Genomic DNA, 144,179 nt, shown 5'->3' on the forward strand with positions numbered 1-144,179 from the left:
GTAACTAGGGTATCTTACCACAGTTCCAACTTGTCCCAGGGAGTCTAAAGTCCACTTCACCGAGGGGCTCATGAGTATCCTGGGATGCTGAAAGTGAGGCTGCCCTAAGGGGTTATTTAGATTTGAACTAAGCAAAGTCTCAGGGCACCTTATGACAGTCTTGCCAGAAGTCAGTGGGTAGGCTATTTTATAGGTCAACTGAGAAAGGAACCAGCAGGACCACAGCTCTCACTGGTGAGACTTAGAAAGAGACTTTGAATTAGAAGATGGATGCTCATTTATCTACAAGTCTGAAACTCTCCTCTTCTAAGATCTTGGGAGGTGAGATGCATAATCTTGGGAGGTGTGATGCATAACCATCTCCTAGGTAGAAGATACTCAAGACTATGAAGCCCTGACTTGGGACATTGTAAGGGGATACAGAAGAAGAACTAGGAGATGAGAATTCTTCCAGTGGGAAGGAAGATTTTTGGAATGAAGAGGCTTGAGGAAACATCGACACCAGCTGGATGGTAATCTCTCTCCTCCCAAGAAGTGATCCCTTTCTGAAAAGTGTCTGAACGTGCCTGCACTGCCTGGTGAGCTAGTCCTGGGTCACTTAATAGTGGTAAAGGAGAAGGGAAGCCTGTTCTTCCAACTCCTCCCAGTCTCCAGGGGAGAGAGGGCTGCACCCTTTCAAGGGGATTGTGTCAGGGTTTTGTTGGGGTGGTGGTGGTGGTGGTGGGAATTACAAGAGCCAGGGAGATCCCACCCCAAAGCCACAGCAGGCAGTGGCAGACCCTCCCATGATGCTGGAGGAGCAGTCTGGAGAGGATGACGAGAGATGTCATTAACAAGGAAATTTTTGGTAACCCTGGTGACATCTAGAGGGGGCAAAGGGGCAGTGCAAACTCCTGTATGGCTTTAGTAAGGGAAGAAGAGGGTGAGGCAATACAAAAGAGACTAGGAGTATGTACAACCATAGTCTTCCCAAAATCTTTAGAAAGTTCAGAATTTCGTCTGCTACTGATGATCAAGGTCTGTTAGTATTTTATAAGTGGAAACAAAGGATTCTTAAAGGAAATGGTGATAAGTGTTTTTCAATTTAGATTTTACAGTCTTCTTTTCATAGGCTGCAGTCACATAGGCCTTTTGTCAGTTCCTACAACTTTCCTGACTGAAGATCTTTGCTTAGGCTGTATGCTCTGCTAGGAACACTCTTCCTCTGGCTTTTTGTGGAACTGGCTCTTTTTCACACATTATGATCATTTTTAAAAATTGAGGTATAGTTGATTTACAAAATTATGTTAGTTTCAGGTATATAACATAGTGATTCAAAATTTTTATATAATTATACTGCCTTTATAGTTATTATAAAGTATTTGTTATATTCCCTGTGCTGTACGATATATCCTTGTAGTTTATTTATTTTATACATAGTAGTTTTTACCTCTTAATTACCTACCTTTATCTTGCCCCTCTCTCCTTCCTTCTCCCCACTGGTAATTACTAGTTTGTTCTCCATAACTGTGAGTCTGTTTCTTTTTTGTTAACTGGTTTGTTTTATTTTTTAGATTCCACATGTAAGTGATAAACACACAGTATTTGTCTTTCTCTGTCTTACTTCACTAAGCATAATGCCCTCCATGTCCATTCATATTGTTGCATAATCTCATATTTTTTTATGGCTGAGTAGTATTCCATTGTGTGTGTGTATGTGTATACACACCACATCTTCTTTATCCATTCACCTACTAATGGATACTTAGGTTTCTTCCATATCTTGGCAGTTGTAAATAATGTTGCTATGAACATTGGGGTGCATGTATCTTTTTGAATTAGTGTTTTTGTTTTCTTTGAATATATACCAAGGAGTGGAATTGCTGGGTCATATGGTACTTCTATTTTTAGTTTTTTGAGGCACCTCTATACTATTTTCCACAGTGAATGCACCCATTTTTCTCACCAACAGTATACAAGGTTTCCCTTTTTTCCACATCCTTGTCAACATAGGTCTTTTTGATAATAGCCATTCTGATAAGTGTGAGGTGATATCTTGTTGTTTTGATTTGTATTTCTCTGATGATTAGTGATGCTGAAAATCTTTTCATGTGCCTGTTGGCCATCTATATATCTCCTTTGGAAAAATTTCTATTCAGGTCTCCTGCCCATTTTTTAATGGGGTTTTTAATTTTTTTCATATTAAATTGTATGTACTGTTTATATATTTGGATATTAACTCCTCGTCGGTCTATAATTTGCAAATATTTTCTCCCATTCAGTAGGTTGTCTTTTTGTTTTGTCAATGGTTTCCTTTGCTGTGCAAAAGTTTTTCAGTTTCATTGGGTCCCATTTGTTTATTTTTGCTTTTGTTTCCTTTGCCTTAGGAGACAGATCCAAAAAGTATTGCTACAGTTTATTGCCTATGTTTTCTTCTAGGAGTTTTATGGTTTCCAGTCTTAAATTTAGGTTTTTAATCCATTTTGAGTTTATTTTTGTATGTGATGTGAGAAAATATTCTAATTTCATTTTTTACGTGTAGTTGTCCAGTTTTCCCAGCACCATTTTTTTAAGAGACCATCTTTTCTCCACTGTATACTTTTGTCTCTTTTGTTGTAGACTAATTGACAATAAGCACATGGGTTTATTTCTGGGCTGTCTATTCTGTTCCATTGGTCTATGTGTAAGTTTTTATACCAGTACAATGCTGTTTTGATTACTGTAGCTTTGCAGTATAGTCTGAAGTCAGGGAGTGTGATACCTCCAACACTGTTCTTCTTTCTCAAGGTTGTTTTGGCTATTAGGGGTCTTTTGTGCTTCTATACACTTTTAAAAATTATTTGTTCTAAATAGTTCTGTTAAAAATGCCATTGATATTTTGATAGGAATTGCATCAAATCTGTAGATTGCCTTGGGTAATTTGGTCATTTTAACATTATTAATTTTTCCAATCAATGAACATGGACTGGATTGCATCTGTTTGAGTCATCTTCCATTTCTTTCATCAGTGTCTTACAGTTTTCTGAGTACAGGTCTTTTACCTCCTAGGTATTTTATTTTTTTTGATGCAGTGGTGAATGGGATTATTTCCTTAATTTCTCTTTCTGATGGTTCATTGTTAGTGTATAGAAATGCAACAGATTTCTCATATTAATTTTATATCCTGAATCTTTACTGAATTCATTGATGAGCTCTAGTAGCTTTTGGTGGCATCTTTAGGATTTTCTGTGTATAGTGTCATGCAATCTGCCAACAGTGACAATTTTACTTCTTCCTTTTCAATTTGGATTCTTTTTATTTCTTGTCTGATTGCTGTGGCTAGGGGTTTCAAAACTGTGTTGAATAGAAGTGGCAAGAGTGGGCAGCCTTGTCTTGTTCCTGATCTTAGAAGAAGTTCTTTCAGTTTTTCACCTTTGAGTATGATGTTAGCTGTGGGACTGTCATATATGGCTTTTATTACATTGAGGTATGTTCTCTCTAATGCACTTTCTACAGAGTTTTTATCATAAATGGATGTTGAATTTTGTCAAATGTTTTTCTGCCTATATTGAGGGGATCGTATGGTTTTTACTCTTCAGTGTGTTAATGTGGTGTATCACATTGATCAATTTGTGGATATTGAATCATTCTTTCATCCCTGGGATAAATCCAACTTGATTGTGGTGTATGGTCTTTTAAATATATTGTTGAATTTGGTTTGCTAATATTTTATTGAGGATTTTTGCATCTATGTTTATCAGTGATATTGGCCTGTAAGTTTCTTTTTCTGTGATATCTTTGTCTGTTTTTGGTATCAAGGTGATGTTGTCCTCTTAGAACAAGTTCAGAAACATTCCTTCCTCAGCAAGTTTTTGGAATAATTTGAAAAGGATAGGTGTTAACTTTTTTCTAAATGTTTGGTAGAATTCATCTCTGAAGCCATCTTGTCCTGGCTTTTTGTTTGTTGTTGTTGTGTTTGTTGTTTTTTAATTACTGATTCAACTTCAGTACTTATAATTGGTCTGTTCATATTTTCTGTTTCTTCCTGGTTCAGTCTTGGGAGATTGTACATTTCTAGGAATTCGTCCATTTCTTCTAAGTTGTCTACTTTATTGGCATATAGTTGTTCATAGTTATCTCTTATGATCCTTTGTATATCTGTGTTGACAGTTGTAACCTCTCCTTTTTCTTTTCTGATTTGAGCCTCCTCTCTTTTCTTCTTAGTAAGTCTGGCTAAAGTTTTATCAGTTTTATTTTATCTTTTCAAAGAATCAGCTCTTAGTTTCACTGATCTTTTCTTTTGTTTTTTAGTTTCTATTTCATTTTTTTCTTCTCTGATCTTTATGATCTCTTTCCTTCTACCAATTTTGGGTTTTGTTTGTTCTTCTTCCTCTAGTTCCTTTACGTGTAAGGTTAAGTTGTTTATTTGAGATTTTTCTTGTTTCCTCAGGTAAGCTTGTATTGCTATAAACTTCCCTCTTAGAACTCCTTTTGCTGTGTCTCATAGATTTTGGGTTGTTGTGTTTTCATTTTCATTTGTCTCCAGGTATTTATTGATTTCTTCTTTGATTTTTTTAGTGATCCATTTGTTAATATCATATTGTTTAGCCTCCACATGTTTGAGTTCTTTGCAATTTTTTTTCTTGTAGTTGATTTCTAGTCTCATGGCATTGTGTCTGCAGAAGATGCTTGATATGATTTCAATTTTCTTAAATTTACCAAGACTTGTTTTGTAGCCTAGCATGTGACCTATCCTAGAGAATGTTCTATGTCCACTTGAAAAGAATGTGTATTCTGCTGCTTTTGGATGGAATGTTCTCTATATGTCTATGAAGTACATGTGGCCATTGAAGGCCAGTGTTTTGTTATTAATTTTTCTGTCAGAATGACCTGTCCGTTGGTGTCAGTGGGGTGTTAAAGTCCCCTATTACTATTGTGTTACTGTCAATTTCTCCCTTTAGGTCTGTTAATTTGCTTTATGTATTTAGGTGATCCTATGCTGGGTACATATATATTTACAATTGTTTATCTTCTTCTTGGATTGATCCCTTGATCATTATGTAGTGTCCTTCTTTGTCTCTTGGAACAGTCTTTGTTTTAAAATATATTTTGTCTGGTATAAGCATCGCTACCCCAGCTTTCTTTGGATTTCCATTTGCATTAAATACTTTTTTCCATCTTCTCATTTTCAGTTTGTATATGTCTTTAGATCTGAAATGAGTCTCTTGTAGGAAGCATATACACAGGTCTTATATTTGTTTCCATTCAGCCCCTCTGTCTTTTTATTTTTTTTTTTGCAGTACGTGGGCCTCTCACTGTTGTGGCCTCTCCTGTTGCAGAGCACAGGCTCTGGATGTGCAGGCTCAGTGGCCATGGCTCACGGGCCTAGCCACTCCACGGCATGTGGGATCTTCCCGGACCAGGGCACGAACCCATGTCCCCTGCATCGGCAGGTGGACTTGCAACCACTGCGCCACCAGGGAAGCCCCCTCTATGTCTTTTGATTGAAGCATTTAGTCTATTTACATTTAAAGTAATTATTTATGGGTATTACTTATTGCCATTTTGTTACTTGTTTTGTAGTTCTTTTTTGTTCTCTTCTCTTCTGATTTGATGACTCTCTTTAGTGTTATGTTTGGATTCCTTTCTCTTTTTTTGTGTGTGTATCTATTATAGATTTTTGGTTTGTGGTTACCATGAAGTTTATATATAGCAATCTATCTGTCTATCTATCTACACATGATTATTTTAAGTGGCTGGTCACTTAAATTCAAATGCATTTTCAAAACCCTGCAATTTTACTGTCCTCCCCTCACAATTACTGTTTTTGACATCATATTTTACATCTATTTGTTTTGTGTATCCCTTAACTGCTTATTGTGGATATAGATAATTTTGCTACTTTTGTCTTTTAACCTTCCTACCAGCTTAGTAATTGGTTGATTAACTACATTTACTGTATATTTGCCTTTACCGATGAGCTTTTTCCTTTCATAATTTTCATGTTTTAGTTGTGGCCTCTTCTTTTTCTATTAGGGAAGTCCCTTTGACACTTCTTGTAAAGTTGGTTTGGTGGTGCTGAACTCTTTTAGCTTTTGCTTGTCTGTAAAACTTTTAATCTCTCCGTCAAATCTGAATGAGACTCTTGCTAGGTAGAATATTCTTTGTTGTAAGTTTTTCCCTTTCATCATTTGAAATATATTGTGCCACTCCCTTCTGGCCTACAGCATTTCTGCTGAAAATTCAGCTGATAGCATTTGGGAGTTCCCTGTATGTAATTTGCTGTTTTTCCCTTGCTGGCTTCAGTATTCTCTCTTTATTTTTAATTTTTACCATTTAAACTACAGTGTGTCTTGGTGTGGTCCTCTTTGAGTTGATCCTGTTGAGGACTCTCTGTGCTTCCTGGACTTGGATATCTGTTTTCTTTACCAGAGAAGTTAGGGAAGTTTTCACCTATCATATTTTCAAATATCTTCTCTGCTCCTTTCTCTCTCTTCTCCTTCTGGGACCCCTATAATGTGAATGTTAGTATGCTTGATGTTGTCCCAGAGGTCTCTTAAACTGTCCTCATTTCTTTTGATTCTTCTTTCTGTTCATCTTCAGTAATTTCCATTACTCTGTCTTCCAGCTTATTGATCCATTCCTCTGTATCATTCAGTCTACTGTTGATTCCTTCTAGTGTATTTTTCATTCAGTTATTGTATTCTTCATCTCTGTTTGTTTTTTTTAATATTTTTTAACTCTTTGTTAAAAACTTCTAACTCCTTACTCTGTTCATCCATTCTTCTGTCTTCTAAATTCTTTGATCATCTTTATGATTATTACCTTGAACTCTTCCTCAGGTAGATTGCCTATCTCCACTTCACTTAGTTCTTTATCTTGCTCCTTCGTTTGGAATGTATTCCTCTATCACCTCATTTTGCCTAACTTGGTGTTTTTATTTTTATGTATCTGGTAGGTTGGTTACATTTCTCGACCTTGGAGAAGTAGCCTTTTGTAGAAGACATCCTGTGCATCCCAGCAATGCTCTCCCCTCTGGTCACCAGAGTTATATGCTCTAGGGGTGTCCAATATGTGGGCTGCATGGGTCCTTCTGTTTTGGTCAGCTGACTATTGTGGGCAGTCTGGTAGGCATGGCTGGCTCTGGTCTGGTTGGTTGCCAGGCCTGGCCTTGTGTGGAGGTTGAAAGCCTCTGGTTGGTGGGGCTGGGTCATGGGGCAGCTGGCTGCAGAACCCCGGAGGGTTCTGGGGCTAGTACTGGCTCACTGTGGACAGAGTGGGGTCCAGGAGATCCTGGGGCTGGTGCCTGTCCCCTGATGGGTGAGGCTAGGACCTAGGGCTAGTGCTGGCCTACTGGTGGGCAGAGCCATGTTCTGGGATCTGGCTCTATGGTCCAGGGGTCCCAGAGCTGGTGTCAGACTGCTGGCAGGTTGGGCCAGTTTCTGACACAGGACTGTGGGGTTTGGGTTGTCCTGAAGCTTATATTGGCCTGCTGGTAGACAGGGCTGTGGCCCAGCCAGTCCCCAAACTGCTGCTAGCCATGGCAGGCTGTGGGGCTACATTTGTCCTGGGCTTGGTGTCTGCCTGCTGGTGGGTCAGACTGGTCCTGAGGCTACAGCAGGCTCACTGGTGGGTAAGGTCTGGGTCCAGGGGATTCTGGGGCTGGTGCTTGCTCACTGGTAGATGAAGCTCGGCCCTGGGATCTGTGGCTGCAGGTCTCTGCTGGGGGTTTTGGGTCTAGTGCCTGTGCACAGGTGTGTGGGGCTGGGTGCTGGGCCCTCTGGTGGGCATGGCTGTGTCCAGGGGCAGCTGTGGGCTCAGGGGTTCTTAATGCAGCCTGTCTGCTTGTGGATGGGGCTGTGTCACTGCCCCATTAGTTGCTTGGCCAGAGGCATCCCAGTACTAGTGCCTGCAGGCTGGTGGGTAGGGGCAGGGCTGGGTCCTGAGGCTAATAAGCTAGAGGGAGAATTCCAAAATAGTGACTGCCAGCACCAGTGTCCATGTGGTAGAATGAGCTCCCCAAAATGCTTGCCACCACTGTCTGTGTCCCCAGGGTAAGCTCCCATTGTCTCCTGTCTCTCTGGAAGTCCCTCCAAGATCAGCAGGTGGGTCTGACCCAGGATCCTTTCAAGTTACTGCTTCTGCCTTGGGTTCTGGAGCATGTGAGATTTTGTGTGTACCCTTTAAGAATAGAGGCTCTATTTTCTTCAGGCCTCTGGGACTCCTGAAAGCCCCACTGGCCTTCAAAGCCAAACGTTCCTAGCACAAGACTGGGTTGGGGAGCCCCACGTGGGGTTCAGATCCTTTGCTCCTCGGGGAGAACTTCTGCAATTGTAATTATCTCCCGTTTGTGGGCTGCCTACCCAAAAGTGTAGGCTTGACTCTACTATGACTCTGTCCCTCTTACTCATCTCTTTGTTGTTCCATCTTTATATTTTTAGTTGAAGAAGATCTTTTCTGATAGGTTCTGATCTTTTTCATTGATGGCTGTTCTGTAAATTGTTGTGATTTTGGTGTGCCTGTGAGAGGAGGTGAGCTCAGGGTCTTTCTACTCCACCGTCTTCCCATTGTCCTGAATTTAAATGGTGTATCTTCACCTTATCTGATTAAACCTTTGCCTCTCTTGTAGTTCCCTGTTTATCTCCTTTCCAGCATCTCTCAAAACCTGTAACTTTTGTATTTTTACATTTCTTTTCTTGCTTCCTATCTTTCTATCTCATTGGAATATAACCCTTATGAGTGCAGGGATCTTGTCTGTCTTGTTCAACTTTGTTTTTGGTACTTAGCACAGTGTTTGGTACTTGGAATTTATGAAAAGAAAAAGTTGTCAGTTGGTGAGCAAATGTAAATCTGGTATGTTTATACATTTAGTTGTGTTGTAAATGTTGGCAAGAAATTCTTGAAAAGTTATCATTGCCTCAGTCATTTCAAGAAACACACCTCTTAATACAAAATTGTTAGAGAGCTTCTCAAGTCATTCTTCTGGTGTACTTCCTTTCCAAATGAATTGATCAACAGAAGAAACCTCATTTATGTCCAGACATTTTTTTTTTTTTTTTTTTTTGGCTGTGTTGGGTCTTCGCCATTGCATGCGGGCTCTCTCTAGCTGCGGTGAGTGGTGACCACTTTTTGTTGTGGTGCATGGACCTCTTAAAGTGGTGACCCCTCCCATTGTGGAGCACAGGCTCTAGGTGCACGGGCTTCAGTAGCTGTGGCATGTGGGCTTCAGTAGCTGTGGCACGCAGGCTTCAGTAGTTGTGGCTCGCGGGCTCCAGAGCACAGGCTCAGTAGTTGTGGTGCATAGGCTTATTTGCTCCGCGGCATGTGGGATCCCCTGGACCAGGGCTCAAACCCCTGTCCCCTGCATTGGCAGGAGGACTCTTAACCACTGCACCACCAGGGAAGCCTTGTCCAGACATTTTTTCATTGTCCTTCCTCCTTGACTACTTGCTAATGACTTAAAAAAGACGGTAGTCTGTTTTAACATCTCTCACCCCAGTGATTATTCATGTTGAGCTCTTGATTTGACTAGATGGAGGGTAGATGCTCACTTAGTAAGGGAGGAACTTTCACAGGTGAAGGGAATCCTTTCTTTGGTTACAGGTAGAGGTTTTCTAATACTTTCCCTAGTGTTGCTTCAAAAATCTATTGGCTACCTTTGTGGGAGATAATTCTTCATGGGTTTCTTGTATTCCTGCACGATTTGTATCAGAATTCGTTCTCAACTATCTTTGGGAGGATGTTTGTATGGCAAATAGTCTTGGAGGATAGCAATAGTGTTTATTTATAGGGTAGAGGGCAGATTTGTTTGCTTTTCAGGATAATAAAGATAATCTCTCCCTCTGGAGCAATGGTTGTGCAGGTTTGCTAGCAGTCCCCTTTAAAAGTCCCCTTAGGGATTTCCTAAGCTTGGGGCTCCTAAACTGGGATACAAACCTATTGTGTGTGTGATACTCAATGTTGGCCACTGGGCCTTGCCCTGCAGAACTTGAGCTGGGCGGTAAGGAGAACAGATGTGAACATGAACTTCACGCTGCCTGCTGTGCTCTGAGTAATAAAGTCCTTTATCTTTGATCCACAAGACTAATCACATCTTATTATCTGGGTGTACTCAGCCCCATACTTGTCTCGTCCCATTGAGGAGAAAGCCTGGGAGCTACATCTCCCAGCTTGACGGCTGGTTTCGTTAGGTTCTTCCATGGAAGGGACTCCCATGTGATATGAAGACGGAAATAAGCAGAAGCCCTTTGACTTCTGGCTCCAGCAGCTGTGGTGACTTGCAGCTGTGAGTGCCTGCAGGGCGTCAGTGGCGGCAGCCACAGAGAATGTGGTCCCACTGCGTGAGGAAGACCAGCATGGCTTCTTGTAGGTCCTGATCTCTGGACACCTCCTTCCCCTCTGGTCTCCTCTAGGCTCTCCAGCGATGTTGTAGCCTAACCCCCAGCATTCATTTCTCTTCTGTTTTAAATGACAGCGTGCTTCCTGTTTTTCTGACTGAACCCTTGTCTGATCTCCCCCCCTCCCCCGCCCATTTAAGGCTCTTTGGCAAAGTTAGTTGGAGGACAGCGTCCCTATCAAGGCCAGAAGTCTTCAATAAGCTTTTTTAGAAATTAAGATGAGTGGCTCCGTGGAGAAGATTTTGACCAGACTTATCTTCCCAGCCTCAAGAGGAGCTGCTAGAACACAAAGAATGTTGTGAACTTGCTCCAAAAAACCAGGACCACATAAATGTACTAATTAGATTAAAGAAACAAAATGGAAGAGAAGCAACTGGAACATGGCTGCAAGGCTTAAAGAAAAAGCTGCTTCATCTGCTGATAAAATGTGGGCTAATGACCAATCCTTAATTCTCTTCCCTTCCTTATGGGAGGAAGGAGTGAGGGGAGTAGTTGAAGCACCCAAAGTGCATGGGGAGCTGGACATGTCTGCTGCTCTAGCAGCTGTGGTGGAAACCTGCTCCATGACAGAAAATTCAACTCACTCTGTCAGCCAAGCAGGAATGAGAAGGACAGGCCTGTAACTGAGATACTCACCTGGGTAAAATGATGAGATGTCTATTTCACTTGCTTCCCTTTTTATCTCCAACACAAAAGCTGGTGTGCTTCTTAGTGTGGCTGAGTTCTTGCCAATGAGATTCTAAATCCAGCAAAACCAGTGGACACTTTGTGTCTGTTCATTCTGAAGCTCATTGGAACATCTCTGGGAAAAGCCTTGATTTGAAAAGGTTAGGATTTTATGAACACTTGGATTTGACCTCAAACAAAAACCTTGAATCCTACTAGAATTCTAGTTTCACCAAAAAGGAAAGAAGCTACATACATCCAGAGAGGACTTGAAACTGTGTGCCCTGAGAATGGTTAAATTGGGAGGAGGTTGGAGCAGGGGAGGGTAATTGAAGTAGCATATGTCCTAAATTATGTGACTCACTATGTAACTGTTGACATTTCTCCTGATATTTCACAGCTGATCATGGAGCTTCCACCACTAGTTTCTTCAACAAAATGAATGACGTTTTTCAGCGCAGGCAGCTCCTCTTTTCCGTCTGTTACGTGCATGCTGATGCCATCAGAGAAAAAGTCCAACTTCTCTTCTGGAAACTGGAAGGGTTGTCAACAGTTTCAAAATGGTGCAGTGTATCTTAGCCAAGCAAAACTTTGTCTGAAAGAAAAATCGTGATACCCTGTGTACAGATGGGGTCCCTGGATGCTTGGTGCTGCACTAGGCTTTCCTGCCTTGTGACATGTTGCAGTGATTCACTGTCTTTGACACAGGCATGTGTTGGCATCAAAACCCTGTCAAAAGTCCTGAAAGAAGCCATGCTTACTGCTAGGAGAAGCATTAAATTCACAACTAGCATCTTTCAAGAGGTTTTGTCAAGAAATGGGAGCCAGATACAAAGTTCTTCTGTATTATACAATTTATGGTTTCCCAAGATCAAACCTTGAAACTAGTGGTTGGATATCAGATGGTAATTTCTTTTTTTTTTGAGAGAAAAAGAAAGTAAATTTACTCTCAGTTTTGGCATGGGAGCAGCTCATTCATGGCCTGACTTTCCTGGCAAATAGTTTTGGTCACACACTTGAGTAAATCTTTTGATTCAAGTTTCTGCAGTGATAATTGTGGGTGCCACTGAAAAATGACAAGCTCTTTGACCAAGCTGCTACTGGAGGTGGCCAAATGTGTGAATTTTCTGGTGCTGGAAGAAGTACTTTTGTAGTCTGGAAATGGGGATAATGAGAAGATAGCATTGTATGTAGACTCCTGGCAATATGGTAGAGTTTGTTTAGAAGTTATTTTGCTGACATAACCTTAAAATAGGAGTTTGGATTTGAAATTCCTTCCTTGCTGACAAAGACAGCACCAAAGATTCAGACTTTGCTAAAGATACTGTGATGGTTAATTTTACGTGTCCACTTGATTAGACCATGGTGTGCCCAGATATTTGGTTAAATATTCTGGGTGTTTCTGTGTTTTTGGATGAGCTTCACATTTAAATTGATAGGTTGAGTAAAGGAGGTTGTCTTCCCTAATGTGGGTAAGCCTCATCTAATCAGTTGAAAGTCTGAATAGAACAAAAAGTCTGACCCTCTTCTGAGTAAGACAGAATTCTTCCTGCCTAACTGCCTTTGAACTGGGATATTGATTTTTTTCCCTGCCTTTGAACTCAAATTGAAACATTGCTGCTTCCTAAGTCTCCAACCTGCCAGCCTTTGGACTGAAACTGTGCTGTTGGACCTCCTGGCACTTGCTGGCCTCCATAATCATGTGAGCCAATTTCTTATTATCTCTATATCATCTATATCTATATATCTATATCTATATCTTTATCTATATCCTCTTGGTACAATTCTCTGGAGAACCCTGACAATTACAGATACCACCACTGATGTGAAGCCAAAAGAGATAACATGACTTGTGGTCAGTTCAGAGACCTGGAGAATCCTAGTTCCTTGACACAAGATTATTTTAATTTTGCAAATCAAGTGGTGGTATTTTTTTTTTTTTTTTGCAGTACATGGGCCTCTCACAGTTGTGGCCTCTCCCATTGCGGAGCACAGGCTCTGGAAGCGCAGGGTCATCGGCCATGGCTCATGGGCCCAGCCGCTCCGTGGCACGTGGGATCTTCCCGGACCGGGGCACGAACCCTTGTCCCCCGCATCGGCAGGCGGACTCCCAACCACCGCGCCACCAGGGAAGCCCGATGGTAGTTTTTTATTTCATTTACTGCAGAGAAATTGTTGTAACATTTAAGGGCTGACCCCCAAATTCCTCTTTGAGAGAACTGTCTGTTGGAAATCATTTGTTGATAAATGTGTAACTAGGATAGATTTTGTCACTGCTCAGTTGTGCCCATTGCTGGAACTGGTGACTTGCCCCTCTGTCTTCCAACTCCCTCTCTGGGGGACTTTTGCAAATCCTGGGCTTTTGAAAAATGAAGTGTCTATAGGACACATTTTGGATGTGGTAGAGTCCAGATAAATGTCCTTCTGGTGGATGACCCATGGGTGAAAAGCCCTCCCCCATCAGCAATGAAAAGAAAGTCTCCATAGCCCCTCAGTGTATCAGTAGTAACTGAGCTGTCTGACTCTCACTGCAATGGCCACGGGTGGTGACTGGGCATTGGCTCAGCTTCCATCAGCCTCCTTGCAGAAGATGCTTTAGGAATCTGGCTGCCCTTGATGATGACTCTGCTCATTCACTTGCCATCCCTCCCCCACCCCATCTTTGTGATTCAGCTCTTCCTCCTACTTCTCTCATGTGCTCTAGTACATGCTCTTTTCCCTATCACCTCCTTACCCAGTAATCCTCATTTAGTTCCTTTGAGGGACCTGTCTGCCTCTCCTTCAACTTTCTTTCTAATAAAGTATTCTGATTAAATTCCCTCAGGACTTTCCTGTTTTCCACGTAACAGCCCGTTGTAGATGTAAAACAGAAATCAAAAGTTGAACAAAATCCAGAGATCCAACAAAACCCCCAAAACTCTACACTGTGTGTTTTGCTTTTTGTATGCCTGCTTTTATAATTTGAATCCTTTTCAAGGCATCGTGGCTGCCTCTTGCAGATTGGGGAGGGTCAGTACAAAGAAGTGGTACAGAAACAACAAAGACAAGGTACAAGATTATCACTGGGTAAAGGGGAGCCCTCTTGCTGTCTGGATATTGATGAGTCCCAAAGCTTCAAAGAATGACCACCACTGCTTTGTCTAATAGAAAGAAAAATTTAGAGTCAGTAAAATGGTACAACATTACTTGATGTGACCTTTCTGTGCTATCCCCCAACCAAAAGAAAGGTTCGGTCAAATCTATAAATAACACAAAAGCTTGTGTGTGAAAAGGGGGCCGAGATGGAGTTATTGTTGGATGGATAAGGTAGGATGTAAGGACATCAGAGCTTAGAGGTGAGGCCAGGCAAATGCCAGTTGGTGCAGAACTAGTAGAAACCTTGAGATTGAGCTTTGGATTTCATGAGCCATGAAATTATTGAGTACAAGAAAATTTTACCTAAAGATCATGGGGGCAGCGAGGCCTCCAGCTGTCTTGAAGGTTACAATAATTCACATCTTTGTGATTAAGCACTTATTAGAAACCAGAAGTGGAAATAAGTTGGATATTAAAGCTGACAAGTGTGTAATGTCAAAGATCGCTGTAATTTAACTTCTTATTCTTGCAAAATAACTTCAGGATTCTCATTTCTGAGCAGTCATCAAGCTAATTTTCATTTCACTGGAACGACTTGATTTGTTTCACATTTTCAGGAAGTTGCCACTAATTTCTGCAAGAAAAAAAAAAAAAGAAGAAATATACCAGTCGGGGTTGATAAAGCAGAAAAGGGTTTTACTGAAAGAATATGGGGCTGCTCCCAGAGTTTCTGGGAGGGCTGGCAGATGAAGGGCTGGCCTTGTGAAGCCAACAGGAACAGTGGCAGACTAACTAGGCAGCCACAGCCACGGCCAAGATTGCACAACAGAATCAAGGTCAGGGAAGCACGTTGCTGCCTCTAGAGGGCTCTGGATGCCTCAGTTTTCACCACTGTTGCTAACGGTGCTGAATATCACACCCAGCAGCTGCTGGCCCAGCCACCATAATGGACTTTGTGCTGTTCCTGCTTCTTTGTCCAAATTGAGAATGCCAGGCTGCTGCATTTAACTGGCCAAATCTGTGCCAGTAGTCCATGCCCTAAATGTCAGGGGTGCTGGGGAATAAGCATCTGTGTTTTGTGGCTCCCATGGTGGGAAGTAAGCTTGAGCAGTGAATGAGGTTAATATGGGTGTAATGTGTGAGGAAATCAAAAGAAAGATAGAAATTACAATCATATACAATATGGAGAAAATTTTTTTAATAAAGTGTTGTTTTTCTATGTTGCCTATGTGAAAGCAAGAAGCATTCAAGGCAATAATATAAATTGTGTATAAAGATGCCCATGGGTATTTTTAGATAAAATTATTTTGGGGAGTAGATGCATAGGTTTCATGAACTTTTCAAAAAGTCATTGTCTTTTTATACTTTCCCCAATGCCAGATTTTCTTTCCCATCTCCATCACCTAGAGAGTTTGAACACATTACACTCAAAGCTCAGAATGTCTCTTAAACATATGAAAAAAAATGCTTAAATCCTCTCATAATAAGAAAAATACAAATTTAAATTACAGTGATACCATTTATTATCAATTATATTGGAAAAACCAAAAAGTCTGACATCATATTCTGTTAGTGAAGCTGTTGGGAAACTGACTCTTTCTTACATTGCTGATGGAAATGTAAAATTGTCTGACCTCTCTGGAGGAAACTTTGGCAATATAGAGCAACTACATAGGCATAATCTTTTTTTTAGGAATCCATCTCAAAGATACACTGGCAAAAAATACAAAATAACAAACGCACAGAGCTTTTCATTGAGGCATTGTTTGTAATTCTAAATGTAGTAGGCAGAATACTAAGATAGACCCACCCATTCTCTCCCCCCAACATATGTCTTGCATAGCTCCCTCCTCTTCAGGGCAAGCAGAATCTGTGAATATCATAGGATATCCCTCTCAGGATTAGGCTATATTATATGGCAAATGTAAAGGAATCTTTCAGATGTAGTTAAGGTCCCTAAACTGTTGACTTTGAGTTAAACAAAAGGAGGATTATACTGAGTGGACCTGACCTAATCAGGTGGGTCCTTGAAACAGATTCTCTCTCTCTTTTTTTTTCTCAACATTTCCTTGTACGCTTTTTTTTTTAACTTTTTATTTTATATTGAAGTATAGCCGATTAACAATGTTGTGATAGTTTCAGGTGCATAGCAAAGCGACTCAGCTGTACGTATACATGTATCCATTCTCCCCCAGATTCCCCTCCCATCCAGGCTGCACATGACATTGAGCAGAGTTCTCTGTGCTATACAGTAGGTCTTTGTTGGTTATCCTTTTTAAATATAGCAGTGTGTACATGTCAATCTCAAATTCCCTAATTATCCCTTCCCTCCACCTTTCCCCCACGGTAACCATAAGATCATTCTTTAAGTCTCTGAGTCCATTTCTGTTTTGTAAATACGTTCATTTGTATCATTTCTTTTTAGATTCTGCATATAAGTGATATCATACGATATTTCTTTCTCGAAGCAGAGATTCTCTTGATGGCTTTGGAGAAGTAAGCTCCACATGTGAGAGGACCTCTGGAGGGGGTTCTGTGGTTAGGACCTGAGAGAGGCTTCTAGTTTCTGAAAGTCATCCCAGATGACAGCTAGTGAAGAAAAAATAGGGATTTCACTTTACAACCATAAGGAACTGAATTCTGCAAATACTAGTGAAGGAGGAAGAGAACTGCAAACTTCACATGAGATCACAGCCTTGGCCAACATTTTGATTTCAGCCTGGTGGGATGCTAAGCAGAGGACCCAGACAACCTGTGTGTAGACTTCTGACCCAGAGAACTGTGAGGTAATAAATTTGTGTTGTTTTAAGTTACTAAATTTGTGGTAATTTGTTATGCAACAGTAGAAAATGAATACACTGACAAACAAAATACTACCAAATGTCCATCAATAGGGGACAGATTGAATAGACTATGGTATATCCACACAACTGAGTACTTTGTAGTTGTAGAAAGGATAAAAAGATCTAGGTGGGGAATGGTGTTTTTACATGCAATCTTTTGTATACAAAAGGGGGATAAGAGTACATACACACCAATGCTTACATTTTCAAAAAGAAACAGTGGAATGATTAACCAAAATAAACAAATACGGTTACTTAGAGGGGCAGTCAGGGACCAAGGAGGAGATGGGACTCATGTGAGACTTTTGTGATACACCTTATTGTCTTTTGACTTTGGTACTTTGGCTTACATAATTAAAAACAAAATTAAAGAATAAAAAGGAACTATTAAATATTAAAAACTAATGGAAATAAAACAAATCTAGCTGTATATCAATTTGATAGCATTAATCACACACATAAATGAATTATTTAAAGTAACTCTAAAGCACAGTGTTTTGACTGTTGCTTCCTGGTGGAGTGTATATATATATAAGGAATGTAAGCATAGATTTATATATGTGCCCTGGGAAACTACTCACCTAGTCCAAGCAGGGTAAATGCAAGGGGTCCATACCCAGACATGTTGTAGTGAAAAGAGTAAAAGCCAACGACAAAAAGGAAATCTCAAAAGGAGTGGGGGGAAAATGGACTCTTTACATACAAGGGAACTTCCATAAGATTAACAGATGACTTCTTCTCAGAAACAATGAAGGACAGAAGGTAGTGTGATGACATTTTCAAAGAACTGAAAGAAAAAAATTGTCAACTAAGAATCTTAGATTCTGCAAAAAAGGTGAAATAAAGACATTCCCAGATAAACAAAAGTGGAGACAATTAGTTGCTAGGAGATCACTTTATCTGAAATACTAAAGACTTCTTCAGGCTAAAAGCAAGTGACACCTGGACTGTAATTCAACTGCACACCAAAACCCAAAAAGTAATGGTAAAGGTAATTATATAATCATAAAAGATGCTTATTTCTTTGAACTACAATTTAAAAGCAATTCTGTGAAATTACATATATAAATGAATTATTGGTCCTATAACACATAGGAATGCAACATATTTGAACAGCACAAAGGAAGTGGATGGGAGCAAGGCTATGTTGGAGTAAGGAAACGATGCCAGATGGCGACGTGAATGTATGGCGACAAAGGAAGAGAACCAAAAATAGTAAGTAAGGAGATTAATTTAACCAACTCTAGTTTATATACTTCCTCTCCTTTATTCTCTCAACTTCTTTAAAATAAAAAAATATATAAGATAATAAGTAGAATAACCTATTGTTGGGTTTGTAACATATATACATGTACAATGCATAACAATTACAGCTCAAAAAGGAGAAAAAGGGAATAGAGATATACCCAAGAAAATTGAAAACATATGTCCACACAAAGACTTGTACACAAATGTTCATAGCAGCATTATATCATAATATCCAAAACTTGGAATCAACTCAAATGTCCATCAGCTAGTGAATGGACAAACAAAATGTGCTATATCTGTACAATGGAATATTATCCAGCCATTAAAAGGAATAAAGTACTGATAAATGCTACAATAGGGGTGAATCTTGAAAACATGCTAAGCGAAAGAAGGTAGACAGAAAAGACTTCATACTGTATGATTCCATTTATATGAAATGTCCTTTATAGGCAAATCTATAGATTCAGAAAGTAGATTAGTAGTTGCCTAGGGCAGGGGATAGATTGGGGGTAGGAGAAATGAGGAGTTACTACTGATGGACATGGGGTTTCTTTGTAGGGGAATGAAATGTTCTAAAAATCCATTATGGTGATAATTGTGCAATTCTGTGAACAAACTAAAAACAAGTGAATTGTATACCTTAAGTGGGTGAATAGTATGTGAATTATATCTTAATAATGCTGTTAAAAAAAAGTCTAATGAAATCATGCCAACAGTGCATAGCAGCCAACTGGAAAGGAGCTCCCAGTGCACAGGGCAATTTGAGCATCAAAAAGACTGACTGCATTGAATTGAAACACAGTATATATATATATATATATATATATATATATATATATATATATATATATATATATAGTGAGTTTTAGTTTGTAAAGACAACAAAACAAATATCTCACCATTCACCACTGGAGGTTGCCAGACCACCAATCATTTCTGTGAAAAACTGAAAGAGGAAAAGAACCAAGCTTATCCTGCCTTACCTGTATGAATTGTATATTTATATAACTGAAGAGCTGATGAAAGAAAATTCTTTATAGAAGAAGTTCAGCCTAAAGGTACAGAGAGAATTGTAGAATAAGAAAATCACTGTTTTGCAACTTCTAAGGAAATAATGCTTCTGGGCAACAATCATGTATAAATAATAAAAGTATGAGGTAAAATTTGATGGGAAAATCTTATAATGGAGGGATCAGGGTCATATAATTTGAACCCTCTGATTTCATCCTTTTAAAAAATAACAGCTTTATCGAGAAATAATCCACATACAATAAAAATTCACCCTTTAAAGTACACAATTCAGTGGTTTTGAGTATAATCACAGAGTGGTGCAACCATCACCACTATCTAATTCCAGAACATTTTGTTAACACTTCAAAAAGAAACTTGATCCCTATTAGCAGTAAGTCTCCATTCCTCCTTCCCACCAGTTTTTGGCAACAATTAATCTATCTCCTCTCTCTGTGGATTTGCTTATTCTGGACATTTCATTTAAACAGAATCAAATGATATGGCTTCTTTCACTTACCATAATGTTTTTATGGTCATCTGTGTAGTAGCATGTATCAGTATTTTGTTCCTTTTAATGGTTGAATAATATTCCATTGTATGGATATACCACATTTTGTTTATCCATTCATTAGTTGATGGAAATTAGGTTCTTTCTATTTTTGGCTATTGTAACACTGCTAAGAGCATCTGTGTACAAGTCTTTGTGTGGACATATGTTTTTAGTTTCTTTTGTTATATACCTAGAATTGAAATTGGTGGGTCATATGGTCACTTATGTTTAACTTTTTGAGGTGATTCCATCTTATCACTAAAAGTAGGATGGTAAAGTATTATGCGCTTCATAATATGATGTAAAAAAATATACAGCATACATACAAAGTATTCTGATCTAAGCAACTGAATCTGAATATAATCAAGCATGTAGATCAGGAATATGTAAACTTTTCTGTAAAGGGCAAGACAGTAAATATTTTAGGCTTTGTGGACCATACAGTCTCTGTCACAACTTCTAAACTCTACTGAGAAGCATGAAAGGAGGTACAGACAATGTGTAAATAGAAGACATTGCTTTGCCCCAATAAAACTTTATTTCAGAGCAGGCAGCAGGTCACATTTGGCCCACAAGTCATAATCCTTGTTTGAGATTTTATAGAAAACCTGGCGGAGACAGAAACACATTAAATCAGCCAAACTTGGAAAGTGAGACAAGTGACATGGTTTTTTCAAAAAAACATTACTGGCATGAAAATGACTTACATTCTGTTTTTTCCATAAATGCTCTCTCTTTTTTTTAATCTCATGCTGTGTGTTTCTTGAGTGAGTAATAAAAAGAAGCTTGGGTGTATCTGAAGGAACATAGTGGCTTACGACGTATCTTTCAGTGACCTTATTGTGCTGCTACTTCTCCTAATGGTAAAAGACCCCTCTGTTTGGACCAATTATAATTCTTCATCCCTATGGTGACAATAATCTCACCAAGATGTGAACATTTATCTAAGGCAGACCAATCAGAATTTTCCCTTCAACCTTTATTTTTTCAAGGTGAAGCTGGGATAGAAAAGCTATATTTTCTCTCTGGTTGTGAGAATATAAGAATGCAAGCCCCAAGACAGCTCTAGTCAGTTTCAGGTTCCGGTAGCCTTTGATCTTTAGAATGAAACCAATCTGAAAGGAGAAGGAAAAGTGTATATGTTTGTGTGTGTGTGTGTGTGTGTGTGTGTGTGTGTGAGAGAGAGAGACAGAGAGACAGAGAGACAGAGAGACAGAGAGACAGGGAGAGAGAGACAGAGAGGGAGAGAGAGAATGGAGGGGATTGGAGAGATTTATTTGCAACCAAAGAATTCCATTTAATATGGTCATCTTAAAAGATTTTTGAAAGGATTAGACATAATACTGCTGACATAGCAGACTTTCAACAAATGTTGTTTTTTAAAACTAAATCACAAATTGCTTATGTTTTATACATTATTATTTTATTTCCTATGTTTATATGCCCTGTCTTACAAACACATTGTCAGTTCCATGAGGGCAGGAAACATGCATATTATACTTCCTTGCTTTCCAGAGGGTCTAGCATGATCTTAGTTAATTTCTGTAAAAAAGATATTCTTCATTGATAAATAAGAACATGAAAATGTATTATTTGATTATAGAACTAGAATGACCTTAATATCTTCCAGTGAAGGTAGACTTGTTTTCTGTGAATTTATCTCAAGTTAGAAGTAGCATTTATTTTTATTTTTTTTATTTATTTTTTTAAAAAAATAACTATTTATTTATTTATTTTTAACTTTGGCTGCGTTGGGTCTTCGTTGCTACGCGCAGGCTTTCTCTAGTTGCAGAGAGTGGGGGCCCCTCTTGTTGCGGAGCACAGGCCCCAGGCGCGCGCGGGCTTTAGTTGTGGCATGTGGGCTCAGTAGCTGTGAGCTCGTGGGCTGCAGAGTGCAGGCTCCATAGCTGTGGCGCCTGGGCTTAGCTGCTCCGCAGCATGTGGGATCCTCCCGGACCAGGGCTTGAACCCGTGTCCCCCGCACTGGCAGGCAGACTCCCAACCACTGTGCCACCAGGGAAGTCCCTATTTTTATTTTTTAATTTTTTTAAATGGAAGTCTCTTCTCAGGTGTATTATTGTTTTTTTCAGTTAGTGGAAGAAGCATGAGTTAAATTATAAAATTTTTTTTCTTGGAAATTCATGGATGAGATGTTATTGCTCATGTAATTTAGGTTCTAATGTTGAATATTTAAGGCACATTTTTAGCTTAATTGCTGGAAAGCAATACCACCACAAGTTAAATAGTTTAAAAATAGAAAAAGATATAAAATTATAGTGAACATGTCATTTGAAGTAATTTGCATTCTAAACAAAGTCTGAAAGAAGTCATTAGAGTTATTCAGAGCAATTAGTTGATGGTTTTTAAAGGACCCATGTAATTTGAATTTGTTTACTTTATACATTTAAAGGCTTTACATATATAATACCAAAATTGCTGTCCTAGTTTTTAAATAAGTGAAACTCTTTTGTTTTTTCTAAAAACCAAATTGTTAGAACCCTAAAAATATCTATTGCTGTTCTGAATATAAAGCTTACTTACTAACCAAGTATGATGTCAGTCCCACATTTCAAAAATTTTAAACAAATATGAATATGTCCTAGTTGTAATATCTAGGTGAGGCATGTCCTATAGCTTCCTCTCTTTAGCTAATGATAATTTTTAACAACTTTCTCATTCTTAGGAAATATTAGAATTAAATGAAAATTTGTCATTTCAATAATAATAGACATTTTCTTATTTATACTTACATATGAAATTTCTTTTCCAAAAAAGTTGTCCTAAGAAAATGTTTTCTTCCTGTGGTTCATGTAATATAGGAACATAATTTGATTTACGTAAGTTATAGGAAAAAAATAAACTGAGATACTTTCACTTGAGCTTGAATCAATATTTAATTTTAAGTAAACAAATACTTAAAAATTGTAATCTTGGGAATTCCCTGGCAGTCCAGCGGTTAGGAGTCCGCAGTTCCACTGCTGAGGGCTGGGGTTCAATCCCTGGTTGGGGAACTTAGATCCTGTAAAATGCGCCGCATGGTCAGAAAAAAAAAATTGTATTCTTTACTGCCATTTCTGTCCAGGATGGATTAGCAAGCACAGGATTTATCTTAAACAACTAAATAAGCAGACAAAATATATGAAACAATGGCTTTCAGATATTGGACAACAGGCAGTACATGAGAGCAATCTCTGAGAGAAGGGAACAAACAAGGTGAGCCCTATGATTGCTCAAGCTACAGGTTTCTGAGTTTCTGGGCTTCACTGCAGGGTGCGGGAGTCCATACAGAACCTGGCAGACTCCCTTAGTTGAGGAGACAGAGTGCAGAGTTCATGGTGGCCAAGCCACTTATAATGGAAAGAGCAGAGTACTCGAGAGGAAAGAGCTGCACAGCTAGAGAGTTCTAGAGACCTGGCTTTCAAATGTTTATACAGAAAGGTTCAGACTAGTCAGAATAGTCCATGGAGCTCACACAGTTCCAGGAATAGTTTGTGTTTGTACCAGCCAGAGTGAAAAGCTTCTTTATTCCCAGGGATTGATAAGAGAGTCAAATAACCCTGGATGAGGGGTAGACACCTATGACATGTGGGTCAAATCTGGCCTTTTATGTACAGTTCACAAGCTAGGAATGGTTTTTACATTTTTAAAGGGTTATTGAAAGCAAATGAAGAGTATGCCACAGATTATATGTGGCCCATAAAACCTAACTAGTAACCATGTGGTCCTTTACAAAAAGTTTGCTGAACCCTATCCTAGACTAAAGGCTGTTCTAAACCTGCCTAATAAGGGTTAAAAGCAAATCTCAAAAGTATCCATTTCCAAGTAAATTAACCACATCCTAAAACATAACCTAAAAATACTTAAAGGGAAAAAACTAGTATCCATTTCCAAGAAAATTTCTGCATCCCTGAACAATGTCCATAAATATTTAAAGGAATACAAAGCATCTAGTATCTGACAATGTAAAAATCACAATGTCTGGCATCTAATAAAAAATAACCACGTATTCAAAGGGGCAGTAAAAGATGACCCATAATGAAGACAGATGTCAATTAATAGAAACAAAAATGGCATTGATAATAGAATTTTTAGGAAAGGACAATAAATCAGCTATTATAAATACACAGTGTAAATTGAAAAAGGTGGAGAAAAACATGAGCATGATGAAGAGAGAAATGGAAAGTATAAATAACACCTAAACTAAATTTGTAGAGATGAAATATATGATGTTTTAGATAAAAATATACTGAATGAAATTAATAGGTTATTAGACACGATTAGGAGGAAAGATTAGTGAACTTGAAGACATAGTAATGGAGACTATCTTAAATGAAACAGAGAAAAGAAGATGGAAAAGTGAATGGAGCATCAGTGCACTGTGGGAAACCTTCATGTATCCTCATATATATGCCATAGGAGTCTCAGAAGGGGTGGAGAGAGAAGGAAGGAGGGTAGAAAAAATGTCTGGAGAAATAATGACAGAATATTACCAAATCCCATAGACAGCAAAAGCTCAGCAAACCTCAATCAGAAGACACATGAAGAAAGCAACACGAGGCAGATAATCAAATTGCTTAAAAGCAGGAATAAAGAAAAAATAATTAAATTAGTCAAAGGAAAATAACGTATTCCATACAGAGGCACAAAGATAAGCATGACAAATAAAGAATGCGAACTAGAAGATGGTAGAGCAACACATTTTAAGTACCAGAAGACATAATACCCCATCATTCTAGAAATCTTTACCCAACTAGAATATATTCATAAAATGAAGGTAAAATAAAGATTTTTTAAAAGACATACAAAAGCTGATAGAATTTATTACCAGCAGAGTAGTACAACAAGAAATGCCATAGAAAGTCCTTCAAGGAAAAGGATGTCAGATAGAAATTTATACCTACTTAAAGAAATGAAGAGAATCAGAAGTAAAAACTATTTATGTAAATATAAAAGTTTTTTCCTTATTTAAAAAATTCATTAAAAGATAATTGACTCTTTAAAGCAAACATAGTAACAATGTATTGTACAGTTTATAACATAATTGTATGACAGTATGGGTAAACTGTATGACAGTAGTGGCACAAGGTCCAGGATGGGGGAAATGTAAGTAGATAGGGGTCTACTGCTGTCTGTAAAGTGGTGTAATATTAGTTGAACATAGACTGTAATAACTTAAATATGTATACTGTAATCCTAGAGCAAATCCTACATATATTAAAAAGATGTTTATTATGAATGTATTATGAACAACTTTATGCTAATTAATTCAATAACTTTGATAAACAAAAATTTCTTGAAAAGATACAAACTGCTGAAGCTCAAATAAAAAGAAATAGATGGACTGAGTAGCCCTATATCTATTAAATAAATTGAATTTGTAGTTAAAAAATCTTCTCACAAAGAAAACCCTAGGCCCAGAAGATTTCATGGTGAATTCTACCACATATTTGTGGAAGAAATACCAATTTTACACATTTTTTCCCCAAAAAACAGAATAGGATAGGGAAATTTCCAACTCATTTATGACTACAGAATAATCCTGATACCAAAATTAGACAAAGACATGGCAAGAAACTAGAGACCAATATCTCTCACAAACATGAATGCAAAAAATCATTTGAGAATTAACAAATTGAATCTAGTAATATGGTAAAAGAATAATATATCACAACCAAATGGTGTTTATCCCAGAAATGCAAAGCTGGTTTAACATTGAAAAAAGTAATCATGTAATTTTAATATTAACAGAATGAAAAAAGAAAAACATATGATTTTCTTTTAAGATACCGACAAAGCATTTGAAAAAATTCAACACTGCTTCCTGATAAAAGTAGAAATACAAGGGAATTTCCCCAACCTGATAAAGAGCATCTATGAAAAACTTACAACCAGCACTATATTGGGCTGGCCAAAAGTTTCGTTTGGTTTTTTCTGTAAGATGGCTCTAGTAGCACTGAGTTGTCATTAACTTCATTCAAAACAATTTTGTTAGATTGTATGTGACAGCTGTCATATCAGCATGCATTAAAAAAAGACTTATCTGGGGCTTCCTTGGTGGCACAGTGGTTAAGAATCCTCCTGCCAGTGCAGGGGACACGGGTTCGAGCCCTGGCCCGGGAATATCCCACATGCCGTGGAGCAACTAAGCCCGTGCACCACAACTACTGAGCCTGCGCTCTAGAGCCCGCGCGCCTAGATCCCGTGCTCCGCAACAACAGAAGCCACCGCAATGAGAAGCCAGCGCACCGCAACAAGAGTAGCCCCCACTCGCCGCAACTAGAGAAAGCCCGCACGCAGTAACGAAGACCCAACGCAGCCAATAAATAAACAAATAAATAAATAAATTCTTTAGAAAATAAAAAAAAGATATCAAAATTGGTGAATTTTTGTGTAGCTGTTTTAATATGGAAGATGGAAGGAAAAAAGCAACATTTTCAGCATATTATGCTTTATTATTTCAAGAAAGGTAAGAAAGCAACTGAAACGCAAGAAAAGATTTGTGCAGTGTATGGAGAAGGTGCTGTGACTGATTGAACATGCCAAAAGTGGTTTGCGAAGTTTCATGCTGGAGGTTTCTCGCTGGATGACGCTCCATGGTCAGGTAGACCAGTTGAAGTTGATAGTGATCAAATTGAGACATTAAACGTTATACCATGTGGGAGAGAGCTGACACACTCAAAATATCCAAATCAAGTGTTGAAAATCATTAGTACCAGCTTGGTTATGTTCATCGCTTTGATGATTTGGTTCCAGTTAAGTGAAAAAAACACCTTCTTGACAGTATTTCTGCCTGAAATTCTCTACTTAAACTTAATGAAAACGTTCCATTTTTAAAACAAATTGTGATGGGTGATGAAAAGTGGATACTATACAATAATGTGGAACAGAAGAGATCGTGGGGCAAGAGAAATAAACAACCACCAAGCACACCAAAGGCTGGTCTTCATCCAAAGAAGGTGATGTTGTGTATGTGGTAGGATTGGAAGGGAGTCCTCTATTATGAGCTCCTTCTGGAAAATGAAACAATTAATTCCAACAAGTCCTGGTCCCAGTTAGACCAACCAAAAGCAACACTCGATGAAAAGCGTCTGGAATTAGTCAGTAGAAAATGCATAATATTCTATCAGGATAATGCAAGAACGCATGTTTCTTTGACGACTAAGCAAAAACTGTTACAGCTTGGCTGGGAAGTTCTGATTCATCCACCATATTCACCAGACATTGCACCTTCGGATTTCCATTTATTTCGGTCTTTACAAAATTCTCTTAATGGAAAAAATTTCAATTCCCTGGAAGACTGTAAAAGGCACCTGGAACGGTTCTTTGCTCAAAAAAATAAAAAGTTTTGGGAAGATGGAATTATGAAGTTGCCTGAAAAATGGCAGAAGGTAGTGGAACAAAACGGTGAATACATTGTTTAATAAAGTTCTTGCTGAAAATGAAAAATGTATCTTTTGTTTTACTTAAAAACCGAAGGCACTTTTTGGCCAATCCAATATTTAGTGATGAAAGACTGAATGATTTCCCTTTAACACTGGCAACAAGGCAAGAGTGTTTACTCTCCCTAATTCCATTTGGCAGTATAATAAATGTCCTAGCCAGCACAAAAAGGCAAGTAAAATAAATAAAAGTCATACAGACTGGAAAGAAAAGGTAAAACTGTATTCACAGAAAACATGACATTTTATGTAGAAAATCCCAAGGAATCTATAAAAAGCAGAAGTAATAAGTAATAATTAGTAATAATAAGTAATAAGTAATAATAAGTAATAATACTTATAATAAGTAATAATAATAATAAGTAATAATAAGTAATAATAAGTAATAAGTAATAAGTATTATTAAGTAATAATAATAATAAGTAAAATAAGTAATAATAAGTAATAAATAATATACTAATAATAATAATAATATTATTATATTAATATTAATTAATTAATATTAATTAATTAATTAATAATAATATAATAATAATAATAATAAGTAAAATAAGTAATAATAAGTAATAAATAATAAGTAATAAGTATTAGAAGTAATAAGTGAGTTTAGCAAGGTTGCAGGATACTAAGTCAATATACAAAATACAAAATTAAATAAACAGTATCTTTACATTAGCATCAGTATATGAGATATTTAGGAATATATTTGACAAAAGATGTTTAAAAACTGTATACTAAATACTAGGAAACATTGTTAAGAAAATTTAAAGGAGACATGAATAAATGGAGGGATATACCAGGCTCATGTATGGGAAGAGTCAATATTATTAAGATGTCAATTCTACCCAAATTCATATATATATACATATAGTTTTTGCACTGCCACGAGGCATGTAAAATATTAATTGCCTGACCAGGCATCGAACTCACGCCCCCTACATTGGAAGTGTGGAGTCTTAACCATTGCCCCACCAGGGAAGTCCCCAAATTGATTTATTTTTAACTCAGTCCCAATCAAAATCCCTGAAGAAATTTTTAGTAGAAATTGATAGGCTGATTCTAAAATTTATGTGGAAATGCAATGGACCTAGATATCCAAAACAATTCTGAATGAAGCTTTTTTACACTACTGGATTTCAAGAGTTTTTATATGGCTACAATAATCAGATAGTGTCCAATACTGCCTTGCTAACTATAGCCACTATATTGTACAGAAGATCTCAAGGATTTATTCAGCTTGCATAACGGAAACTGTGTTTTTTCACAAATACCTCTTGTTTTCCCCTCCTTCCAGGCCCTGGCAACCACCAATCTATGCTCTACTTCTATGAGTTTGACTATTTCATATTCTTCATAGTAAACAGCACATTTTTATATACTTAAAAATGTGCTGAGAGAATAGATCTTATATTAAGAGTTCTTATTACACACACACAAAATAAATAAAGAGTGTGGGAGGAAACTTTTATAGGTGATGAATATGTTTTTAAAAATTATATATGGACAGATATGTTTATTGCACAGATTGTGGTGACGGTTTTATGGATGAATACTTCTCTCTAAATTCATCAAGCTGTATACATTAAATATGTACAGATTTTTTCCTTTTTTATTTTTCACTGTCTCCAATTACTGATTTTTTCCCCCAACTTCACTGAGGTAAAATTGATAAATAAAATTGTTAAGATATTTAAAGTGAAATATGTATAGATTTTTTTATGTCAATCATACCTCAATAAAATGGCTAAAAAATTGTCATAATTGGCATAATAATAGTTACCCAGATCAATGGAACAAAATGGAGAGTCCAGAAATAAATCCACCCATACATGTATTGATACAATTGGATTTTTTTCTTTATCCTTTTACCCCACTTTTTATTCTTCTTCATAGCATTCATCCTTGCCTGACAATTCAGTTGTTTATTTGATAATTATCTGTCTCTCTCAACTGGATTTATTTTTATTGTGGTAAAAATCATACAACATGAAATCTCTCTTCTTCACAAAATTTTAAGTGTACAGCACAGTATTGTTAACTCTAAGCACAATGTTGTATAGTAGATCTCTAGAACTTTTCCATCTTGCATGACCTGCACTCTATACCCATTGAACAGCAATTCCCCATTTCCCCTGCCCCCCAGCCTCTGGCAACCATCATTCTACTTTCTGTTCTGTGAGTTCGACTACTTTAGATACCTCCTATAAGTGGAATCATACAGCATTTGTCCTTTTGTGACTGGCTTGTTTCATTTAGTGTGAGGCCCTCAAGGTTCGTCATAGTAGCATATGACAGGATTTCTTCCTTTTTTATGGTTGAACAATATTCCACTGGAAGCATGTACCACATTTACTTTATTAATTCATTGATGCATACATAGGTTGCTTCTACCTCTTGGCTATTGTGAATAATGCTGTGATGAACATAGGTGTGCAAATATCTCTTCAAGATCCTGATTTCAATTCTTTTAAATAAATACTCAAAAGAGAAATTGCTGGATCATATGGCAATTCTATTTTTTAATTTTCTTTTTGGAATCTGCATACTGTTTTCCATAGCGGTTGCTCCATTTTACATTCCCACCAACAGTGCACAATGGTTCCAGTTTCTCCACATCCTCTGCATCACTTGCTATTTTCTGATTTTATTTTATTTTTTGATAATGGCCATCCTAACAGACATGAGGTGATATCCCATTGTGGTTTTGATTTGCATTTCCCTGATGAGTAGTGAAGTTGAGCATCTTAATATATTTGTTGACCATTTGTATGTCTTCTTTGGAGAAATGTCTATTCAAGTCCTTTGCCCATTTCTTAATTGGGCTATTTATTTAGTTTTACTACTGAGTTTTAGGACTTATATATTTTAGATTTTAACTCATTATCAGATATATAGTTTGCAAATATCTTCTCCCATTCCGTAAGTTGCCTTTTTACCCTGTTGGAGGGAGGAATTACAAAGGGGCACAAGGAAACTTTTTGGAGTGAACGTTTATTATCTTGAGTGTTGTGATGATTTCACGGGTATATCCATATGTTAAAACTCCTCAAATTATGTACTTTAAATTTGTGCAGTCTGCTGCATGTTAATTATATTTCAATGAGTTGTTTAAAAAAAAGAAAATAGTAAACAAAAGTAAGAGAACTTCATCAACCCCAGAAATTTACATTCACTTACCTAAAGTTTTTTTTTGTTTGTAATTACATAAACAATTTATATATTATGTATAAATTTATAGAACAGTTGATTTCTTCATCTTGAAATTTTTTTTACATGAATATGTATTAAAAATATTCAGAGTTACCAGTACTTTCTTATTCATTATATAACACACCATAATTAAATATATACCATGCCAAATTCTGGGTAAGTAAAATGGATTAACTCAAATTAGAAATTAATCCAATGGAACAATCTTTGGCTTAACATTTTTAAATGTGCTTAATATTGTCTGATTTCACAACTGAGAATTTTTACATTTTTGAGTTTCAGCCTAATCAGTTTCTCCCTTCATCCCTTTATGAAAGGAGGAAATTGAAAGCCCCAGGAAAGCTGGCTATGAGCAGAGAGAAGCCAGTCTGTTTTGTGCAGAGGAAAACAGGCTCTGGGACTTTAGTACTCTGACTCTTCCCCTAAATCCCAGTTGTGGAAGTAAAATACCAATACAGGCATTGGAAGATAACCAGCAACAGCAATGGACAAAATACCTACTATTGGCAAATACTAAAAAGATAAATCAACTAAGGTAGTAGGAAAAATAGGTAATGCTTGTCTCACTACAGTTTAAAAAATTCCTTTACATGCATTATTTCCTTTAATGGACACTAGTCGTGGTCCCTGGAACAAAGCAAGTGATCAATAAAAGCTTGACAAATGAATAGATTGAAATTCCTAGCAGTGTCTAGCAGATTGTAGGTGCTGTATATTTGGAGATAATTCTGCATAACCTCTCACATCTGTACATCTTGTGGGCAGAGGAACTGACTACCTTTGTTATGAACTATCTTTTTGAGGATATTTATGTAGTAATCAGCCTTGGAAGATAGAGATAGTATCTCCCTCCAGAGCAATGGGCAGGTTTGCTTACTGTTCAGTATAATAAAGATGTCCCTTTTTGGAGCAAAAGTCACACAAGTTTACTTCCCATTATAAAAGATTTGGGATCCTTATGCGGAGGGTTCCTCTCCTGTAATGCACTGTATTTCACATGTAGGTATCATTTCATCTTCTGGATGTCACGTTGTGGGAATTGAGGCTTGGGAACTGGCACAAATGATGGTACTCAGGTTGTTGCTATCGCTCTGAACAATAAACTGCCCTTTGTCTTTGGCCCAGAAGTCTCACATCTTCTACCAACATCCATCAGACTGTGGGAGGCTAAGCTTTAGTTTGCAAGTAGGTTAAAATCTCAGGCCCTTCACAGTTCTTGACGCTATACATGCTTTTTGCACTAAAGTGCATAATCTCAGGAAAGCTTAAAAAAAAAACAGGATAAGTAGCCTTATATTGGATAAGGAAAACAAAGAAGTAAGTAAAATCTAACCAAAAATACAACTTCCCCACTTCGCAGAACAGAGCTACTATTAAGAGGCAAAATAGCCATCATCTTGCATTGGGGAAGAATAAGTGGAAGAGCTAATTGATGGTAATGTCAAAACAATTATAGGGACCAGAAGAAAATACAGAAATTGGAAAACAATAGAATCGTAACACATGGAAAGTTGAAAATTAAGGAGAAGTTGATTCAGGAAGCTCCCGAAGAAATGTTATGTCATTATGCAGGCATCAATTCTTCTGCAATCTCTGGAAAGAAAAAAAATATCACTGAGTGGTTGTTTCTGAAAGGGTGAATATGGTGGGAGAGAGATCTACTTTGTATATTTTGAATTTTGTACCATCTTCAGGTAGTACTTATTCAAAAAATACATGTATAAAATTTAATTTGAAAAGCTTTTAAATGATTTTTTAGGTAAGAAGGCACAAATTGTTTTGAGACTAAAAAACCAAAAAACACAGCAGGTACTTTATCCTTTAAAAGATTTACTGAGGAAACAGTTTTTTTGGTTTCATGGAGATAAAAAAAGTCTTTACCTTTGGAACACTACTTTTGTTAAGGAAATTCTTCAGAATAGGCTCTTTCATTCCAGGTTTGTAAGAAAAAAAATAGCCACCTATTGCTATCGAGTAGAGATATGAGGTTACCTTGAATCTGAGAATACGTGCATTGTGTTCTATTTGGTAATGTCAATTAGATGTACATATTTTACTTCTAAAAGAGGGAACAGAAGTAGTTTTCCTAAAAGATATTCAATCAGGACTATTAGTGACCTCTATTTCGGTTTATTAAGGATTGAATAACTATGAATTCGAGACGGTCTCTTCAGGAGCATAGAGCTTGCTTTTTAGTTGTGCTTCTGGGAAGTCAAGAGGGTGTATTCCAGCCAAGCTTGCAGCAATTGTGAGAGAGGCTGTTGTTGACCACAAAGTGTGGCTCGTGCTTGAACTTCTCTGGCCCAGTACCAGCAGGAGAACTGTAATAGGAACAGCAAATGGGGCATTTGTCTGGGTGGCTCCACTGCCATTAGTATTAACTGCAGGGGCTGCTGGGATGTTTGAGGAGGCTCAGATAGTTATAACTGAGAATGAACTCTTTAGATTAAGTAAATAATGCTGAGGTCCTTAGATATATCTCAGGAACAGACCCCTGGGGTAAAGATGGGGCCTCCTGCAATTGTAGAATAGCACTTGGAATTATACTAGTAGTGAAAAGACCTTCTTTGTTACTCCGAAATGTTGAAATGGAGTTTTTTGATTTGATTACTGACTTAAACATGTTTAAATTTGTTTAAATATGCTCAATATTTTTTTTAAATTTTTTTTCAGACAAAATAGACTATTTTTTTAACTTTATATTGGATTATAGTTGATTTACAATGTTGTGTTAACTTCAGGTATACAGCAAGGTGATTCAGTTATACATATATATATATATATATATATATATATATATACTCTTTTTCAAATTCTTTTCCCATTTATGTTATTAGAGAATATTGATCAGAGTTCCCTGTGCTATACAGTAGGTGCTTGTTGGCTATCTGCTCAATCTTTAGTAATTTAATCATTGGCGATATTGATACAGTAGGAACTCCAGCTTGGGTCTAAGTGGGATTTACCTAGAGTGAAATTGAGGGTTGGGCCTGCCAGATACTTGTTTGCAGGAGGCTTGAGGAATCTTATTTGGGGAAGAATGAGTCAGTTTTGCTGAAAACACTCAGTGAACCAAACTTAGGAGGACATACTCTGCATTGTATGTAGTTGCCATTGGATTCATGTTTGAGTCCCGTGTAATTCAGAAAGGCTGTGAGAAACCTAGGAAGAGCGGTTTCAGTGAAAGTTTCATAAAATATTGAGGCCAATCCCAGGAGTGATTTGGAATGCTGCTAACAAAGGCAAAGAGCAAGGAGAGACTGTTTCTGTCCTACTTTGCCTTAGAGCATGAAGTCTCTGAGGAAGCCGGGCAGCTCTGCTGTAAGCCTCACCAATATGTTGGATTGTGTGCAGAGCCTCCTTCCTCAAGTTGCTTACTTCCAAACTGAAGCCTCATTGAGTACTTATTGGTAGAGACTAGGTCATGTGAGTGAGTGTTTTGGGTTCCACCTTGAAGATGCAGGACTCTTACGCTTAAAAATATTTTTTAAAAAAATTATTAAAGGGCTTCCCTGGTGGTGCAGTGGTTGAGAGTCCGCCTGCCAATGCAGGGGACATGGGTTCGTGCCCCGGTGCGGGAAGATCCCACATGCCGCGGAGCGGCTGGGCCCGTGAGCCATGGCCGCTGAGCCTGCGCGTCCGGAGCCTGTGCTCCGCAACGGGAGAGGCCACAACAGTGAGAGAGGCCCGCGTACCACCAAAAAAAAAAAAAAAAAAAATTATTAGAAAACAAAGAGATGCCTGTCAGAAAACTTACAAGTGTCCACTACAGCATGTACCTCCACAGTTTTTATGAGAATTAGATATTCTTATTTTAATATGCAAATAGAAATAGTTTTGAAAATGTTTTTGTGATATCTACACATTGCTTTAGATGTGGATAATCACCTGGACCAGAGGTGGTAAATTTAAAGTGGGATCCAGATACTTCTGGGGTTGTATGGAAAATATTGAGTTAGCGTTAAGGAATGAAAAGCTGGTAAGCATAAGGACTAAGAACTCTCCTGGGGGAGGAATTCATTTTTGAGATAAAAGTTGCCACTGACCATATATCCAGGGAAAACTAATTCAAAAAGATACATGCACCCCAATGTTCACAGCAGCACTGTTACAGTAGCCAAGACATGGAAACAATCTAAGCGTCCATCAATAGATGAATGGATAAAGAAGATACGGTATATATATATGCAATGGAATATTACTCAGAGCATGTCTGATATTGAATTTAAAATGATTGTTCTGGAAAACAGTATGGAACTTCCTTTAAAAACTAAAAATAGGGCTACCATATGATCCAGCAATCCCACCGCTAGGCATATATCCAGAAAAGACAAAAACTCTAATTTGAAAAGAGACATTTCTCCAAAGAAGACATACAGATGGCCAATAGGCACATGAAAAGATGCTCAACATCGCTAATTATCATATAAAAGTAAATCAAAACTACAGTGAGGTATCACCTCACACTGGTCAGAATGGCCAGCATCAAAAAGTCTACAAATAATAAATGCAGGAGAGAGTATGGAGAAAAGGGAACCCCCCTGCACTTTTGGTGAGAGGTAAATTGGTGCAACCACTATAGAGAACAGTATGGAAGTTCCTTAAGAAACTAAAAATAGAGCTACCATATGATCCAGCAATCCCACTCCTGGGCATATATCTGGAGAAAAACATGGTTCGAAAGGATACATGCACCCCAATGTTCATTGCAGTGCTGTTTACAATAGCCAAGACATGGAAGCAACCTCAATGTCCACTGACAGATGAATGGATAAAGAAGATGTGGTACATATATACAATGGAATACTACTCAGCCATAAAAAAGAATGAAATAATGCCATTTGCAGCAACATGGACAGATCTGGAGATTATCATACTAAGTGAAGTAAGTCAGACAGAGAAAGACAAATATCATATGTCACTTATATATACAATCTAACAAAATGATACAAATGAACTCATTTACAAAACAGAAATAGACTCACAGACAGAAAACAAACTTATGGTTACCAAAGGAGATAGTGGGGTGGGGAGAAGAGTAAATTAGGATTTGGGGATTAACATATATACACTACTATATATAAAATAGGTAAACAGCAAGGACCTACTACATAGCACAGGGAACTATATTCAATATCTTGTACTAACCCATAATGGAAAAAATCTGAAAAACAATGTGTGTGTGTGTGTGTGTGTGTGTGTGTGTGTGTGTGTGTGTGTGTATAGCCGAGTCACTTTGCTATATACACTTGAAACTAACACAACATTGTAAATTAACTAGATATCAATTAAAGAAAAGTTGCCACTGAGGAAGGAGAATTCTAATGCAACCTGTCTATGTATTAGATTTATCTCCCAGGCTAGCCCTCTTTCGTCTCATGTTTGAGTTCTATGTGGAGCGGGAGAGAGAAACAGAAAATATTTTACACTTAAATCTCTTTAAGGCATCCAGAGAATAAACAGACATCCAAGTGGCTGTACACAGCGGGGAGTGGTATTTCCCCGGATTCACAGTGCACCGTCACCTCCACTGTTGGAGGGGGAGCAGAGGGGCGGGTCCAGTAGAGACTTGGGGAAGGTGGGGCACAGTGGACCATGCGGGGCCTGTGGTGCCACCTGGCAAGACACCCATGAGATGTCTTAGAGATACTTGGGGGTGGGGTCTTAGGACATAGATATGAAAGTAAGTAAAATATGAGTAATTACTTTTTAGGCAACCTGGAAGCTGGAGAAAAATCAGGTTATACACATATTTCATTTTTGATCCATCAATATATTGTTGGGGTTGTTTTGTGGGCAACTGGGATTGTTTCCATATGCACAGACTAACTGCTCTGATGGAATTCAAATAACTGAAGAAGGTTTTCATTTTAATTGGCACCTTACCATGTATTTAAAACAAACACTTAGACATTAATGTATATTAGTGAGGGATGCAGATTAGCAAAAATTAATTGATTTTATGGAGGGAAACTATAAATCTGTCAGACCTTAAGAAAATATATGATATAAAAGAAAATATTTTTAGTGTTTAAATTGAATTGCTGGTATATTGCAATATTTCAAAGGTCCCTGGTGAGAAATTTGCCTATATTCTTGAACTCTACTTTATTGAAAAAAATCCCAATGTTATAAAACTTGAATATTTTCAGGAAGCAAAAAGCATTTTCAAATATAAGTTGTTCAAGGAACATTAGGTCTCTTATTGCTTGAATTAATGAGAAAGAAGCTAAATGGTTTTAGAAAAAGGTTTGAAGCAACCAAAGAGATAACCTTTCTTTTTTTCTGGTAGTCAGTCTGAATGATTAACAAGTATAGTGAAATGTCTAGCTGTTGAAAATTTGACTTTATTTACACATTAAATTACAAAATAGAAGGAAGCTGTCTGCTATTTAAATTTTCCACTATAAGGTTTATAATTTTACCAGAGTTGAAAACAAATGAGTATTTTTGCAATGAGATTTTCAATTAGAGAGAGGATGAAACAAAACTTCATACAATTAAAATCTTATAAAGTATAAAATTAATTTCAAACTGTTTGGGACTTTCCAAGTTCCATGGTACTAATGAAACTTTAATTTTTAAATAGGTACATTTAAGGGAAAATTATATTATTAAAATCAAAATGCTCTGATATATGAAGACTTTCTGCAGTCCTCTTACTCAGGGAAGCTTTCTCCTTGAACTCCTTCTTCTTTCATGTTTGCTCAAAGGAGTCAGGGTCAAGTGTACAGACCTGTTACATGAGATACACATCTGAAAAGTAAAGGTCAGAGGGAGATGCAGTGAGCTAAAGCAGAGAGGTTTTCTGGACTGAAGCCCAACAGGGAAGATTTACTTGGAAAGAAAGAAAGCTGACAAGCTCCTTCAGCTCAGGGTCAGGAATATAATCTGCTTGGTGATGTAGCTGTTTTATAAAAAGAGCTTTATTCTGGGCCTTCATTGTTTTCCTCCTAATAAATTAGTTTGAGTACAAATGTACCCTGAAGAGGAACATAAAACATTTTATGAAGTCATTTGGTTTTATTTATAACTATATATAATGCATATATTATAAAATACACGTTATAAATATATATTATGATATATATCATATATGTATGTATTATAATACACAAATATATTTATGTATTTGTTTTTCTGCTGCTCATAATTTAAATTTCACCCTAACACATTTTCTGTTTCAAAATTTAATACACGGAAAGACTCCTTTAAGTGATTGTGATGGCCGTTAAAGAAAAGTTAATATTTAGGGACTGTATGAGTTAAAAATGCTAATTCTATGCCAGAGTATGGCAGGGTTCTGGTGAGAGCGCTTTTCTGGTTTGCAGACAGCTGCTCTCTTGCTGTGTCTTCACGTGGCAGAGAGAGAGTAAGCTCTCTGGTATCTCTTCTTACATGAGCACTAGTCCCATCACGAGGGCCCCACCCTCACGATCTCATTTAAACCTAATTATTTCCTAAAGGTCCCATCTCCAAATATCATCACATTGAGGGGTAGGGCTTCAATATATGAATTTTGGGGGGAGGGGCATAATTCAGTTCATAGTAACTACATAAGAGGTGATAAGAGTATAAAGATATGGTGCATAAAAAGCAATCACAGCCAGTCCACAGTGAGTTGAAACTGTCCAACAACTTCTTGGAGAAGATTATTTTCAATTTTTTAAGTGTAAGTAAATGTAATGATTTATAAATGCAGCTACATGTATTTTATCAGCACTACTGAGGGCTTAGGCAATGAGGTGTTTTAAGCTATCTAAGTTTAGTGGTACATAAATCCATCCAGTGCCAGCACATCAGAGAGGGTGAAGAATTACAGGCTGGCATGGATTCCTAATGTGACTCAGCCTAGTGTGTGATGCCTGTTGAACACTCTCAGATGAATTGATGCAGATTTCTGTGGTCCACGCTCCTTTAAACTTCATGCTCAAGGTTGTTTCTTGTACTTCAATGATAAAGTCCTACACAAATGCCCAGAAAAGAGGAAGGATAAAATTCACAGGTACGGGCTTCCCTGGTGGCGCAGTGGTTGAGAGTCCGCCTGCCGATGCAGGGGACACGGGTTCGTGCCCCGGTCCGGGAAGATCCCACATGCCGCGGAGCGGCTGGGCCCGTGAGCCATGGCCGCTGAGCCTGCGCGTCTGGAGCCTGTGCTCTGCAATGGGAGAGGCCACAAAAGTGGCCCACGTACCGCAAAAAAAAAAAAAAAAAATTCACAGGTACATGTGGACTAGAAATGGTACAAAACAGGCTTATGCGCTGGGCTTTGACACCAGACAGAGCTGGGTTTGAATGCTGGATCTACCTCTCCCTGGCTGGTTCTCTTGAGCAAATTTCTTAACTTCTCTGTGTTCAGTTTTCTCATCTATAAAATGGGGATAACAGTACTTCCTGCACACGGTTTCATTTACTAGTAAATTAATAATTAAATACAATTATTAATGTTAATATTTACAGCTTTCTCTGTAACCTTCTAACCACAGTGAAGATGGGTGGGTCTTTGCTCATTTAGCGTCTCTTCTCCTGCTGTCTAAGGAGAAAGGCTATCCAGGCAGATTTGGTAATAACAGAGGGAAAATGATAGAAAACCAGACAGTCAGAGCAGCAGGCCAATCACACTCTGACAGGGACAGCACGCATCAGGGACTCAGGCTCATCAGAGCACACTCTGGGAAACAGCAGTGTTGAGGCAGAGGTGGATGAGGACAGTCACAGTGGTGGGATGTGGGAGCGAAGGGTGCACTGGGAGGGAAACACTGTGTCCATGGGCCCACATATATTTTAGTAGACAAAGTCTGGATTGGAATCCAGATTTAACTGCAACCCAGCTCTGGACTACGGGAGTTATGATTCAACAGGAAGCGTTTGCAAAACTCCTAATGCAGAGCCTTGCACATACAAGTGTTTGCTAGCTGGACATTTTAGTACATTTTTAGAGACAGACAGCACCTGAGAGCCACCTACTCTAATAGTTCTCTAACTTCACTGTGAAAGTGTTTGTATAAAACGTAGGTCCTGGCCCCCATACCTATGGATTCTGGCACAGAAGGTGTGAGATGGGACCAAGAAAGCTCCCTTTTTATCTCGTATTATACATTTCTTTATCTTTAGTAAACACTTCTATGATCCAGGTGGTCTACAGACTATAGCTTGAGCCTAGACTCAGATGCTGTCATTTGGTAGTTCCTGGAGCTATTCTAGAGAAACTCTCTTTTATGTGCACAGTAAAGAATGTACAAGGATATTTATTGTGACATTTGGTAGAGGTTAAACGTTGAAATAAGCCTAATAGCTTCCAATTGATAAATAGTACACAAAAGTGTAGGGTATTCATATGATGGAATGTTAGGCAACAATTAAAGAGACTAGGGGAGAGCTGTGTTCTGATGTGGAAAGATCTACATTTACTTTCATATACTTTGTGAGGAAAATATCTACTTCTACTGCTATACAGGAGATCTGAACAAAGCTATTACAATTTTGTTAGGTAAAGATGTTTTTAACTCCAAGCAGTATAATGGTTTTAGGTATGTACAGAGAAAAAGAAATGTAAGTAACCTGAGAAACGAACTTTGTGCAGGTCATGGGGCCACTACTTCAACTTTAAACCATCTTCCACTGTTATTCACTGCCTATGAAGATGAGTCCAATTCTAAGATATATTGCTTAGTGAAAGCAAGTTACAGAGCAAGATGTACCATGTGGAACTATTTATTAAACATAAAGCAAACAATACTATTTTTTCATGAGTAAATATATGTATGTAGACATAGGATGTAAATGCTTAAAAAGGTTTGGAAGGATTCAGATGTGATAACAGTGCTCCTCTTTGGACAGTGGGAATAGCAGATAGCAATTGGGGTGTTGTTGCTTGTAATGTTTTATGCATTTACAGGACAAATGTATTGATATATTACTTGTGTAATTAAAAATCTATGAAAAAAGACCTGGAGGAGACCAACGCTTCCATTTTATAGAGGAAACAGATATTTGCTTGCCAGGGCTCTCAGAGAGCATGGTAAACCCAAAGGGAGAATTCAGTGTGCTTGATTGTTTATTTCAGGGCAGTAACTTCCTTCATCATTCCCAGTTGAACTCATCAGGCATTTTATTTTTTATTTTATTTTATGTTTTTCTGACAGTACGCGGGCCTCTCACTGTTGTGGCCTCTCCCGTTGCAGAACACAGGCTCTGGACGCGCAGGCCCAGCGGCCATGGCCCACGGGCCCAGCCGCTCTGCGGCACGCGGGATCCTCCCGGACCGGGGCACGAACCCGCACCCCCCCGCATCGGCAGGCGGACCCTCAACCACTGCGCCACCAGGGAAGCCCACATCAGGCATTTTAGATGAAGATGTGGTAGACATAGACATATATATCCTCATCATCAGGAGTCAGTGGTTATGAAGGAAAGGCCAGCCGGGACTGGGCTGGGATTCTCTAGGTAGTGGCTTGATTAAACTTGCATTTGTCAATGTCCAGCAGTGATCAAGACCCCAGAAACACTAAAATGAGGAGGAGACAGATAGCTTTCAGAATGCCTATTAATTTATAGTGAGAAATATAACCATATGGACTGCTGTGTTTGTATTAGCCTGACCACAGCATACTCTCCAAGCCAGCAAGCTACAGCGGAAGCCAAATGATAATTAGAAACCCACTTTGTAACTTACCATGAGTAATCACTATGTCAAATTATTTTAAGCATTATGATCAACACATTCTCTCTGAGGGCAGAATGAGGAAGGACTTGGTGAGTGTGGAATCAAAACGAGAGGCTTTACATGAATCAAATATTTCATGGCTTCTGGTTAAGCTAACCAGCTGCATCCAGCTCATAATGGGGATCAGGTTACCAATGGGACCAGAATATTGAAGTCCCATTGCCTTAGGTTCCTTGGGCCTGTCTGGATGGGTTCCAATCCTGTTTGTGCCTCACAAATTCCTTTTTCTATGTTCTGATGGTTGATTAGTCCCTTCTATAGCACCAGTCCTAGGTATGTTAATATATTTAATCATATCACCATTTTGCTGATCTGGGATTTAATTTGGTTTTCTTTGTATCTCTCCTCTGATCTATTCTGTGTTGCTTTCACAGTCTAATGCTTGTTGCCATCTCAGAGTCTCTGCACTTGGGATGCTCTTGCATTATCCTATGATTTCTCCTTCTCCACATTCAAATTGAAGCAGCTTAAAGTCAGTTTGTTAGAAAGACCTTCCCTGAGCAGTCAGTCTAAAGAAGCCACTCGTTCTCTGTCACTTCACTTTATTTTAGTTTGTGTGTAATGCTCATTGGCTTATTAGTAAATGATATTTACTATTTACATCTTTGTGTTTTAATTTTTGGTTGTCTCTCCCATTAGGATATAAGATCCATGAAGGTAAGAACCTTGTCAGCCTTTCTTCTTCTCTATTCCCAGCACCTAGAACAGAGTCTGGCACTTGATAGGTTCTCATGAATGCTTGCTTACTTGTTTGCTGAATGAATGATCTTTCAAGAGACCAATGGTGCTTTTGTAATGTATAAGTTCTTGGGAACATCTTATTGTAATCCCAAACAATATGACAAAGTTATCTTCTTAGAAATGAACCTGGCCAAGAATCTACAAGTCTTGGTCAATCCTCAATGGGTGTCAGGCTTATGAAGTAAAGGGGAAGGTTGGGGGGAATGTGTTTGTTCAGAAATGTCACCCAAGTGATTGTTCTTCTGCAGTGAGGGCTCACTCAGTAGCGGAAGCAGATGACTTTAAATACCCAAATGCTGCCTGAATAATAGATTCCAGTGGAGATTCTCCAGAAAACTGTGGCATTTACTAAACAGGAGAATTGTTTGACACATTGGTGCCATGGTCTTAAAGTATTAGGATGAAAGATAATCCTGTAAACCAAGAGGAATGGCAGAGAAGTTCAGGCCAGTGAAGAGCTAAGGCTTTAATATTCCCAAGATATTTGCATTTCATCAGATTTCAGAGCCTTTCTTCAGAGTCAAAAAAAGTCACCCCTCCCCTCATCATAGGGTACTCATCTCTCATTGGGTAGGGGCAAATCTTGAAAGGAGTAAAACAGACCCCTGTCTGATGGTGAATGAGGTTGAATTTTCCAATGTGCTGTCCAGGAGAGGGATTACTGATAGAAACATCCATAAGGTAGGTGATGATTACAAACGTGGATTTATTTTATCTTCTATCAGGTCTTTTGCAATAAGATCCCAGGCTTAAAAAAGTTGTGTTGATGTAATTTACCTCAAGGAAGTAAGAATATGAATAGACATGATAAAAGCATGCAATTGGTAGAAGGCAGTCTTTCCTCTGTTGTATTAAATCTATTTTTTGTATTGATTTTTGAAATGTGGAAGGTTGTGGTATGGAGTATAAAATCATTCTTAATTTTAAAGTCACTAAGTTTGTGAATATCCATGAGACATGTAGAATAAATAAATTCTAAAGGGAGATTATAATATATTGATATTACTGAGGTCAAGCTACATATTTTTGGTTCCATGCAATATTTAACTCCCTTTCAGAGATGAAGATATTAAAAATCAGGTTTTGTTTAGATTACAATACTGTGGTATATCTTCAGTTAAGATGATGTAAGTAGTTGTATCAGAAATGTGGTTTCTATCATAATAATTATCTGGTGAGGAGAAAAGATAGTTTGCTTTCAAAAATATGTTATGCCTGTGGTATTTTAGGGAACAATTATGAACAATAATAAAAATTTAATATGCATTTAGCTTCTTATGATAGAATTAGTGGAGCATTACATTTCTAGATCTAATGGTCATTTTATTTTCACCCCCTCTGTAAAGGATTTACAATTCATGAATAAAAATTAACTGCTGGATATGGGGATATATGTATAGCTGATTCACTTTGTTATAAAGCAGAAGCTACCACACCATTGTAAAGCAATTATACTCCAATAAAAGTGATAAAAAAAAGTTAACTGCTGACTTAAACTTGACTTGAGGGTTTTCAGGACAGAAACTAATTTTTATGTATTATGTTCTTTCTACCAGTGTTTAAGGCAAATCATTGTGGCCATCTCTTTTTGATCCTAAATGCTATTTGCATTTTTGAAATTTCATAAAGAACTCTGTCATTTACTTTTCTATTTTTAAGAAGCCAATTTTTCTAATAACATATCTGTACTAAAAAAAAAAAGGAAATGCTATGCTTCTGTGAGAATGAAGTCAGGCAGATCATTAAACAGAAGAAATCTTATCTAAAGATCTTTCTAAGAAATAATTTTCCTTCTGAAATTCGCATTTTATTCCTTCCTCTTCCTTTCTTCCTCCTTAAGTTCTTTGGCAGAAACCTAAAATGAAACTAATTGCTTTGCTTTTTAATCTTTAAAAAACAATTAACTAGAGATATACAAAATACTGCTTAATAAGGCCAAAGGTAGGAAAGAAGATATTCAATTGAAACATCACATCCTTTATCCCTTATCTTTTATTGTTGAATGAAAACTAGACACTTGGCTGCTTTTTTCAGTTTCTGGAATTGATAAGATATTAAGCAAGAGTCCATACTAGAAAAGAAACTTAATTTCATTTATGTGATACCTACTGCAGTGATATGACATCTACTATAATTTAGTCTTACTGCGTAGCTTATGAGATTTGAAATCTAAGGGCTTTGTATAATCTCCTTCCAAGTGTTTTAATTGACATTCTGCTATAATGAACCCCATAGACCATTACCTGGCTAATTGCTTGAGTTACAGTGCTTATTCTTTGTCCTTGATCTTTTGGGGTATTAAATAGCGTGGCTGTTCTGGAAGAGGAAATGGACTGCTGGTTTGCATGTGAAGCATTAACCTCTTGGTAGCTTTTTCAGGGACAGACTCCCTTCTGTTCTTCTCTGGGCTGATACCAAACCTGATGCTCATCAGAGATCCCTGTTATTCTGGGATTCTCAGCTTTCTCCAGGAGAGCCCTTGACCTCTTTCTCCAGGAGAGCCTTGACCTCTAAAGAGCCCTTGACCTCTTCCAGAGCCACTGCCACAGGCAGAGCTTTCCATGACATGCCTCTCAAGTCCTGGAATAATAGGCCCTGGACCAGGTGACAAAATGAGGATGTAACAATATTTAATTCTCGAGCGATATGATTAGCCAGGGTTTGTTGGGAAAAGAGTCTTAATACTTTAGAATTAGAAAAGGGTTTATCACTCTGGCTCATCTAGTCCAAACTCATTGTTTTTAATGGTAAACTGACTTGCCCCAGGCCTCTCACAGCTGTTAGTGACCCAGGTTCTTGGCTTCATTTTATGGAGTTAACAGAATCCATATCCATGATGAAGTCTTGGAAATTAATGCCAAATTATGGAGTTAGAGCAAAGCAGGAACGTGCTAGAATCAGCATGTCAGTACGACCCAGAAAAATGCAGTGTGGCCAATATCCTTGTTTCCTGCCTTTTTTTGGTCAGTGGTATGGGTCAGTGACAATGACCTTATGAGTGGTGGGAAGTAATTAATGGTTTTTCAAAAACTTTTGGAAATGTTTTAGAGACAGGGTAAAGACCAACTCCATTACCTATAGGCCTAGATTGATTTCTCTTAGTAACTTATGATTAAAATGTTTCTATGGGGCCTGCTCTTGCCTTGATCTAAGATGCTAAACAGCTGTTACTAGTTCGGATTCCAGTGGGCAGGATAGGAACTGATATCTTTTGGGATATATGTAATGTCTGTTGGCATCCTCAAACGTTTTACTTTCCTAATGTTTGTTTATAAGACATTCAGAGCACTGGAATAAGTTTGGAACACTGGATTTTAGAAAAAGGGAGATCTTAAACACTGCAGAAATGGAAGAAAAATAGAAGTTTGGTAATTGGAAATATCTTTGTATATTTTACTTCATGCCATATCTTTAGTAGATTTACTTCATATTTGAGTTCCCTACATATGAGCATGTGAGTAAGCTGATAAAAGGATCAACACTAATCTTTCAACACTGAGAAGCAAGGCTACCAGCAGAAGGTAAGCTACTAGTGATGAAAATTTTCATCCATCATGTTATCTGAAGAATACCTTTTGCTTCAAAGACAAACTCCTTGTCCTTGCTTTTTTATTTTTATTTTTTAATTGAAGTATAGTTGATTTACGATGTTTCAGGTATACAGCAAAGTGATTTAGTTACATATACATATATACATCTATATACTTTTTAGATCCTTTTCCAGTACAGGTTATTACAAACTTCTTTTCTTTAAACCCTCCAATCTGCTAGATTCTGTATCCTCAAGGTTGTCCAGAACCTCCCCATCAGGGTACCTCTGGCTAATTTTCGGGTGGACCTGATGGAGCACGAGTGAGCTGGCTTCCACTCCTTTCCATAATAATTCCCTACTGAGGAACACCCACGACGGACCTTCTGCTTGGTCGACAGAAACGTGAAGTGGTTTGCTTAGGTTTGGTTATACTTATTTAAATGGCTGTCTAAATAATTTATGTCAAGGAAGTTGAAAAATTTCAGTGAAATCTCTGCTTTGTGGAGAAAGTTTCTAACATGGAAGCCAGTTTGGCTCCACCATAGATTTTTGTTAACATGCCAAAACTTAACAAAAATATATCATGGGAAAAAAAAATATATCATGGGCATAGGTAAATTTTAAATTCAGTTTTTTAGCAGCAACTTCGATAGATTATTAACTGCCACCAGGACCAACTAATAAACAAGTAAGGGAACAAATCAATCATGTTTGGGCCCCATTGCTTTTTTCTTTTTATTAATCAGTGGACTTTATCTTTTAGAGCAGTTTCAAGTTTACAGAAAATTGAGCAGAAAGTACAGAGTCCCATGTGCCCATCCCCCCACCCCTCACACGCAGTTATCCACTGCCTTTTACAATCAGTGGCTCACTGTCTACCCACCCAGTCACACTATCCCTTTTCTCACCTCCTCTCTCTCTCTCCATAAAATAGGAAAACCACTACAGCAGACACACTCAGAATCCCTGTGAGGGAAATAAACAAAGATGAACCAGAGTAGTAAGAATTTCATTCTTGCCTTTGCCTAATTCCATTCTTAAAGGTTTCTTTTGGTTTTTGGAGATCTGGGGCCAGGGCTTATTTTCATGCCTAAATTAAAGTACATTTATAACCTGTCTGCTCATCCGTGTGGGTCGAGTTGGCTTTTCTACCAGCCAGTCACCTGAATGATTATTTCCTCCTGCCTTAGCTTGACTGCTCCCAGCTCTCCTGAATGTGATTCCTTCTCTGCACCCAATTCTGTGCCATGGGCCTCGCCTGCCACTTAGAACATTTTGCTTCCTGTCATACTACCTGGATTTAACACAAAGTGGGCGGAGAAGAGGTGTAACTGAAAAAGTGGTGGCATGCATAGAAGGAAAAAAGCATCCACATTTGCTGCCGGACTTTTTTTTTTTTTTTTTTAAATGGTGTTAGACTCTGAACCAAAGCTAATCCCTTTTATCTAACTGAAAAATGATGAGAATATGTTTTTATTTTACTGCATACTTGTTAAATATAAGAAGCATTTAACTGGGTAGGATATATATATTCTATATATATATGTATATATATACATATATATATAGAATATATATATATATAATGTTATATTCAATGTACTTAATAAAATTGTAATGGATTCACTTATTTTGACACCCTGGGAGAAATAGTCTCCCACTGGATAACGGAAATTATGATGCTTTTGCTGCATCTCTTGACACAAAGGGATGAGCAAGCCTTATTAGAGCTGATCACAGTCACTCTGGAGCTGCCCTTAAAAAATAAAGTGCGAAATAGGAATCTCTAGTTGCAAAGTTTCTCTTCCTTCCTTTTGATGGTGTTTTATTTGTGAACTCAGACTCTGAGCTCAAGGAGGCCTGCCTGAGTTTGCTGGAAGCATTCAGGCAAGAGAAAACAGCTTCTCAGAAATTCTCCCTAATTCATCCTTATGGCTGCATAGCATTGAGAGCTCAACAGCAGGCACCTTAAAAAGGAAAAGAGGAGATTATTCGATGGATGTGGCTCTCAGGGAAGGAGAAGGAAGTAGTGGCAGCAACTGGCCCTCCCTGTTTTCCTCTTCCTGACATCCTTATATAATATGCTCTGTTGTGGGACATTCTTCCTTGGGGTAAACATGCCTGAAATGAGTGTGATGTTAATGATCTCACTTGTCTGCAGCTCTTGACTCTCAACACCACTTTTGGTTACTTGTTTAGGCGGAAAGTTCACAGGGGGCTGCCGACATCCTAAGAAAAAGCCCTGAAGTCATCCCATTTCTTGACTGGGGCTCAGCACTCTAATAAAACTTCCTCTTTTCCTCATAACCTTCTTTTCCCATATAGGTTGTTACAGAGTATTGAGTATAGTTCCTTGTGCTATGGTAGGTTCTTGTTGATTACCTTTTTTATATATAGTAGTGTGTATACCTTAATCCCAACCTCTTAAGTTATCCCTTTCTCCCACATTTCCCCTTTGGTAACCATAAATTTGTTTTCTATGTCTGTGAGTCTGTTTCTGTTTTGTAAATAAGTTCATTTGTATCATTTTTGGGGATTCTACATATAACTGATGTCATATGATATTTGTTTTTCTCTATCTGACTTACTTCACTTAGTATGATCATCTCTAGGTCCATCCATGTTGCTGCAAATGGCATTATTTCATTCTTTATTATGGCTGAGTAATATTCCACTGTATATATGTACCACATCTTCTTTATCCATTCATCTGTTGATGGACATTTAGGTTGCTTCCATGTCTTGGCTATTGTAAACAGCACTGTGATGAACATTGGGGAAAGAGGCACTTTTCAGATAAAAATTAAAGTAACACTTGTTTTCCAGAATGGGTTGACCTATTAGTTGTGAATTAACATCAACAAACTGTTGTAAGCCACCCTCATCTCCTATTGCCTGGACTGCAGCAGCTCCCATGTGCTTTTACTGCTTGTTGTTTTGATCCACCTGCAACCATCCTCTACACAGAAGCCAGGGTCTCGCTCATGCTTTAATTTTCAGTGACTTCTTAGAGCTTGTAGAAGAAACTCCAAATCCTAATGATGGTCTACAGCACCCTACAAAGTGCATCCCGGGTGACCATGACAGTAATCTCTCTTCCTCACTCCATATGGTCCGGCCTCCAGTACCAAGGGCACACCTGGTTCCTGCTGCTTGGAAAGTTCTTCTTGCTCTTCCTGAGACTGGCTGCTCTGATTCATCAATGCTCCTTCCTCAGGCCTTCCTAACTTAAGTATCACTTCCTTAGATACGCTTTCTCTAGTCACTTGTCTGAAACGATCTTTCCTTGTCACTCTTTATCAAATACCCCTATTTATTTCTTCCATAGCACTATTACAGTCTGAAATATTGGATTTTTTTTACCATCAGATATTTATTACTTTCATTGGAATGTAAGTTCTATGAGAGCAGATATTTTGTTCTATGACTCCTGCATATAATGTATCTACACAAAATAGGTGTTTAATAAACATTTGTTGACTGAAAGAATGAATGAATGTGAAACATGGGTATGAGAAGGAACACAGCATGGAATATTATTCATAATGAAGTGTTGTGAGAAATTAAAAGTAACTGTTCACATAGGAAAGGAATGCTATATACATAAAAGTCCATCTTATAATCTTATATAATGATACAAGTGTCAGAAGGGAAGAATTCTCTACAAAAGGTCGAAAAAGGCCATCACTGTTACAGCCCAACAACATATCCATACCTATCTGTGTGCCTAAAATTATTTCAAAAGTCTTTATAATTATACTGGAGTCAGCATTCAAGAATGCAACTGGGATGCATCACTGGTGTGGATGATGTATTTGCAGGCTCAGAACATTGTGGGAGGACCTTTTGACAAAATTTTTTGGGATATAATTGGATCCAGCTAATTTCTAAGAGATTAAGATGTTGTGGATGGATGAGGAGTGACTGGGTTAAGAAAAAAGAGAATGTAGGATTGGATATAAGACAGGCTAAGGCAGGCAGGCTGGGAGTTTATAATAAGAGAAGTGGAAGTAAAAGTAAAGGGAGAAGAAGAAGACTGTAGTAGGATTAGTCTGGGACCCCTGTAGCTGTGTAAGGCAGAAAGGGATTTGATACAGGTAATTAGGTGTTCATGCAGTCATTGAAGGGGAAGGAGCACAGGGCAGGAAGGGCTGCCACTAGCTGTCAGGTTTGTCACCCGCCTTCAGAGAATTAAGACTTTGCTAGTGATGATCACAGCCAGCTACACAACCAGGGCAAGAAATCATGTTGTTGTACCAGAGAACACTGCAAAACTTCGATTCTGCCAAAGTCCATACGGTCACTAGCTGCTGCCGGCAGAAGTATAATGGCTTCTGCTTCCTTTCTGTCTTCCACATCCCATGCAACTGTTTCTCACTGGCAGAAACTAAACTGGAGCCCTGATGGCAAGAGATTCTGGGACAAGTAGTTCTCAGGCTTTGAGTTCCTGAGATAAAGGAGAGAGCATATAAAGGGATGGAAATGGGGCCAAATGCCAATCTGGTACAATATGAGAATAGGAAATACTTGTCACTGCTTTAAAATACTATTTCTGGCTAATTTCATTAGCTCTAATCCTCACTAAAAATAATAGCCAACAGTAACAACCAGGTGCACTGTGTTCAGAGCTTTACATGCATTACATCATTAAGTTTCACAACCGTAAAATATGTCTCTACTATTATTATCTCTATTAAAAAAATAAGGAACTAGGGCTTCCCTGGTGGCGCAGTGGTTGAGAGTCCACCTGCCGATGCAGGGGACACGGGTTCGTGCCCCGGTCCGGGAAGATCCCACATGCCACGGAGCAGCTGGGCCCGTGAGCCACGGCCGCTGAGCCTGCGCATCCGGAGCCTGTGCTCCGCAACGGGAGAGGCCACAACGGTGAGAGGCCCGCGTACCGCAAAAAAAAAAAAAAAAAAAAAAAAAAGAGCTAAGACTTTGAGAGGTACAATATCTTGCTCCCAGTCAAACAACTCGTAAATAGAAGATCTGAATCTTGTACTCAGGACTCAAACTTGTCTACAAAGCCAATGGCTTTTAGTCCTTTTACTATATTACTTGCTAGTCAGTTATTAAATTTATTTATAATACATGGCCTTAGCCTCAACATAAAATTTTCCAGTCATCTTACAAATATACATTATTAAGTTGGTGTAAATACCTCACTTATTCTGGGGAAAAAAACTAATGAATCTTTAAAGAACATCCTCCCAAGCATGGGCACTAACTTAATGAGAGAGAAGAAAGAGTACACCATTAGAAGGAATGTAATGTCTCCTGTATTTAGAATGCAATTTTATGGTATGAACTCATTTTCATATATTGATAACATGTCTACTGTTATAAAACCACATCATAGAATTTAAGGTTAGATAGGGCATTCAAGGTTGAAGAGTCTTCAAGATTCTTTATAGTAGCATCTCAACAAAACATGGCCCAGCTTCTGCTTAAGAACTTTCAATGGGGGCAATGTTCAAGACTATGGGGGCTGATTGACAAGGGGGAGGAGTACATAGGATACCTGCTTCTGGGAAAGGGAAAGATGGTGCTGCCTGGAGGCTGCTTAGTCATTTTTGTCTCAATGGTAGCAAATATAGTGTTAGGCTAGAGGCTGGAACTATTGGTAATATCTTTTGCTGCCTAAACTTTCCCAAACTCCCTCCATGGCTTACAAATTATAGTTTGAGTGTCGGCGGTGGATTCAAGATGGCCAAAGATTACTTGTCTCTTCTTCCATTAAGAGATGGGGTCTATGGCCCTTCCCTTAGAGTCTGGCTGGCTTCTGTGACTTCTGTAACTAATAGAATTCAATAAAAGTGTTGCTGTGCCACTTCTCAGGTACAGCCTAAGTAGACTGGTAGCTTCCATGTTCTTAGAACACTCTCTTTGGGAACTCTGAGGTCTGATTGAAGAAATTTGACAGTCCTGAGACTAACGTGCTAGGGAGATGATTGTGATTGACGAGCTCAGCTTTTTTTCCCCCATTTTTATCAAGGCATTGGATTTGTACTGCAGTCTCTCCAGACTAGCCCATGCACCAGCTGAATACTGCTGAGTGACCTTAGTTGATGCCTCCTGGAACAGAAGAATCAACCTGAATCATCTAGACCCAAATTCCTGACCCATGACATTGTGAGCTATGGTAAAATGGTTATTTTAAGTCAGTGAGTTTGAGGTACTTTGTTACACAGCAATGGATGACTGGAACATGTCTGTGGGATCAGTGAGGGTCATCTGATCTAGATTGGCCTCAACTGGTCTCACCTGGGCTCACTCACATCTGTGGATCAGTTGTGGACTTTCATCTAGATTGAGTTGGGCTGGGGCAGCTTACCTGGGGAAGCTCTGCTCCATGTGTCTCTCATCCTCCTTCTGTGACATGCAAGGTTGGCCATGCATATCCATCTCATGGCAGTGGCCAAAGTGCAAGAGCAAGTGGAAGCACATAAGGCCTCTTGAGACTCAGGCTTGGAAGTGGTATCCTGTCACTTCCACCTCATTCTACTGGCCAAAGTCACATGGCTGAACTCAAAGTCAAGGGGCTGGAGTATAGACATCATTTCTTTTGTGGGAGACAGTGCAAAACTCACACATCAAAGAGTGTGAGTACAGGGAAGGGTGGAAAATTGGAGACAATAATGCAATCTACTACATTTACTTCATTTCATTTTAGCAAACATTTATGAGATACATATTATGCTAGACACTGGGAACACAGAAACAAAAGAGACCTAACTTTCTGCTCTTGAAATGCCTACAGTCCAGGCGAACTTCAGGAGGAGTAAAAGGGCTTTTACCATATTTAGGTTTATTGGGGACCTCAATCACCTTTTAGATCTTTACTTCTAACCCCTCTGTTAAGATTTATACCTGTGTTAAACTTTAGAGTTAGCATTTGAGTCATGTCTTATTGTTTTAGTGACTTAAAATTTGGTCAAAAGCCCTTACTTGCTTGACTCATTGTGGAGGTTTTGTTTGGCCAAGTTTTTGTGTTTTTACACAAACATGAAAAAATCCAAATGAAAAGAAATAATATATATGCACCATCAATCAGGTTGCTATCAACTCTTGCTCTACTGTTTTAAAAAGGGCTTCATCTCCAAGTTCTTGGGGAGCTTCATCATAGTCTTAAGGTACTGACTACATTATCCTTTAATATCTGTATTTAAATTGGGAAGCAGGAAGCTACAATGCAAGGAAGACATTTATGAGGACAAGTCACACCCTCCAATAGGGACACTGAGCACCTTCATAATATTGGTTGGTTCTGCTCATTCCTTTCTGTGGTCCTTTAGCCTCTTGTCAGATGGGCTGTGTTCCCCTCTGTAACTTTGCCCCACACTAATATGTTCCACGGTCAGAGCCAGACTTCTTGTCTTTCCTCTTCCTCATGTCTCCCATTAGGTTCCTGTTTCTTGTCCCACTTTCTTCCACTGAAGGGCCTCAGGCTGAGCTCCTTGAAGGGCCTAACTCAGTTTGTTCTGCAGCATCTCTGATCACTCATTAATCCCCAGGCAGCACAGCACAGTGGGGAGCACGTGGGCTGACTTTGGAGTCAAATGGATTTAGGTTTTAATTCCAGCTCCACTGCTTACTAATACTGTGATCTGGGGCAGGCTACTTAACCTTTCCGTGCCTCAGTTTTATAATCCATTATGTGGGCATAGTAAATCTTACCTTGCATGGTTCATGTGTGAGGTAATTGTAATAATAATTACAAAGTGCTTAGAAAATGTCTGTCATGATCTCAGTGTTAGTTCCTTTCCCTTCCCCATCCCAATAGCTATCTCTTATTTGCCACCTCATGACTGGTTTACCAAGGGGCTATCACACCATGTTTTCGGGATCAAAAATACTTTGTGTGCCTAAAAGAATAATACAGATATGTTTTAGTAAGGAATAAAAACCCTGTTTTTTCCCCATATAACCTCATTTTGTTTAAGAGAACATAAACAATGCCTTAGAGCATTAACACTCAGCATTTTGTAAGCTCAAATTATTTTTATAGCAAAGTGGTAAGAAAATTAAAAGTTACCAATATTTCACTTTGCATATTTTGCACTTTGGATATTTGCCATATTTGAATGTTTACTGCAGACAAGATCCTTAGGGATGGGGCTCGATTTATTTGTCTTTATATTGTATGACGCAGCACAGGACCTGACACTTCTTTGATGCTTAAGTAAATGTTTGTTGAACAAATGAATGTTTCATTGAATACAATTGTATGAACTAATGAAAGTTGAATTATTTTATATCTAAACTGAATATTTGTGTTGTCTGGTTTGGGCTGGGGCTGGATTTAGCTTACCGATGCACAGTAACCTTGTTTATGTGCTCAGTGTTGCAGACCTGGGAGGAGTGGGGCTGTGGGATCTGTATTTGGAGAGATGCATTATTATCATCTGCCCTTCACACTTTCCTCTTTGCTTTTGTTGTTTCTCATCTTTCCTACTAGATTGTCAACTCCCAGAGGGCACAGGCCATGGCTTATTCTGTATTACTGTATGTTACCACATATAATTACTCAGTGCTTGTAATACTGTCAGTACTCAGTTAATATTGGTTGAATGGATGAATATGGTAGCAAAGACAGCTTGAAGGAAGATTAGCACTTTTGGATCTTTATAGTGTTTTGGAAATGCAGCATCCTTTGTCCCTTCTCATCTGCTTTGATTTATATCTGTCTCCTCCATAGCTGTTTCATTGATCCTACACTTGGATTTATTATTCTTTAATCTCACCCTTATAAATGTCACATGATTTGTGGGAAAGGGTTGAGGCTGTTTATTTTATAATTTTTTCCTTCTTAATTATTTATTTTTTGACATCTTTATTGGAGTATAATTGCTTTACATTGTTGTGTTAGTTGCTGCTGTGTAAGAAAATGAATCAGCTATACATATACATATACATATATCCCCATATCCCCCCCACTTCTTGCGTCTCCCTCCCACCCTCCCTATCCCACCCCTCTAGGTGGTCACAAAACACTGAGCTGATCTCCCTGTGCTATGCAGCAGCTTTCCACTAGCTAGCTATTTTACATTTGGTAGTGTATATATGTACATGCCACTCTCTCACTTCGTCCCAGCTTACCCTTCCCCTTTCCCTGGTCCTCAAGTTCATTCTCTACATCTGTGTCTTTATTCCTGTCCTGCCCCTAGGTTCTTCAGAACCACTTTTTTTTTAGATTCCATATATATGTGTTATCATACAGTATTTGTTTTTCTCTTTCTCACTTACTTCACTCTGTATGACAGACTCTAGGTCCATCCACCTCACTACAAATTGCTCAATTTCATTTCTTTTTATGACTGAGTAATATTCCATTGTATATATGTGCCACATCTTCTTTATCCATTCTTCTGTCGATGGACACTCAGGTTGCTTCCATGCCGTGGCTATTTTAAATAGAGCTACAATGAACATTGTGGTACATGACTCTTTTTGAATTATGATTTTCTCAGGGTATATGCCCAATAGTGGGATTGCTGGGTCATATGGTAGTTCTATTTTTGGTTTTTTAAGGAACCTCCATACTGTTCTCCATAGTGGCTGTATCAATTTACATTCCCACCAACAGTGCAAAGGGATTCCCTTTTCTCTGCACCCTCTACAGCATTTATTGCTTATAGATTTTTTGATGATGACTATTCTGACTGGTGTGAGGTGATATCTCATTGTAGTTTTGATCTACATTTCTCTAATGATTAATGATGTTGAGCATCCTCTCATGTGTTTGTTGGCATTCTGTATATCTTCTTTGGAGAAATGTCTATTTAGGTCTTCTGCCCATTTTTGGATTGGGTTGTTTGTTCTTTTGATATTGAGCTGCATGAGCTGCTTGTATATTTTGGAGATTAATCCTTTGTCAGTTGCTTTGTTTGCGCATATTTTCTCCCATTTTGAGGGTTGTTTTTTTGTCTTGTTTATGGCTTCCTTTGCTGTATAAAAGCTTTTAAGTTTCATTAGGTCCCATTTGTTTATTTTTGCTTTTATTTCCGTTTATCTAGGAGGTGGGTCAGAAAGGATCTTACTGTGATATATGTCATAGAGTGTTCTGCCTATGTTTTCCTCTAAGAGTTTTATAGTGTCTGGCCTTACATTTAGGTCTTTAATCCGTTTTGAGTTTATTTTTGTGTATGGTGTTAGGGAGTGTTTTTATTTCATTCTTTTACATGTAGCTATCCAGTTTTCCCAACACCACTTATTGAAGAGGCTGTCTTTTCTCCATCGTATACTCTAGCCTCCTTTATCAAAGATAAGGTGACCATATGAGCATGGGTTTATCTCTGGGCTTTCTATCCTGTTCCATTGATCTATATTTCCATTTTTGTGCCAATACCATACTGTCTTGATTGCTGTAGCTTTGTAGTATAGTCTGAAGTCAGGGAGCCTGATTCCTCCAGCTCCGTTTTTCTTTCTCAAGATTGCTTTGGCTATTTGGAGTCTTTTGTGTTTCCATACAAATTGTGAAATTTTTTGTTCCTGTTCTGTGAAAAATGCCATAGGTTGTTTGATAGGGATTGCATTGAATCTGTAGATTGCTTTGGGTAGAATAGCCATTTTCACAATGTTGATCCTTCCAATCCAAGAACATGGTATGTCTCTCCATCTGTTTGTATCATCTTTAATTTCTTTCAGCAGTGTCTTATAATTTTCTGCATACAGGTCTTTTGTCTCCTTAGGTAGGTTTATTCCTAGATATTTTATTCTTCTTGTTGCAATGGTAAATGGGAGTGTTTTCTTGATTTCACTTTCAGTTTTTTCATCATTAGTGTATAGGAATGCGAGAGATTTCTGTGCATTAATGTTGTATCCTGCTACTTTACCAAATTCATTGATTAGCTCTAGTAGTTTTCTGGTAGCATCTTTAGGATTCTCTATGTATAGTATCATGTCATCTGCAAACAGTGACAGCTTTACTTCTTCTTTTCCGATTTGGATTCCTTTTATTTCTTTCTCTTCCTTGATTTCTGTGGCTAAAACTTCCAAAACTAAGTTGAATAATAGTGGTGAGAGTGGGTAACCTTGTCTAGTTCCTGACCTTAGTGGAAATGGTTTCAGTTTTTCACCATTGAGAATGATGTTGACTTTGGGTTTGTCATATATGGCCTTTATTATGTTGAAGCAAGTTCCATCTATGCCTACATTCAGGAGAGTTTTTATCATAAATGGGTGTTGAATTTTGTCAAAAGCTTTCTCTGCATCTATTGAGATGATCATATGGTTTTTCTCCTTCAATTTGTTAATATGGTTTATCACATTGATTGATTTGCGTATGTTGAAGAATCCTTGCATTCCTGGAATAAACCACACTTGATCATGCTGTATGATCCTTTTAATGTGCTGTTGGATTCTGTTTGCTAGTATTTTGTTGAGGATTTTTGCATCTATGTTTGGCCTGTAGTTTTCTTTCCTTGTGACATCCTTGTCTGGTTTTGGTATCAAGGTGATGGTGGCCTCGTAGAAGGAATTTGGGAGTGTTCCTCCCTCTGCTATATTTTGGAAGAGTTTGAGAAGGATAGGTTTTATCTCTTGTCTAAATGTTTGCCAGAATTCATCTGTGAAGCCATGTGGTCCTGGGCTTTTGTCTGTTCGAAGATTTTTAATAACATTTGAAATTTTAGTGCTTGTTATTAGTCTGTTTATATTTTCTATTTCTTACTGGTTCAGTCTCGGAAGGTTGTGTTTTTTAAGAATTTGTCCATTTCTTCCAGGTTGTCCATTTTATTGGCATATAGTTGCTTGTAGTAATCTCTCATGATCCTTTGTATTTCTTCAGTGTCAGTTGTTACTTCTCCTTTTTCATTTCTAATCCTGTTGATATGAGTCTTCTCCCTGTTTTTCTTGATGAGTCTGGCTAATGGTTTATCAAATTTGTTTATCTTCTCAAAGAACCAGATTTTAGTTTTATTGATCTTGGCTATCATTTCCTTCATTTCTTTTTCATTTATTTCTGATCTGTTCTTCATGATTTCTTTCCTTCTGCTAACTTTGGGGTTTTTTTGTTCTTTCTGTAATTGTTAGGTGTAAGGTTAGGTTGTTTATTTGAGATGTTTCTTGTTTCTTGAGGTAGGATTGTATTGCTGTAAACTTCCCTCTTAGAACTGCTTTTGCTGCATCGCATAGGTTTTGGGTCATTGTGTTTTCACTGTCATTTGTTTCTTGGTATTTTTTGATTTCCTCTTTGATTTCTTCAGTGATCTCTTGGTTTTTTAGTAGTGTATTTTTTAGCCTCCATGTGTTTGTATGTTTTATAGGTTTTTTCCTGTAATTGATAACTAGTCTCATAGCGTTGTGGTCAGAAAAGATACTTGATATGATTTCAACTTTCTTAAATTTACCAAGGCTTGATTTGTGACCCAAGATGTGGTCTATCCTGGAGAATGTTCCATGAACACTTGAGAAGAAAGTGTATTCTGTTGTTTTTGGATGGAATGTCTTATAAATATCAATTAAGTCCATCTTGTTTAATGTATCATTTAAAGCTTTTGTTTCCTTATTTATTTGCATTTTGGCTTTTCTGTCCATTGGTGTATGTGAGGTGTTAAAGTCCCCTACTATTATTGTGTTACTGTCGATTTCCCCTTTTATGGCTGTTAGCATTTGCCTTATGTATTGAGGTGCTCCTATGTTGGGTGCGTAAATATTTACAATTTTTTATCTTCTTGGATTGATCCCTTGATCACTGTGTAGTGTCCTTCTTTGTCTCTTCTAATAGTCTTTATTTTAAAGTCTATTTTGTCTGGTATGAGTATTGCTACTCCAGCTTTCTTTTGATTTCCATTTTCATGGAATATCTTTTTCCATCCCCTCACTTTCAGTCTGTATGTGTCTGAAGTGGGTCTGAAATGGGTCTCTTGTAGACACCATTTATATGGATGTTGTTTTTGTATCCATTCAGCCAGTCTCTGTTTTTTGGTTGGAGCATTTAGTCCTTTTACATTTAAGGTAATTATCGGTATGTATATTCCTATTACCATTTTCTTAATTTTTTTGTGTTTGTTATTGTAGGTCTTTTCCTTCTCTTGTGTTTCCTGCCTACAGAAGTTCCTTTAGCATTTGTTGTAAAGCTGGTTTTGTGGTGATGAATTTTCTTAACTTTTGCTTGTTTGTAAAGGTTTTAATTTCTCTGTCGAATCAGAATGAGATCCTTGTTGTGTAGCGTAATCTTTGTTGTAGGTTTTCCCTTTCATCACTGTAAGTATATCCTGCCACTCACTTCTGGCTTACAGAGTTTCTGCTGAAAGATCAGCTGTTAACTTTTTGGGGATTCCTTTGTATGTTATTTGTTGCTTTTCCCTTGCTGCTTTTAATAGTTTTTATTTGTATTTAATTTTTGATAGTTTGATTACTATGTGCCTTGGTGTGTTTCTCCTTGGATTTATCCTGTATGGGACTCTCTGCACTTCCTGGACTTGACTTACTATTTCCTTTCCCATATTAGGGAAGTTTTCAACTATAATTTCTTCAAATATTTTCTCAGTCCTTTTCTTTTCCTTTTCTTCCTCTGGGACCCCTATAATTCGAATGTTGGTGAGTTTAATGTTGCCCCAGAGGTCTCTGAGACTGTCCTCAATTCTTTTTTCTGCTCTGTGGTAGTTATTTCCACTATGTTATTTTCCAGGTCACTTATCTGTTCTTCTGCCTCAGTTATTCTGCTATTGATTTCTTCTGGAGAATTTTTAATTTCATTTATTTTGTTGCTCATAATTGTTTGTTTGCTCTTTAGTTCTTCTAGGTCCTTGTTAAACATTTCCTGTATTCTCTCCATTCTATTTCTAAGATTTTGGATCATCTTTACTATCATTACTCTGAATTCTTTTTCAGGTAGACTGCATATTTCCTCATCATTTTTTTTGGTCTAGTGGGTTTTTACCTTGCTCCTTTATCTGTTGTGTATTTCTCTGTCTTCTCATTTTGCTTAAGTTACTGCATTTGGGGCCTCATTTTCGTAGGCTGCAGGTTCATAGTTCCCATTGTTTTTCGTGTCTGCCCCAGTGGGTAAGGTTGGTTCAGTGATTTGTGTAGGCTTCCTGGTGGAGGGGACTAATGCCTGTGTTCTTGTGGATGAGGCTGGAATTTTCTGGTGGACAGGACTGCATCCAGTTGTGTGTTTTGGGCTGTCTGTGAGCTTATTATGATTTTAGGCAGCCTCTGTGCTAATGGGTGGGGTTGTGTTCCTGTGTTGCTAGTTGTTTGGTGTGGGGTTTCCAGCACTTGAGCTTGCTGATCGTTGAGTGGAACTGGGTGTTAGTGTTGAGATGGAGGTCTGGGAGAGCTCTTACCAATTGATATTACGTGGGGCCAGGAGGTCTCTGGTGGAAAAGTGTCCTCAACTTGGCTCTCCCACCTCAGAGGCACAGGCTTGGCACCTGGCCAGAGCACCAAGACCCTGTCAGCCCCACGGCCAGATACGTGGGGATTTTCTTGCCTTTTGGGAAGTCTGAGGGCTTCTGCCAGCATTCAGTAGGTGTTCTGTAGGAGTTGTTCCACATGTAGATGTATTTTTGATGTATTTGTGGGGAGGAAGTTGATCTCCACATCTTACTTCCCTTCCATCTTGAAGGTCCTATGGTTGAGGCTTTGATATTATTCAGACGTGGATTTATGTTCTGACTTAATAACTTGTGGGTTGTGTGATCTTGAACAAGGTATGTAACCACCTGGTGTCTCTTTCCTCATTTGTGAAGGTGAGTGAGAGTGTTGTCTACTTGGCAGAGCTGTTTTGAGAACAGATTGGATTGATGAATATAAGGCACCTCCTCTTTGTAGGGATTCTATAAATAGTAGGTGTTGTTACTATCCTTATTTCCATTCTCTTTTCTCTCTTACTGTTTATCTTAAACACTCCTTCCTTTTCCAATCAGAAATCATGCATTTCTAACCCTGGCTATCTGTTAGCAGCCACTGGACTACTGGGAGTTTCTGGGGAATGGAATATTATGAACTCTCAAAATTTCATTTCATCAGGAACCTTATATCCCTTTGAAGCCTTAATAAGAATAACCACTATTTGGCCCATTAAAATAATACAAAGATAAATGTGAGTTTGCAGAAAAACCCTTAAATTATAAAGCAAAGAATTGGAGAGTTAAATGGCATGTGAAGAATCTGAAGACATAACACATATTTAAATTTATGATTTTTTATTCTCTCTATTTATTATAACAGATTCTAAAAGATTGTTCTCATAACAAGACCATTATCCTGAGTAGATTTAAGGACTCTTTCACCAGTATTTTTTCTTGAAATAATTGAGTTTGCTGAAATAAACAATTCAGCTCAATATTTTTCATCTCCTTCTAATACAGATGTATTTGATTCCTATAAATCTGGGTCAAGTCAGTCATGATTTTATTCATATTTGTTTTCCACAGGGTATATGAGCTATTAAGTCATGTTGTATTTATTATAGATCATGTTTGCTTTTTGGCAAGATAATTTTAACGATTGAGAACAATATTTTAGTACATGTAACACTGGGAAAACAACCAGAAAGGAGAATTGAAGCAAAATGTTCCTTACAATAAATACTTTAAGTAAATAAAATATTCCGTTGTGAATCAAGCATACATTTACATATGAAATGTGTAAAAATCATTTAGTATTATGCATACTGTTCATTCTTATGGTTCATATATGTATATATATTCCTCTCATATAAGAATATATCTATATCACTTTGTCTTTTTGTTTGTAATATATGTATATATTCCCATTATATCTTTCTTCCAGCCTCAAATATGTGGATATTTTCTTGGTTTTGTGCCATTTTAATTACCTTGGCTGTTGCTGGTGTGGACACAATAGTAAAGACCACACCATATACCAAATTCACGAAGAAGTCTGAGGGAAAAGAGATGCCAAAGGGTCCAAAGCCATCCAGTGGCCAACCTCCAGAAGAAGAAGAAACTCCCTTCACAGAAGCAGCTGAAATGGCAGAACCAACCCCTGACCCCTCAGCTTTCAATTCTGTCTTTGGTGCTGCCACCCTCTTCCCCTCTGAAAACCTCACTCTTGACACGGCTGATTTCTTCTTGAATTGCTGTGATTGTTGTTCATCTGGACCAGGGCAAAAAGGAGAACCTGGAGAGACTGGAAAACCAGGTATTTGAAAATATACGAGGCCCTATATTTCTCACTTGTACATCCTTAGAGTTGAGAGGTGGTGGTTTGGTGGTGGAATTGCCCCAAGGGTTTCTACATTGTCATGCGAATGGGACAAGCCTAGGTGTAACACTGTGACAAATGCAATGGGTTCTGTTGCCCAGTGGGGTAGCCAGAGTCCCATGTATGGCTATTAATATTAAAATTAAATGAGATTAAAAATTCAATTCCTCAGTCACACGGGTCCCATTTGAAGTGCTTAGTAGCCACGTGTGGCCAGTGGGCAGCACAGATATAGAGCATTTCCATAATTGCAGAAAGTTCTACTGGATGGTGCTGGTTAGAGCAGAGACTGGCCTACCAACCCTAGCACTGGTGTGTAGTCCTTCCAGTTACACAATCTTTTCATTAATGGCTGATGTAAATAGGGTAAGTGAAAATTCTGTGGTCTGGTAAGAATGTATACTGACTGATGGGGTTTTGGAGTTCTACTTGTAGTTAGGATTAGAAATGGAATGCCTGTGAGGTGGAGAATAAAGGCAGGATTCAGTTCACTTCTCATTGAAATTCTGAGGCAACACAGTCTCCTTGCCCAGCAGTTTTCTCCATTGAACGTCATGGTTAAATATTTCAAAATTTCAGATGTCTTTCATGTATACAGTATGAATATACTCTCACTTTTATTGTAATACAGTTCAGCTTTCACATGTCCTACAGCAGAGAATTCAAGGAAAAAGTGAGATCAGAATGTCAATTTCAAATCCACTCTTCCCTGAATTACATGTAAATATTTGTTGTGTCTTGCCTGAAGAATTTAAAGTTATAAAATCAGGAATTCTGCATCCTCATTAAGCTTTTCATTTATTTCATCCCATTTCAGGAAGCTTTTGGGAAATGTGATCAGTGTTTATGTGGAGGTGGTATTGAATGGGAAAGAAGCTGGGCAGGGGTCTGGGGAACCAAGATTTCAGGCTTGCCAAAACATTACTGGAGATCTAATTAGACTGAGAAAATTATATTTACCAGGATTTCTCTTAGTATCATGTCTGGCAAGCTGCTAGCGGGGAGCGGGAGGGGGTCATATAAACACAGCTGGTTGCTAAACTGTCTTATAAGTCATAGCATCAGGGCTTTTGTCTTACCCAGTGGTGGATTTAGCTGCACTGTTCTTAGAGCTCAGCTTATTACATACATTAATTAACACACATAGTACATACATCACATTTGTGTTATCTACTGTAATGTGAATAATAAATGTAGACTTTAAAAGTTATGAGCCTAATTTTACAGAGTTTCTGAATGAAAGTGTTTTGAAGTATACAGCTCAGCTCTATCTAATAGCTCGTAAAGGTAAAATTCCATTTGAAATTTTATCTCCAGCTTCTCTCATTAATTCAGTTATATAATAGCTACCTACTATGTGCCAATAACTGTTAAGCACTTGTTGTTTCTCATCTTTGTAGAAAATGATTAAAATATTATTACATTTCAGTGCATAATTTAATTGCGTTTCAGAGAGTTTCAGGTAATTCTAGAGGTTATAGCACCTGTGAGTATAGAACCTGGTGTCAAACTCGGTTTGTGCACCCTCCAGCCCCAGCTCTTCCATTAGGTCCAGCCTTCCGATATTTACACTAAACTAACCAAGATGTACACCCTGCCTAGATGGAAGGGGCAGCCTGCCTGCCCCTTGTGCCCTTGCAGGCAGTTGCTGCGTGCTCCCTGGGCATTTCCCTCATAACCACATTGGGCATTTGGGGGTCGTGAGGAAGGGGGGTCACTGCACAGTGAACTGTAATTGATCATTTTGCTTGCTTCTGCCTCCCCTGCTCTTTGTTCTCCATTCCTTTCCTCTCTGCTCTTCCTTCTTTTTTAGACAGAAGAGCTTAACCACCACTTTGGCTTCTTAAGCTTGCCTTCAGCCTTAACCTCCATTGCATGCAATTTATTAAAGCTTTTCATCTAAACAAATACAGCGTTCTTTCAAAGAGGAAATTCAACAGATTGAAAATAATTTTCTCCATCCCATCAACTTAATTATAATAATTAAGATGAAAGATTACAATTTAATTGAGTGTACTTATTTATATGGTTAACTTTCAAAGAACCTGGCCATAAATTATTCCAATCAAGCTTGAACAGGGCTGGGGTTGCAGGAACGATAACTGTCCTAGGCTTGGGTGTCTGTGTGGCCCAGGTAAGTGGAAGGGACCTGGGCTGCTGGGATGAGTGAGGACACCAGTGAGGTCTGAGTCCTGCACCATCTGCCCCTCCCCTGCCCCTCAGCCTCTTTTACCCTGATCGCTAGCTCCGCCCATGGTGCTCTTCTTTCAGTTTCTTAAAAACACCATGGTCTTTTCTACTCTTGTTTTTCCTGAAATACTCATCCATGTTTTTTTTTTTTTCTTTGTCTCAGAAATTTCTAATTTGTTCATTGGGTCTTAGCTTAATGACATTTTTTTCCAGGAGGTATCCTCTGATCCCATAAATGAGTTTTTTTTTTAAACCACCATCTACAATAGGAACTTTCTCTTTTCTTTACATAACTAACAACAGTGTGGCCATTTCTATTTATTTGTGTGGTTATTTGTTCATGTTTATCTTTCATGGACTCTCAGCTCCATGAGGGAAGGGACTGCTGGAATGTTGATGGCTGATTCCTGACACCTATCAGGATGCTTGGTGTGTAGGGGGGCTCAGCAATTTTTCCTGAATGAGTATATAAGTGAAGGAATGGGAAAACCAAAAGTGCTAGGTATTGTGGTTTTACTTCCAATTTGAAAGTGTGGTCCACATGAGGTTAAGAGTCAGATAATCATCTTTTCTTGTTGTTTGATATAGTACTGCTTCTCTGAATCATTTGATCACTGCCATGAATTCAGTGACAAGTACTAATGGGCTCAATTTATCTATTCAGGTAGTGCAAAATTGCAAATCAGACAAAAATATTGTCCTTAGAACTCTGTAATAGTTTATTCTCACCCAGATTTTATCATTAGGATACTGACAGTCATTGGCCTCAATAAAATGACTGATTTTTTTGGAAATAATGAATTTCAAAAGAGAATTTTTCTACCCTGATGGTTTTTAAATCTCATTTCCAGGTTTTAAGGGAGAAGCTGGTGGTATGGGGATCCTAGGTCCACCAGGAGTCACTGGACCCCAAGGTCCAAAAGGCCAGAAAGGAGAGAAGGGTAGGTAATTATATCCATTTCATGTCAGAACTCAAGAGATGTTCTGCATCATTTTTAAGAAGAGCAGCTTGTTAAGTAAATACCAGATTCTTGCAGGTGGATCTATTTTTTAAAATGTAAAAACTTGGTAAAGCATATTGTGAGTTATATTTGATATAAAAATATGAACTTTATAAATAGCCAATTGAGAAATTTTAAACTTGCCTGGTAATATACTCCCCCGCACACACATACCTTTTCTGTTCCTTGTAGTCCACCTGGCTGACTCAGTGACTGGGAGCCACAGGGCGTAGACTCTGGGGAAGGGTCCTTTCCTATATACTCCTGTTTGAGTTCTTCTTTATGATGCAAATTAATTTCATACTACATAAAACTAATCAGAGCAGGCAATCCTCTAGAATATTCCATATAGATGGATAGCCTACCTACTAAGGAGAGTATGACATATCCTTTGGCTTACTCTCAAATCAGGGGCAGTGTCAACGGTGGGAAGAGAACTGAATTAAAATGGAAGAAGTCAAGCTATTTGCAGTGACCTTGGACCTGTCACTTTACCTCATCTGGAAATTGAGAGGACTAGACTAGATATTTATTTGTACCCTGTTTAAAGAAGATTTGTCATTATGGGGGCTTTCCTAGATCTTTTCCAGCTCAGAAATTCTGTAATTCCATAGATGTATCAGCAAAGAGGCTGCTCTGCTCTGGGAAATCCCTGGTTCTATAAGTGCTTCAAGGTATTGAGGGAAGGTTATAGATTCACTGGGACATTTAGAAATTCCTCAGGGAATACCACCAGCCTGTAGAAATACTATATATCCATCAAGTTAAATGTTTTAGCCTTAGTGTCACGTGTCAAAAGACATAATATCATCTATACATCACCCTCTGCTTGGCTCAGGAACCGCCTAACTCATTTCTGGTAGAACATTCAGTGAAGTAATTACTCAAAAAAGATGCTAAGGTAAGAGAGAGCCACTTTGCACTTGTCAGTTATGCGATTTTCATTCTTGGAAGCATTTAATCCTTTTGTGGCTGAATTATGTTAGCAGAAAGCCCTGTGAAATAAAGATGAGTGATGAACCTCCTCAGTGATTCATACATTTTGAAAGTTAGACTTCTGGAAGTAGAAGAAAAGAACAGGGAAGTATTATAAAATGAGGTTCTTAAGAATATGCTTTGATGAAGGATCAAAAGTATAAAATCATTTAGCCAGTCTCTATAAAGTGACAACTGTATTTTCTTTTTACTTCCACTTAACTTGGACTCTTAGTTAAGACTTAAAGTTAAAAAAATAAATGAGTAGAATGACTGTATTTTTTACTCAATCATTATCTGATTTAGTAAATTCATTATAAGCAGTTAAACTCTTTAAATGAACTCGAGAACCAGAATAACTGCAGTGAAGGTCAGGATATGAATATTGACAAGGACTGGGAATAGAATTATTCCTTCACTTCCATTCATAGTTATGTTCTTTCTCTTCAAAGGTATACAGATGTTCTCCTGATGGCCTATGGGTAAATTTCCAATTTTTTTTTTTTTTTTTCGGTACACGGGCCTCTAACTGTTGTGGCCTCTCCCGTTGCGGAGCACAGGCTCCGGACGAGCAGGCCCAGCGGCCATGGCTCACGGGCCTAGCCACTCCGCGGCATGTGGGATCTTCCCGGACCTGGGCACGAACCCGTGTCTCCTGCATCAGCAGGTGGACTCTTAACCACTGCGCCACCAGGGAAGCCCTAATTTCCAAATTTTAAATGGAATGATAAAGAGGAGCAAGCTACTTAGAAAACTCTGTTGAGCAGCTTATGGTGGGATTTATCTAGCTAGTCATGAAATTTGGCTGAATTGCCTTTCATGACTTTTATTTATGTATTATTTATTTATTTACAGCCATTGTGCTTTTATTGTAAAATTAATAAATTCTTTATAGTAGATTATTAAATATTGGCATATTTATACAATGGTAATGAGAACCAACAAACAACTATATGCAACAGTATAAATCAATTTTACAAATATAATGTTGAGCAAAAGAATTCAGACACAAAAGATTACATAGTATTCAATTTCAATTATATAGTGGTTAGTACAAACCCCCCAAAGTCTATGATGCTAAAAGTCAACTGTAGTTACTCTCAAAGGTTAGGCTGTGACAAAAAGGGGACACAATAGAGTCTTCTGGGACACTGATAATATTCTGGTTTCTTACACAACATTGTAAATCAACTATACTTCAATTAAAAATAAAATAAAAGAGACTAAGAAACTAAAAAAAATTATTTTGGTTTCTTCTTTGAAAAATTTTTATTGGGGTATAGTTGCTATAAAGTGAATCAGCTATACATATACATATATGCCCTCATTTTTGGATTTCCTTCCCATTTAGGTCACCGCAGAGCATTGAGTAGAGTTCCCTGTGCTTTACAGTACGTTCTCATTAGTTATCTATTTTATATATAGTATCAATAGTGTATATATGTCAATCCCTATCTCACAATTCATCCTACCCACACCCTTTTCCCCTTTGGTATCCATACGTTTGTTCTCTACGTCTGTGTCTCTATTTCTGCTTCGCAAATAAGATAATCTATACCATTTTTTAAGAATCCACATATATAGGATAATATATGATATCTGTTTTTCTCTTTCTGCCTTACTTCACTCTGTATGACAGTCTCTAGGTCCATCCACGTCTCTACAAATGACCCAGTTTCATTCCTTTTTATGGCTGAGTAATATTCCATTATATATATGTACCACATCTTCTTTATCCATTCCTCTGTTGATGGACATTTAGGTTGCTTCTATGTCCTGCCTATTGTAAATAGTGCTGCAATGAACATTGGGGTGCATGTCATGTGTCTTTTTGCATTATGGTTTCTCTCAGTATATGCCCAGTAGTGGGATTGCTGGGTCATATGGCAGTTCTATTTTTAGTTTTTTAAGGAACCTCCATACTGTTCTCCATAGTGGTTTTATCAATTTACATTCCCATCAACAGTGCAAGAGGGTTCCCTTTTCTCCACATCCTCTCCAGCATTTATTATTTGTAGATTTTTTGATGATGGCCATTCTGACTGGTGTGAGGTGATACCTTATTGTAGTTTTGATTTGCATTTCTCTAATAATTACTGATGTTGAGCATCCTTTCATATGTTTGTTGGCAATCTGTATGTCTTCTTTGGAGAAATGTCTGTTTAGGTCTTCTGCCCATTTTTGGATCGGGTTGTTTGTTTTTTTCATATTGAGCTGCATGGGTTGCTTGTATATTTTGGAGGTTAATCCTTTGTCAGTTGCTTCATTTGCAAATATTTTCTCCCATTCTGAGGGTTGTCTTTTGGTCTTGTTAATGGTTTCCTTTGCTGTGCAAAAGCTTTGAAGTTTCATTAGGTCCTTCCCATTTGTTTATTTTTGTTTTTATCTCCATTTCTCTAAGAGGTGGGTCAAAAAGGATCTTTCTGTGATTTATGTCATTGAATGTTTTGCCTATGTTTTCATCTAAGAGTTTTATAGTGTCTGGCCTTACATTTAGGTATTTGATCCATTTTGAGTTTATTTTTGTGTATGGTGTTAGGGAGTGTTCTAATTTCATTCTTTTACATGTAGTTGTCCAGTTTTCCCAGCACCACTTATTGAACAGACTGTCTTTTCTCCACTGTATATTCTTGCCTCCTTTATCAAAAATAAGGTGACTGTAGGTGCATGGGTTTATCTTTGGGCTTTCTATCCTGTTCCATTGATCTATATTTCTGTTTTTGTGCCAGTACCATACTGTCTTGATTACTGTAGCTTTGTAGTATAGTCTGAAGACAGGGAGCCTGATTCCTCCAGCCCCGTTTTTCTTTCTCAAGATTGCTTTGGCTTTGGGGTCTTTTGTGTTTCCATACAAATTGTAAAAAATTTTTGTTCTAGTTCTGTGAAAAATGCCATTGGTAATTTGATAGGGATTGCATTGAATCTGTAGATTGCTTTGGGTATTATAGTCATTTTCACAATACTGATTCTTCCAATTCAAGAACATGGTATATCTCTCCATCTGTTTGTGTCTTTTTTTATTTCTTTCATCAGTATCTTATAGTTTTCTGAGTACAGGTCTTTTGCCTCCTTAGGTAGGTTTATTCCTAGATATTTTATTCTTTTTGTTGCAATGGTAAATGGGAGTGTTTTCTTGATTTCACTTTCAGTTTTTTCATCATTAGTGTATAGGAATGCCAGAGATTTCTGTGCATTAATTTTGTATCCTGCTACTTTACCAGATTCATTGATTAGCTCTAGTAGTTTTCTGGTAACATCTTTAGGATTCTCTATGGATAGTATCATGTCATCTGCAAACAGTGACAGCTTTACTTCTTCTTTTCCGATTTGGATTCCTTTTATTTATTTTCCTTCTCTGATTGCTGTGGCTAGGACTTCCAAAACTATGTTGTCTAATAGTGACGAGAGTGGGCACCCTTGTCTTGTTCCTGATCTTAGAGGAAATGCTTTCAGTTTTTCACCATTGAGAATAATGCTTGATGTGGGTTTTTCATATATGGCCTTTATTGTGTTGAGGTAAGTTCCCTCTATGCCCACATTCTGGAGAGTTTTTTTTATCTTAAATGGGTGTTGAATTTTGTCAAAAGCTCTTTCTACATCTCTTGAGATGATCATATGGTTTTTGTCCTTCAATTTGTTAATATGGTGTATCACATTGATTGATTTGCATGTATTTAAGAGTCCTTGCATCCCTGGGGTAAATCCTACTTGATCATGGCATGTGGTCCTTTTAATGTGTTGTTGGATTCGGTTTGCTAGTATTTTGTTGAGGATTTTTGCGTTTATGTTCATCAGTGATATTGGCCTGTAATTTTCTTTTTTTGTGTGATATCTTTGTCTAGTTTTGATATCATGGTGGTGGTGGCCTCATAGAATGAGTTTGGAGTGTTCCTCCCTCTGCAATTTTTGGGAAGAGTTTGAGAAGGATAGGTGTTAGCTCTTCTCTAAAATTTGATAGAATTCGCCTGTGAAGTCATCTGGTCTTGGACTTTTGTTTGTTGGAAGATTTTTAATCACAGTTTCAATTTCATTACTTGTGATTGGTCTGTTTATATTTTCTGTTTCTTCCTGGTTCAGTCTTGGAAGGTTATGCCTTTCTAAGAATTTGTCCGTTTCTTCCAAGTTGTCCATTTTATTGGCATAGAGTTGCTTACAAAGGATCTCTTATGATCCTTTGTATTTCTGCAATGTCAGTTGTAACTCGTCCTTTTCAATTTCTAATTTTATTGATTTGAGTCCTCTCCCTTTTTTTCTTGATGAGTCTGCCTAAAGTTTTATCAATTTGGTTTATCTTCTCAAAGAACCATCTTTTAGTTTCATTGATCTTTGCTGTTGTTTTCTTTGTTTCTATTTCATTTATTTCTTTCTACTAACTTTTTTTTTTTGGTTCTTCTTTCTCTAGTTGCTTTAAGTGTAAGGTTAGGTTGTTTATTTGAGATTTTTCTTGTTTCTTGAGGTAGGATTGAATTACTTTAAACTTCCCTCTTAGAACTGCTTTTGCTGCCTCTCATAGGTTTTGGTTCATCGTGTTTTTATTGTCATTTGTTTCTAGGTATTTTAAATTTTTATTTATTTATTTTTGGCTGTGTTGGGTCTTCACTGCTGCATGCAGGCTTTCTCTAGTTGTGGCAAGCAGGGGCTACTCTTCATTGCAGTGCACTGGCTTCTCATTGTGGTGGCTCCTCTTGTTGTGGCTCTAGGTGCATGGGCTTCAGTTGTTGTGGCACGCAGGCTCAGTAGTTGTGGCTCGTGGGCTGTAGCGTGCAGGCTCAGTAATTGTGGTGCACGGGCTTAGTTGCTCTGTGGCATGTGAGATCTTCCCAGACCAGGGCTTGAACCTGTGTCCCCTACATTGGCAGGTGGATACTTAACCACTGTGCCACCAGGAGCCCCCTCTTGGTGTTTTTTGATTTCCTCTTTGATTTCTTCGGTGATCTCTTGGTTGTTTAGTAGCATATTGTTTTCCCCCCAAGTGTTTGTGTGTTTTTTTACTGTTTTTTTCCCTGTAATTGATTTCTAATCTCATAGCCTTGTGGTCAGAAAAGATGCTTAATATGATTTCAATTTTCTTAAATTTACTGAGGCTTGATTTGTGATCCAAGATGTGATCTATCCTGGAGAATGTTCCACGTACACTTGAGAATAAAGTGTATTCTGCTGCTTTTGGATGGAATATCCTATAAATATCAACTAAGTCTACCTGGTCTAATGTGTCATTTAAAGCTTTTGTTACCTTATTAATTTTCTGTCTGGATATCTATCCATTGATATAAGTGGAGTGTTAAAGTCCCCACTATTATTGTGTTACTGTCAATTTCCTCTTTTATGGCTGTTAGCATTTGCCTTATGTATAGAGGTGCTCCTATGTTGGGTGCATAAATATTTACTCTTGTTATATCTTCTTCTTGGATTGACCCCTTGATCATTATGTAGTGTCCTTCTTTGTCTCTTTTAATAGTCTTTATTTTAAAGTCTATTTTTTCTGATATGAATATTTCTACTGCAGCTTTCTTTTGATTTCCATTTGCATGGAATATCTTTCTCCATCCTCTCACTTTCAATCTGTATGTGTCCCTAGGTCTGAAGTTGGTCTCTTGTAGACAGCATACACATGGGTCTTATTTTTGTATGCATTCAGCCAATCTGTGTCTTTTGGTTGGAGCATTTAATCCATTTACATTTAAGGTAATTATCAGTATGTATGTTCCTATTACCATTTTCTTAATTTTGGGGGGTTTGTTTTTGTAGGTCTTTTTCTTCTCTTGTGCTTCCTGCCTAGAAAAGTTCATTTAGCATTTGTTGTAAAGCTGGTTTTGTGGTGCTGAATTCTCTTAGCTTTGCTTTTCTGTAGAGCTTTTGATTTCTCCATCAAATCTGAATGAGATCCTTGCCAGGTAGAGTAATCTTGGTTGTAGATTTTACCCTTTTATCACTTTAAATATATCCTGTCACTCCCTTCTGGCCTGCAGAGTTTCTGCTGAAAAATCAGCTGATAACCTTATGGGAATTCCCTTGTATGTTATTTGTTGCTTTTCCCTTGCTGCTTTTAGTATTTTTTCTTTGTGTTTAATTTTTGTTAGCTTGATTGATATGTGTCTCAGACTGTTTCTCCTTGGATTTATCCTGTATGGGACTGTCTGTGCTTCCTGGACTTGATTGACTATTTCCTTTCCCATGTTAGAGAAGTTTTTTACTATAATCTCTTCAAATATTTTCTCAGACACTTTCTCTACTTCTTCTGGGATCCCTATAATTTGAACATTGGTGCCTTTAATGTTGTCCCAGAGGTCTCTGAGACTGTCCTCATTTCTTTTCATTCTTTTTTCTTTATTTTGCTCCATGGCAGTTATTTCCACCATCGTATCTTCCAGGTCACTTATCTGTTCTTCTTCCTCAGTAATTCTGCTATTAATTCCTTCGAGTTTATTTTTAATTTCAGTTATTGTGTTGTTCATCACAGTTTGTTTGTTCTTTAGTTCTTCTAGGTCCTTGTTAAACATTTCTGTTTAACAGAATTGGATCATCTTTACTGTTATTACTCTGAATTCTTTTCCAGGTAGACTGCCTATTTCCTCTTCATTTATTTGGTCTTGTGGGTTTTTACCTTGCTCCTTCTTCTGCCACATATTTCTCAGTCTTCTCATTTTGTCTAACTTACTGTGTTTGAGGTCTTCTTTCCACAGGCTGAAGTGTCATAGTTCCTCTTGCTTCTTGTGTCTGCCCTTGGTGGGTGAGGTTGGTCCAGTGGCTTGTGTAGGCTTCCTGGTGGGAGGGACTGGTGCCTGTGTTCTCGTGGGTGGAGCTGGATCTTGTCCCTCTGATGAGCAGGGCCATGTCAGGTGGTGTGTTTTGGGGTGTCTGTGAGCTTAGCACAACTTTAGGCAGCCTGTCTGCTGATAGGTGGTTTTGTGTTCCTGTCTTGCTTGTTGTTTGCTGTGAGGCATCCAGCACTAGAGCCTGCAGCCAGTTGGGTAGAGCCATGTCTTGTATTCAAGATGCAGACCTCTGGGAGAGGTCTCATTAATTAACATTCCTTGGGGTCAGGAATTCTCTGGCAGTCCAGCATCCTGGACTCAGTGCTCCCTTCCCCGAGGCTCCAGCCTGACCCCCGGCTGGGGAACAAAGACCCCACAAGCCACACATCACAGCAATAAAGGGAAAAAAAGGGGTGGGGGGAGAAAACAAAGGAAAACAAAAAGAGAAACAAAACCCAAGAGAAATAGCAAATACAGAAACAAATAGCAACAACAGCAATAAAACCAAAAACAAACAAAACTCCAAATGGTAAAAGCAAAACCAACCAAACAAAAATGAAAACAAACTCATGCACACACAAAAAGAAACAAAAACAAAACCAAAGAAAACAAAACCCAAGAGAACAACCAGACAAACAGAACCCCAAAATGAAATCAAACAATTAAAAACAAAACTAACACAAACAGAAAACAAAAAACAAAACTAAAACAGAATGCAAACTGAAGAATAAAGCAAACAAAAACAGACACACAAAAACAATTTAAAAAAGGATTAAAAGAAAAAACAGAAAGAGGGAAAAAAAGATAAAAACAAAATAGAACAAAGAAAAGGAAAAAACAGAACAATTAAAAATAAAAACAAAAAAATTAACAAAATTATAAAAAGGAAGAAAAAAAAACAGAGAAAAACCAAACAAACCTAAAACCCCCCAAAATACTAAATAAAAATAATTACAAAAAACAAAGCCAGCAACAGAACAAATCAAAACATAATAATAATAATATTTTCCTGGGGTCTCAGCTGTCATTGTGCTAGCCCCTGCTCTGAGCCATAGCCCACCTCCACCTCCCCAGTAGGCCCTCCAGTGCCTCTAGGTTGGTCTCTCGACCTGCTGTGGGCACTGTGAGGACAGGTCAGACTCTGATCTGGCCCAGCTCATGCATGTGCTTGCCCCCAAAGTCCACAGCTACCAGAGCTAGACCAGTTTCATTTGTGGGAACACTCATTGTCCATTCAGATCCATAGATGCAGGGTCTACGAAGCTGATCACAGGGCCTTAATATGTAGCTTGTGCAACTGATGGAAAGATTTTTGTTCCTCTTCCTTAGTCACCCTGCCCCTGGGGCTCAGCTGTGATTTTAGCCCCACTTCTGCATATGGGCCACCCACAGGATTCTGCTCCCTAGGTTGCCCTGGAGCACTTGGGCCTGCGCCAGTGAGGACAGGGAGTGGAGATGGCATGGCTGCCTGGGTCGCAGGAGCTCCAGTGGCGACAGATGTGCAGGGAAGTGGTAGCCACAGGCACAAGAGATCTGGCCTAGTGTGAGCATTTTCTAGTGCCCAGTGGCAGGTGTGCGAGGGCCAGCCCTGTCAGGGCCCTCTCCTAGCACCTGCAGGGATGGGCAGGGGCTGGTGCGTGGGGAGAGAGGCTGCAGCGGTGGCTGCATCCCCTGCATGTCACTCAACAGTGGTGCCTTGCTTCCATGGCAGTCCATGTTTCCTCTACAGGCATTCCCAGTTGCATATTTCCTCCCTCCCATCCCCATCGGCTCTCTCCTTGCAGCCAACAATAGTACTCCTCCTGGGTTTGTACTCCAATCCCCATGCTCCAGCTCCCACCGCCGTGCGCACCAGTGGACACACGTCCCAGTGTGGGGCATGCAGTGCTGTTGCATGGACTGTCTGTGTAGGTCTCACTCTGTGCTCTCTGCCACAGACTGGCTGTTCCACCCTCCTCTGACAGCTTCAGGTGCTTCCCTTCTGTCCCAACCAATTTCTCTGTCGGTGAGGGGGCTTCCCCAGATGTGGGAACCTCTCTTCTGCTTCAGCTCCCCAACTGGGGAGCAGGTTCCATCCCATTTCCTCTCCTCTTCTTTCTCCCTTTCTTTCATCCTGCCTGGTTATGCAGGCATCTTTATTGTCCTTTCTGGTGTCCAAGGTCTTCTACTAGTGTTCAGCCGTGTTCTGTGAGAATTGTTGCATCTGTAGATGTATTTTTTTTTTTTCACGGTACGCAGGCCTCTCACTGTTGTGGCCTCTCCCGCTGTGGAGCACAGGCTCCGGATGCACAGGCTCAGCGGCCATGGCTCATGGGCCCAGCCACTCCGCGGCATGTGGGATCTTCCCTGACCGGGGCACGAACCCTCATCCCCTGCATCGGCAGGCGGACTCTCAACCACTGCGCCACCAGGGAAGCCCTGTAGATGTATTCTTGATGCATTTGTGGAGAGAGATGAACTCCATGTCCTCCTACTCCTCCGCCATCTTGAAAAGCCCCCTCTTCTCATGACTTTTAATTTGACTTAGGGTTTCTTTTTCCCTGGAAAAAGTGAAACAAAATATGTTGGTTATATCATAAATAATATGGCTGGTAAGTTGATGCCAACCAATATTATATACAGTTATGTTTGACTCTGTACAGATTGCTAAACTTTTTCATACCTCAGTTTCTTTTGTGATGAAAGTGGTGACAAAAATATGTGCTCTACCTTTCTTGATGGGAGATGCTACAAACTTTTGTAAATGAAAAATATTCCAATTGATGAAATGTGCTCTGTTATGTGAGCCTCCCTGTTATATGAGAGGCTGTTTTATTATCAAATAAAAATTAATATTAAACTAAAAGTTTGAAATTTAAAAATTCATGTTAAGAGCTTGGAACATTACCTGGTGCAAAGTAAGTGCTCAATGAGAGTTAGGTATTATTGTTACTGTTATTTTTGCTATTATTAGTTACAATTAAAATAAATCTAGAGTGGCTGTACTGTAACAGGATGGGCCTTTGGCCAGGCCCAGTATAAAAGTCCATTTTGTGGTAATATGGCAAATATCTAAAAGCCCAGATATTTTTATTTTTTCAAACATGAATTTTCACAGCTTTATAATGGCCCAAAGAGTATATGAAAAAATTTCCAAACAAAATGAAAATTAGCTTTTCCTTGGTGCTTTATGTATATCAAGGACAATATTTTTTATCCTGTGTGAGGTTTTTTTTTTTTTTTTTTTTTTTTGCGGTACGTGGGCCTCCCACTGCTGTGGCCTCTCCTGTTGTGGAGCACAGGCTCAGCAGCCATGGCTCACGGGCCCAGCTGCTCCGCGGCATGTGGGATCCTCCTGGACCAGGGCACGAACCCGTGTCCCCTGCATCAGCAGGCGGACTCTCAACCACTGCGCCACCAGGGAAGCCCCCTGTGTGGGTTTTTATCATGAATAGTTTTAGCTGACTGCAGAGTGTTGTGCTCTATGTTTTAGCTTATATGGTGCATGGTACGATCTCTCACACATTGTGAGGGATATAAAAAAAGAGGACCTTTTAACTGTCGTTCAGAATTCGTAACAAGAAGAGCACAAACACAGACATACATAATGTAAGGCAGAATGTCATAGGTTTTGTAAGAGATTTGAAGAGCTACAAGAATGCTGAGGGAAAAGCTGAAATCTGTTTGAAGAGATTTGGCACTACCTCCAAATATACTTTAAATGGTTCACCATCAATTGGAATAAAATATTCCTAATGTTGCTCAATAAATTCTTTTTCCATTTTGTTTTACCTTTACACATTTTGGTAAAGGAAACATTAGAATGTGACACAGTTGTGAAATGGGTGTTTGTTATATCATAGCTAATATAATTAGAAAAATGTTAATCTTGGTATCATTTTAGGACTTAAGGGAGAACGTGGGGAGCAAGGAACAAACGGAGTTCCAGGATACCCAGGAAAACCTGGAGTACCAGGTAGTGTATAAAGTATATCTACTGTGTGTAGTCACGTGTGCAGTATGGCCCTTAATTTTCTTCCTGTTTGTATTTAAAGTTATCAGGGAGGTAAGATGGAAGTATCAATTAGTAATAATCTTCTAATAATTTAGTGTACTGATTGGATGGAGTGTTATCAGCACTAGTGTAGGAGTCTGGAAGTGGTAAAAGTATCTGAACTCTGCACCTCTTTCTCGCTGTCCTTGGGAAAAAGATCTCTAAATCTTTCTGGGTTGCAGGTGTTTTGCCTGTAAGATTTTGGGTTTGGATGGACAATATGGAGATTTAGGAGAATAGCTGGGTTGGGCCAAAATGCAAAGTATAATGGAACACAACGGGCAACTATAGTTCTAATATTCTTCATCATCTTAAAAGTCAAACAAACAGACAAACTAGATATATAATATCTAAATATAAGCTGTTGCTTCTCAGTAGCATTAACTCTTTCTTTTATGAGGGAGTCGCTTGATTTGAATGGCTCAGTGTAAGACTCTCCTCTGCATGGCCATTGCTCAGGCAAGAAGCAGGTTTCCAGCTCCAGTTAAGAGGTTTTGTTTCATTTTGTGAGCTCTCTGATAATAGCATAATGGTCATACCATATGTGAGCCTTAACCATTATTTTAATTTTTCCATTTCAGGTGGACTTGGTCCTAAGGGGGATAGAGGAAATATTGGCCTGGCAGGAGTGAAAGGACAAAAAGGCTCGAAGGGGGACACGTGTGCCAATGGTACCAAAGGAGATAAAGGAGACCGAGGGGCTGTGGGTGCACCAGGCTTGAATGGAGAGCCTGGGGCCAAGGGAGACAAGGGGGAGATGGGGGATAAGGGCTACTGTGGAGATTCTGGGGAGAGGGGGGGAAAAGGAGAAAAAGGCGAGGAGGGCACGAAAGGAGAAAAAGGTAGCAAAGGAGATATTGGAATGGAAGGGAAAAGTGGTTCAGACGGGCTGCCTGGGCCCCAAGGTGATCCAGGAGTTAAAGGAGAAAAGGGAGAGTTGGGTCCTCCTGGTCTTGTGGGACCTGCAGGGCCAAAGGGTGAACTTGGGAGCAAAGGGGTCCGAGGGTCTATTGGGAAGAAGGGCTCTCGGGGCCTCAAGGGCTCCAAGGGGGAGGTGGCCAGAGTCCCACAGTCAGCTTTCAGTGCTGCTTTATCCAAGCCTTTCCCCCCTCCAAATGCCCCTATCAAGTTTGACAAGGTTCTCTATAACGACCAAGGGAACTACAGCCCTGTCACTGGGAAATTTAACTGTAGTATTCCTGGGGCATATGTTTTTTCCTACCACGTCACCGTGAGGGGCCGACCTGCTCAGATCAGCCTGGTGGCCTGGAATAGGAAGCAGTTCAAGTCCAGAGAAACGCTCTATGGTCATGAAATAGACCAGGCCTCTCTCCTCATCATCTTGAAATTAAAAGCAGGGGACCAAGTCTGGCTGGAAGTTTCAAAAGATTGGAATGGGGTGTATGTCAGTGCTGAGGATGATAGCATTTTTACTGGGTTCCTTTTGTACCCAGAGGAAAACCCTGGCATTTCACCATAAACTTGTATCTTCAACACTGTAGTTTGGGTTTAGTGGAATAAGTCAGGTAACATTGGGTAGTGCTATTGAAAAAAGTAAGCTTCATTTTTTTTCATGATTATAAAAATAATACAGAAAAATTAAGAAAAAATTATATCACCTAGAGTCAATAATTCCTATTTTAGAACATCACCTTTAAAAAATATTTATATGTATTTGAGAGCATGTGTCTATTAATTTTGTAGCTAGCTTTTTTCATTTAGCATTATAATGGCATTTCTCAAGCCCTTTAAATAATATTTGTATACAAAAATATGAATGAAATTTGTAATAAATAAATATATTCTTACTAAATATTTTCTGTCTCATAAAAATGTGTGTAACTCTTTTCAGTGTGAATGTGAGGCTAACAGCTGACATATGATGGGTAGGTATTTCTCAAAAGTTTCTAATTCCCACAAAATAGAACTATTCCCATGTTAGTTTAATTCAGGGAGAATACACAGAAAGAATAGTGAAGACTAGCTAAAGTATTTTTAAGATCAATCAGTGTGTAAGGGTTTGCTCATAAAAAACCTGTATTATATGGACTTGTGTGTTGGGTAAAAGGTAAAAAGAAAGTTGATATAGATATTGCTTCATCATAGCAAAGATCCAGCGATTCATCTAATTATTGTGTTTAGAAGAACTGAATGTCCCCCAAAGATTTCATAGTAAAATTAAATCATTATTGATCTAAAGTTTCAGCCCTTTCTTCATGGAAGAACATTTAATTTGGATAAATTCTTTGGCTTCATTATCATCATCTCTAAAATAATTAATTCTAGTTATTCAGTGATAACATTGCTGTAACAGGTGGGTATTTGGGAATTCACTTGCAATGTGAATATTTAAAGCTGTGAATATATAATAACTCAACAGCCTCATTTATTAAGAAGTGAATTTGTTGACTCTAAATTGAATTTGGTTTAATGAAGGCATATAGTTATGCAGATTTGCAAATCTTGGTGAGTCAAATCAGGGAGTGAGTGATGGGAAACATTTTGGCCTTGCTCTGCCAGATAAACAAACCCTGAAAAACATAATTTATTTTTGATCTTCATATATATGTATATATATATTAGAATAGTACTTCTCAAACTGTGTTCAGAGGAAAACCATTACTGGAAGTTGTTATTATGAGCTACTGCAAAGAGTGGGTTCTGTGTCAAACAAATGTTGGAAATGCTATATTCTATCTCCCTTTTAAAGATTCATAGAGCATGTTAGTGTAGTCCCTGATATTCCCACAGAAAAGAAATTTGTTTAATTTTGTTTTGTCCAGTGATACTATATTTGAGTATAGAACTCATCAAGCAGCATCCCATGGAACAGCGTTCTGTAAGATGCCAATTTTGGAAATGTTGCATTAGTTTCTCATCCAAAGATTACCCAGCAGGCTGGGATAAAGTTTACTCTTGACATTTAGCCCTTGCTTCAGCAACTCTTCTCTATTTAGATTGCAATATTGCTTTAATTGTGGCTTTGCTTGTATTTGTCACAGGGAGAGTAAGAATTCACAAATGATTAAGACAGCGATATTTGCACTTAGACTTTTCTTTTCCAGTTTGAGGACGGGATAGTGAAGAGATTCCAGGAACTTAGAGTTTTGTCTCTCTGTATTTTCTTATAGATATATTTCTTTCTTTATGCCTTCTCCATCTTTGGGTCGGAGGGATTTGGGAGGCTGAGACCAACTAACCTAGGAAGATGGAAGAGAAACCACATCAAAGGATGTGATGCAAAAGGCAGCTGGGCAGAGGGCCAGTAAGAGAGGAACAATTCACATGGAGGATTTATGATATCCAGTGGTGTCTTACATGTGTGTTTGTGGTAAACATTTTATAGGAAGTCTGAACTTAAGAGTTTAGGGTTAGGATCCAGTGTTGGTGGTTAGTTATGAATTTTCCTCAGGGCATCCCGACTAAGGAAGTTCTTAGCCTTTGGGATGGCTTTGGGAGGTGACTTCTGGGTTCTGTACGCCACTCTCTGCTACAAGGGTGAAGTGGCACAACAATGTCCCTTCTTTCAACTATACCATGTCTTCCATCTCGTTGAAAGCCCGAAAACAAAGAGTGGATGTCTTGCATCCCAAGGATTTGAATGCAACCCATATCCTGCTCCTACCCTAATGACTGTTGCATATCCTGACCTCTCCCCTGAATGCCTCCCCAGAGTATTAAACTGCTGAGAGGACTTCCCTGGTGGTACAGTAGTTAAGAATCCGCCTGCCAAAACAGGGGACATGGGTTCGATCCCTGGTCCGGGAAGATCCCACATGCCGCGGAGCAACTAAACTTGTGCGCCACAACTACTGAGCCTGCGCTCTAGAGCCCGTGAGCCACAACTACTCAGCCCGCGTGCCACAACTACTGAAGCCCGTGCACCTAGAGCCCATGCTCTGCAACAAGAGAAGCTACTGCAAGAGAAGTCCACGCACCGCAACGAAGAGTAGCCCCCGCTTGCCGCAACTAGAGAAAGCCTGTGCACAGCAATGAAGACCCAATGCAGCCAAAAGTAAGTAAGTAAATAAATAAATGTATTAAAAAAAAAACCACTGCTGAGAGTTAAAATACATCTCAGGCTTAACATGACAAAACAAGCTTCTGAAAGTCTCCCCAAGCTGCTCTTCCTACATCCTGCCCTAGCTCATATAATGGCAACTTTTTATGGAGATGCTCAGGCTGAAAACCTTGTGTCATTTGATTCTTCCCTTTCACACTTAAATCCAGTCTGTCAGGAATCCTTCTGGTGCTTCTTTCAGAAAGTATTCAGAATTTGATGACTTCTCACATCTCCATTGCCATACCCTGATGAGACCACCATCATTTATTGCCAGGATTTTTTTATTACAGTAACCTCCAGATTGGATTTCCCTAAGATACAAGGGGCCAAAATACAAATGGGACCCAACATAATAAATATCTAAATATTCGAACTTTATGAGTCAATCTAACAAAGTTATTTAAAATATGTTCTAGCCTCCTACTTTAACGTATACTCTTATGTTGAAAAAGTAAGAAACAATTAATGATTTTTATATGACCAACAGTAAGCAAAACATAACAGATGACTGAATTACTATTGTGTGTGTCTGGGTGTTCTCTTAATGAGTAGGTGATATTTGGATGAGTATAGAAAGAGTTTAAGTTATGAATTACTATATGTCTATCCTGTAGATGTTATTTTTAAAACTTAATTTCAGTAAAATATATGCCACATAACCAAGATTTCCATGTAATTGATGTTCTATTGATAGTTTTATCAAATTAGACCACTCTTGTTGAGTCCTTGTATTTTAAAAATTAATTAAACATATTAATTTCAATTCAGTTTGGAGAAACTTTGCTCATCTGAACTAGCAATAAGAACCACAACTTCTACATATCATGTTCAAGTATTGTAATTGGGGTTGCAGATGATACATTACCACTATTGTAAACAATATTTCAAAATATTTAAATTTCATCCTATAAACTATGATCACTTATATTGCCATTTGCATCATCTCTTGAAACAATATTCTAGAATTTAGCTCCAGCATGAATTTTGTTTGGACCTGCATAAATACAAATTTAGAGAGAGATGAATTGTTTAATATTTCTAGCCATTAAGTATGCAACCATTGCAAACCCTGGGCCATTCGTGAATATCTCAAGAATGCTGGATTGGAACACAAAGAGAAGCAAGGAAATGGACTCTCAGCACAACTGAGACGTAATATGTTGTTATCTACGGCACTTTTGCTCTCCAAGAGGAAGTAAGTAAGTGAAGTCGTACTTCTCTTAATTAGGCACATCCATTTCTCAAATCCACCCCACGTTCCTAAGCAGTGTCCAGCTCCCATGTTTGCAGCTTTGATGGCATTTGGAGGCAGTCACCTTTTGTTTGATGCACACGTGGCAAGAGGTGTGGAGAAGAGTCTAAAAGGGTCTAAAATGTGGTAGTCATGGGAATACATATTTACGACTGCAGGCTGTTCTGTGCCGGAATTGAGCCTGATCACTAAGAAGGATGCCCTGGGTACTATCATAAATGTACATGTTGTGTGTTTGTTTTATGCAGGACCCCATACAATGTGGGGCCCAGGGCAGGGGCCCCTCTTGCTTGGGTCTAAAGGCAGTATCTCCTGTTTCTGTCTCCAACTCCTTTAATCAAAGCAATCCTGTTAAAAAGGAAGTTAGATCACCTTACTCCTCTGCTCAAAGCCTCTTGAAGCTCCTATCTCATCGGGAGTAGAAGCTGAATCCTTACTATGACCGGAAAGGCCCCTGTGTGATCGGGCCCCTGCTTTCCCTCTGACTCTGCCATCTCCTCCACGCTCACTCTGGGCATTGCCCTCAATGCTATTTCTCAAATTCACTCACATATTTCCACTTAGGGCTAGGGCTTTGCACGTGCCATTCTACCTAAATGGCTCTTATCCCAGGTAACTGCATGACTGGCCCCTTCCTCTCTCTAGAGCCTTTATTTAAATATCACCTTTTCAGTAAGGTCTTTGACTACTTGATTTTAAATTTTAAATTGCATTCCCATGTCCTGCCTCTCATCCTCTCATCCTTGCTTTTTTCTCCACAGCACTCACCACATCTAATACATATTTCCCTTACTGATCTTTATTTTCTGTCTTCCCACTAGGAAGTAAGTTCCAGGACTCCAAGGATTTTTATCTGTTTATTGCCCTTTCCCCAGCACCAGCACATTAATTCAGTGAATGAAGATTGATGGGGTCCAAGCTGCTGTGGTGGTTGTAAATCTCTCTACAAGGTGATGCTCACAGATTATCTTGCTTTTGGTTTCCATCTTAATGTAAAGCAACAATGACAAACTACTAGTCTAGTTGCAAAGTAACTAAAACTGTGACTTCTTAGATTTCATAATTAAGAAACTGGCTTCATGAAATGCCATGTTTTATGTTTCATTGTGTTTCAAAGAGCTACAGAATTTTTTTTTCCTGTGGGGACAGGGGACTACTGGGCGGTTCCACGGGGTTGCAATGAGGAACTTACAAGTATGGAAGGGGAACGTGTCTCCTGTTGCTGGCGATGATGCTCCTTTTGAGTGGGCGTCTAATCCATTTTTATCACTTAACCCAGCCCCAGATGGGTCATCCTGAGTCCTGGGAATGACTATATTCTATATCTGTGAAGCCACTTACAAAAAGATTTTAAAATGAGGCAAGAAGACTGTAAGACTTTAAGATTTCAGGATGCTGTAAAACTTGGAAGAAGGACTTAGGGAGAAGGAAAAATTGGGAGCAACGCAGTTACCAGTGACAAAGATGGGGGTGGGGCAGGCAGGAGAGAGAGAATTATGGAGTCATAGAACCTGCTATTTCCTAGGTCCCAACAATGTGCCAGGCCCTGAGCTTTATGTGTCTAAAGTGCCTTAAGTGATAGATCACGTGAGGAGAATGAGGCATGGGGTTCTTAGGCAATGTGCCAAAGGACACCCTTCTGGTAGGTGGGGGAGCCAGGAACCCACACTCTTTTTAAAAAATTTTATTGAAGTAGAGTTGATTTACAATGTTGTGTTAATTTCTTCTGTACAGCAAAGTGATTCACTTACACATATACATATTCTTTTCCATTAGGGTTTATCACAGGATACTGAATATAGTTCCCAGTGTTATACAGTAGGACCTTGTTGTTTATCCACCCTATATATAACAGTTTGCATCTGCTAATGCCAAACTCCCACTCCTTCCCTCCCCCACTCCCTCCCCCTTGGCAACCACAAATCTGTTCTCTATGTCTGTGTGTCTGTTTCTGTTTTGTAGATATCATGAACCCGCCCTCTTAACCAATGGAGCAAAGCAGTGTTTACTAAAAAGCTTAACTGGTAAGACCTGGTATTGATATAATGGGAAAAAGAATGGTAGTAGCTCAGTTTCTCAATGCTATCACCCCAAGTGGGAAAGGGAATGAGAAGGGGACAAGAATCCACTGATATTTCAGCAGGGGATACAAGAATGGGTTTCATGCAAAACTGCAGTTGGAACCGATGGGGTTTACTGATAATGGAGAGTGTAGTTGGGCGCTCTGATCAGCCTAGTGAATAATCCATGTGAGTTTGGTGGGAAAATTTAGTAGGAGTGCTTGATTGTTCTAGGAACTAGAATTAAAGCATATTTATTGTTGCTTGAAGTATAAGAATTACCTTGTGTCTAATAGAGATGACATGAGAGATTTGCATGTTCAGGGTTCCTTGCCTCTAAGGTAGGAAATGCACGGAAGGCATCTCTCTTGTCCTGAGCTTGTGGAGGGCGCTGAGGAGACAGAAGCTTCCTTCTTTTACTCTCTGTGTAGTCATTCATTGCCTTAGGGTTACTGTGTGCCAGGCACTGTTCTTGGTACTGAGGATAAATCAGTGAGCACAACAGGGGAAAACATCCTCTGTCTTCATAGTGCTTATGAAGAGAAAGAATTAAAAATATGTAAGCCACCAACTATATATTATGTCAGAAGATGATAAATGATATGGAGAGAAATATGGCAGGAAGAAGGATTGGGAGTATCAGAGTAGGGTTGGGGGGTGGTGAGAGAGATTTAAAATAGTGTTCAGAAAACGCTTCACTGAGATGTAATATTTGAGCTAAGATATGAAGAAGCCAAAAGAGCGAATCATGTGGACATGCGAGCAAGCAGAGGGAACACAAGGACAAAATCCCTCAGGGAGGGGCTTGCTTGGCAAGAAGACCAGTGAGACTGCAGGAGGCGGGGGGTGAGGTCAGAGAGGCAATGGGGTCACAGATTGTGTAGGATTTTGGTTTGGTACATGTGGAGTTGCGCCACCCAGACCTCCTTCAAGGAAAGTCTAGATGCCCTCCTGAGGGACTGTGCTCCTTCAAGGTCTGCCTTCGCCGCAGAGCTGCCTCTTTTGAGGCTGCCCTTCGTGGGGCAGCCCCAGACTGATAACCGAGCAAGGTGGGTGAACAAAGGCCCAGCTGCCTCAGCCCTTGGTGGTTGACCCAACCCACTATGTGCTCCAGACTCTCTGCTGCCTGACTGAGGCTTTGCTGGGCCTTCCTTACGGTTGGGCTCTCCTGCTCAGTCTGCCTCCTTTCCCTCCCTTCACAGGGGTTCATAAACATCTTGTGCCTCAAATCTCTCAACATTTTCAAGACACCCAACTCAGACCAACTGTGACCATGAATGGAAAATGTGAGACAGGGAACACAGTTGCACAATTAGATTCACTGTGCACTCACACATGTGCACACCCCCCCACATACCCACACCCACACCTACACATACCCCTCTCCTTGTTCTGAGCCAGCTGAAAGAATTAATTAGGTAATTAAGCTAATAAAATTACAGAACAACTACATAACCCCCTACGAATCTACCTACCCCATAGCCCACCAAACCCCCCCACACCCTCTGACTGTAGTGATTGATTAAGTGCATGGACTCAGGAATGGGATGCACTGGGTTAGAGTTTCATTTACTAGCCATGTGACCTTGGGCAAGATGCTTAGTCTATCTGTGCCTCCATTTCCTCATCCATAAAATGAGATTCTGGTGTTATAAATGAGTTTATATTTGCAAAACTCTTAGAACTGTGTCTGGCACATAGTGAATGCTAGACAGATGTTTGTCAGATAAGAAAGCCAGTTCTATTCAAGTCAAATGTGAGAGGGTGCATTTTGCATATGGTTCAGATTCCTTTTTGGGGTCAGGTATGTTTCAGTTTTTCAGCTGAGTGGAGGGGGAAGAGGACTGATTTGGGTTCAGGGTAGTAACAGAGGTGAGAGCGTTGGTGGAATTGGAGCTATACATTTTTTTTTTTTTTTTTTTTTTTGCGTTACGCGGGCCTCTCACTGTCGCGGCCTCTCCCGTTGCGGAGCACAGGCTCCGGACGCGCAGGCCCAGCGACCATGGCTCACAGGCGCATCCGCTCCGCGGCATGTGGGATCTTCCCAGACTGGGGCACGAACCCGCGTCCCCTGCATCAGCAGGCGGACTCTCAACCACTGCGCCACCAGGGAAGCCCTGGAGCTATACATTTAATCAAGGTCTTTCCATAGAATATGTGAGTTATTAAAAAAATACAAAAAATATGTTCTATAAAGGATATATAAAAATAAAGTGTTACTCCTTTGAAATGAGACTGAGGTTCACCCTCTCCTCAAACTTACTGTTGATAGAGTTAGTATATCAAAGTGCATGAATCCACCTTCATATTGAGGCACTGAGGACCACTGTCCTGGATTGCCATTGCTGACCATGAGCTTCCTATATACCTGAACAAGGCATTGAAGGAAGGCCCAACTAAAGACGGATGTTTTGCTGATCTGAAAGGTAATGACAGTGACAAATGAGACCTCCCAGTGGACCATAGTGAGGGTTAGCAGCAGGAAATTGCATCGGCTCGGTGATTAAGGCAACATCAGCTGTCAGAAGACAGCAGGGCAGGTGGCCTTGGTCTTGCTCCTGCTTCATCTGATCTGTCACACAGGGTGATGAGTCTGAGATGTGTCTGCCAGGCCCACAAACATGATCTTCCCCTGCTTCCCTTTTTTTCCTGAGGATAAATGAGCAAGAAGAAATTTGGAACATCCAGATTATTCAATGTCAGAGCCAAAGCAGCACACCCACTCTCCTTGGATGTTGAATGCAAGTTAAAATTGCCTCTGACAAAAGGTTTTGTGAAGGTCTTATTCATTTTAATTCAAGAAAAATTAATAAGCACCTACTAGGTACCAGGCACTGGGCTTGATGCCAGGGATACAAAGAAGAATGAGATAATTTCTTGTCTTCAAGGAAGTCACAGTCGAATGGAAGAGGTGACTAAATAAAGACAAGGGTTGTTCCATCCTTTTGTCTCAGGGATGACCAAGAACCTAAATGCCATAGCTATTATAAGAGAACTGGAGAAAACACTTAATCCAGCAAGTTGGTTTATTGATGTTCTTATTTAACTACCCCATGGAGTACTAGATAAGCAATTTATTTCAAAAATTCAGTCTCAGTAGGAAAAACATGTTAAACAAAAATCCAAGAATGACATTTTCACATTTGGGTATTACAATCTGGGACCCTAAGTCTTGTTTCTAAGATCCTGGACTGACAAGCAGGAGAGAGCTAAAGACTCTGTGGGGAAATCAGAAGTTGACCTGGCAAAGTCCAGAACCAAAGGAGGCAGAAGCTTTCACCCAGGCCTGGAAAGGATCTCTATAGTCACCTTACCAACTCCTCATGAGGGAAGAGAGTCCAAAGCCTGGATTCTGTAACTCAAGATGTGTGACCCAAGGACCCAAATATTGCAGCATTCACATTGCAACCAAAGGCTTCTGATTTGAAAAAGAAAAAAAAAATATTGGTATATTATATACCTTCAGAAAAGTTTAGCTGTGTTGAATGTATAGCTTGGTGGCTTTAAACAGATGGTGATACCCATGAAATCACCACCATGTCATGATATGGAAAATTTCCAGTACTTGGAAGGCTTCCTTGTGCCCACTTCCAGTCAAATCACCCCATCCCACAAACATGACCATGACTCTAATGTCTATTACCATAGATTCATTTTGCATGTTATTGAACTTCATATAAATGGAATCATGCAGTTTAGAGTTTTTCATATCTGTCTTCTTTCCTCAACATCTGTCTGGAATATCATCTATGGCGTTGCGTGTATCAGTAGTACTTAAAATGTTGGACATCTTTTCGTATACTGATTGACCACTTGAAAATCCTCTTTTGTGAAGTGCCTGTTCAATTTTTTGGCCAAATTTTAGTGAGTTGTCTTTTTCATTTTGATGTATAGGAGTTCTTTAGACTGTCTGCATGCAAGACTCTTGAGTTTTAATCTACTTCACTTTTTCTACAAGTGGGTCAGTTTGTTTCCTGAGCCCACTCCTCCTTTTCATTCATTCCTCTTAGATTTCCAGAACTCTCAAATGTAAGCTCCCCTAGTGGTTCTCTATTTTTGTGGGACTAAAATTGCTCCCCAAAGTGAATTCATGCTTAGATATAAGTGAATTAATGCTTAGATATTAATGAAAATTCTTTGTTACTTTAACCCCTAGATATTTATCTTTTGAAAGGAAATGAAACAAATCAACAGAATACTGATGGTGGAATTTCAGAAACTGGGAAGGTGATGGAGAATTTTTTGAGGGAAATTGGGGGGCAAGAATGACCAACAAGAGGTATTTTTTATATCTCTGAAATCCAACATTGCTGTCATTTCTTAAACTTTTCTTTGAATGTGGGCCAATTAAATGTTGGACAAAGGAAAAAGACACTTATTCATCAACAAATGATTGCTTCATTAAAAAAAAAGAAAGGATTAAGGAATATAGGGCTAAACCTGGATCACTGGTTTCAGGACTATTTTCAAAGATTGGGCATCAGTGGTTAACACCAACCTGGGAACCTTATGGTGTGATGTTCCAGGGAGGCTTGTTGTCCTAGAAACCAGGCTTCATGTTGCAATAATGACTTGTTAGGAGATAACAAAGCATGCTTATTAAGTTAATGAGCCGTGTTACATTGGGAAGTGGAGTCTAACACCTTATAGGCAGGAAAATGATTTAAGATAATTTGAAAGTGGAAGCAAAACTCAGAAAAAAATAAGAAATATCATTGAAGGCAATTTTAGTGATGACAAAGAGGGCCAAAAATAGTGAAAAAAATTAAAATAGAGGTGTGTGTGTGTGCCTAGCCAGACCCAAAGCAGTCTCTGGTCATCCTCAAGCTGAGAGTTTGCTTGAAAAGAAAACAGGGTTTGGAGATGACCAACCTAAGCAAACTGTATTATTTAATCTCTCACTATAAAACCAGTTCTCAGTTATGTGTGCTAAAAAAAAAACCCCCACAGGCACAGATTTGAGAATCTTAGTCTGTTTCTGCCATAAATATTTCACTCCTCAAATATTTATTCGTCATTAACAGTTGGGTACTGTGATAGATAGTCATCATACAGTTTTGTCAATTCCTTAATTAAAGTATTTATTAACTATAATAGGAGACCAGAAGAGAGGTTCAAAGCAGTCTGTGAGGATTAGGGGAGCTTTTGCATTAATTTCTTTCCCCATTCAAGAAGTGTTCATTGAGCATCTACCTCATACCAGCATCAAGATAGATGCTGAAGATACAGCTTTGAATAAGAAAGATGAGTCTGTTTTCATGGAGCTGGCACTTTAGTGGGAAAGACAGAGGAGATGACTTTAAACTGTGTCTTGAAGTATTTTTTTGGTGAAAAGGGAGGAAAGCCATTCCTGTAAGGGGCTCCTGTAGATAGAATTACAGTTTGGAAAGAGATTGGTGAATTTGCAGAACTGCAAACAGGGGGATGTGGGCTGATGTCATGTGGAATGCATGCGATGAGAATCCAGTGAAGTAGATGCTTCTAGTAATGTTGCAGTTAAATCTACCAGGGGCTGGGATAGCTAGATGCATCTAGCTGTCTCTCTGTTTATCATCCTATCTATGTAAGGCCTACTCTATGGATGGCAGTAATAAACACTGGGGGAATTCATACAGCAATGAATATGACAGGGTCCCTATCTTATCCTTAAAAGTTCTTAGAATGTAGGAATGTCATATCCCAATGACAGGAAGGTGAGAGTAGCTGAGAGGTAGATGAAAATGGAAGGAGCTAGATTCAGGGTTTGACCTGGCTCCATTCTATCCTAATCAAGATAGAATTTTAAACTCTTTCATAGGGATTTCCCATCCTTTACCCTCAAGTGTTCAAAGACTTGTATAGCAGTTTTGGGCTATTTGTCTCTACTGAGAGGTGTCAGAGCAGACAAAAAATAAGCCTATTAAAGTGAGAAGAAGAAAATGGCCCTTTGGTTTTCCAGTTGACTATGTTCTGGTCAAATAACTTTTAAGTATCTGATTCAAAGGGGTTAATTTAGGGTTACATTTATTATATATCCTCTTAAATGCCCTTCAGAAGCATTGGGTATATATTAGTGAGCTTCTCCTGCAGTAACAAACAACCGCCAAATTTCAATGGTTTATAATATTTATTTCTCACTCATGTGTTTACAGGTTGGTTGTAGTTTTGCTCAGCTCTGCTTGGCTGCTCTGGACTGCGCTCCAGGCTGTGGACTGGGTTCAAGTCTGTTTCATATATTCTTTCATTCTGGGGACCTAAGTGGAATGAGCAGCCATTATGTAGGGAAAGTTTTCTTCATGGTGGAGGGCTGGAGCTCAATGAGTGATAGAAACTCGTACTAAAAGTTTCTGCTTGGACATAAGTCATATTCACTCAAATTCCATTTGCAAAGAAAGTCTTCTGACCAAACCCATAACTGGGCTGAGAAGTATACTCTTCCCACAGAGCAAGGGTGGGAGTAGGTAGCGTGAATGTTTGCTGATAAATACAAGCTACCATGATGTAAGTATATATGTATTTATGTACTTTTTTAAATAAAATAACTTCTACAGATAAACTGAAATCACTTTCAGAAGCGTTGTGATCAGAGAATACTACAGTGTAAAGGAAATGTTCTAAGATTTTCTTTCATGCTATATTAGATGAGTTGATATTAGAAGAATATGCATTGTCATGATCTGAAATGCTTGACTTGGGGTAAGATTGCTATGGGGGAAAAGTTAAAATTTAGACTGTAATAATTTGGAGGTATCCATGTGTGAGAAATATCTGAGCAGTTATTCATTAATTTAGAACTGATGTAATAATACTAATCAGCCAGCCAGGATTAGAGTGATCCATAGGTCTTTAAACATAGGAACACATTTTTTTAGGGGGGAGGTTGGGATGGACTGAGGGATATGGTGAATATTTTACAGTGTAGACTAAGCTACATATAACTGCAATGTTACTGATACAGTCTTTATGTTTTGTTTGCCTTACAACTGATTTCCCCTGCAAAACCAGGTGGTATATTGTATGATTTCTGTTTTAACGAGTGACAGAAATAGTCATTTTCCTGGTGTGTGGCAAAAGCATAAGTTAGTCCTTGTAATGGGACTGTAAATATGGCTCTGGCTGAGGTATGAACTTACGAGTTAAACTTGGTTATAGAATTAGGGGTTAAAACTTAGAACAGCGTAACTGCAGTGTATGCTGTGTGGATATTTAAGTAATTGCAGGGCATTACATAGCATGATGAAAACATTGCATTTTCATTCCTTCTTGTACTTTTATGCTTTATGCTGATATTAGGTGTTGTTCTTAACGTGCAATGATGATGATTTTAGATTGTTATTCACAATTCTGCAGCTTCACTGAACACTACTTACAACTAAGCCACTGAGCAATTTTAATTGACTTAGAGATTACAATGACCCTCTCTAATTAAGATGTATCACTGTGTACCACACTTAGAGAGACCTGCAATTCAGCACAAGGCAGCCCATCCTGTCAGGAGTATCAAATTAGTTCTGTTTCCAAATACAGATGATGTACAACATTCCTGTAGAAAACTAAGAATTTACTGAGAGGATAAAGTAAAAAGCAGTAGAGAAGTTTGTTCTTATACCTAAAGAGAAATGAAAGCCCTCATTAATTATTACGAGGTCACTGGGATCCAGCTGCTTCTCTCCTTCCCTGCTCTTGTTTGTCTTTTGGCCATTGTAGTAGTGAGATTCCTTTCAGCTGCAATTAATGGGCAACCTAATTCAACCAATAAAGAAATTTATTATCTCACCTAACAGGTGGTTAACAGGTAGCATGGACCTCAGGCACGAGGAAATCAGGATGCTTGCTCTGTTTCTCTGTTGTTCTGTTGGCTCTTCCCTCTTCTCTGCCTTGTCTTTATTCTCAGGCTGGCTTCTCCCATTGTGTTAACATGCTTGCCAGCAACATCCAAGGAAGCATGCTTCCTTGGTCATGTCCAGAAGAAAATAAGTCTTCTTGAATATGTCAGACACCTTAGTTATAACCCAATATCTATTCTTCCTTGTGATGGCTAATTTTATGTGTCAACTTGACAAGGCTAAGGGATGCTCAGATATCTGGTAAAATGTGTCTTCTAGAAACACACATTAGAAGAGATTAGCATTTGAGTCAGTAGACTGAGCAAAGCAAATAATCCTCACCCATGCAGGTGGGCATCATTCCATCTGCTGAGGGCCTCAATAGAACAAAAAGGGGGAGGGAGGGTGAACTTGCTCACTGTGTTGAGCTGAACGCCCTCAGACGTCAGTGTTCCTGGTTCTTGGGCTTTAAAACTTGGACCAGGACTTACAAAGTTGGGCCAACCCCCCTACCTTGGGCTTTGGGACTCCTAACGGGACTTACACCATTGACTCCCCTGGTTCTGAAGCCTTTGGACTTGGACTGAATTAAGCCATTGGCTTTCCTGTTCTTCAGCTTGTGGGACTTCGTGGCTTCCATAATCACGTGAGTCAATTCCTATAATAACATTTCTCTTCCAATCTCTCTCTCTCCTTGTCTCTGTCTCTGTCCGTGTGAGTGTGTGTGTATATATATATATATACACACACACACATACATGATGGAATGAGGATTTGTTGGTGGGCTTAGTCCTTGAGATGGTCTGTTATGGAAAAGGGCAGAGCAGTAAGGTAGAAGTAGCTGGGACATCTGACAGTTTTGTGGAGGAGAGCTACCTTATCAGCTTGAATTTTACATTAAAGAATAATAAACTATCGGTTTTACTTCAAGTTTTTGTGAGTTAGGTTTAAGTTTTCTGAAAAAAGTTCACTCTCCAGGTTTTGTGAATCACTTTAGATCACCAGCTCATCCTTGGGGCAGAAATTGTCTCCAAGGGAACCTATGGAGTGTTTTAATTGGCTTAAACCTAGGTTGCTGAACCAATCACTGGCAAGAGGGATGGGATTACAATGATTGGTTAAGACACTAATTGCACAGAGGTGAAGAGATTGGGCTCTGAGTTCCAACTCATGGTGTAAAAATTTTGCCTCCTTCACTGACTAGTTGTATGACTTTGGACAATTGCTTTATCTTTCTCTGTCTCAGTTTCTTCACTCAAGAACAATGATGATAGCACCTACCATGTGGGTGACTGGAGGTTTAAATGAGAATAAGGTATTTAGCTCAGGGTCTGTTACAAAGCAGAGCTGACATCACAAAAGTCACTGCTGGTCACATGGGTCCCCAGCTTCTTTTCCAGCAGTGTCTTCATTTTGAAGAATGTAGAGGTGACACAGAAAAAGGGATTTTATTTTTTCTCATAAGTTGAGGACATCATTTTTTTAGATACCATCTCTCAGCAATGCTGATCAAGAATGTTCTTTATCCCAGGTTTTACTCATAAAGAAATTAAACACACACACACACACACACACACACACACACACACACATGCACTTTTAAAGTTTTAAAGCACACAGGCAACTTTAAAAGGGATCAATTTTGATGCCATTGGCAACAATTATCAACTGGCTTAACTATAGCATGCCACCATCTGGGCAGCATTCATCTTAGATGACATTTTAGCTGAGGTCTCTGGGCAGATAAAATTGGAATGGCTGTGTATATAGGTATCAGGTGGCAGTGACTGGAGGGATCTCTGCTAATGAGCCAGTTGGTTTAGTTCGATATAAGGAAACAGTCTTTAAAACTTACACATGTTTTAAAATTTAATCAGATGCTCATGGTCGTGGTGAGTTCTTTTATTGGAGGTTTCCAAGCAGAGGGGGGACAATCATTTATCAGCGATATAATTGAGAGGTTCACACACAGAATGCATGGTTAGACTAGGTAACTGCTTTTATGTGAGCTGCTTTGGTTATGTCTTAATTCCTAGTCATGTCAACATAAATATGACCTTCATTTAGAATTTGATCTATCAACAGGCCATTGTAACTCTTCACTTGGTGAGTTGTCAATGCCAGTCAAGAATGTGTAATTCCTCAGAAAAGCCAGCAGTTAAAACTACTCATTCAAAGACAAAGCTTAATCACCCTGAAGCTATAGTTATTGAAATAGTAATTGAAAAGGACCTTAATATGACAAAAAACAAATAAAAATTGATGAGGCCATGTGAAAGGTAAACAGTCCTTTGGAGAGAATTAAAAAATTTCATGTATTTACCTTTACTCACTGCAAAAACAAGGCAATTACAAGACTTTTGACTTTTTAATTATATTGTTGCCACATATTTTAACTTTAATGTTTTGAAGAGTCTTGGATGAAATTGTTTTAATTGAGGCCAACTCAATTTTTGGTTATTATTTATAATTAGGTGGAATTTTCTCTTAATGTAATTTTGCTATAAAGACTTCAAAACAGCTAAATGAAAAGCTAGCAGTATATGCAATGAACAGTTATTTATACAACCCTATTTTCTCATCTGATGTACTTAGCAATAAAAAATTAAGGGGAGGAAGGAAGCTAATATTCATCGGGCCATCACTCTGTGATAGGTGACTTGCACTGCACACAGTATCTTATTTAGCTTCTAAGTAACTGATGAGATAGATATTGAACATATTTTATAGACAAGACCTTTCAGAAACATTAAATATCTTGTCCAGGATAAGCCAATACATGCTTGAGCCAAGATTTTGACTTAGAGTTGCTGGAATCTACATAAAATCCATCTCTGTTACTCTAAGGTGGAGACCTTCCCGCCTCAAACTCAAGTGCGTTCACCGACTAGCCAGGGACATAAATGAGTGACTGAACGGTCGGTGGTAGGGGACGTGAGGCTGAACTGGGGGGTACCAATGGCACCAGAAGGCATTCACGTTAAATTAAATCATTAAAAATCACTTCAGCAACTAGACACACTTATTTCCTAGACTCATCAAGCATGCATGCCAGGAGTTTGCAACCTCTGAAATGCTGTTTCATGCTATAGACTGAACAAATAATTTGAGAGACACAATCAAAATGCAATTTTGTTTTGGTCTCCCCTGATTTCTCTAAAATTGCATTTAATGGAAGAAACTTTTCCACTGAAAACTGTAGGCAGGTTCAAAGGACTTTTGGTAAGTAAAAGACCTGCCCACAATGGATTTAAGGCATAAACATTCTCAGTTCAGAAATTAGAGTCTTCAGTCCTCCACAATAATCAAAATTTCATAATTGATCTGTCAACCATCTTCTCTTTTCCCTCAGCTGGTCCCTTGCTCTGTGAGAGAGTGTCATCGTCCTTCTTTTCTTTCTTCTTCACCTCTTCTCTCAACTCGCAGGTGAAGGGTGTAAAAACTATAATAAAGTTCTTACCTGAAATGGTGCTGCTGTGAGCTGGCTCAGGCAGACTTGAAGTTCGTTCTCTGTGAGGTTCTTTCAAAGCTCCCTCTGTGATCCCCATCTCTAGGAACTTCCCACCTGCAACTGCCTTGGAAGGAGGAGGGGGGATGCAAATTGATGTCAGTGGATGTTTGAGCCTCCATCTGTAAGCCCTAGGATTTCTGACTTTTACCTGAGCTTTCTGTTGCTGAGTCTTTCCTCACCTACTGACCCCACACTGGTTCTTAGTGGTGCACAGCAATTGCCCTCTGTAGTAGTTGGTCACTTCTCTGCACCTCTGGATCTCCCAGGTTAGGAGTCAGCCCCCGGTCCACTCTGCTGCAGAGTAAGGGAGACATACATCACATGTAATGGGCTCTCCGACTGTCCCACTGAAGACCCCTGCCCCTGCTTACTAGGCTTTAGGTGAGGGTGCAGTTAGGAGAGGGGTAGTGGAGGCTGAGACTGTTGTTGGGTCCAAAAAAAAATCTTTCCTTCGACCCCCTTTAAAAAGAATCTTTAACCTGGTTGACTGGTCCAAGAGTCAGGGGACTAGTTTTCATAATTTTCTCTGTAAATTCTTCATTTTGATTTATTGCATCTCAGTGCCTCAGGTGAAACATCAATTTGGTAACACTCAACTGTCCCTCTAGGTAAGGCTGATGCAGCGCTGAACAGAACAAAAATAGTTTCATAGATTCATTAATCTAGTAGAACCTTGGAAAACAGGATCTAGAAGAGATTCAAGGAGGACCCTTAGGTGGGCTTTGTGGGATCTATAAACCTCCTGGAACTATGTGCAAAATTTCAATGTATGTGTGCAAATGTGTATTTTTAGAGGGTTTATGGCCCCAAACAGGTTAGAAAGCTCTGGGAAAAAATGTGGTAGTGTTTGTGCACATAAAGTACTTTTTTGGGGGGTCGATATATCCATACAGGAGTACAGGAATAACTGGACTGCTTACTCAAGTTATGCTGTAACTGAGTGAAGTCAAGGAGGTTGTGGATGTCAGTAACTTTGGACCCTACTCCATTCTTTTCCTCAAAACTTATGACTTTTAATTCCCTGGTTGTCAAAGTTAAACTAGTTTTAAAATTGTTAATATCAGCCTCTTTCCCCTTGCTTTAAAACAAAAGTAACATGGTGGCAGTAGGGAAGGGAAATTAAATCCTACTTTTTACACTAAACACCATTATCTCTTACATGTGTATTTTTGGTAATATCCATTTTTTTTTTTTGGTTATTTTATTCCCAAACTGCTACTAAGGAATTTACAACCATAGAATCTTTTAACGCAGTTAAGGGCAGAAACTATTAAGGCAGCAACAATAGAATTAGGAAAAGAAAATCCTCATCAAGTAATGGAGAAGTTAAGATGTTCTAATTAAAATTATCATTGTAAGTGGAGTGCATGAAGATAACTTAAAATTTTTTTCTCATTTGTGCATTTTTGGTCTATATTTTAATTCACTATACCTTATACCTAAATTTCCATATCTTATTGAAGCTATGCTGACCCCTAAATAAACTATCAAGGAGTTTTAAAAATGAAACTTCAGCAATACCAGTAAGCAAGGTATTAATGAAGGCATTATTTTTATATAGATTTTTCTCTGCTGTCACTTTAAAGTGCTTTTAAAAATTCTTCTGAATCATAACTTCTTCTTTGAGACAGGAAATAAGTTGCAACACAATTCAGGAATCCTTGGTGTTACCTACACTCAGCCTCCTTTCACAGACCTTCACTATTTCTTTCAAACGCTTTTTGCTCCCTTCCCACCTCATTCTCTTCACCCTTGGTACATAATTTTGCTGCATTGCGGCTTAAGAAAGTACAGCCCTTGAGGTAGCAGCTTTATCACCTTCTACAGTTAAAAGCACATAAAACTCTTCCATCCTTTTCCACTGTTTTAGAGACAGAGGTAGCTTCTTTTCCTTCCATCTCAGCCCTCACTTGTGCTGGGCAACCTGTGTCTTCCTGCCTCTCCTCACTGACTTTACACATCAATTTTCCTGTCTCTCATCTCTTCTAATGCTCCATCTTTTCCAGTGCTTTCATTTGAGCTTACGAACATGTTTCTGTATTCTCCATCCCAAAAAGGACTTATTGGTCATCCTAATGTCTCCTTACCCACTTCTACACCATTCTTGTCATTCATTCTCTCCATTTTTTTCAATTCACATTTACTCCTTCATCTTTTGCATGCCACCGACCTACAAACTTGGCAGGTGAAAGCCATTTTAAAGGAAAGACAAAACAAACAAACAAAATAAAGACAATATATGACATTAGCATCCTCCTAGCCTTTCCCATATATGTCATACAGTTTACAACTTTGTCCTCACAGAATAATACAATCCTGTTTCTTTTTTGCTGAACATAAGGCCTGGTATATTGTAGATGAGCATCAGATATTAAATAAAATTTGTTTTTTGCATTATATCAATTACCTATTGCCATGTAAATACTGTGTAACGACCACAAAACCTCTTGTGACATGCAGCGGTAAATATTCCATGAGCCTATAGAGTTCAGCTGGTCTGGGGTGGGCTCAGTTGATCTCATCTGGGCTTCCTTATGTGGCAGCCATGGGCCATCTAGGGCAGCTCTGCTGATCTTGGCTGGGCTCTCTTATTTGTCTGAGAGTTGCCTGGCTGCCAGATGGCTTAGAATGGCCTCAGCTCAGACAACTGGGGAGACCTGGCACTACTCACAGGTCTTGGCCTTCAGCAGGCTTGCCTGGAATGATTTTCATGAAGATGGCCGAGGTGCTAGCGTGAGGACAAGTACGCTGCAGAAGTACTTTTTAAGACAGCTTCTGCCATGGTTGCTAACATCCCATTGTTCAAAGGCAAGTGCCTTGGCTGAACTCAGAATCAAGGGCAGGAGAGTCATCTTGTCTCTTTTTTGAGAGTAACTGCAAAGCCTCATGGGAAAAGGTGTGAATCTAGGAAAGGATAAAAAATTGGGGTCATTAATACAATCAATCCACCAAACACATGATCTTCAGACTGATCATCTGATTTGTTTGCATCACTATTCCTAAGCATCTCCCAATTAGGAAGCAATTGGTTGCTTTCCTTTTTTCACTCCTATAGAAAAATCTTGAATTAGTCAGAAGCATGTTAAGCAATTCTCTTATTGAACTTATTCCTTTGTATATCATTAAGTGGCTCAAACAAACCAAGGTTTATTTATCCTACACAGCAAATTTGGAGGTTATGTGCTGGTTGTTGGCATTGATTCAGTGGTTCACTGATTTCAGGGCCAGTGTTTCTACGATCTTTCTTTTGTGTCCGGAAGATGGCTGCTACAGCTTCAACTACCACTTTCCCATTTAAAGTAGGAGGAAGGAGAAAGAAAGGTGAACCCAGCAGACTTGCTCTCACTTTCCTTAACTAGAACTGTGATATGTGGCCACACCTGGCCAGAAGATGGCACACAGGAAAGGGTTAAGGATGAGTCAGTGATTCTGCAGCGTCTGCCACATCTAACATACAGTCCCAGGAGTGGGCTGATCAGGTCAAGGTGCCATGAATTTTTTTTTTACATTCCTTACTACATATTTTTATAGTCCTTTTCAAATGGATTTTCCAGTTCACAGTGACTTTGGCAGCACCTTTACCATACTTTCATCACAACCTGGCCAACATGCTTTGACCACTAATGAAGTTGAACATATACAATGTGCTATTCAATAATTTTTTTCTGAAATTTTTCCATTTATATTCTTTTTCTTTTTAGAAATTGTTTTCTTATACATTTAAATGTGCTCTTCAAAAATTAAAGGTATTAACTCTTGATGTGGAGGAGAAAAGCTTCCACTCTAATATTTAAACTCTAAGTCTTCTCAAAAATTATTTAATTTGACTGTAAAATAAAGGATGCAAAATCTAGTACCTCTTTTCCCTCTGGTTTGGTTTAGATCCAGATTTTTTTTCCTCTACTCTTAGCTGTTGCAAACATTATCCATTGGCTGGTAGAATATGTAGAAAACATATTTGTTGAGGCATTTGGGTTATAAGTACAAACAGTTTTGGCTGGATTTATAAAGAGAAGCCCCTTTGAAAAAATATTTAGCAAGTTAATTAAAAAAACTTATCCATCTAAACTTGTTGAGTCAGAGATTTTAATTCCACTATGATTTTCTCAGGGGCAATCTCTGCGAGCTACTTAAAATGACAAGAAATACCTTTTCAGAAACATTTCTTCTTTGATTTTTGCAGAGATCACTTTAATAATCCTATATGCTGTGATGGGCTGGGATATATAGTACAGTTTTAGATGCTAATATTTTCCTTCCTTCTCAGCCAGACATGAAAATGGGTCCAGATTGTCCCAGTGTTTGACCCCCCACAGAGGGAGGAGACTAACAGACTCAGGGGTGGGGAAGATTGGTAGATGCTGCGGCTGGGAGGAAAAGGGCCAGCCACTAACTAGAGCTTGACAAGTAACTTACAGAATCCTGCCTTTAAAGGCTATTATCATTATACACTTGTCAGTGGCTTTTAGTTGTTACATAATACATAAAAGCTTAACAATGATTTTACTTTGAGCAGTGACAGTCATCAATGTGGAGATAAACTCTAAGCTGATAAATGCTCTGCTTAAAACCGGAAGATCTGATTCATTACCTAGTTCCAAACCCTACTGTGACATGGTAGCATAATATTTTAGCTTTAGGGGTAGTGTTGTAGTTTTATTCGTATGGTGTTTTATTTATAATCTTAGCTACCATACTCCTTCTAACTATCCATCAACTTTTATATGTACAGCTAAAGAGAGTAGAAATCATCTTTCATAAAATTAAACCTAAATCCCTTAAATTTATTATATACAATCTAGCTCATGGCAGCCCTTCCATACGGTCAACTAAATATTAGTAAACAGAACACTACATAAGAAAATTAGATTCTGTTATGAGTTAGACAAGGCTAATAAAAAAAATCCCCTACTGGTTTCTATTATAGATAGGTTGGGATTTAAATGAGGATTACTAAATTTTATTGTATCTTTAGAGTACTAGTCTGACATTTCTAGTGATCTCCATAAACTTTCATTGCCCTATAACAGTTTATTAAGCGACTGGGTCTTCATAAATATGCAAACTACCTTACTAAGATTGTTTGCCATGATTGCTCATTAATTTGGTATTGAAAGGGAACTAGCCCAGTCAATAGAAATGTCTAGTGGTGGAATGGTCTGTGGCATTCCTAATCTTGAAGCTTATTTGTCTTAAAGGGGGTCATAAACTATTAAAATAATAGAATCACATTATTTGCATAAGTAGAATTACTCTTTTGTTCATTGCGCTTGATATCTTTTGTGTAGTTACATTTCACAAACCTGTAAACAGCCCTAACAGATGTAAGTTTGCCTCCTGGTAATTTTATTTTATTACATAGGCAGTTATTGTTTGGGAAATAAATTGCTGGCAGATTAAATGGACAAAAAATTTGGTCTTAGAGTGGATCAGGAAAAATGCATGTTTATTAAAGAAACTCTAGAATGAAGAATTTATTTAGAATAGGGTCTAATTTCCTAAAGAGAGAAAGTTTACATGAATATTAAAAAACAGGTATTTTATTAGTTTATTTAACTTTTAATTTGAAGTAATTATAGATTCATAGGAGGTTACAAAGAAATGTACAGGGAAGTCCCACGTATCCCTTCTAAACATCCAATGCCAATATCCCACACAACTACAGGATAATATCACAGCCAAGAATATGACATTGGCACAATCCATACAGATTATTCCAACCTCATCAGTTATATATGCACAAGTTGTGTATGTGTATGTATGTAGCTCTATGCAGTTTTGTCACATGTGTAACTTCTGTAACCACCACCACAATAAAGATACTCAACTGTACCATCACCACAAAGCTCCTTTGTGTTCCCCCCTTATAGCATTCCCATCTCCTCCCCTTTTCCTACCCTCTGGCAACCGTTAATCTGTTCTCCATTTCTATAATTATGTCATTTCATGATTGTTACAGAAACAGAATCTTGCAGTACGAATCCTTTTGAGATTTACTTTATTCACTCAGCATCATTTATTTTTGGAGGTTCATTTCGGTGGTTGCATGTAGTAGATCATTGGTTTTTGTGGCTGAGTAGTATGCCATGGCATGGATATACCAGTTTGTTGAACCATTCATCCTTTGAAAGGCATCTGGGTAGTTTGTAGTTTTTGGCTCAGATAAATGAATCTGCTATGAACATTTATATGTAAGTTCTTCTGTGAAAATAAATGTGTATTTCTTTGGGATAAATGATCAATAGTACAATCACTGTATCATATAATAATTCCGTTTTCAGTTGGGAAAGGAACTGCCAAACTATTTCTCAGAGTGGCTGTGCCATTTTACATTCACCAGTAATGTGTGAGTGATCCAGTTTCTCTGCATCCCTGCCAGCATTTGACATTTTTCATGTTAGCTATTCTGATAGGTCTGTAATGATATCTCACTGTGGTTTTAATTTGCATTTCTGCTGGCTACTAGTGTTAAACACATGAGTTTCTTTTTTTTTTTTAAGATTTTTTTTCTCTTTAAGATTTTTAGATACTATATTAATCAAGGATTTGCAGAGGAACAGAATCAGTAGAATATGAGAGAGAGGGAGAGAGGCATTTAGTTTACTTGAAGGAATTGGCTATGCAAGTGTGGGGCTGGCAAGTGTAAAATCTATAGGACAATCTGCAGGTTGCAGATTCAGGTAAGAACTGATGTTGTAGTCTTGAGTCTGAAGCCTGGAAACTCAGGTAGAATTTCTATGTTGCAGTATGGAGGCAGAATTTTCTCCTTTGGGACACCTCCGTTTTGCTCTTAAGGCTTTTAAATGATTGGATGAGGCCCACCCACATTACAGAGGGTAATCTGCCTTACTGAAAGTCAACTGATTGTAAATGTTAATCACATCTAAAAAATACCTTTACATTAATATCTAGATAGTATTTGACCAAACTAGTCTAGCCACCATAGTCTAGCCAAATTGATGGATACAATTAACCATCACAGATACTTTTCATTGAACGGATGCTTTTTTATTAGTACAATTTATTTATTTAAAAATTATGGAAAATATATTTGCCATTTTAACCAGTTTTAAATGGATAGTTCAGTGACATAAGTATGTTCACATAAGTATTTCACACTGTTGCACAACTGTCACCATCAACGGTCTCCAGGACTCTTTTCATCTTGCAAAACTGAAATTGTATTCATTGAACAATAACTCCCTAGTTCTCCTCCCCTGCAGTCTCTGGTTATCACTATCCTACTGTCTGTCTTCATGAATTGGACCACTCTAGGCAGCTCATAAGTTGAATCATACAACATTTCGTCTTTTGTGACTGGCTTGTTTCACTGAGCCAAATGTCTTCAAGGTTCACTCATGTTGTAGTATGTGTCATAATTTCCTTCTTTTTAAGGCTGAATTATAATTGTATGCCACATTTTGTTTATCCATTCATCTGTGGATGGACACTTGGATTGCTTCCACCTTTTGGCTATTGTGAATAATGCTACTATGAATATGGGTTGCAATGATCTTTTTGCACCCTGCTTTCAATTCAGAAGTGGACTTTTCAACCCCGAAGTGGAATTGCTGGATTGTATGGTAATTCTATGTTTAATTTTTTGAGGAAACTCCATTCTGTTTTCTATAGTGGCTGTACCATATTATATTTGCACCAACAGTGCACAAGGATTCCAATTTCCTCATCCTCACTAACACTTGTTATTTTCTGTGTTATTTGTTCTTAAAAACTTTTTACTTGACTTTGGTCATTTAATAGCAGCATCTAGCTTCATTAACAAATTTGCTTGTTAAATAGCACTTTTTGGAAAGAGCATATGAGGACATGTCAGGAGACTGGATTTCAGTCTCGGCTCTGCAGTTTAGAGCTGAGCTACCTTGGGCAGGTGGCTAAATGTTTTTCTTGATTATCAAACAGGAATAATATCCACATTGGGAAGGTGAAGTGAGGTTTTAGTTGTTTAGCATACAGATGCAAAGCTTATTATTATTATTGTTGCTGTTGTTATTACTGTGTTTCCTGAAACATTCTACTAAACAGAGTGCATTGTCCTAGTTTTTTGTAAATGATAATATGACAAAAATGTAGCCTCTAATAAGTCTTTGCTCCTTTATTTCAGTTTCTCACCCAGTATTTAATTACCCGCATATCTTAAGAATGGTTTTATCTTTGATAATTATATTAATGCATAATAAATAGTGACACATACTTTTCTAAATTTCTATATACTTTCTTACCAAACTATTTTATTTTTAACCTCATGACAGTCCCAGGAGTTGTATTGGGTTGCTCTGTCATTGTACAAATGAAGACACCAGCCTTCATCCAGGACAGCATTGTGGAGGGGAGCCAGGCAGAGGGAACCTGGGCTGGGATGGTGTCCTCTGTCTCCCCAGTCTCAGCACATGTAGTTTCATGCGTGCCATCTTCCAGAAATGTAATCTTATCCTCTTGATCTGATAAAGTTTTTATTTTGGCTTTATTCATACTGATTGTCAGAACAATTGCTAATAGGGGCTACCTTTACGTGATGTCACATTTTATTCAGCTAATTACTTTTAGGGGAATTTTTGACCATACCATAAAATCATATGATGTGAAAACATTTACTACTGTCAGAATATATCCCAAGAATCCATACATTTTATTTTTCATGGCCACTCAATATATTTGTATTACATTTGTAACATATCCACCTAAATATCTTATCCGTGAAAATGTAAGGGGCAACTTAAAGGTGTTTTACATTTCCGACTCTTGATATAAAATGAAAGCAAAACCAGAATAAACCAATCCCACTAAAACAATCACCGCTTCCACCAATACCACACCTGGGCAGCTACACACACTTCAGAATGTGTGTGTGTGTGTGTGTGTGTGTGTGTGTGTGTGTGTGTGTGTGTGGAGCAGGGGGAATTGATAAGTGGGCAGGACCCTGCAATTTTATAGCCACTTTGAAAAGTCCAAGTTTGGTTGGAGTTCTTTTTATGACATTTTCTTGGGGCTAAAATCTGACACTACATTGTTCTTGATTCTGCTGGAAACTTCAGTACTCTGGTTTCCACATCTCTTTCTCCCCGCCCCCCCCCCCCATAGATTCAGCACAAACTCTACTAATCTAACTTCCCAGATGGTTTGTGGCGTGGGGTGGAGCGCTGTGGGTAACGCATGGAAATGATAGCGCTGTCAGAAGTGTAAGGAGTCAGCTATGTCCACTAGGAAATGTCCTGCATTTCTATTTGGTCTCAGTAGAAGACTGCAAGGGAAATTCTGGATATGGATACCATTGGCACCCACCCTTCTGTACTCCAAGGTTCTCTTCTCTTCCTTTTTGGCGGTACGCGGGCTTCTCACTGTTGTGGCCTCTCCCATTGTGGAGCACAGGCTCCGGACGCGCAGGCTCAGTGGCCATAGCTCACGGGCCCAGCCGCTCCGCGGCATGTGGGATCTTTCCGGACCGGGGCACGAACCCGTGTCCCCTGCATCGGCAGGCGGACTCTCAACCACTGCGCCACTAGGGAAGCCCTCTCTTCTCTTCTTTACCTCCTTTCTTTACTTCATCTCTTCTCCTTAGTTTGTGGGCACAGGAGCATGTAGTAGTAATGAAGTCAGTTGACAATGAAGGTTTTATCACTGGAAGAGGAGGCATCCTCATTCTTTACTTGGCCTCAGAGAGTGACTCTGTGACAGATCATCCATCCTGCAAATGCAGGCTCTTCTTCAGTGGAAAATGAGAACATAAAGAATCAGCACAAGTCAGTCACCTCTAAAGGGAAAAGTAACTAAAGGGGCTACGTTAGGTGGATTAGGACAACACAACACTAAAGGGGAAAACTATTTCTAATAATTCTTCTTCCTTCCTTTTGGCTTTTCTTATCCTTTTATTCCTAGCCTTTCCTAGCCTGATCTGTTCTGTTTTCTCTTGGCGGGGGGAAGGAAAAGTTTGCATTTATATTTATTCTTGTCAACTGAAAAATAAATGAAAAAACAGTTGGATATCTATAACATACATTGGTGAAAATTTTTTTACTTAATATCAGAAGAACTAATTTTGGCCCAATTATTCAGAATGTATATTTTGTTATCGACTTTATTTAGTTTTCCATAAACTTTCTTTCGTTTGGTGGTTATGAATTAGAAACAGGGATGTTGACGCCATTCTAAATAATCTGATCTTTATTTGCACTGGTGACTCTTGGGAGGTGACTATGATCTGGTGGTTAGAAAATCCAATTTTTCTTCTATCCCAAAGGAAAAGCAATTGGTAAGTGATCACCTCAGCGGAAGACAGGAGAGTCTTGATAAAATATTTCATTTGTACTTTAAAAAGCTGCTGTAAGAATGTGACTGTCAGATTTTTACTGACAAAAATGGAAAAACAGTAAAGTAGAAGGCAGGGTAACTGGGCACTGTTCCTACTTAACTAGCTGAGTGACCTTGGGTAGTCATTCAAACTTTCTCCTTTTCATCTATGAGATCAGGCTAAGAATATCTTCTCTACCAGTTTCTTATAACATTTTTTAAAAAAAGGATCATAAGAAAAACTACTTGAAAGCAATTTGAAAAGTAATTATAAAGTATACTGCTTGTGTAAAATAGCATAATAATATTATTGAAAGGAAAACAGTGAATTTACTTTTACTGTTGCCAATGCTAAATAGGTTTAAGTGGCAGATTTTTATTGCACATTAGAGGTTTATTTTGGGAAATATTCATGTCTTTAATAATGCTAGGGAAAAAGTGAAGGTGATATGTTCCAGGACGGAATGTGTTTGCATGTGGAAAAAGATTAATTAACCAGGAAGTCTTTCCTACTTCAAAAATAAATGAAAATGCTTCTTTTCAGGTTTTTTTTAAATGAAAATATAATAGGTCAAGATTTCTTTATATTCTCTTTTAAAAATGTTACTTCATTATGAAAGCTATTAAAATAAGAAATCTGAAACAAAAATTGCCCATTGAAACCTAGTCAACATTTTTATGTGGCCAAGTTATTTCATAATCATTGATCATATCTGTTTAAAATTTTTACACACGGCAGTAATAATATAGATAAGGCTCTGTAGTCTATACTTTTACTTAATGTTACATCAGAAGGGTTTTTTTTCCATTTTATTAATCTTTTATTATTATTTAAATTTTTTTCTCTTCTCTTCCTCAAGGTAACCAATGTACCAAGTCTGGTACATACCATGCTATCCCTTCTCCATCATGAACCTCTTTGAAATCAGCAGATAACGGATCTAATTCATGTTTTTTGAATAGCTTCATGACATTGCATGATAAGAAATTTATTCTATTATTTCCCTACTGTTGGCATTCAGTGTTTCTCAAGTTTTTTTTGGGTTTTTTTGCCCCTACAAAAATGCTCCAATAAATATTCATGTATTTATTTATTTAGTAGATATTTATTGAGCATCTGCTCTGTGTCAGGCATTGTTCTAGCTCCTAGGAAATGCTTGTGGACAAAACAATATCCCAGCCCTCATGGAGCTATGTTTGAGCCAGGGAGACAGTCAGTAGATAATAAACACAATAAAAATTGGATTATAGGGTGTGTTAGAAAGTGATGTGTTATGGAAAAAAGATAAAGTAGAACAGGGAAAGGGGTTTGGGAGTATCGGGGGTGAGTTACAATTATTATTTTTTTTATTGGAGTAGAGTTGATTTACAATGTTGTGTTAGCTTCAGGTGGACAGCAAAGTGAATCAGTTATACATATACATATATCCACTCTTTTTTAGATTCTTTTCCCATATCGGCCATGCCAGAGTATTAGGTAGAGTTCCCTGTGCTATACAGTAGGTCCTTATTAGTTATCTATTTTATGTATAGTAGTGTGTGTATGTCAATCCCAGTTTCCCAATTTATCCCTCCCCTCCTTTTACCTCCTGGAGACCATAAGTTTGTTTTCTACGTCTGTAACTCTATTTCTGTTTTGTAAATAAGTTCATTTGTACCATTTTTTAAGATTCCACATGTAGACGATATCATATGATATTTGTCTTTCCGTGTCTGACTTACTTCACTCAGTATGACAATCTCTAGGTCCATCCATGTTGCTGCAAATGGCATTGTTTTGTTCTTTTTTATGGTTCCCTTGTATATATGTACCACATCTTTATCCATTCCTCTGTCAATGGACATTAAGGTTGCTTCCATGTCCTGGCTATTGTAAATAGTGCTGCAATGAACACTGGGGTGCATGTATCTATTCAAATTGTGATTTTCTCTGGATATATGCCCCAGAGTGGGATTGCTGGATCATATGGTAGCTCAATTTTTCCTTTTTTTTTTTTTTTTTTTTTTTTTTTTGCGGTACGCGGGCCTCTCACTGTTGTGGCCTCTCCCGTTGCGGAGCACAGGCTCTGGACGCGCAGGCTCAGCGGCCATGGCTCACGGGCCCAGCTGCTCCGCGGCATGTGGGATCTTCCCGGAACGGGGCACGAACCCGTGTCCCCTGCATTGGCAGGCGGACTCTCAACCACTGCGCCACCAGGGAAGCCCAATTTTTACTTTTTTAAAGGAACCTCATACTCTCCTCCATAGTGGCTGCATCAGTTTACATTCCCACCAACAGTGCAAGAGGGTTCCCTTTTCTCCACACCCTCTCCAGCATTTATTGTTTGTAGATATTTTGATGATGGCCATTCTGACTGGTGTGAGGTGATACCTCATTGTAGTTTTGATTTACACTTCTCTAATTATTAGTGATGTTGAGCATCTTCTCATGTGCTTTTTGGCCATCTGTATATCTTCTTTGGAGAAATGACTGTTTAGACCTTCCATCCATTTTTTGATTGGGTTGTTTGCTTTTTTGATATTGAGCTTCATGAGCTGTTTATATATTTTGGAGATTAATCCCTTATTGGTGGCTTCATTTGCAAATATTTTCTCCCATTCTGAGGGTTGTCTTTTTTTTTTTTTTTAACATCTTTATTGGGGTATAATTGCTTTACAATGGTGTGTTAGTTTCTGCTTTATAACAAAGTGAATCAGTCATACATAAACATATGTTCCCATATGTCTTCCCTCTTGCGTCTCCCTCCCTCCCACCCTCCCTATCCCACCCTGAGGGTTGTCTTTTTGTTTTTTTTATGGTTTCCTTTGCGTGCAAAAGCTTTTAAGTTTAATTAGATCCCATTTGTTTATTTTTGCTTTTATTTTCATTACTCTAGGAGATCAAAAAAGATCTTGTTGCAATTTATGTCAGAGAATGTTCTGCCTATGTTTTCCTCTAAGAGTTTTATAGTATCCGGCCTTACATTAGGTCTTTAATCCATTTTGAATTTATTTTCATGTATGGTGTTAGGGAGTGTTCTAATTTGTGAGTTACAATTATAATTTGAGTGATTAGGACAGGTCTCATTGATTAGAAGGAATTTGACCAAAAATTTGAGGATGAGGGAATTAGAGGGGAAGAGAGTTCCAGGCAGAGGGAACATCCAATGCAAAAACTCCAAGGTGGGAATGTGCCTGGGGGTGACCAGGATGCCTGTGTGGCTGGAGCCAACTGCATGGGAAGTATGGTCAGAGACGTTATAGGAGTACCGGGTCGTATAAGGCCTTATAGGCCATTGTAGAGTCTTTAGCTGTTTTGAGTGAAACAAGGAGGTATGTCTGGGTTTTGAACAGAAGAATGAAATAATTTTTTTCATTCAACATTGTTTTGAAGAACTAGTCATATGAAGCTTTTAAAAAAATTAATTACTGCTGAATATTTATTTCATCATGTGATGTTTCACATTTGATTCATCCATCACCCTATTAATGGATATTTAGGTCATTTATAATTTTTGGTTACTACAAATCTTGCTGCAGTAAAAATAATGGTACATGTCTCCTTGTACACATGTGTCAGAATTCCTCTGGGATATATTCTCAGAAATGCAAATGCAGGGTCATTTTGTGACTGCATTAAGGATCATTTCTCTAAACAAATTTTTATTCCCCCATCCCTTTCCTAATAGATTTAGAATTTTATTTTCTGCATTCCTGTATTCAGGTTCTTCAGAATTCATTTTTGGTTATGGTGCATGATAGCAATCTAGCTTTAATTTCTCTCTCATGGAGATTTTTGCTACAATATAACTTTTGAATAGCAAATGTGTGTGTGTTTGTATGTTCGTGTATGTGTGTGTGTGTATAAATGTAGTGGGCAGAATAATGACCTCCAAAAGATATTCAAGTCCTAATTCCTAGAACTTGTAAATATGTTATCTTACAAGGCAAAAGGGACTGTGCAGACATGGTTAAATTCAGGATCTTGATATGGGAGATTATCTTGGGTTATCCAGGTGGGCTCACAGTAATCATAAGGGTCCTCATAAGAGGGAGGCAGAAGGATCAGAATCAGAAAAGTTGTGATGATAGAAGCAGAGGTCAGAACAGGCCATGACCCAAGGTATGGAGGTGGCCTCCAGAAGCTGGAAAAGGCAAGGAAATGGACTCTAGAAGCTGGAAGGGGAGCTTCCAGAAGGAATGCAGCCTGGCTGACACCTTGATTTTAGGATTCCTGACCTCCAGAGTTGTAACTGAGTTGTTCTAGTAAGTTTGTATTCTAAGCCACTAAGTTTTTGATAAGTTGTAACAGCAATAGAAAATGAATACCATATATATATAGTGTGTGTGTATATATATATGTATAGTAATACCATATACATATATTTATTCATTGTTACTTTTTAATTTTTTCTATAGAGGTGAGATTTCTGGAACGTAGGAGGTATATATTTATAATTTTAATTAATATTTCCAAATCACTTTCCAAAATTGGTATAGCAATTCATACTTCCACTGAGATGTATTACGTTGGCACTAGATATTAATATTTTCTTAATTTTTTTGGTCTTATAGCTGAAAAATAGTGTTTCAGTTTAGCTTTAGTTTGCATTTCTTGATCACTAGTGAAACTGAATACATTTTCCCATATTTATGGGTCATTTGAATTTCCTCTATGTGACTATTCATAACTTCTGTGCATTTTTTAAAGACTAAATTATCCTTTTGCTATAAATTCGTAGGAACTCTTTGCACTCTGTAGTTGACCCTTAACCTATTCTATGGGTTGTAAATATTTTTTCTGTTTATTTCTCCTCTTTTAATGCTAGTTTTGATGTTTTTCACCTAGAAAATTATTTAAATTCTTATATAATCAGAAATGCTTATTTTTCCTTTAATTTCTTGGTTTCCTCTCATTTTCATTTTGATGTAGAAAAGAGGCTCATTTACCTTAAGTATCGTTCTTAGTTTTAAATAAATGATGACAACCTTGCTATTAGAGAAGTATTGTGTTAATATGAAGAGGAAAGCTTCTGTCATTATTTTCAGTCTCTATCAAAGCCTTATTCAGGTTTTGTAGTTTGGGAGAGCATATATGATAATGAATTTAAAATGATTGTTCTGGAAAACAGTATGGAGCTTCCTTTAAAAACTAAAAATAGAACTACCATATAATCTAGCAATCCCACTGCTAGGCATATATCTAGAAAAGACGAAAACTCTAATGTGAAAAGAAACATTTCTCCAAAGAAGGTATACAGATGGCTAATAGGCACATGAAAAGATGCTCAACATTGCTAATTATCAGAGAAATGCAAATCAAAACTATAATGAGGTATCACCTCACACGGGTCAGAATAGCCATCATCAAAAAGTCTACAAATAATAAATGCTGGAGAGGGTGTGGAGAAAAGGGAACCTTCCTACAGTGTTGGTGGGAATGTAAACTGGTGCAGCCACAATGAAAAGCAGTATGGAGGTTCCTCAAAAAAAAAAAAAAATAGAGTTGCCATATGATCCAGCAATCCCACTCTGGGGAATATATCCAGAGAAAACTCTAATTAGAAAAGTTACATGTACCCCAATGATCATAGCAGTACTATTTACAATAGTCAAGACGTGGAAGCAACCTGAGTGTCCATTGATAGATGACTAGATAAAGAAGATGTGGTGTAAATATACACAATGGAATACTACCCAGCCATAAAAAAGAATGAAATAATGCCATTTTCAGCAACATGGATGGACCTAGAGATTATCATACTACGTGAAGTAAGTCAGACAGAGAAAGACAAATATTATATGATAATATATCACTCACATGTGGAATCTAAAATATGATACAAATGAACTTATTTACAAAACAGAAACAGACTCACAGACATAGGAAACAAATTTATGGTTGCCAAAGGGGATGGCGGGGATAAATCAGGAGTTTGGGATTAGAAGATACATGCTACTATATACAAAATAGATAAACAACAAGGACCTACTATAGAGCTACTAGTAGCTACTACTACTACCAGTAGCTACTAGTAGAGCTACCACTATATATTACTATTATATATACTTGACAAATATTATATTATATCACTTATATGTGGAATCTAAAAAATAATACAAATGATTCTATAAATAAAATAGAAATAGACTCACACATATAGAAAACAAACTTACGGTTACCAAAGGGGAGGGATAAATATAGGAGTATGGGATTAACAGATACAAACTACTACACATAAAATGGATCATCAATAAGGATTTACTGTATAGCACAGGGAGCTATATTCAATATCTTGTAATAACCTATAATGGAAAATAATCTGAAAACAAATATAACTGAATCACTTTGCTGTACATCTGAAATGAACACAATATTGTAAATTAACTACACTTCAATTAAAAAAAAAGTTGTTCCCACCAGTATCTGAGATCAGTGTTAAAGTGCTCTGGGAAACTTAGACTATTGCTATCTTTCTTTGTGTACAAATGGAATAGTGTGTTTTACTGGCTTTATTGGTCAAACTAGTCAGATATCAGTCAGATTATCTGGAAACACACATCATGATTTGAATAGTTCAGTCTAATGACTGGTGTAAGTTTTTGCTAGACCAACTTGGTTTCTTTGCTTTGACACAACTAGTCAAATCAGTTAAGGCATTTAAAGTGACCTGCTTTGAGTATCATATAGTTTTATTGTATCTACAGGGATACTTGACCATGAAATATGAAATAATCTGAATAACTCTGAGGACTTTATTTTGAGATCAATGCTTCTGCCATGTAAGAAAGTGATAAATAATAGCAATTTAAGTAATGCCTGATACCTACTGATTACTTATCATGCGCCAGTTACTGTTTAAAGTGCTTTGCATCAAACTATCCATTAAATTCTGCAACAGCTTTATGCAGTAGATACTATTATCATCTTCATTTTACAGATGCGAATCCTGGAGCACAGAGAGGTTAAGTAACTTCCCCAAGATCACACAGCTCTATAGTCGTAGAGCCAGGATTTATAGGTAGGAAGTCTGGTTCTAGTCTTTGTGCTCTTAACCACTACACTACACTTTGTTAATCTGTTTTCTGGTCTCCTTGACAACTCTACTGGATCTGTTTCAATTTCTTTACCATGAGGAAAGAGAAAGTTTGGGTCAGCATTTTTCAGGCAGTTTCTCTATTCAGCCATAGAAAGTAATTTGAAGTTCTTTCTGTAGTAATAGATGTAAGAATTGGGTTGGGTTTTGCTTTGCATAAGCTACATGTGTAATTAAGGAATCTTAAAGACACAGGGGTTTTACAAGGAAGTAGAAGTCAGATTGCCACTACCAGTACTTTGATGAAAAGGTAATTAACTCCATTATGACTAATTTTGATGCTTTTATTTGGCTAAAGAAATGAGAGATATAAAAATCATTTTTAATTGATTTTGTTTCTGGTTGAGAGCTAACAGTGATAATGACGTGAGCCATTATTAGACCACATTTTAATATTCCAGATTTAAAGATACATCTCCATGCTTTGTATTTCTAATGCACAATTCTGGATAAGTCCATTAGAACTATTTAAAATAATACAGTGGTGTATCCTCTAAGTATTATTAATCACTTACTTTCTTCGGTCCTTAATTCTCTAGATCTAATTCTTTTCTTTCCCCTTGTTTTAACATGTGGTTGGATCAGACAACAAGCCCAAGAGGCTCTTTCTATCCTGACAGAGCAAAGGGACAGATGAATCATCACATTCATGTGCTTGGCAGCAACGGTGGGTCAGTTCTAGTTCTTTTTTTTTTTTTTTAAACTACTTTACTGACGTCTGACAGTGAAAAGCTGTCCATATTTAATGTATAGAGCTCAGTGAGTTTGGGGATAAGTATACACCCTTGAAACCATTGCCACCCTCAAGGCCATGGACATAATCATCACTTCCTAAAATTTCCTCCTGCCCCCATTATTTTATTATTATTTGTGGTAAGAATACTTAACATAAGATGTACCCTCTTAGAAAATTTTCAGTGTACAATACAGTATTGTTAGCTATAGGCACTATGCTGCATAGCAGATCTCTGAAAATTATTTATTTTATATGATTGAAACTTTATACCCTTTAACCATCACCTTCCCACTCCCCCTCCCTGCTGCTCTGGACATCCACCATTCCACTTTCCTCTATGAGTCTGACTATTTTCAATTACACATATAAGTGGGATCTCACAGTATTTGCCTTTTTTGTACTTGCTATAGGTCAATTCTAGTTCTTTCTCCTCCTATGCACAGGATATTTTTCTTAATTATATATATTCTTATTTTTCTCTTTTTTTAGTTAAAAATATATTTTAAAATAATTTCAAGGGCTTCCCTGGTGGCGCAGTGGTTGAGAGTCCACCTGCCGATGCAGGGGACACAGGTTCGTGCCCCGGTCTGGGAGGATCCCACATGCCGTGGAGCGGCTGGGCCCGTGAGCCATGGCCACTGAGCCTGCGCGTCCAGAGCCTGTGCTCCACAACGGGAGAGGCCACAACAGTGAGAGGCCCGCATACCGCAAAAAAAAAAAAAAAAAAATTTTCAAACTTAGAGAAAAACAACAATCATCAAGAAACTTTTTTCCTTCAACCCTTTTCAGAGTAAGTTGCTGACATGATGCTTCACAATCCTAAAATACTTTAGTTTGTAATCCCAACAAAAAAAATACTCTTCTATATAACCACAACACAGTGGTCAAAATCTGGAAATGGACATTGATATATTACTGTCATCTAATTGTCTGACCCCCTTCAAATTTTCACCAGTTGTCCTAATAGTGTCCTTTATAACAAAAGGATCTAGTTCAGCATCATACATTGCATTGAATTGTCATGTTCCTTTAATCTACTTTCATCTGTAATCCTCAGTAATCCCCCTGATCCTGACACTTTTCAAGATTATAGGCAGGTTGTTTTTGAGAATATCCCTCATTTGGATTTATCTGATGGTTCTTTTTGAAAAAATTCAGTTTATGTGTTTTTGGTCAGAATATCACAGACATGATTCTGTGTTCTTTTCATTGCATCTAGTCAGGTGTTAATATGATTTTTATTTGCTCCTTTGCTGGTGATGTTGACTTTAATCACTTCACTGAGCTGGTGTTTGTCAATTTTATCCAATGTAGAGTTTCTCTTTTTTTTCTTTATACTTAATATGTATTTTGAAGGGTGGTGCTTTGAGATTTTGTCAATATCACATTCCTTATTAGATTTCACCCACTGGCTTAGCATCTATTGATGTTTAACTAATAAATAGCTAAATAGATTATTACTATACAGTTGCCAAATGATGATTTTTATAATTCAGTTATTTTTCTGCCTTTATTGGTTGATATTCTATCATAAGAAAAAAATTTCCTTCTCTCCATTCGTTTATTTATATCAATATAGTCAAATAGATTCTTATGTTATTTAATGTAATCTTTTACTATCATTATTTATTTTGCTGCTCAAATTGACCCAGATTTGGTCAGTGGGACTCCTTCAAGCCTACTTCTCTGTTTTCTTAACATCTCTCTGTCATTTTTAAAGCCCTTTTAAACTTTTTTGACACAGAATTTCAGGATTGTTTTGTACTATCTCTGCTCCAGCTAATTCTCCAGGGAGCCCTGCTTCCTTTTAGTGAATAATACTGTTTAGAAACCAAGATCTGGCAGTAGGTGTGCTCAGTGTTCTTGAGGTATCTTGCTCTCAGAGCCTCTCATTGTATGGAGCTATGAAATATGTGTTTGTGTGTGTCTGTGTGTGAAAATATATACAGCACACACATTTATTTCTATATTTATCAATGTGATTGAAAACTATGAGTTATGCTAATATATTCCATCCCTGACTTACAATGGTTTGACTCAGGATTTTTTAACTTTACAATGGTGTGAAAGTGATATGCATTCAGTAGAAACCTTCCTTTGAATTTTGATCTTTTCTTGGGCTAGCATATGTGGTACAATACTCTCTCATGATACTGGGCAAGGCAGTGAGCTATATTTCCCAGTCAGCCACGTGATCACAAGGATAAATAACTGATACACTTACAATCATTCAGTACCCATACAACCATTCTGGTTTTCACTTTCAGTACACTATTCAATAAGTTACACAGGATATTCAATAAATTATACACGGTATTCAATACATTATTATAAAATAGTCTGTTAGTTGATTTTGACCAACTGCAGGCTAATGTAAAGGTTCTGAGCACGTTTAAGGTAGGCTAGGCTGAGCTGTGATTTGGTAGGTTAGCTGTACTAAACGTGTTTTTGAATTACAGTATTTTCAACTTAAAATAGGTTTATTGGGACAAAACCCCATTGTAAGTCAAGGAAGATATGTACTTGAATTCAAATCTAACATTACAAAGTTGATTTCTAGTTTTGTCTCCTTCCATACTGTAACTTCCTTTTCCAACAGTGAAAAACTTGCCTTCCATTATTTTAAATCTATCTATCTATCTAATCTATCTATATTTTTTTTGCGGTGCGCGGGCCACTCACTGTTGTGGCCTCTCCCACTGAGGAGCACAGGCTCCGGACGCACAGGCTCAGCGGCCATGGCTCACGGGCCCAGCCGCTCCGCGGCATGTGGGATCTTCCCGGACCGGGGCACAAACCCGTGTCGCCTGCATCGTCAGGCGGACTCTCAACCACTGCGCCACCAGGGAAGCCCCGAATCTATATTTTTATTTGATCAATCTCTTACATAGAATCACTGTTTCCCCAAGCCCAACCCTGCATGAATGTTTACTTCTCACCCCATTCAGGTACCAAACCTCCGAGTGGGCCACTGCCGTCACCTGCTGGAGCACTCTTCCACTCTCTGCCATGTCCCACGATCTCCCATCTCACCACTCAGGCTCTGACACTCTGAGTAGGGCTGTGCCCACCTCCCATCTTCTCTGCCCCGCCCCTATCACACCTTGCCCTACCTAATTGTTTTTAGTTTGAATTATCCAGGAAGGGAAGCAGATCATTACATTCTTTTGATATTTTATTTGTTCCCTATGATACAGATGGAGTTATTACCACCTCTTAAAGAGATAAGGACATACAGAGATTGTTCAAAGTTCTAAGACTTTGGGAGCTCAAACTCAGTTTGTTCTGACACCAGCTCCAATGCCTTTTATTAGGACTAGCCATGATATCTAAATGGGTTCTCCAGTTTAGTGGTTCCCATCCAGCAGCTCAGCAGTAACTCACAGGTCTGAACAACTCTGCTTGAAGGATGGATGTGCACCTCCAAGGGCCAAGATTACCTCAGGAGTAATCACCTGATTGCCCCCTCTAAGTCTCAGGAAATAGCTGGGTGTAAAATTTAAAACATAAAACAACTGGTCAGGCACAATGACTGACCAATAAGAATGAACACTAGGTATAGGCTGGAGCAAGAATCCTGTAGCCCCCCAGATCTGCCAGGTTTTATTCCCTTGGATGTTCAAGCATTTCTGGTAGAGAGGCTGGGGCTGACAGGGTAGCAGTGGCAAAACTCGTAATCTCGGACAGCCTCTATTTATCAACCAATATGGAACAATTTCAGTATTTTAACAATCAATATGGCCTGTCCAGCGCTTACTGGATGGAAATCAGGCCTCTAGTTGCTAAGGCAGACACCATCATGTTCTTTTCACTTGGCAAGGTTTGGGAAAGGAAGGAAATAGACAAACTCACCCGGGTATATTCAGGGTAAAGCCAATGAACTGAATGTTAGGGTGGGAGTGTTTGAGAGATGAATTCATGTGTTTTCTACTGTTCCTTGTTCCTTTCTATCTGATCAAGAGACATCCATGGCCATTGTTAGGCATGTTATAGCAGAAACAGAAATTCCAGGCTCTGAAGGGCCTCAGGGTGAATTAGAGAGAATGAAAGAATATGAGGGGAAGTGAAATGATACTAGAATTAGGTGTATACCTGAAAGATGAGCCCTGTGTCCTTTGCCATCCCTCCTCGCTTCCAGGGTAGGGCACAGGACAGAAATTCAGATAGGATTGGGGACCTGAGAGGAGCGGGGTCTTGTGCCTACTTACTCAGATGGACCCTTAATTTTCCCTCGTGTCTCAAAGATAGTGGAAAAGTAGAAAGATTTCCTTGTTCCTAAATGATGCCCAGAAGAGGTGAAAAGCATCAGACAGCCTCACGGAACTGCTTATAACAGCAGAATCATGTGTGTTCATGCCCTAGGGGGACCATACAAGGAGCCATGCATTAAGGAACAAGGGACAACTCAACAATGACCACCTGTCATACATGACAGGAATCACAACGTCTTAGGAGATGCCAACATACAGAGATGGTGACTCAGACACAATGGCTATCCCAATGCCTTGTTGCAAGCCATAGAAACAAACTGATAGCTAAATGGCATCACAGGGAAAATGAGGACAGTCCTTGAACTGCCCTCTTTCTTTCCTTCAGGGAATAGGGATTTTAATAGGAATTGAGTTCAGTTGTAGAAAAATGAAGTTGTAATTCTTGCACATCTGAGGTTGTGGCCTGCCATTCTTCCCCTGTACCCCTGGTATATCTATACTGATCAGCACCTCTACCTGGTACTGATCAGTATAGATACCCCAGGATTTTATACTTTTCTTTCCAAGATGGCCCAAAGTAAACTGCCCAATGTGAGAGAGAGGCAATTGTGACTCAGCGGTATAACAGCTCAAAGACACTCAAGGCAGGCAGGAACTTTTGAACTCCACTGTTTTGCAAGTGACAGTGACTCGGGGGAATGTAATTATCCAGGACAGTTCTACCCACATATAGCATCTGTTTTTCAGTCAGCTCCTGCTGCTTGAACACACTTTGGCAGCAGGCTTCACTGAGGCACAAAGGAGTCAAAGTGGCTTGACTGGGCCACACGGAGAGGAAGTGGCTTGGTCTACCTTGGGATCTGGGACCATTATGGCATTCAATTATCTGCTGTCAACACTGGGGCTTCCTGCCTCCTGAATGCAGCTGCAGTCTCTTGCTGAAAAATTCGCCTCCTTTCACGTAGAAGGCGTAATTAAGAGCACAGCTGCAAATTGGCTCTTCTCAACAATTTTCCCTGCTGTCCCATAAAATGTGAAAAATACAGACCAGTACATTGATTAGACAGATTCTTAGGATTGAATTGTGTGTAATCTATCCACTTTTGGCACTTTGAAATAAGTTTTTTTTTGCTCTTCCACTGGAATTTAAAGGAAGGAACAGAAAATAACAGTAGTCTGGGTGTTTCTTGGTTGGACACTTCATGGACACAGAGTGAGAGGATGTAATCAGCTCACATCTTCATGTGAGTTTGTAGCACACACACATACACCCCCCCACCCCCAAACACATGCACTTTGTCTTGATGATGACACGGTGTATGTTTCCTGGCAAATATTGATCTATTCATTTCCTCTGTGAATTTTTTGAGTGAAGAATTCTTGAAGCAGCTCGTCATTTTTTTTTGGCTCTGCCCATCTCTGCGAGATGAAGGAGAGGAAATCTAGGTTGGGTGTACTGTACTTCCCAGGTGTCTATCCTTTTCTGTTCTAGAGGTGTTGCATAGAGGAGTGGACTTACTATGTGCATTGGAATCAGGTTCAGTTTCCAGACTCACCACTTAAGCCCTGAGAATTTAAGCAGTTAGTTTAGCCTCCAGGAGCCTCAATTTTCTCCACCTGTGAAGTTGCAGTGATTGTGCTTGTTTAACAGAATTATCATGAACATTAAATGTAGTTGCAAATTTATGCTTTCTAGCATACTGCTTGGCCTATAGAATGTGCTCAATAAATTGCATGATTCTCTAAATCTTCACTGAGATTTAGAAACAAGAAACAAGCCTGTTAAAGGGAAAGAGGGTAATCTAGCTTCATTTTCATTGCATCATCATGACATTGATACAAAATAATATGGATTAGAATGGGGTCAATAAACTCAAGGAAATTGAGAATATTGTTTTGATGTAAGTTCTCTGAGCAACCTGTATTTAGGGAAAAATGCCAACAGTGAAACCACTTATAACCTAATTCTAAAAGAAAAACGAGAAATGGTACTGCTGCACTGACATTTAAAGCAAGCCACCTACGGAGGACAAGGTACAGAGAAGGCACCACAAAGACACGGGCTACATGTTCCTGGATCTTTATTCACTTCACTCTGGTTCTTTCCCAAATAATGAGTTCAAGAGAGTTCTTGGCACTTTCACAGCAAGCTCCCAGTTGAATGTTCCCACTTGTATTCTCTTTGCTACAGACCACGCACAGCTGCGCTCTGTGCAGATTCGCCCTGATAAATGGCTGGGCCCCTACAGAATACGTGGCCTCAGATTGTGGGATGAAACAGTCATCAGTGAGGGGGTGCTTGGTCATTACATGGCCCCCAAAGGGAGAGGAAATATGGCAAGCGTGTACAGCAGCTTCAATGGAGGGAATTTAATACTCTTCTTACCTGGCTGCTGCCCTACTTTCGCTCCTGGGGAAGATCCTGTAGGAGGAACAGCGAAGGTTCTGTGGTTTGCTCAGCCATAGTTAATGCACCTGTATCCTCCTGAAGATGAAAAGTCAGATTCTTTTTTGTTAAAATGAATATAGTTGATTTACAATGTTGTGTTAGTTTTCTGGTGTATAGCAAAGTGATTCAGGTATACACATATATATATATAATCTTTTCCATTAGGGTTTGTCACAGGATATTGAATACAGTTCCCTGTGCTATACAGTAGGACCTTGTTGTTTATCCATTCTACATATAGCAGTTTGCATCTGCTAATCCCAACCCCCCAATCTATCCCTCCCCTGTCCCCTCTTCTCCTTGGCAACCACAAGTCTTTTCTCTACGTCTGAGTCTGCATCTGTTTCATAGCTAACTTCATTTGTGTCATGTTTTAAAAGTCAGATTCTAAATCCGTGGAGGACATCTCAGATCAGAAGGTAATGCATTCCTCTAAGTGCTTTTGCAGCTTTTCTCTACCCTCTCTCACCCACCCACTCCGGTCCTGCCCACCACATTTAATCATAAAGAAATGAGCTGGAGAAATAAAAGCGCATGCACCTAAATAGCATTCTTTGTAGAATAAAACAGTTGTGTAAATCTCTTCGCTGGTACTTATTCTAATGAAGAAGATTAAATTCATCTTAAGTATTCAACTTTATATAGAGGAAGAGAGCTTTTAAGATGTGAACGAGCACAGATGCCCTGTGGTAAGAAAAGGCAGCTGGATTTGCCATGTCAGGGAAGCGTGACTCCACAATTTAAGTCCCCACAAATGCCGTTCAGAGCCACCGTACTTACATCAGAGACAGATGAGTGCAGGATGCCTGGACGGGGGCAGGGAAGGGAGCAGCGTTGTTTAACCTTGTTCTTCACACCCCTCAGGAGAGCAGAAAACACCTCTATTTTCAATGTTTCTTCTGAATGATTTCCCTCCTGGTGGATTGACAGGTACTCTGATTATCTGCCTAAGGAAAATGAAGGGATAAACAGCTGAGAGATGAAGATTGACTTGAAAGGACTATATCAAGGAGTGTATGTTACACTTGGTTAAAGCAGAGTATAAAAAGGGGACTTGTGGAGAAATGTCAGATTAGCACCTAAATATATTTTGGAGAAAAACATAGCATCTTGCCAAACTGGTCTTTACTTGAATAGTAACGATTTCAGATTGTCACTGTCATAGCTTAGAGATTTATTTGAGGAAGAGAAATGCCTTTCTCTTTTTACCATCTAGAACAGGCTTGTGTAATGGAGCTCTTGAGGCATCTCATTCAGTTTTCTGGGGTCGAGGCTGGGAGCCTTTATTTTAGAAGCTTCTCCTTTCAGGTGGATCTCACGGCAGTCAGGGTGGGGACCATACTAGTAGAGGTGGGTGGCATGTTCTGAAATGACTTCTTTGCTGCATTTGATTTCCTCCCGCTGGAAATTGTCTGGCCCCATTTCACCCATATTCTCACCTTTAACCCAACTTTGAATAGTCTTCAGGGCAGATGTCATGTAGCTGAGTATCACTACCTAATAACAGATTTTTCTCCCAGGTGGTTGCTCAGCTGACTAGGGGTCACCTTAAAGACAGAGAAGATGAGGGTAGAAACAGGAGAGTATTGCCTACCCAACCTTCTAGTTCTGACAGGTGCTTTATAATGGTGTAAGGATGAAGTGTTTTCCTTGAACAGAACAGTTTTAGGGGGGGTTGTCTAATGTCATATTAGGAAAGATCACAAGAACTGAGGAAAGAAACACTGTAGCCATGGTAACCAAAAAGAACAGCCAAAGCAAGTGGTCCATGGCTACATAACATCAATGTTTGCCAGCTCTGTTATCATCTCACAGAGTTCAATGATCTGGTGGGTGGCAGGAGAATTTTCTGTCAAAACCAGTTGTATAAGGGAGTGATGAAGCCTTTGGAAACATCCCTGCATTATCTCCTTCTCACTGAATTAGAAAACAGAGCCATGAGCAGAGGCTATTTTTATGACCTTCTACTGGTGAGATCTCTGCTTTTGCCCACTTATGTCGAGACTGGAGCAGGGCAGGGGAAGTCCCTTGTGGCCGGGACAGATGGGGTCGTTAGGCCTTAATCTCTCTATCCTTGGCCGCGGTTTGCACTGCTTTAATCCCCAGGTTCACATTGCTGCCGAGGCAGGGCATAATTCTTGTCATTAAGAGGGTGCACAATGTGGCATGTGTGTTTGAATGTGAATTTGCATTCTCCCAGCTCACACTTCTTTTTTTGGAAAACGAAATATCCTAAGTCCCTGATGACTGAATATGAAAAATGCTCTGTAGGCTTTGCTTCAAAATCTGCTCCCCAGCTGTGTTTATATTTATCCTAGTCTTACTCACATGTCCCCTCTTCCTGGGGCCAGGACAGGCAGATCATTTGTGACCGTGGACAGAGCACGGCACTTGGTGGCAGAAACAGGAGTTTCCAGGACTTGACCTCTGACCTTAATGAACACATTCAGCCCTTCCCTAGCCCAGCTCACATTCACAGCCTGCCTGAGTTCAGTTATATACTTTTTTCATTGCAATTCTCTGCCCTCCCTGTCCCTACAGGCAACAGGGTACTCTTGTCATCTTTTTCCATGTGGAGGATTTGGAATAGCCCGTAACATAAATGATGAGCGCCCAACCTCAGAAGAACTTGGTGTCCTATTCAGCAGTTTGTTTTTTCATCTGGGCCAGTTAGAAGGGAAGGATTTGTAAAGGTCTAATCGGCTATTGTTGTCTTTTGTGCTGGATACACACGCTCCTTCTTTGCTGTGTTTGGGAATCCGTGGGGAGTGATGGGCACAGCCCACCCAGCGCAGCACCTCCCCACCCTGGAAGGCAGCTGTTCTGCATAGAGCTCGGCCTTCTGCCTTGTGTAGGTGACACAATTGGCCAGCTGCCTTGCCTCTCTCTCTCTCTCTGTCCGGCTGACTGATGCTCCCTGGTTGTTCAGCCCCATGTGCCCGAGGTTGTGCCTCAGGGCTTCTTAGGGTGCATCGAGGGAACGCCCTCGACTACTCTCTTCTCCTGCCTGACTCACTCGCCTCCCACATCCCCACTGGCCCTATTTCCCTCCTTTCCCAGATCCAGCTGGGCTGAGTGGCGGGGAACCATGTGTCCAGCCTGGCTGCATTCCAGAAAGGTCAGGAGGATTCCCCAAGGGGGAACAACACCACTTCAGTGACCCCCCTGCACATTCTCCCTAACCTCCCAGATGTCGGCTTGACAACAGTGGAGAAGCTGCAACAATACAGACTTCACCCCAACTCTTAAGAGGCCATTGCCATGCTCAGAGCTGTGGACCCTGATGGCATTTCAACAGGGAACAAGGACTGATCCGGACATCTGCATCAGGCCTCCCTCAGGGGACTGAAGGCTGAGGAAATAGCCCCAGATTTTCACGATGCCACAGTTTCCCCCCTCACCCCACCTCGTGTTCTTCTAAAAGTGAACATTTGGGGAAGCTGAGTGCAGCAGCTTTGCTTGCTGGCAGATCCCTGGCTGAGGCCTGTGCTGGCCAGAGCCGGGCGTGTGTGGCTTCAGGACTAGCCGAGCGGGTTTATGGGGCAGCTGTGTGTGGCCCAGGTGTCTTGCTGTGGCTCCAGGCACAGGACAGGCACACGCCATCAGCAAAACCTCTGTTTCCTGCTGTTAGTTCCCAAGCACACCGCTCTCTGCAGTGTGGCCAAGGTCCACGGTGGTAGGCCAGGCTGGGCCAGAGCTGTAATATCCAGCACACAGCTGATTTGTTAGGAGACACCTTCAATGTGCAAATGGTCGAAAATCAGCTCAATGTCCTTAAGAGACCCAGGCAGCCTGCTGTGTGTGCTGTGCTCGTCAAGTGAACGTGGAATTGTCAGCAGATTCTTTCCCGAGCTGTCACCACTGAAAATTTATGCTGCGCATTAGGTCCTCCCTTGCTTGTAATGCTGACGACGGATGCGGGCACTTGATTTCTCCTCATTTTGCAGATGAGTTGGTTTGAAGACTGGAATTAAAACATGAGTGGCTTCTCAGATAGCAGCAGTGAATGTGGCAGGAAGCCTAGAACCCAGCTCTCATTTTCATTTCCTTTTCCTTTCTTTTTCTTCTTCCTCTGTCTCTGTTTGGCGTTTCAAATCATTGTTCTTTGTATGGTTCACCTTGATCGACTTGGTCTGTAAAACATTTTTTTGCTAGAAGCATGTAGATTCTCAATGTGAAAGGAAGCATAAATATTAGCTCTGCCAGTGCCGGCCGTTAGAACTCTCTGCTGTGATGCAGATGTTCTCTATTCTGCTCTGTTCAGTTCAGTAGCCAAGGGCCCCGTGTGACTACTGAGCATCTGAAGTATGGCTAATATGACTAAGGAACTGAATTTTAAATTTTATTCAATTGTAATTCATCTAATTTGAATTGAAATAGCCACTTGTGACTATTGACTACAAACCCATCCATTATACAGATGAGAAAGTGAGATCCAGGAAGTTTACTGGAACTTGCCCAAGAGCACAGAGTGAGCAGCTGTCTTAAAGCCATCTAGAACAGGGGTCCCCAAACCCCAGGCCATGGACGGTACCAGTCCATGGCCTGTTAGGAACCGGGCTGCACAGCAGGAGGTGGGCGATCGAGCGAGCGAGGCTTCATCTGTATTTACAGCCGCTCCCCATCGCTCGCATTACCGCCTGATCTCCGCCTCCTGTCAGCATTATGGTGAGTTGTATAATTATTTCATTATATATTACAATGCAATGATAATAGAAATAAAGTGAACAATAAAGGTATTGCACTTGAATCATCCCCAAACCATCCCCCTCCCCACCCTGGTCCATGGAAAAATTGTCTTCCATGAAACTGGTCCCTAGTGCCAGAAATATTGGGGACTGCTGATCTAGATTAGTAGGTACATTTTGACTAATAAAATAGTAATTGATATCTTCGGCATAATGTTTTTAAATGCTTCATAATTTACAAAATAAAAGAAATAGGCCACTACTAAAATACCATTACATTTTGTGCCAGGTTAACCCTTTGCGTAATTACCTTGTATGAAAGGAGGGGTACACCAAGGGGGAAATTGGGCTGGGCAAGCCTGGCCTGTTATTCCACAAAAGGCCCTAGAGTGGCGCTGTTGTATAACTTCTGAGGCCTGCAGACTCCGAAATCAAAAAACCCAAACAAATGAAAAATCTACCTGTTCTTCCTATTCCTGCTCTGCCCACCCCTAACGGTTTATTCTTTTATGTTCAGATCTTTGAATATTTTACTTCCCAGTAGAAAGAGAAATAAAATTCTCTCTGTGAGCCTACAGAAATAGAATTCCATTTGTAGGGGAGGAAAGTATGAAGCTTTGTTCTTATTTTTAAAATGCATTGAGAATTCTAACTCCCAAAGGAAGTTTGAACACCTGTTTATCCATTTTTTCAATAGATAAGGTTAAGGTGGTACAAAGCTATAACTCACCAATACTCTGAGGTCTTGTCCTTTGAGGACACTTTCTTAAATGACGTCTCAGATCACTTAAATGGTCAGAATGTCATTTCTGGGAAAGGTGGGGCAACACATATTTGTAGATGGTGGCAGGATAAGGACGTTTGGCAGCTAACGTGCAAGGTTCCAGTGTAAGATTTCTGAAGACCTGACTAAAGGGCATATTAATAGTTTTCTGTGTAATCTACCTAGTGCTTTAGCATCTGAGGCCCACAGGTTCAGTTCCTCCCATCCTATTAATGTTGTTCTCTATCCTGGAGAGAACACTTCATGTAGACATTCAATAAAGCCGTGTGCCTTGTAATTCCCTTAAAAGTTAATGAACGTGTTAGAATTAATTTTAATAAATGTTGATTAATTGCAGTTTGCCTTGTGTTTTGAAGAACAAAGGCGTCCCACAGTATTTGGCCGCTTTTCCTCAGTCACTGTGACACTGCTCACAGCAGGTGGCACTGTGGCCCTGCGGATGCCAACAGGAAAGGCTGGTGCAGGACCAGAGGGAGAAACCCCAACAGACGCTCAATCCGGGCTCCACAACTAGAGCTACCCCATGACAATTAGGGCCTGGACAGAGACAGAATGAAGAGCTTAAGGAAAATTTAAAAGGTTCACTGAGACTGCAGTTAATTCAAAATATGGGAATCGCTTGAGCCTTCTGTAATTTTATTCAATCAAGTTTTATTGAGTTCCTGACAGGTTTGGAATCACATCTGTGAATAGCATGGTTATTGCCTTCCAAAAATATCAGATAATGGTTTGCTGTGTGTGTGTGTAAGTGTGTGATGTGTGTGTGTGTGGTGTATATGCAAGAATGTGTGTGTGTATGGTATATGTAAGAGTGTGTGTGGTGTGTATGGAAGCGTGTGTGGTGTGTGTGTGGTGTGTATATGTGTGTGTGTGCATGATGTGTAAGTAAGCGTGTGTGTGGTGTTTGTGTGTGTATGCAGTGTGTTTATGTATGTAGCTGTGGTGTGTGGTGTGTGTGTGTGTGAGAGGTGGGGCGAATGGGGGGAGGAAAGATGTGTAACTGATACTACAACATGCTGCCTATCGACAAATATGTTCTAGATACTGCAGAGGCCAATACTTGCTGCTACCCAGTAAAGATCTCTCATCACAGGTGCACAGAGAGGGAGCCCAACTACATCCTTTTTTTGTCTGGAGAATGAAGAGACAGAAATAGTGACCTTCCAAGGTCGCCTCCAGCTCTAACATTCTAGAAGTTTGTGGATATTTTCATAAACTCTGGCACTTTCTACACCTTCAGAGTTTACAAAACAGACCGTTGTCCTTGAAATCAACTGGGCTAAGGGGAGTCATGGAACTAGATTACTCTCAATGTCATGTCTTATTTGGCCTTGGGATGCTACTTAACAGGCTTCCTGTCCAAATGGCCTGTGATGGTGACCAAGGCAATTAGGGAGATTGGTTTGGCATGCACCATTTCATGCTTGGCTTCTTACGGTGAGAGATGGCAGAGCCCATCAGGGTCCAAGATAACCAAATTTGATTTTGCCCAAATTAGGACATTAATTTTCCAAGTTGTTTTGGTGGTTGGTGTATTTAACTTAAATCTTATTATTTTTTAGAATGGTGTCTCAGAAAGAGGATTTTCAAAATTATATTAAATTTAGTTGTCCTTCCTAAAGGTCTTTTTGTCCCCTTTACACTAGTTTATAGTTTAAAAATTAAAAAACAAAACAAAACACCAATAACGTTTCAAATTAATTTCATGGTGTTATTTTCCGAGCTTCTTTGTGTATCATGTACTATGTCACTTCAATCTGTTCATTACTTTTAGGTTGCTTTATTTTTTACTACTGTTTTTTTGCCATTTGAAGGCATTGAAATGCCAGAGAATAATAACCTTGAACAAAAAAGCCATGGTTAAAACAGCTCTGATATTTTCTGGATATTGATTCACTAATTGGATTAGAGTCTTCCTTTGACAGAGTTCCAACGAGGTAAAGAACCAGTCCATGATTCACAGCTGGCTGTATCTCGTCCCAGGGACCATGAGTGAAGCTCATTCATTTAACAAACACTGAAGAGTCTATCGTGGGCCTGGCTCTGGGCTCTGCTGGCCTTGCCCTTATGCTGCTTTCCTGATGTCAGTTATGGGGCGAGTAGGCAGGAAAGGCAGCACGAATTTTGGAGTCTCTTCCAATCTGTTCTCATGTCTGTCTCAGCGGGGAAGAACCTCTGGGAATAACTGAGGGGAAGGGAAATGGCAGGTGACCCGAGAAGCGTTACCAAGGCTTTTCTCTCCGTGTACCTGGAAACCTAGGTGGCTCCTAGGTGACAATCTAGACTTTATGGGATGCTATTGGACCAGGCTCAAGACATTGTGGCTGCCCCAAGAGCCCAGAGCATGAAGGCAGAATTAGCTTTCCAGTGGGGATTTAAGCCTACAATCCTGGCAGATAGCTTCTGAAATTGCAGCTGATGGGGAAATACATTTTGTGAGATTTTGAGAGACATTGGGAGTCTTGTGGATTTTTCACTGAAATATTCACTACAGATACTCAGGCAGAACTGACCAGGACATGTCTATTAAAAAAAAAATATCGATTGATATTACTTTCTTTCAATTAAGTTTTCTAGACTTTTGTGATTAGATTTGCAGGTCGGGCAAGGCAAGTTAGCCTGTAAGGTGCATATGTCCTGCCATGCTTTCTCATTCACTTACCCTCACCCTGGTTCCCTGGGAGTAGACTGGGCATTTTGTACCTAGAAACAAAAATTATGATCAGACCATTACCACATATTAAGTGTTTTTAGATGCCTTACTTTATTTAATCCTGGCATCAACACTCTGAAGTAGATACCACACTAGTGACATCTTACTGAGGATCAGAGAAGTTTCCTCTTAGAGGCGGATTTAAATCCGATTGTGTGAAATTCTAAAGTGCATGTTACTGTGGTCGCCAAATGCAGTTGTCTTCCCAGGACCTCAAATACATGGGGGAGAGGTTGGCTGACCAGTTCTCTACAATATTTACTGATATTCATGGAAGCATTGCTTCCATGGATATCACCGCTGAAAGATGCCAAATTGGGCAATCAGGTGTTACTTAGCAACTTCATCCAGACTCACATTATTGTAATTGATAAGGTTGCTAATTTCTGGGTGAGACTGTTGCCCAGTATTACAGATATCAGCATTTTTGAGAAGCAGCAACTGCACTGGATCTGGTTATCTAAGCTTTTCTCACTGTTGCACTAGTTTCCTTGTTCCCCACCTGCTTTTTTTTTTTTTTTTTGAATTTTATACAGCAGGTTCTAATTAGTTATCTATTTTATCTTATTAGTGTATACATGTCAATACGTTTGTTCTCTACATCTGTGTCTCTATTTCTGCCTTGCAAACCAGTTCATCTGTACCATTTTTCTAGATTCCACATATATGTGTTAATATATGATATTTGTTTTTCTCTTTCTGACTTACATCACTCTGTATGACAGTCTCTAGGTCCATCCACGTCTCTACAAGTGACCCAATTTCATTCCTTTTTATGGCTGAGTAATATTCCATTGTCTATATGTACCATAGCTTCTTTATCCATTCATCTATCAATGGGCATTTAGGTTGCTTCCATGATGTAGCTACTGTAAATAGTGCTGCAATGAACATTGGAGTGCATGTGTTTTTTTGAATTATGGTTTTCTCTGGGTATATACCCAGTAGTGGGATTGCTGGGTCATATTGTAATACTGTGTTTAGTTTTTTAAGGAACCTCCATACTGTTCTCCATAGTGGCTGTATCAATTTACACTCCCACCAAAAGTGCAAGAGGGTTCCCTTTTCTCCGCACCCTCTCCAGCATTTCTTGTTTGTTGATTTTCTGATGATGCCCATTCTAACTGGTGTGAGGTGATACATCATTGTAGTTTTGATTTGCATTTCTCTAATAATTAGTGATGTTGAGCAGCTTTCCATGTGCTTCTTGGCCATCTGTATGTCTTCTTTGGAGAAATGTCTATTTAGGTCTTCTGCCCATTTTTGGATTGGGTTGTTTGTTTCTTTAATATTGAGCTGCATGAGCTGTTTATATATTCTGGATATTAATCCTTTGTCTGTTGATTTGTTTGCAAATATTTTCTCCCATTCTGAGCATTGTCTTTTCATCTTGTTTATGGTTTCCTTTGCTGTGCAAAAGTTCTGAAGTTTCATTAGGTCTCCCATTTGTTTATTTTTCTTTTTATTTCTGTTACTCTAGGAGGTGGGTCAAAAAAGATCTTGCTGTGATTTATGTCAAAGAGTTTTCTTCCTATGGTTTCCTCTAAGGGTTTTATAGTGACCGGTCTTAAATTTAGGTCTCGAATCCATTTTGAGTTTATTTTTGTGTATGGTATTAGGGGGTGTTCTAATTTCATTCTTTCACATGTAGCTGTCCAGTTTTCCCAGCACCACTTATTGAAGAGACTGTCTTTTCTCCATTGTATATCCTTGCCTCCTTTGTCATAGATTAGTGGACCATAGGTGTGTGGGTTTATCTCTGTGCTTTCTAACCTGTTCCATTGATCTATATTCCTGTTTTTGTGCCAGTACCATATTGTCTTGATTACTGTAGCTTTGTAGTATAGTCTCAAGTCAGGGAGTCTGATTCTTCCAGCTCTGTTTTTTTCCCACAAGATTGCTTTGGCTATTCGGGATCTTTTGTGTCTCCATACAAATTTTAAGATTTTTTGTTCTAGTTCTGTAAAAAATGCCATTGGTAATTTGATAAGGATTGCATTGAATCTGTAGATTGCTTTGGGTAGTGTAGTCATTTTCACAATATTCTTCTTCCTGTCCACAAACATGGTATATCTCTCCATCTATTTGTGTCATCTTTGATTTCTTTCATCAGTGTCTTATAATTTTCTGCATACAGGTCTTTTGTCTCCTTAGGTAGGTTTATTCCTAGCTTTTTATTCTTTTTGTTGCAATGGTGAATGGGATTGTTTCCTTAATTTCTCTTTCTGATCTTTCATTGTTAGTGTATAGGAATGCCAGAGATCTCTGTGCATTAATTTTGTATCGTGCAACTTTACCAAATTCATTGATTAGCTCTAGTACTTTTCTGGGGGCATCTTTAGGATTATCTATGTATCATGTCATCTGCAAACAGTGACAGTTTTACTTCTTCTTTTCCAATTTGTATTCTTTTTATTTCTTTTTGTTCTCTGATTGCTGTGGCTAGGACTTCCAAAACTATGTTGAATAATAGTGGTGAGAGTAGGCACCCTTGTCTTGTTCCTGATCGTAGAGGAAATGTTTTCACTTTTTCACCATTGAGGATGATGTTGGCAGTGGGTTTGTCATATGTGGCCTTTATTATGTTGAGGTAGGTTCCCTCTATGACCATTTTGGAGAGTTTTTTTTTTATCATAAATCGGTGTTGAATGTTGTCAAAAGCTTTTTCTACATCTATTGAAATGATCATATGATTTTTATTCTTCAGTTTGTTAATATGGTGTATCACATTGATTGATTTGCATATATTGAAGAATCCTTGCATCCCTGGGATAAATCCCACTTGATCATGGTGTATGATCCTTTTAATGTGTTGTTGGATTTGGTTTGCTAGTATTTTGTTGAGGGTTTTTGCCTGTATATTCATCAGTGATATTGGTGTGTAATTTTCTCTTTTTGTAGTATCATTGTCTGGTTTTGGTGTCAGGGTGATGGTGGCCTCGTAGAATGAGTTTGGGAGTGTTCTTTCTTCTGCAGGTTTTTGGATGAGTTTGAGAAGGATGGATGTTAGCTCTTCTCTAAATGTTTTATAGAATTCACCTGTGAAGCCATCTGGTCCTGGATTTTTTTTTTGTTGGAAGATTTTTAATCACAGTGTCAATTTCATTACTTGTGATTTGTCTGTTCATATTTTCTATTACTTCCTGGCTCAGTCTTGGAAAGTTATACCTTTCTAAGAATTTGTCCATTTCTTCCAGGTTTTCCATTTTATTGGCATAGAGTTGCTTTTAGTAGTCTCTTATGATGCTTTGTATTTCTGTGGTGTTCATTGTACGTCTCCTTTTTCATTTCTAGTTTTATTGATCTGAGTCCTCTCCCTCTTCTTCTTGATGAGTGTGGCTAAAGGTTTATCAAAGAACCAGCTTTTAGTTTTTTGATCTTTGCTATTGTTTTCTTTGTTTCTATTTCATTTATTTCTGCTCTTATCTTTATGATTTCTTTCCGTCTACTAACTTTGGATTTTGTTTGTTCTTCTTTCTCTAGTTCCTTTAGGTATAAGGTTAGAATGTTGATTTAAGATTTTTCTTATTTCTTGAGGTAGGCTTTTATTGCTAGAAACTTCCCTCTTAGAACTGCTTTTGTTGCATCCCATAGGTTTTGCATCGTCGTGTTTTCTTTGTCATTTGTCTCTAGGTATTTTTTGATTTCCTCTCTGATTTCTTACTGATCTCTTGGTTATTTAGTAATGTTCTGTTTAGCCTCCTTGTGTTTGTGTTTTTTACATTTTTTCCCTGTAGTTGATTTCTGATCTCATAGCATTGTGGTCGGAAAGATGCTTTATACAATTTCAATTTTCCTAAGTTTACCTAGGCTTGATTTGTGACCCAAGATGTGATCTATCCTGGAGAATATTCCATGTGCACTTGAGAAGAAAGTGTAGTCTGCTGTTCAGATGGAATGTCCTATAAATATCAATTAAATCTATCTGGTCTATTGTGTCATTTAAGACCTACCTTGCAAACTTGTACTTTCTTCACAAGCAGGATATATTTCTGTATTTTTGAGGTATATACAATAGTAATGAATACTGCTAAGAAGGGAAAATCCTGTGACCAATACCTTTGCAGTGTCTAAAACTATGCAAATACTCTCTGGAACAAAGTCTTTGCTTGGGTGTATTGCTATAAGTAAAATTATTTCCTATCTGCATGACAGTTGAATTTTGGTGGCTGAATTTTCCCACCCAATCAATACCTTTGACCTTTCCTTCCCTGAAATAAGTCCCCCCTATGTAAAAAGTTATATTGGCTCTATGATATAACTGTGAAATCTTAGGCTGGCTTCTAATGCTGGGCTGAATTTCCTCATATTTCTCAAAGTAGGATTGCCAAGTGACACTCCTGACATTCATATCTTTGTGTTTAAACAAAGTGGGGACTAACTTGAAAGTGAAGCTCTGTAATGACTAGTAGATACTTTATTATTGTTTCTGATTGTTATATATAAAAGATAAAAAGAATCTATTAGTTTTATTTTTTCCTTCCTTTATATACCACAAATTTACTAGTTCAAGTATGTGCCAGGCACTTACAAAGCTCCAAATGATGCTTTTACAATTTATAAAATGCTTTCATGTACATTATAACTTTTAATATTCCAGATATTCATGAAGTAATAGTGAATACCAATGACCCCAAAAAGTATATAGCTAATTAAATAATTATTTGGCTTAATTTTCTATTTTTATTTGTAGTTTTATTTGCATCTTAATTGTTTATTGCATCCTGGCTAATTTTCACATCTGAACACCTGCTGGGTTGCATATTTGGACATGACTGTGGTCAATTGTAGAGTTGACAATTTAAAGATTGATATAAAAATGAATAGGATTTCCTCAAGAAGAGGATTAGGATTTTGCCTGAGGGAAATTGGTATTTTCTCAGTCTGTGATTGCACTGGTGAAGCCTAGAAAGTAATTCTAGGCTCCTGAATATATTTCTATATAATTCTTGCTCCAAGGAATAAGAAGACTTTTGTGGGTCCAGATGGATTGTACAGCTGATGCACTGATGTGCACCTTCAAGGAAGTAGAAGGGTAGCTGTGGAAAGTGCCCTGTGAACTGTGGTAGAGACAGAGGCCCCCAAAACAAGGCCAGAGACATGGGGTTGGGGCTGGTTGGGCAGACTGCAATATTCCACAACAATGCGTTTTACTTCTCTGAAGAATTTGCATTTTTATATCTAAAATTAAGAACAGGAGAAAATGTGACGTCAAACTGTTTTTTCCCTGAAACTGTGAAGGAAGCATCTCCTAAATATGAAAATCATAATAAAGCGTACTTTTGCAACAGATAATAATCCAATAAGGAAAAGAGCTTTGATTGCTGGCAATGCTGATAGTTTAGCTTTACTATACTAAATATTCAGATAGGGATATTTATTTCTTTATAGTGGATAAAGGAATGCATTTGCATGTGTTGTTTCCTTGAGTTCATAAACAAAATATACAAAATGTGACTGTTTTCAAAATATACGTTGGATTCTGGAGGAGTGTTAAATTTATTTCTTTATTTTTCAAAGCTGGCAATGTGCCTATGGCCACCTTGAGTGTCAGTGGAAGAGAACAGTGCTGTTTCAATGCCAGGGGCCATCTCTGATGGCTGTTGACTTATGAGACACTAACTAGGTGTATGTTTTTTCAGTGGAGGGGAGGAAAAATGAGTGGGCTAGAACTTCTGTAACCCTCTAGTGCCTTGGCACAATGAGAACTCCCCACTGGAGAGATGATGGTTTAATGCAAGTGGCTAAGCATCACATGATGCTAATGAATTAAAACATTTGGGATTATCTGCTCTAAGTTAACTATAAGAGCAAACCTCGTGTTTCCATAAGAAATGTTTATATGTGTTTCTCTCTTCCTAAATTTTATGACAAGGTGTACAATAAAAAGGATGTCTGCTAGCACATGGGCAGACACAAGGAGACACGGGAAGAGGATACTACAGCACAGGTGATAATAGAGACAAAACAGCTCTGTCTTATCAGACACAAGAAAGGGTTTGCCGAAACAATAAAACTGTTTTAGAAAATGTCTGTCACATTTAAGCAATCATAACTATTACCTATAATATTATTTTCTCTTAGAAACAGATCCCTAATGCAAAACACTTTTTTTGATACATCCACTTGATAACCAATACGTATCATCCATGGTTATTATATACAGTTTTGATACAGGAGAAGTGACACTAAATCTAGAAATTTAATTTTGACCTGAGCTAAGTCAAGTTTTTCTCAACAGAAGATTCTGGGGAAATGTAATTAATAAAAACCAATAAATAAAAAGATGATGTGGATTAATCAGATCTGGAGAAGGAGTAGGAAGTATTCAGGATGGTTGTAGCCCGTAGATGACAGGAAAATTAAAAATGGAAATACAATACCAGAAAGAGAATATAAAAAAGAGAACATTGTGACCTCATCTATATTAAAATTTTTAATTTAAAATGAAAATAATCTGAGAGGGGGTGTATTTTGCCAGGTGTAGTTTGTGGTAGTGTGGAATACAAAGGAATATTTTGTTTTTTGATATGTGAAAGAGTTATAATCATAGGTGTCCATGTGAACAAAAAAATAATTAAAATAGAAAAGTCTATTTTCCCTATGCAAGCTGAAAAAGTTTTCCCTAGGCCTTTTGTAGTGGACACCTTGAAATTCCAAACCTCTATGCCTGTAAAGCTTTAACTTTATTTCTGCTTATGATTCACTTTAAAAGGTTGGCTGACTTATTGGACCTGTAGAGAGTAGCAGATTTGGTTTGGGTATTACATTTCATTTCTTAAAAGTCCCTTGCATCTCATTAGACTTACTTGTGATTAAACTTGAAGAAATATATGCTATGTTTATGCAACTTCAATAGTGAAAAATATTTGTGGGCTTGCCTTAAATTAAGTGAAGTAACACAAAGCATGAATGGGACATTAATGAGGTCATTAGCATTTCTGGGAATAATGCATTTTCAGTCAATATAGGAATGATTATTTATGGTTGGGTTTATCCATGAGGTAAAAGAAGCCAGGGTATCTATTTCAATGGAGGTTATAACTGCCTTAATTAAAAAGTTTAAAAGAAAAAGAAAATACAGCAATGATCTATATTGAAGGTAAATTTATGGTAGACATGAAATTATTTGGAACAATAATGTGGTTACGTGGAAGGGCAGTTTAACTTTTTCCTCATATTTTCTTTTTGAGTTAATTAGGTATAAAAAGTCATATTTTCTTTTTGAGTTAATATTTTCTTTTTGAGTTAATTAGGTATAAAAAGTCAGGTGCTAGTGCTTACATTTTAGACTTTAGACAATATTTTCTTTTTGAGTTAATTAGGTATAAAAAGTCAGGTGCTAGTGCTTACATTTTAGACTTTAGACAATATTTTCTTTTTGAGTTAATTAGGTATAAAAAGTCAGGTGCTAGTGCTTATTTTAGACTTTAGACAATATATTAGAGTTAAACTAGAGACTGTTACTAGTGTTTTATTTGGTTTTGTAGCAAAAACAAACTTTAAAATGATAGTGTGTTTAGAAGTATTTTTTGTAAACCTAGGTTTTTAGGGTTCAATTCCTAGAGTTTTGGAGATATAACTTTGATCTAGAAAGATGTTACTTTTTTTTTTTTAGAAAAATGTTATTTGTTATATTTGACTGATTCATCGTAAAACCAATAAGGAAAATGGGGTTTGTAAGCACATGATCTGTATAATGCCTCAACTTACACTTAATTCTGTAAGAAATGTTGGACCTTTTTTCTTCTTAGAATATAACAAATTTAATTAAGGTTCTTGTTAAATCTTGGCGTCTTATGGATAAAAAGAGAATGAGAAACTCCAATTACATAAAAGGGTATTTGAGTAAGCTTCAAAAAGTGATTCTAACAGGATCAGCAATGGCTGTGGAGTTGGCAGGTGTCTGGGCCCTCCCCTAAAAGTCAGCCTGAATCACTAATATTCATGATTTAATTGTGTCTAGGAGCTCTTTGGGCAGATACCTCAAGGAGGAGTAGTAATTAACAGTTGGGGCGACTGTTCCCTCTTTATGTTAGAGTCACTAGTCTTAACCTGGTTAGGAATAGGGATTCATTACCAAGAACTAACCCCAATGTGCCCTGAATTAAGGACCCCTGCAGAAGAAGAAAGCACCTCCTAGTTACAGACAGAACAGACACCCATATGGATTCAGTTGTTCTTGAACTGCTCCAGTGGCTGACAAAGATAATACAGTCAGACAGAAACTTGCAAGTCACTAGTAGTTCTGTTTCTATATATTCAGGGATCACCTTGCAGGGCTAGGTTAACCAAGAGGCAGACAGAGCATGTCCTTGGGGCCCAGAGAGACATAGAGAGAGGAGAACACCTAGGACCATTTCAAAAAAAAATTATTTTAAAGTTCAGGATTTTTAAATTGCAAATAGTATGGGGAAATAGCATAATGATTTCAAAGTTTGTTTCTCTAATGATCAGTTATGAAGGAACAGTTTTGTTGTTTTTTTCCCCCAATCTGTCACGGACTGACATAACTGTAAACTTAAATAAAAATTAATTACTCGAAAAACAATTAAAAATAGATATATGTAAAATATAAGCCCAAACTTTTTTCATTATTAGATCCAAGTTACATAAAATTGCTCAAATGGCTATAAAGCTCTCCAAACACTCTCACTGCACACCAGAGCTGGTCTGCAGACCCCACTTGGAGTAGGGCAACTCTAAAGAGCTTAATTGAGCTCTGGTCCAGAATAATTACAGCAGTGAGTTGGTTCGGTGTTTTTTTCTTTAATATTTTATTAGCCTGATTTTGCTACCGGTAGGACTCAAATCCCAAATCACTAATTTTAGGCCTATTTTTCCCAGAACGCACTCAGCAAAGTAGATTTGTTACCCATACTTGATGCTTCATTTATTTGGTATTTCTCTCCTTCATTCAACATTTACTGAACACATCTCTGTGTCAGGCACTGCTGGGGACATAGCAGTAAATGGCATGGCCACTGTCCTCATAGGGCACTTCATCTAGTCAAGTCAACAGATGGTTACTAGCTGCTTTTTACTTCTTTTTGCCAGGAACTTTGAAACTTAACCTGCACAAGTTGCAATTAGGTCATCACTAGCTGGTGCTTTGTTAACGTGGTGTCTGGGTGTCTGGGTGCAGGAATATATAATTTAACATGCAGTTATCGGCGTTTTTGTAATTTTCAGCTCAGGGCCGAGTAGTCTGGACTGGAGAGATTCTTTGGATTGCTCTGTCAGATGGGATAAATCTTGTTTTTTTTGCGGTACGCGGGCCTCTCACTGTTGTGGCCTCTCCCGTTGAGGAGCACAGGCTCCGGACGCGCAGGCTCAGCGGTCATGGCTCACGGGCCCAGCCGCTCCGCGGCATGTGGGATCTTCCCGGACCGGGGCACGAACCCATGTCCCCTGCATCGGCAGGCGGACTCTCAACCACTGCGCCACCAGGGAAGCCCCGGATAAACCTTTTTGCTTGCAAAATGAACAGTGAGCTTAAATGAACATCAGCAGTTTCAGAGCTGTTGCACCCAATTCCACACTTCCGACTCTGTTAGAACTTACACTGATTTTAATGATGATGTTCAAAGATTCAGTCTGTCACACCTAGATGAGAACTGTGCTTATAAAATGCACCTGAAGCTAGTGAATTTTATTGGTAGGTATGGTACGCCCATCACCTTGGGGGAAATACTTGTAATTGGCTTAACCCTTGCTGTTTGTGATTAATCACTTCTTCTGAAATAAGATGATTCAGGGTAGTCTGCCTAGTACTTCTGAAAACACACAGAAGGCTAGCTGGCTAGAGAACATAGTGAGTTTGAGTTCTTTATTCTACCTTTCCTTTCCAAAATCAGTAAGCTATAGAGTTGTATTTAAGTATTCAAGGATAGTCTAACAATGGAATACAGCATTTTGAGATCGTTATGTACTTGTTTGTACTAACACTAGAGATCAGATCTGGAGCATCTCCTTTACACTGATGTGGGAGATTCGTGATGGCTCCATCTCCTATGGGAGCCACGCTATTTCCTCCATTGGCATCTCAGTGTCCTCACTTGTGAAATAAGGTAATTGAACTTAAACCTTTCCAAGGTCTCTTTTGGTTTTCAGCTTATGAAAATCCCTTTTAAATTACTATTGAGTACCTATTAGATAACAAACAATGTGCTACATGTTATGGAGAATATGCAAGAGAGGAACAAGATACTTTGATGCATACATACTTACGTCCCATCCTAATAGGTATCTCGAGATAAAGATGCAGTATTTGTGCTTTGATTTTTGAGCAAAGTCATAGACATCTCAGAGATCCCTGATACTTCATCTCTTCTCAAGTGTCACAGAATTTCTGAGTGTCTGGGATGAGGCAGGGGATGGGTTAATATAGAGTTGCTAAAAGATTAATGGTTAAAAATCAAACACTTTTCTAAAAAATATAAATTGGCAGTTCCCTTCAAACCCCCAATTTAAAAATAATATGATAGGGTGTGTAAGATTATTAGTAACTAGAGGAATAAGATGGTAAGAATTTTTCACCTTCTAGACAGTTCTGTCAGTTTGGGTAAGTTAGGTTTGCTGAGATAACAGACAATCCCTGAATTTTACAGGCTTGTTACAACATGATTTTTCACTTAGGATGCAGTCCTCTATGGGTCTGGAAGATTCTTTGGGGCATCTGTTCTCTAGGCTGCAACTCAATGAACCCACCATCTCGTAGAAGCAACATCTTGAAGATTTGACCTCCTTAGATGATGTGGCAGGGGGAAGAGAGAGCAGGCAGAGTTTTGCACCAGTTCTTGAATGCTTTTATCTAAAACTGACAGAAGTCATTTCCACTCACATTTATTGGCCAAAACAAGTCATCTGGCTCCAGCTAACTTCAAGAGGGTGGAAAGGTATAATCCTCCCCAGTACCTGGAAGGAGAGGAGAATTGGAAGTATTGGTGAGCAGTAGTAATATTTACCAAAATTATCAAGTATTAAAAAAATGGGCAGAGTTATGCGGACACAGGCTCTTTTTGTACACTGATGGTGTATATGAATTGGTTCAGTTTTTATAGGTGATCATTTAAAACAATTAGTAAAATATACCATTGCTTGGATCCAGCAATTTTAGCAATATGACCCCAGCTAAACTTTACTGAGTCTTACTATGCACCAAGTACTGTGTTGAGGAATCTACACACTTTATTATATTTAGTGCTTACTTTTAGGAGATTATCCTAAGAAAATAAGTGGACATATGCATAAAAATTTTCACAGGGGGCTTCCCTGGTGGCGCAGTGGTTGAGAATCTGCCTGCTAATGCAGGGGACACGGGTTCAAGCCCTGGTCTGGGAGGATCCCACATGCCGCGGAGCAACTAGGCCCGTGAGCCACAACTACTGAGCCTGCGCGTCTGGAGCCTGTGTCCACAATAAAAGAGGCCACAATAGTGAGAGGCCCATGCACCGCGACGAAGAGTGGCTCCCACTTGCCACAACTAGAGAAAGCCCTCGCACAGAAACGAAGATGCAACACAGCAAAAATAAATAAATTAATTAATAAACTCCTACCCCCAACATCTAAAAAAAAATGAACAACATTGGTTGAAAAAAAATGCAAAAAATTTTCACAGGAACTTTTTCCTTTAAATAAGAAGAGACCTGCATTAAAAAGAGGAAACAACCTACATATCCACTAGGAAGGGACTAATTAAATAACATATGTACCCAATGGAGCACTATAGCATGCATCTGTGTTCTTGTCCATTGTCTATTACTGAGTGAAAAAAATTTACAAAGAAGCAAGTATAATATTGTCATATAAAAATATATATAGGAAACAGTTTGGAAAGATAAACACTTAATTTTTTTTAAAATGTAGTACCCTCAGTGTTGTGAGATTACAAAATCCTGAATCTCTTACAATGAGGATGTGTTTCCTTTAAAATGAATATAAAGCAAATTTTATTTTAAAATAAATTGTAATCATTTGTTTTTTATTGCTTCAGTTTGCAAAAGGCAGCACCAAAACATTATGCACCTGTAAAAGACATATATGAGGTACTTTGCCTTTAAAAACCTGATCATCTTACAAGAAGACAAAGTTTTCATGTGTTTCAATTAGAAAAGAATATAAGATAGAATGGAATATTGCCCAATGTGTATGGTACAAAGGAAAATTGTTGGAGGGGGTCAGAAATGAGACTGAATGTTACCTTGAGTTATCGAGAAAAACTTCATGGAAGAAAAACACAGTTTGAGTCTTGATAGCTGTGGTTGAAAAATTGAGGTGAAAGGGAAATCATGCAAAAAAAGTGCTATATAATGGTAGGAATTGATGTGGTGTTTAAGGCCAAATCCAGCTAATTTCAGAAGGTATTATCGGGAGTCAGAGTGAGAAGGGATTCTCCCATTACCTGGAACGCGCTAGATGTTCTACCATTAGAGATATATGCAGTTGTATCTGCAGGGGATCTGTTCTAGGACCTGCCTTGGACACCAAAATCCATGGATGCTCAAGTCCCATAGTTGGCTCTCGTTATCTATGAAAGCCACATCTGCTGATTAACCCATCTTCGTGAAAAATAATTGCATGAAAGTGGACCTGTGCAGTTTAAAGCCGTGTTGTTCAAGGGTCGACTGTAAATGAAAACATTTCCTTGAAAGAGAAAACTTTAAGACTGATTCTGGTTTGTTAAGAAAATTAATGTCAGGAAGATCTTTTTTTTTCTTTCTTTTTAGCTATTCTCTCAAAGAAAAAATAAGTTGAATACAATATGAGCCTTATATGAGTAAGAAAAAACAATTATTGGCCTGTTTATTTAAACTAGCTTTTTCTTCTCTCTTCCTCCAGTGCACGTTCCCAGTAATCATATAGAAAATTCTTTCTGTATTACAAACTTAGTATATTATCTCCTGAAGAATAAAAGTCAACGTAATTTTTTTTTTTTTTTTTTTGCGGTACGCGGGCCTCTCACTGTTGTGGCCTCTCCCGCTGGGGAGCACAGGCTCCGGACGCGCAGGCTCAGCGGCCATGGCTCACTGGCCCAGCCGCTCCGCGGCACGTAGGATCTTCCCAGACGGTGGCACGAACCCGTGTCCCCTGCATCTGCAGGCGAACTCTCAACCATTGCGCCACCAGGGAAACCCAATATAATTATTAAGAGTAAATTTCTTTTCACTTCTTGGACTTGGGAAAACTTCTGGCACTCAAGTGGAAAGGATTTATGCTCCTTATTGATTGCACAGAGAAACCACTTTTTATATTAAGCTATATTACATAGGGCCCTGGATTCAACAACAGATTTTATTATTCCTTTGGTTATGGACCTCTCAACTGTGAGTTGAAATCTTGTCCAGATCCCAAGAGGAGAATTTTCTTGTGTCTTTTAAAGTCGATTTGAAAAAGCTGGAGCACCTCCACGATGGAACTAAAATTCCTAAAAACATTTTTACCATAACGTTTATTAAAATGCCACAGGTCAGAGCATTCTTTGTGGAGGATTTCTTTAAGTAGTAAGATAAATTTACTTCTTTATTTTTAAAATTAAAAAAATTATTTTATTGAAGTGTAGTTGATTTACAATGTGTTAATTTCTGAGGTACAGCAAAGTGATGCAGTTACATATATATACCTATATATTCTTTTTCATATTCTTTTCTATTATGGTTTATCACAGGATATCAAATATAGTTCCCTGTGCTATACCGTAGGAGCTCGTTTATCCATTCTATATATAATAATTTGCATCTGCTAATCCCAAACTCCTACTCCCTCCCTCCTCCTCCCCTCCCCCTGGGCAACCGCAAGTCTATTCTCTATGTCTGTGAGTCTGTTTCTGTTAAGATAAATGTATATATGTGCCACATCTTCTTTATCCATTCATCTGTCGATGGACACTTAGGTTGCTTCCATGTCCTGGCTATTGTAAATAGAGCTGCAATGAACATTTTGGTACATAACTCTTTTTTCATTTTTGCGGTACGCGGGCCTCTCACTGTTGTGGCCTCTCCCGTTGCAGAGCAACAGGCTCCAGACGCGCAGGCTCAGCGGCCATGGCTCAGGCGTGCAGCCGCTCCGGGGCATGTGAGATCTTTCCGGACCGGGGCACGAACCCGTGTCCCCTGCATCGGCAGGCGGACTCTCAACCACTGCGCCACCAGGGAAGCCCCATAACTCTTTTTGAATTATGTTTTTTTCAGGGTATATGCCCAGTAGTGGGATTGCTGAGTCATATGGTAGTTCTATTTTTAGTTAGTTTTTTTTTTTTTTTTTTTTTTTTGCGGTACGCGGGCCTCTCACTGTTGTGGCTTCTCCCGCTGCGGAGCACAGGCTCCGGACGCGCAGGCTCGGCGGCCATGGCTCACGGGCCCAGCTGCTCCGTGGCATGTGGGATCTTTCCAGACCGGGGCACGAACCCACGTCCCCTGCATCGGCAGGCGGACTCTCAACCACTGCGCCACCAGGGAAGCCCCTATTTTTAGTTTTTTAAGGAACCTCCATACTGTTCTCCATAGTGGCTGTATCAATTTACATTCCCACCAGCAGTGCAAGAGGGTTCCCTTTTCTCCACACCTTCTCCAGCATTTATTGTTTGTAGATTTTTTTTGATGATGGCACATATATACAATGGAATATTACTCAGCCATAAAAAGGAACGAAATTGAGTTATTTGTAGTGAGGTGGATGGACCTAGAGTCTGTCATACAGAGTGAAGTAAGGCAGAAAGAGAAAAACAAATACTGTATGCTAACACATATATATGGAATCTAAAAAAAATAATAAATAAAGAAAAAAAAGAAAATGGTCAGAAGAACCTAGGGGCAAGATGGGAATAAAGATGCCGACCTACTAGAGAATGGACTTGAGGATACAGGGAGGGGGAAGGGTAAGCTGGGACAAAGTGAGAGAGTGGCATGGACATATATACACTACCAAACGTAAAATAGATAGCTAGTGGGAAGCAGCTGCATAGCACAGGGAGATCAGCTCGGTGCTTTGTGACCACCTAGAGGGGTGGGATAGGGAGGGTGGGAGGGAGGGAGATGCAAGAGATTTGGGGACATATGTATATATATAACTGATTCACTTTGTTATAAAGTGGAAGCTGACACACCATTGTAAAGCAATTATACTCTAATAAAGATGTTTAAAAAAAGATAAATATAAATAGTATTCTGGTTGTAAACAAATGTTCTCTAGGCTTGTTCTCTAAACTAAATATATTCTAAATAATTCAGTTTAAACCTCAGCTCTTGTCTACCTGTAGCAGTCACACAGTAAACATTTGTATGTTTCTTCAGTATTTTTCCCACTAGGACCTAATACTTGGCAGAACTGATTAGAAAAATATATTCAAGTCCCATACTTAATAGAAAAATATTCCCCTGTATATCAGAAAACTGCTTAGACCTGAAACATTGAGCAGAACAATAAACAGCTTTGTTTGGTGATCTCACTTTTAAAGATATTGCTGCAATTATTTGAATATATAACTTTTCTTTTTTTCTCTCCTAAAGGAAAAATGAAAACAATACAAGTAACTGTTGAAATATTGAGTGTGATTTTCGTATTCCAATTTTAAATGTTCTCAAGGAAAATTAAATGGTGCTGATTGTAGCCCCAAGTTCCTGTTGTGCTGCAGGGATAAATAATAAAAATGAAATATATTTTTATAACCCAATAGCGCAACAGAGCTGCACTTGGCTCGACCACATACAAAGAAGCCTTGTTTTGGCTGCATTTTTCTGGGGATGCTTTCTCTATTTATAGGCTCTACAGTGAAGCCTTCTGGGGAATGATTACTCAGTGTAGCCACGTTTCTGTCAAAGGACCTGGAAAAAAAATAACAACAGAAAGAAATCTCTGGCATAGAACACACTAATCAGTATGTAATGATATGGCTGGATCAATAACTTCTAATTTTCCAGGTTTGTAAAATGTCAACTGTATGAATGTATTAGCAGGTTAAAAAGTTTCCAAGTAGAACAAATGCGTAAATTCAAGA

At 38.7% G+C, this 144,179-nt stretch overlaps 1 protein-coding gene across 4 annotated transcripts; it reads left to right on the plus strand.

Annotated features, from left to right (window-relative positions):
• Positions 1 to 18,042: 18,042 nt before the first annotated feature.
• Positions 18,043 to 78,345, plus strand: OTOL1 (otolin 1). 4 transcript variants are annotated; one of them, XM_060149209.1, is made up of 6 exons: positions 18,043 to 18,154; positions 41,763 to 41,780; positions 61,144 to 61,515; positions 64,620 to 64,709; positions 76,383 to 76,454; positions 77,114 to 78,345. In XM_060149209.1, exons 1-6 carry the CDS (start codon positions 18,070 to 18,072, stop codon positions 78,010 to 78,012), a joined length of 1,536 nt encoding a protein of 511 aa, XP_060005192.1. In that variant the 5' UTR covers positions 18,043 to 18,069; the 3' UTR covers positions 78,013 to 78,345. The 4 variants fall into 4 exon arrangements, with proteins under 4 accessions (XP_060005192.1, XP_060005194.1, XP_060005195.1 ...); XM_060149211.1 differs by lacking the exon at positions 41,763 to 41,780; XM_060149212.1 differs by lacking the exon at positions 41,763 to 41,780 and having other exon boundaries at positions 18,049 to 18,158.
• The last annotated feature ends 65,834 nt before the right edge of the window (positions 78,346 to 144,179 follow it).

Source organism: Lagenorhynchus albirostris, chromosome 5 (assembly GCF_949774975.1).
Source record: "Lagenorhynchus albirostris chromosome 5, mLagAlb1.1, whole genome shotgun sequence".
NCBI lineage: Eukaryota > Metazoa > Chordata > Mammalia > Artiodactyla > Delphinidae > Lagenorhynchus > Lagenorhynchus albirostris.

Excerpts from the sequence above, each read along its gene's own strand:
- OTOL1 (XM_060149209.1), top strand. The coding sequence starts at position 18,070 with ATGGGAGCAAGGCTATGTTGGAGTAAGGAAACGATGCCAGATGGCGAC. Across the intron at positions 64,710-76,382 it reads AGGCCAGAAAGGAGAGAAGG|GACTTAAGGGAGAACGTGGG; the intron begins GTAGGTAATTAT and ends GTATCATTTTAG. Across the intron at positions 76,455-77,113 it reads AGGAAAACCTGGAGTACCAG|GTGGACTTGGTCCTAAGGGG; the intron begins GTAGTGTATAAA and ends TTTCCATTTCAG.